Source organism: Salvelinus namaycush, chromosome 30 (genome assembly GCF_016432855.1).
Source record: "Salvelinus namaycush isolate Seneca chromosome 30, SaNama_1.0, whole genome shotgun sequence".
NCBI classification, from domain to species: Eukaryota; Metazoa; Chordata; class Actinopteri; order Salmoniformes; family Salmonidae; genus Salvelinus; species Salvelinus namaycush.
In genome coordinates this window covers 17,087,549-17,214,132 of record NC_052336.1, presented here as the reverse complement: position 1 = coordinate 17,214,132, position 126,584 = coordinate 17,087,549, and the positions used below count along the sequence as shown (strand labels likewise).

The following is a 126,584-nucleotide window of genomic DNA, read 5'->3' as shown; positions in this document are numbered from 1 at the left end:
CCGAGATGCATTCCTTCAATGCAAGCTGGACGAAGAAAGCAGCTTCATGACTACCTTCTGGACCCCCTGGGGTCGGAAACGCTGGCTCAAGCTCCCGTTTGGTGTCTCAGTGGCGCCTGAGGTATACCAACGCAAGCAGCACGAGTTACTGGCTGGGCTCAAGGGCATTGAACCCATCGCCGATGATATCCTGATCGTAGGCTGTGGTGAAACAGACGAAGAAGCAGAACGCGACCACGATGTGAAGCTCCTGGCACTGATGGAGCGATGCCGATCAGTTAAGCTTCGTCTTGGCCTGAAGAAGCTGCAGTTCAAGGTGAAAGACGTCCACTTCCATGGCCACATTCTCTCGGCAAAAGGCCTGAAGCCGGACCCAGACAAGGTCCAAGCGATCCTCGACATGCCAAACCCGTCTGATGCAAAAGGAGTACAGCGTCTCATCGGCTTTGCAAACTATCTTGCAAAGTTCATGCCACACCTATCAGCAGTCTGTGAGCCTCTGCGCCGGTTGCTGGACAAAGACACACCGTGGCACTGGCTACCCAAGCACGAGGCCGCAGTGCAGGAGATGAAATCTCTGGCTTCATCCATGCCAGTGTTGCGCTACTACGACGTCACGAAGCCTGTCACAATCCAGAGCGACTCTAGCCAAAGGGGACTTGGATGCTGCCTTATGCAGGAAGGCCAGCCCGTTGCGTTTGCCTCGAGAGCGCTCACCCCCACCGAACAAAACTATGCACAAATTGAGAAAGAGTGCCTCAGCATCGTCTTCTCCTGCCAGCGATTCCATCACTACTTATATGGTCGAGAGCTGGTCACCGCTGAAACTGACCACAAACCACTCATTTCCATATTCAGTAAACCTCTCCTCAATGCGCCCAAGAGGCTTCAAAGCATGCTCCTGACTCTGCAAAACTACAGCCTGAAGGTCATTTACAAGCCAGGACCAGAGATGTACATCAGCGACACACTGAGCAGGGCAACAGCACAATGTACAGGTCGAGGCACTGCCTATCAGCGGCAGGCCATCTGTTCGCTACAGCAGGAACAACAAGATGTTCAACAGATCAATCAGGCAGACTACTTAAACGTCACAGATCACCGCCTAGCCCAGATCAGGCAACATACTGACAAGGACGAACACCTACAGTCACTGAAGTCCATGGCTCTCGCAGGTTGGCCATATCTGAAAGAGGAGACACCTTTCACAGTGAGAGAATACTGGACCTTTCGAGATGAGATCAGTGTGCAAAATGGCGTCTTGTTCAGAGGTCAGGTCATTATTCCCAAATCACTACGTCCAGAGATGCTTACCCGCATACATTCCAGTCACGTTGGAGGTGACGCATGCTACCGCCAGGCTCGTGAAACATTATACTGGCCAAACATGCAAGCAGAAATTAAAGACTTTGTCAGCAACTGTACCACATGCAACGAGTACGCTCATGAACAGCAAAAGGAAACCATGATGTCACACGAACTGCCCACAAGGGCCTGGCAAATCATCAGCATGGACTTATTCAGCCACAGACAAAAGGACTATCTTCTCATCGTTGATCATTACTCTGACTTTTGGGAAATTGAACTGCTCCCTGACTTGTCTGCAGAGACGGTCATAAAGCGCTGCAAGGCGCAGTTTGCAAGGCAAGGTCAGCCTGACAAGGTAATCACGGACAATGGCCCACAATTCACTGCACAGTTCAAGCGTTTCGCCTCAGAATGGGAGTTTGACCACGTGATCTCCTCTCCAAGACACCCAAAAGCAAATGGCAAGGCAGAATCAGCTGTCAAGATTGCAAAAAACCTGTTAAGCAGGGCCTTGCGCGACAGCAACGACCCATGGAAAGCGATCTTACAGTGGAGGAACACACCCACCGAAAACATGGACAGCAGCCCAGCACAACGCCTTCTGTCCAGACGTCTGAAGACTACTATCCCCGTAGCTAACAAGCTACTTGAGCCCTGCGTCATGGTTGGCGTCACGGACAAACTGCGTCACAGAAAGCAGCTCGCTAAGTGCTTCTACGACCGGACTGCTCGAGACCTACCAGAGCTGGAGGTGGGTGAAACTATAAGGATGAAACCGCTGCCGGGAGACCACACAGGACTTTGGAGGCTGGGCACATGCCTACAGAGAGTTGCACCACGTTCTTACCTGGTGGATGTTGGTGGCTCCCTCTATCGTCGCAATCGGGTGGATCTGCGCGTAGCAGAGCAGACAAACCAGAACATGCCATACACTCACCTAGATGAGCTGGATCACAGTCCAGGCCTAAGGGTAAGGGGTGCAGAATTGAGACATGAGCCAACTGAAGGTGAGGCTTCTACCCCACCAAACTCTCCAGCTCGTGGCCCTAATCCTACACCTGTCAGAGCCAATACTTACTCACGGGTGGGTCGGCTGTGCAAGCCACCGGACAGGCTTACTCTGTAAGCAAGAGACTTAACTTGTTGTCTGTTAATTAAAAAAAAAAAAAAAAAAAGGAAGATGACAACTAAAGTAAAAAGAAAATGTCATGCTTTTCAATTGTTATGACTTGACTGTTAAGAACTCAATGTTATGCCGTTATGTTTGCACTTTCGATTGAAAAGGATGATGTTACGGAGTCTAGTTGATAGGTAATCGACTAGCTGGACTGTTCCCCAGACTCCACGTGTAGGGATTTGTACAATGCTTAACAAGGCTGTTGAACTTGACATTGGTGTCTGTCTTTATTCCCTTATCCAACCTAACATACAGAAACAGAAGCCTTCTTTGTTGCCTTTAAAGACTCGATGGGAAAAGGATTTAGGGGAGGAACTTGGGTAAGACACCTGGGAATCTGTGCTGCACAGGGTGCATTCGTCCTCTTTTAGCACTAGACACAGCCTCATTCAATTCAAGGTGGTTCACCATATCCACTGGTCCGGTGCCAAACTTGGAAGAATATTCTCTAATTTTGATCCTACCTGTGTTCGATGTAAAACGGAACCAGCCACAATGTCGGACACTGTTGCTCATACAACTCTTTTAGCTAGACGGCTAATACTCCAGAACTGGAAGATGGCGGTTCCCCATCATATAAATATTGGGTGGGAGATGTGTTGTGCTGTCTGAAATTAGAAAAATGTAATTCAATAAACGTGGCAACTCCAAACTGTTTTATGATGTTTGGGCTCCAAACATAAAACAGTCTTACTTTGATCAGTCCACCCTCTGATGGCATTCTTATCAAAACAAAAATAAGTCTGGCTGGAGGAGCATTTCTTTGTGTTTTTTTTGGGGAGGACATTGAGGTTGGTGATGTGCCTATTGATTCTTACTGAATGTGATTTGTGGATGCCTTATTCCTCTTGCTCTGTCAGAGCCCAACATGGGAGCTTGTTTTGCCCTGTTTTTTATTTGGTTTACACTTACATTGTAAAAAAAATAAAAAATAATAATAACATTGTAAACTTTAATTTTGGTCCAGTGGATGGTCAGTCTGTGGTCATGACTGACTGTGAGTGTGAGTGGTTGCATTTCTTCACCCCTTTCCCTCGTCTGTTTACAGGGACAATGGCGAGGTGACCACTCTGTTCCTGTATTAACTACAGATTGCCCTTTAACTTTTGTCCCCTTCTGCCCAGTGTGTTTAACTTGTCTAAAGTACGGTATCTTTATAGTTACTTTTTTTCTTCTTTTTTCCGAGCTGAGTATATTTATATTGTTTATTGTGTTGTCTTATTATGTGTGTAAAACTGAATAAACAGAGTTTTCCAAAACGTTTAAATGTTTTATGTTGCTCTATGCATCCATAGCGTGATTTATAACATACAGTAGAATTTAACAGGTGAACAGACAGTTGATATTTTGCATTGAAGTGTGAAAACCTACTGTAGTTTTTTTTAGAATAGACATACTGTTCTAGACAAAGTTTCAGAATTCGCAGGCAGTGCAGCATATTTAGGTTCGGTAAAAAGTAAACACAAAGCATTATTTAATTAAAACGATCTGTTTACAGGTCCTTAATAATTTTCAAGTGTCACTGTAAAAGTTTTAAATATTTTGCCAACACCTCCAGAGACATTTGATTAAGTTTGCCATTGCTATTCCCTTTAGATCAAATCAAATGTATTTATATAGCCCTTCTTACATCAGCTGATATCTCAAAGTGCTGTACAGAAACCCAGCCTAAAACCCCAAACAGCAAGCAATGCAGGTGTAGAAGCACGGTGGCTAGGAAAAACTCCCTAGAAAGGCCAAAACCTAGGAAGAAACCTAGAGAGGAACCAGGCTATGAGGGGTGGCCAGTCCTCTTCTGGCTGTGCCGGGTGGAGATTATAACAGAACATGGCCAAGATGTTCAAATGTTCATAAATGACCAGCATGGTCAAATAATAATAATCACAGTAGTTGTCGAGGGTGCAGCAAGTCAGCACCTCAGGAGTAAATGTCAGTTGGCTTTTCATAGCCGATCATTAAGAGTATCTCTACCGCTCCTGCGGTCTCTAGAGAGTTGAAAACAGCAGGTCTGGGACAGGTAGCACGTCCGGTGAACAGGTCAGGGTTCCATAGCCACAGGCAGAACAGTTGAAACTGGAGCAGCAGCACGGCCAGGTGGACTGGGGACAGCAAGGAGTCATCATGCCAGGTAGTCCTGAGGCATGGTCCTAGGGCTCAGGTCCTCCGAGAGAGAGAAAGAAAGAGAGAAAGAGAATTAGAGAGAGCATGCTTAAATTCACACAGGACACCGGATAAGACAGGAGAAGTACTCCAGATATAACAAACTGACCCTAGCCCCCCGACACATAAACTACTGCAGCATAAATACTGGAGGCTGAGACAGAAGGGGTCAGGAGACACTGTGGCCCTATCCGATGATACCCCCGGACAGGGCCAAACAGGAAGGATATAACCCCACCCACTTTGCCAAAGCACAGCCCCCACACCACTAGAGGGATATCTTCAACCACCAACTTACCATCCTGAGACAAGGCCGAGTATAGCCCACAAAGATCTCCGCCACGGCACAACCCAAGGGGGGGGGGGGCCAACCCAGATAGGAAGATCACGTCAGTGACTCAACCCACTCAAGTGACGCACCCCTCCTAGGGACGGCATGAAAGAGGACCAGTAAGCCAGTGACTCAGCCCCTGTAATAGGGTTAGAGGCAGAGAATCCCAGTGGAGAGAGGGGAACCGGCTAGTCAGAGACAGTAAGAGCAGTTCGTTGCTCCAGTGCCTTTCCGTTCACCTTCACACTCCTGGGCCAGACTACACTCAATCATATGACCCACTGAAGAGATGAGTCTTCAGTAAAGACTTAAAAGTTGAGACCGAGACTGCGTCTCTCACATGGGAGGCAGACCATTCCATAAAAATCGAGATCTATAGGAGAAAGCCCTGCCTCCAGCTGTTTGCTTAGAAATTCTAGGGACAATTAGGAGGCCTGCGTCTTGTGACCGTAGCGTACGTGTAGGTATGTACGGCAGGACCAAATCGGAAAGATAGGTAGGAGCAAGCCCATGTAATGCTTTGTAGGTTAGCAGTAAAACCTTGAAATCAGCCCTTGCCTTAACAGGAAGCCAGTGTAGGGAGGCTAGCACTGGAGTAATATGATCAACATTTTTTTTTTTTTGGTTCTAGTCAAGATTCTAGCAGCCGTATTTAGCACTAACTGAAGTTAGTTTAGATACTCTCTTGGCCTAATTCCAATACTTCCAAAGTAGGCTAGGCCCTATATAGCAAATAAGGTCGTTATTGTCACCATAAAAGCTGAGTAAGTGATGGGCGTTTTTAGGCTGAGTTATAATGCTCAACAGGTCTGATTTATAACGGTAAAGCTGTGTATGTGTGGTATGCGCCAAGTTTATAATCTCTTTTCAGAAATGGTGCAAGCAGATATTTAGTGTAAAATTTACACAACGATTATAATTGAGGCCCCAGTAGAGTAAACATGAGTATAGTTCAGTGCAGTAGAGTATAATTCAGTACAGTACAATATAGTACAGAATAGTACAGTACGGTAAATGTGCTCCTTGTCTAAAATGTGTTTGTATGTATGAAATGCATTTTAACTGTCACGCCCTAACCTTAGATATCCTTTTTATTCTCTATTTTGGTTAGGTCAGGGTGTGACTAGGGTGGGTAGTCTAGTTTTTTAATTTCTATGTTGGCCTGGTATGGTTCCCAATCAAAGGCAGCTGTCTATATTTGTCTCTGATTGGGGATCATATTTAGGCAGCCTTTTCCCACTGGGTTTTTGTGGGATCTTGTTTTTGTGTAGCTGCCTGTGAGCAGCACAGTACGGTTTGTTTTCGTCTGTATTGTTTTTGGTGAGTTTCATATTTCTTAAACATATGGAACTCTAAGTACGCTGCGCCGTGGTCCATTTCTAACAACGATCGTGACATTATCCTACAAAGACGGAATAGAACATTGTTGTGGAAATTCAGTACAGAGAGAGACTTGGTCTTGATCATTTCTTCAAACAATCATCTTTATTTAATATCAATTAATTATTGCAATAATGAGACCGTCAGCCCACCAGTCTTGACTGACTGTTAGGCTGAGAGTCTAGCCTTTACAGATGATGCACAGTTTTTATATAGCTGATACCAAGATTCCTTAGTCAGTCACTTCTAACCTTCCATTAAGCCACCTTGGTTATCTACACAGGATGGTCTTTTACTTAGTTTCCCAGATGCCAGGAAGATGAGACAATGAGGCATTGTTAACTCTTCCAGGATCTCGATTTCAAGTCACACACACCACATCTTGTCTATAGAATGCTAGCTTTTAGGTTGTTATCACCAACACAAATCAATTGTTAGCTTCAAGCTATCTCTAGTAGGACCCATGTCCTCAACACCCAGACTAGCTGTAGGGTGCTAGAGTGGAGGCCATAAAACACAGCATTAGCAGGACAGAAATATCTTACTGTTTGTTAAGTAAATAATTGTTACAAAGCCAACAAATAAGGTGAATACATACTTTTTCCCTCACAACATATTTAATGGTAGTGCAAGAGCACTTTATCCTACAAATTAATTTGAATTTATTCAAGATTTTATTGTTAGTTTTTTGCTCTGCATTTGCATTCAGCCAGATACTTCAGATTGGGCAAGGAACTCCCTGGTTCCCCAAGCTGGGCTAACAGTCCTGCCATGTAAAACATCAGTGCAACAGTCTAAATCCAAAGCAATTTGAGGACCTTTACTCCGTTTGAAAATACACTACATGACCAAAAGTATGTGGACACCTGCACGTCGAACATCTCATTCCAAAATCATGGGCATTAATATGGAGTCGGTGCCCCCCTTGCTGCTATAACAGCCTCCACTCTTCTGGAAAGGATTTCCACTAGATTGTGGGACATTCTTACGAGGTCTTGCTTCCATTCAGCCAAAAGAGCATTAGTGAGGTCGGGCACTGATATTGGGCGATTAAACCTGTTCGCAGTCGGCGCTCCAATTCATTCCAAAGTTGTTTGATGGGGTTGAGGTCAGGCCAGTCAAGTTCTTCCACACCGATCTCGAAAAAATATTTTCTGTATGGACCTCGCTTTATGCACGGGGGCATTGTCATGCTGAAAGAAGAAAGGGACTTCCCAAAACTGTTGCCATAAAGTTGGAAGCACACTCTTCTAGAATGTCATTGTATGCTGTACATTAAGATTTCGCTTCACTGGAACTACGGGCCTAGCCCAAACCATGAAAAATAGCCCCAGACCATTATTCCTCCACCAAACCTTACAGTTGGCACTATGCATTCGGGCAGGTAGCGTTCTCCTGGCATCCTCCAAACCCAGATTCGTCCGTCGGACTACCAAATGGTGAAGCGTGATTCATCACTCCAGAGAACACGTTTTCACTGCTCCAGAGTCCAATGGCAGCGAGCTTTACACCACTCCAGACAACGCTTGGCATTGCGCATGGTGATCTTAGGCTTGTGTGCGGCCATGGAAACCCATTTCATGACGCTCCCGACGAACAGTTCTTGTGCTGATATTGCTTCCAGAGACAGTTTGGAACTCGGTAGTGAGTGTTGCAACCTTGGACAGAAGAATTTTACTCGCTACACGCTTCAGAACTCGGCAGTCCCGTTCTGTAAGCTTGTGTGGCCTACCACTTAGCAGCTGGGCACCAGTCCCATGGTGTTTATACTTGCGTACTATTGTTTGTACAGATGAACGTGGTACCTTCAGGCGTTTGGAAATTGCTCCCTAGGAGGAACCAGACTTGTTCATGTCTACAATTTTTTTTCTGAGGTCTTGGCTGATTTCTTTTGATTTTCCCATAATGTCAAGCAAAGAGGCACTGAGTTTGAAGGTAGGCCTTGAAATACATCCACAGGTACACCTCCAATTGACTCAAATTATGTCAATTTGCCTATCAGAAGCTTCTAAAGCCATGACATAATTTTCTGGAATTTTCTAAGCTGTTTAAAGGCACAGTCAACGTAGTGTATGTAAACTTCTGACCCACTGGAATTGTGATACAGTGAATTATAAGTGAAATAATATGTCTGTAAACAATTGTTGGAAAAATTACTTGTGTCATGCACAAAGTAGATGTCCTAACCGACTTGCCAAAACTATAGTGTCTTATCAAGAAATTTGTGGAGTGGTTGAAAAACGAGTTTTAATGACTTTAATGACAACCTAAATGTATGTCAACTTCTGACTTCAACTGTAACTGTCATCTGATGTACTTGGCTATACACTCTGCATCAGATAGTAGGCCTAATCTTTGGTCTCTCTTTGTTAAATCTCTTGAACATTCCAGGAATTACAGTTATGGTTGCATATTTATGTAATTTGAAGTCCCAGAGTCAAGCCACATTTCCCATGGGGGAAGGGGGAGCTACACTAACAATCATATCAACCATACCAACTGAACAAATGATCTTAACATTTTTCTGTTTTTTCAGTAATATTCTTTGTAGATTTTTGTAGATTTTTTTTCTTGCGGTGAAAGATTGGTTCCTCTACAAACATCAAGAGATGTGGATAAAGCAATAACAAGGTTTGAATATGTTTTTTCCCTGAAGTTTTTATTTGTTAGCAAGCAAAAATGTACTTTACTGGCACAGCCATGTTGTTGTTGGACTATATTTGTTACGGCTGTCCTCGCTGACAGAAGGTGTGGACCAAAACGCAGAGTGGTTAGTGTTCATTCTTTTAATGAAAGTCAACAAAACAATTCAAAATACAAAACCAACCAACGTGACAAAACCGAAACCGTCCTGTGTGGCAACAAAACCTCCACAGGAACAAACACCCACAAAACACAAGTGAAACCCAGGCTGCCTTAGTATGATTCTCAATCAGGGAAAACGATAGACACCTGTCTCTGATTGAGAATCATACCAGGCCGAACACAAAATCCCAACATAGAAAATCAACCATAGACAACCCACCCAACTCACGCCCTGACCAACTAAAATAAATACAAAACAAAGGAAAACAGGTCAGGAACGTGACAATATTACACATAAATAAATAGCCATTTGTATTACTGATGTTGTAAACAATATGTTCCTTTTAGAATGTATTAATTAAAAGGTGATGACATGGTCAGACTTAAAGACAAATAGTTCAATTGCACAATTACACAGACATCAGGGGATCCGTTCACAGAATCAAACTCAGACTAACACATGATTTTAAAAAAACATAACATTAACAACAACAAACAATAACTGGCATTTAATGCACAGCAAATTGTCAAACTGTTAAACGAACTTTAGAGCATTAATGTCTTGTTTCAGTCTTCCTCTAGAATGTACTAAATCAAAGTATACATGTTTTTTGTGTGAATTAAATAAAAGTATGACATATTTCATAAACACAGTATTGTAATGGATATTCAAATATATATTTACAAACCTAATGTAAGTACACTGTAGTGACTCATGGTAATAATCATAATGTTGTTGAATGAGGTTATGTGCGCATAAAGTGCTGTAAGTTCTCACTTTTGAGAGAAGTAATGGTGAAAGCAATGCCACAGAAATAATAACAATGCCATAACTGCTTTGCCATACACTATTGTTTTCCTTAATAACCTGGTGTACAGAAACACAATATAAATGTACAATAGGGTGACCAGGATAGACTGGAATGAATACATTATTATTAATAATACATTATTATAAACCATTTTTACATACAAAACTATATTGTATACATCCTGATTAGAAAAATAGAGGTTACATCGTTGTCACGACTCCTACCGAAGGTGGCTCCTCTTCCTGTTCGGGTGGCGCTCGGCGTCACCGGCCTACTAGCTGCCATCAATCCCTTTTCCGTTGGTTTTGTCTGATTTGTTTCACCTGTTTCTTGTTTAGATTTTAAGTATTTAAGCCGGTAGGCCCGCCTGCTCTGTGCGGGCTTGATTATTTTTCCCACTGTGTTGACTTGTGGTAGTGCGTGTTGTTTAGTTACCTCTTTTGGGCATTTGTTTGATTACGCCCAGTTTCGTGGAGAGTACTACTTTTCCCTGTGCGTAATAAAGCGCTATTCTGAACTTTCTGCCTCCTGCCCCTGACTCCGCACCCACTACGCCTAGTGTGTTACAACCGTTCTCTGTCTAAAAATAGGATTTAAAAAGACACTTTGTGGTAGATGTTCTGTAAACAAATTATACAACATTTGAGCAAATACTATTGGAGAGGTAGCCTAGTAATTATCGAAGGGCCGGGGGCTAGTTTTCTACTTAGCTATATGGAATTGTTTCAAGATGGTCATACCAAGGATCATTTAGTTATTTTGTCAGGACCCGGTGTGAGAAACAGTCACTAAAAGTCGGCAGAACCCAGAAGATGAGGCAGACACGGCAGTACTAGAGACGGTGGTTTAATCAAAGTAAAAGATCTTCAGGCAAAAATATAAATCCACAACGTCAAAAGTAAAGCCAAGAGACAAAAATGGATATCCTCCAAAATACAAAGAAAATCCACAAAGTGGTAAGAACAGCAAGGGAAAAAACAAACCTCAAAAGACTAATCAAAAATAAACAAGAACAAAACCAGAGTACCTCTGGAAAATCCAACAAGAGAAATAAGTTCATAGCATGGCTGGGGGCTAACATACAAACACTGAGCAAAGAACTGATGAACACACAGGGTTTAAATACCAACAAGGGAACGACACACAGGTGCAAACAATAATTAGAGCAAGGAAAAAACAAAAGGTTCAAAAAAGGTGCAATGGGGACATCTAGTGACCAAAACCTGAACAGTCCTGGCCAAAACCTGACATATTTGATTTAGAATTTTAACACCCCTGTAGGTATACAATGTTTTATTTAAAAAATATTTGATAAAACATTGAATTTGGTCTTACTGCTATTAGCCCATAGAAACACATTGAGTAACAGATTAATTCATGAAATAACAGATTTACTTTTCGTATCAGGTTAAGAATTTACACAGCAGGTTACGATAATTAAAGTAGCAGGTTAGGAGAATTAGGTTAAGGTTAGGAAAGGGGTTAGTGTTAGCTAAAATAATCACCTTTTGAGGTTTGACAACCTTTTGAGGTTTGACAATCTGTATCCCATCTAGACATGATCTTGTAGCTCTGCTACCTTCTACCGCAGATGTGGAAGGCCGTCATTGTCGGATGCGGTGGATTGAGACGCAGCCCACACGAAACAGATATCTCTACTTTAAACTGAAGGATTTTGATGGGGATTTTTGTTTATTATGCAAATTATGCCAATTTAATTTCCACGGGGGGCACGGACATCAACTTTATATGGTTGGGAGTAATACTTTACCCTCTACAATATTACGGTACAATCGTGCCCTCTGCTGGCTATGTCAGTTGGTGCTCTGTGTGGGAATGAAGTGTCCATGCAGATCCATGTGAATGCTGGCGTCGATTGAGGCACGAGCAATTTCCTCAAAGGTTTTGGCATTAAGGACAAGCATGAAGGGGGATTTCTTTGGATTGAGTGAGACGACTGAGGACAAAATGACTCCTGAAAACAGAAAATAAATAAATGTACCGTTTTATAGTGACATAGACATCAGAGCTGATTAAATGCTTTTGTAGTGCTGAAGAAGGCCTACTGCCTCTTACCATCATCCTCCTCCACAGCTCCTGGTGTGGCAACAAACACAGGCTCAGAGGGGTAGCAGTCCTCTTCTGTCCACTCAATGTACTTTCTGGTCACAATGTCCCCCTTCCCAATCTGTGTAAGTATTATTAACACAAACAGCAGCATGTTTTCAGTGAGAAATGAGAAACAACATCTCTATGTTAAGGAGAATACATTGGTGAAAGACTACCTTATTTGGGTGTGGAGTCCACTCCACTCTTGAGCCATAGAAATAACGGTACTTCTTGCCATTGAATTTGTAGTTCATCCTTGGCAACTCCAAACCTGTTTGTGTACAAATGGAGATAAATAAAATTGTATTGTAAAATGTATTTAGAAAATTACATTCTTTGTGGGTATGTTCCATAAAAAATGATGCAACTTATAACCCTCAATATTTCATTAAAACTAACAACTGTTTTACTAATGTAGCATTTGACCTCTTGATGCAGTGGTATATAATTAATACCGATCACTGTGATGTTCAGTTGACATCAAAGTCTCACCTTCAAATATTGTGTCAGGCAGGCAATACAGCGAGCCATCTCTCTGCATCACTGCTTTGGCTGTTGTGTCTTTGAGCCTCACAAGATTTGTTCCTTTTGGAGTATCCTATAACATACATGTATCCAGTCTTTATTTGTTGTATAAACATGTAATGGTAACATTTAATTTGAAGCGGCTTCGCATGAAGCTTAGATCGCCTTGAAAACATAATGAATCCATAGCTAGTTCATCATGAAAATGTCTAATTAAGCAAAATATTACAGCCCCTGATCAGTTCTAGATGTGATATATTCACAATATATCACGACCTCTCATGCTTTAATGCCTATTATGCTCTATAGCTCCCCCTTTAAGGTGCTCAATGTTTTAACTGTTCATAAGGAGCTAAATATTAATGTATTTACAGGATAGAGTTGGGGTCTTATCTATCTATATATACCTTGTCAACAGTGAGAGGCAACACAAATCTCTGGCAGATTGGTGGGGAGAAGTTGTCCTTGTGGCTCTCAATGAATTCATGGGTTTCCTTTCTCAGGTTCGCTAAGTAGAACATTTCATACAGATTGCTGTCTTTGTAGGTGATCATGTCAAACACTACATGGTCGTCATCCTCGTAGGCGTTGATGTGGTGGAAAACCACCAGGGCATCTGTGTAGAACTTGGTGGACACAGCCTTCCCAGTCTTCTTGTCGACCAGGTGGATCAGCGTCTAAAGAATGGCCAAGGGGATCACCAGAGAGAATGTAAGAAGTTTGATTGTTGCCAAAGTGAGTTGAAGATAAATTAACTTCCATGAGGCTGTGATTAGACAAGAGTAGCTTACAATGTCCTCTTTGTCATATTTGAGGCAGCTGGCCCAGTTGATGCTTCTAAATATAGCTGTGGCCAGTCTGAGGATGTCCAGTTTGAATGGCTGCTCGACAAAGATTATGTAATTCTCTGTCATGCCGAAGCTGTGGAAGTAGCTGGGAAAGAGGGTAGAGCGACACGGTATATTGCAGACCTGCTTCACCTTCCGCAGGGCAGGCTTCTTATGCTCCTTATCTGGAGAGGGAAAGAACATTGTCCTGTGAACACTTAAATGTGTAATCATTCATGGAGGTTTTTCCCCTAACATGTATATGGCCAGGAAACCCCAAAATTAAAATGTTCCGATACCTGATGCATTTACTGGAACCTTGAAGATGACATAGTTGGGCGTGCCAAACCTCATGAGGGCAGTTCCCATGTTATAGGTGTTTCCCTCATCGTCGTAGTGAGGGTGTGAAGTCGCCATGTTCAGAGAAATGTGATTCCTGTAGTTCATCTGAGGTTGAGTTTACAGGACAGGCAAAGGGAGAATATATTAAAGCCAGTGATAATAGATTACATGGACAACAGTGATCATTTCAACAGATTTGAATTTACCTTTCCAATTACGTCTAGGGTCATTGGGTCAATTTGATTCATGTAGTTGACTTCTGATGAGGCATAGTAGTCCTCACCATATCTAATGATGTTTATCAGGTTGTTATCTGTGAAGTCTGGGATGGCAGCGAGAAGGTAGGAGAAGGCTCTGAAAAAAGGACAAGATACTATGTGATATTATGTGTTTTTGGATATGTTTGTCGAGATTTTTTTGTGTGAACATCCATGAAAGGGACATGTAAAATCAGGAACAAATAAACTATAAATCATGTTAAAAATCGATTTACTTTGAAAATATGTTTTTGCAGGGATCGGGATAGATCATGGTCCCAAATTCTGACACAACAATCTTGTTTGCCTGAGTGTTTTTCTTGAAGGTGTCACTCCTCAGGAATTTACTCCTGTAGTACACCTCACCTGTAAAACACAAAGATTCTCAGCCCGATTCAGCCAGTTGGGAAAGTGTTTACCATTTGTGGAAATGTACAATGTGTTGTTCCTGTCTCACCATCTTTGAAGGTGAAACTATGAATTAAGGCCATGCCATCAAACCAGTGATTGTATTCAGTGTCTCCCACTTTAAAGAGACCAGGCCCATTGCGCAGCAATGTCCCTTGTAGCCACTCAGGGACACATCCTGCAAGCACAGAAGATACAAGACACATAATAAATGCTTTCATTTTTACCATATTTCCATGTGATAAACCAAACAATGTAGAAATGGAGCTGATCCCTGATAAAGTTTGACCTTCAGCCTATATCTTTTTTTGAATGGCAAATTTGATATTTTTTTTAAAGTTTACAATAGAGGTTAATTATACCTCATATACTGTATATAGGTGTTTGTGTCAGTGGAGGCTCCTCAGAGGAGGAAGGGGAGGCCCAGGTAAAATTTCAGGTAAAATAACAACTCAATGTTTACATCCCAGGACAAATTAGCTAGCAACAGCAAGCTAGCTAAAAAGGACAAATTAGTTAGCAACTAACTAGCTAAATTGCCATACATGTTTAATGCTTTTCGACCTGTCCCCAAATTAATGTCATTGGTTCAGAGTTTGTTTTGATATTTTAACCTGCGTGTCGTGATCGCGTTTGGTGTAGGGGGACAAAATACATTTATGCACGATAACGCACGCGCGCAGCCGGTTTGGGTTCCGTGTAGTCACAGCAACTGCGAACACACAGGAAGAGAAGCACAAAGGGATGGAGGTGCGGCGAGAGAGCGGGCGAAAACGCTACTTCGGGGACCGCAGCAAGACAAATTGGTCCTGTGACGTCGTCGCGGCAACGGTAAAACGTAATCTACCGTTTTCTAGCGGAGCCAATAGCGGATCTCACTGGAAAATTGTTGGAAACACTGCACAAGAGATTCATCAGAACGTGCCAACGTTAAAAAAGTAAAGTTGCTCAGAAGGAAATAATATTTTTTTATGCAAGTCACTAGCAAATAGGAAACGAACTTACTGACAACTGTTACCTTGAAAGATCGGTTAGCTAGTACATAAAGGGATATGCCAACGGCCTACCTGTTACTTCTGCTTTGACAGGTTCGGGTGATTCAGTCCCGTTCTTGCCGATGATGGATTGAAACATGGCATCAACTATGTTTCAATCTATAGGCTGTTATGTGGTACAGTGGTCCCTTAACTACAATAGGTTATATCAAGCTAGACTATGGACGGGTCCGTCTATATCTTTGATGTATGGACTATAGTCTAGGGGTAAAATTCCAAATGTATTGCATAACTGTATCACGTATGACCACGTAGGCGCCGTCTATTGGCTGGTTTATGTAAAGCGATCACAAAAAGTGATAACTCACTAAAACAATACTATCGCCATCTACTGGTCGGTTTATTTATAACCAAACTAACATAATGGTGGTTATTTAACATCACGAAGAAACAGAGAGGTCAGACTCTTTTAATGCATTTATTACAACATTGAATTGAAACTCCACTTCTTCTCTTTTACTCCTTCTTCTTCATCTCTTATCAAATTGACATCTTGAACTTTACTAAAAGGCGATGGAAAAGAAAATAAAGAAATGGATAGATTAGAAATAAAAAATGCTTTTGGGCAGTCTTCATGCTTGTAACGGTCGTCTTGTGGTGAATGAGCGGACCAAGGCGCAGCGGGTGATGAATACATACTGATTTATTAATAACAAGACGAAAACACTAATGAACACTAGAACAAACTACAAAACAATAAACGAAATCAACAGACCTGAACAAACAAACTTACATATAGACGAAGAACGCACGAACAGGAACAGACTACCTAAAACGAACGAACAAACGAAACAGTCCCGTGTGGTATACACAGACACAGGAACAATCACCCACAAACAAACAGTGAGAACAGCCTACCTTAATATGGTTCTCAATCAGAGGAAACGTCAAACACCTGCCTCTAATTGAGAACCATATCAGGCAACACATTTAACCCAACATAGAAACAGACAAACTAGACACACAACATAGAATTCCCACCCAGCTCACGTCCTGACCAACACTAAACAAGCAAAACACATACGAACTCTGGTCAGGACATTACAGTACCCCCCCCCCCCTGAGGTGCGGACTCTGAACGCACCCCTAAAACTCAAGGGGAGGGTCTGGGTGGGCATCTGTCCGCGGTGGCGGCTCCGGCGGTGGACGAGGACACCACTCCACCACTGTCTTTGTCCCCCTCCTTAGTGTCCTTTGAGTGGCGACCCTCGCCCACGACCTTGGCCTGAGAATCCTCCCCAAGGCCCCCACATGATTTAGGAGGTAGCTTAGGACAGAGAGGTAGCTCAGGACGAATGGCAGCTCCGGACTGGAGGGCAGCTCATGACTGGAGGGCAGCTCATGACTGGAGGGCAGCTCATGACTGGAGGGCAGCTCATGACTGGAGGGCAGCTCATGACTGGAGGGCAGCTCATGACTGGAAGGCAGCTCCTGACTGGAAGGCAGCTCCTGACTGGAAGGCAGCTCCTGACTGGAGGGCGGCTCTGGCAGCTCCTGACTGGCTGGCGGCTCTGGCGGCTCCTGACTGGCTGGCGGCTCTGGCGGCTCCTGACTGGCTGGCGGCTCTGGCGGCTCCTGACTGGCTGGCGGCTCTGGCGGCTCCTGACTGGCTGGCGGCTCTGGCGGCTCCTGACTGGCTGGCGGCTCTGGCGGCTCCTGACTGGCTGGCGGCTCTGGCGGCTCCTGACTGACGGACGGCTCTAGCGGCTCCTGACTGACGGGCGGCTCTGGCGGCTCCTGACTGATGGGCGGCTCTAATGGCTCGGGACAGACGGGCGGCTCTAATGGCTCGTGGCAGACGGATGGCTCAGACGGCGCTGGGCAGACGGATGGCTCAGACGGCGCTGGGCAGACGGATGGCTCAGACGCCGCTGGGCAGACGGATGGCTCAGACGCCGCTTGGGCAGATGGATGGCTCAGACGCCGCTGGGCAGACGAGCAGAGCAGGCGGCGTTGGGCAGACGGCCGACTCTGACCTGCTGAGGCGCACAGTAGGCCTGGTGCGTGGTGCCGGAACTGGAGGTACCGGGCTGAGGGCACACACCTCAGGGCGAGTGCGGGGAGAAGGAACAGTGCGTACAGGGCTCTGGAGACGCACAGGAGGCTTGATGCGTGGTGCCGGAACTGGAGGTACTGGGCTGGAGACACGCACCATAGGGAGAGTGCGTGGAGGAGGAACAGTGCGTACAGGGCTCTGGAGACGCACAGGAGGCTTGGTGCGTGGTGTAGGCACTGTCTTAACCAGACGGCTAGCACGCACCTCAGCACGAGTATGGAGAGCTGTTCCCGGTGACATCAACTCCCCGACACGTTCAGTCGGGCGGATGTCGTACCTTATGCACCAAACCAGTACATCCCTCATATCTCTCTCCTCCAATTTCCCCATTAAACTTCACTGTCTCTGCGTCGCTCACCTCCAATACCGCCCTGACCGGCTCCTTACGGTAAGCAAGGGGAGTTGGCTCAAGTCTACAACTTGACCCAGCTACACTCCCTTTTAGTCCCCCCCCAAGAAATTTTTGGGTGAGCCTCTCAGGCTTCCAGCCGCTCTGCCTTGCTAGCGCCTCATAATGCCGCCTCTCCGCTTTCGCTGCCTCCAGCTCCGCTTTGGGGCGGCGACACTCCTCTGGCTCTGCCCAGGGTCCTTCTCCGTCTAGAATTTCCTCCCATGTCCATTCCTCCTTGTACCACCGCTGCTGTCGCTGCTGCCCGTTAACCCGCTGCTTTATCCGGGTTTGGTGGGTGATTCTGTAACGGTCGTCTTGTGGTGAATGAGCGGACCAAGGCGCAGCGGGTGATGAATACATACTGATTTATTAATAACAAGACGAAAACACTAATGAACACTAGAACAAACTACAAAACAATAAACGAAGTCAACAGACCTGAACAAACAAACTTACATATAGACGAAGAACGCACGAACAGGAACAGACTACCTAAAACGAACGAACAAACGAAACAGTCCCGTGTGGTATACACAGACACAGGAACAATCACCCACAAACAAACAGTGAGAACAGCCTACCTTAATATGGTTCTCAATCAGAGGAAACGTCAAACACCTGCCTCTAATTGAGAACCATATCAGGCAACACATTTAACCCAACATAGAAACAGACAAACTAGACACACAACATAGAATTCCCACCCAGCTCACGTCCTGACCAACACTAAACAAGCAAAACACATACGAACTCTGGTCAGGACGTTACAATGCTAATGGGAGTTTATAGAGTTTATACATGTAATGGGCTGCCCTATAGTAAGTTTATTAATGAAAACTAAAAAGCAAACACCTGGTAAACAGCTGAGGGATGGGCTGGAGAAATGTAACCACTCTCAAATTCATAGACAGAGCTATGGATGCAAGGACTGCTCATCCATGAGATAAAAATGTAAGTTTTAACCATGTTTTGGAGCTATACAGTGTTTATTTACAATTACATTGTTTACAAAAAATGGAGTAAAACACAGCTATATTTAGACAGTTGAATAAGCTCAACAGGCATTACAAATTACATTATTCAAGAATCAATGGCTATATACAGTGTCATTATTTTACAAGTAAAAATATGTACAGTGCATTTGGAGAGTATTAAGACCCCTTGACTTTTTCCACATTTTGTTACGTTACAGCCTTATTCTAAAATTGATTAAATTGTTTTCCCCCCCTCAATGTTTGCTAATTTATAAAAATAATAACAGATACCACATTTACATAAGTATTCAAACCCTTTACTTAGTACTTTGTTGAAGCACCTTTGGCAACAATTACAGCCTCGAGTCTTCTTGGTATGACGCTACAAGCTTGGCACATCTGTATTTGGGGAGTTTCTCCCATTCTTCTCTCCAGATCCTCTCAAGCTCTGTCAGGTTGGATGGGGAGCGTCGCTACAGAGCTATTTTCAGGTCTCTCCAGAGATGTTCGATCAGGTTTAACTCAGGGCTCTGGCTGGGCCACACAAGGACATTCAGAGACTTATCCTGAAGCCACTCCTGCGTTCTCTTGGCTGTGTGCTTAGGGTTGTTGTCCTGTTAGAAGGTGAACCTTCGCCACAGTCTGAGGTCATGAGCTCTCTGGAGCAGATTTTCATCAAGGATCTCTCTGTACTTTGCTCCATTCATCTTTCACTCAATCCTGACTAGTCTCCATGTCCCTGCCACTGAAAAACAGCCCCACAGAATGATACTGCCACCACCATGCTTCACCGTAGGGATGTTGTCAGGTTTCCTCCAGATGTGACACTTGGCATTCAGATCAAATAGTTCAATATTGGTTTCATCAGACCAGAGATGCTTGTTTCTCATGGTCTGAGAGTCCTAACGTGCCTTTTGGCAAACTCCAAGCGGGCTGTCATGTGCCTCTTACCGAGGAGTGGCTTCTGTCTGGCCTCTCTACCATACATGCCTGATTGGTGAAGTGCTGCAGAGAATGTTGTCCTTCTGGAAGATTCTCCCAACTCCACAGAGAAACTCTGGAGCTCTGTCAGAGTGACCATTGGGTTCTTGGTCACTGCCAAGTCCAAGGCCCTTCTCCCCTGATTGCTCAGTTTGGCCGGGCAGCCAGCTCCAAATTTATTCCATTTCAGAATCATGGAGACCACTGTGTTCTTGGGGACATTCAATGCTGCAGACATTTTTTGTTACCCTTCCCCAGATCTGTGCCTCGACACAATCCTGTCTCGGAGCTCCTTTGACCTCATTGCTTGGTTTTTGCTCTGACGTGCACTGTCAACTGTGGGACCTTGTATAGATAGATGTGTGCCTTTCCAAATCATGTCCAATCAATTAAATTTACCACAGGTGGACTCCAATCAAGTTCAACTTGGACTCCAACCAATCAATGCCGCACGGCAATCGTTCATCCATATATTTATATGTACATATTCTTATTCATTCCTTTACACTTGTGTGTATAAGGTAGTTGTTGTGAAATTGTTAGATTACTTGTTAGATATTACTGCATGGTCGGAACTAGAAGCACAAGCATTTCGCTACACTTGCATTAACATCTGCTAACCATGTGTATGTGACCAATAAAATTTTATTTGAAGTTGTAGAAACATCTCAAGGATGATCAGTGGTAACAGGATGCACCTGAGCTCATTTTCAAGCCTCATAGAAAAGGGTAAATAAGGTATTTTTTTATTTTAAAAATTATATATACATTTGCAAAATGTCTAAAAATCTGTTTTTGCTTTGTCATTATGGGGTATTGTGTATAGATTGATGAGGAAAGTGTTTAATTGAATCCATTTTAGAATAAGGCTGTAACGTAACAAAATGTAGAAAAAGTCTGAGTACTTTCCGAATGTACTGTATGTGCCAATCCCAGATTGCCTCATTAAGACTTTTTTACCTTTCATAATAAATTGGTCCCCTCTCAAACTTCCTCTCCGCCTCCCCAACAGAGATTTTGTCTCTGGCTGCCATGGCCTGGATAGTGGCCTGGGACGGTATTAAAAACCAATAATTGGACTCCCGGGTGGCGCAGTGGTCTAGGGCACTGCATCGCAGCGCTAGCTGCGCCACCAGAGACTCTGGGTTCACGCCCAGGCTCTGTCGCAGCCGGCCGCGACTGGGAGGTCCGTGGGGCGATGCACAATTGGCCTAGCGTCGTCCGGGTTAGGGAGGGTTTGGTCGGTAGGGATATCCTTGTCTCATCGCGCACCAGCGACTCCTGTGGCGGGCCGGGTGCAGTGCACGCTAACCAAGGGAGCCAGGTGCACGGTATTTCCTCCGACACATTGGTGCGGCTGGCTTCCGGGTTGGAGGCGTGCTGTGTTAAGAAGCAGTGCGGCTTGGTTGGGTTGTGTTTCGGAGGACGCATGGCTTTCGACCTTCGTCTCTCCCGTACGGGAGTTGTAGCGATGAGACAAGATAGTAATTACTAACAATCGGATACCACAAAATTGGGGAGAAAAGGGGGTAAAAAATACAATAAATAAATAATTAAAATATAAAACATTAATTAACCATGAATAGATAAAGAGAAGTTTTAAAGGAGTAGACCAGCATACATATGTTAAAATCCATGAAAGTGTCAGTAGATGGTTAGACTTCACTGCCCATTATTTTGGCTACCATGGCTGGATGAAGAGATGTCAGTGACTTTGAAAGAGGGGTCTCAAAGGAGCATAGGGGGTTTAACGTGTGTGCTTGTCTCAGTCACCAGATTGCAACCCAATTGCAGACTTATTGGAGATTCTGGAGTGGCGCCTGAGACAGCGTTTTCCACCAGCATCAACAAAACACTAAATTATGGAATTTCTAGAGGAAGATTGGTGTCACCTCCCTCCAATAGAGATCCAGTGTCACTGTAAATTATTTGCAATCAGTGTATCAATAAATCAATCAATTAATTTTCTTGCACTGGTAATTGCATCATTCTGAGCCGAGGAGTAGACATGAAAATATAAGGAAATTACATAGGAGTGGCCTAGTTTTACTGAGGGGCCAATTTAGCCAGAGGCTCTTTTAATGAGAGGCCAGACTCCCAGTCTCCATCAGGACTCTACGACGGTAGCTAGTCCATGAGCCAGACCCCCAAATTTGGTCTGTCAGGCTCACTGGAGGTGACAATGTGTCCAAGTGATTTTAGAAAATGTGTGATAGCAGTGCAGCAGTTGGAGCTTTCTCCAGTAATAACTCTTTCTTTCATTCCTCAATCCCGTACAATTTTCCCATAGGGGTTTTACCCTATGACAGATAATGCTAGTATACAAGTTATTGCTCACATGTAAGCTTTAATTATATATCATTGGAAAGATCCACAGCTATCCATCAGACACATTTATGGAATGTTCAGGTCAACAGAAGTTTAACCTTTGACCTATGGGGTACATATCAGAATTACCTGTATACATTTATTTTAAAAGGAAACCCTGACACATTTTAAACTTTGTTTGACAACCAACTCATCATCAAGCTTTGATTATTTGAATCAGCTGAGTATTGCTAGGGAAAAATCCAAAACGTACACCCAGGGGGGCCCCAGGACCGAGTTTGGGAAGCGCTGGTCTAGAGTCCCATATACGCCAACATTCTTTCATTAGATTACATTTTCATACACAATAGAAACAAGGGAGCTAAAACGGAATAAACACCAAATTACATGATACTGACTCACACGCAGCTCCTAAAAAGAGACATGTTCTTATTAGTCAAAACAGACAGAAGACTTGTCGAGTTCACCACACGAACACATGCATTTTCCTTTACAACTGAGGATGTCAAAAGTCCAGAAGAGTTGGACATGACTGTCAGGAGACAAGGCCACTGTCTGGGTCAGTGGTTGATTGAAAAGTCATCTTACAGTTCACAGCAGTACCAATATTAATCAACAAAATTCTTGGCCCTGTAAAGTTTAATATGTGGTATAAATATAAAGAGTCTCTGTATTTTGGGACTTTTATAACTCTGATGGTCTTTATCTGGGTCATTGGTTTGTTGCTGCCAAACCTGTATAAAGTTGATCTACACCTGCAAGCTGCAGTGTGTTACATCAATGGAAGCCTTCAGAGGTACCCATTATTACTGTTGACACAGGGTCCTCCCTGATGACCTTATTGCAGACCATTCACTATATCCCTGTGGTCTGTTGGTTTGTACACAAGGATTATGTCCATTAGAAGTTCACAAAGAAAGTGCAGTCAGCCATAACAGGTCATTCTGTAATGTCAGGCCCCTTTAAAGACAGCATGTCACCAGGCTGCCTGTAATAGTGCACAGGTGAAGGGGTGAAGATGGACAGCACTAATCTCTCTTTGTTGCTTTTGATGGCTCTCCTCTTAAGCCTGTCTTGTGCTGAGGATGAGATGGCACCTCTATCCTGCCCAGAGTACCAAGAGGATTTTGACGGCTCCTGTTATGAGTTTGTGGCTCTACCGCGTTCCTTCCTCAGTGCACAGGGCTGGTGTGAGCGGGGTGGTGGACACCTGGCCTTCATTCTAAATATTGATACACAGCAGTTCCTACAGAAGCACCTGCAGCCAGAGCAGGACTGGTGGCTGGGTTTAGCACCTGCCTCCCTGAACATAACCCTGGACTCTGCTATTGCTGAAGGTAAGAGAGCAGCCCAGGCAACTAAAGTGGGCATTATTTGATGACACTAATGCATTAGATCCTTTGATCATGCAAAGGATCTCAAAGGGTGGGAGTAGAGTGCATTGTATTCAGTTGAGCAGATATTGTACAGAAAACCATTACATTTCCACTGCTGTCTCCCAACATAAGACTAAGATGCTGGGCTTGTTCACTCCCACATCAGCTGGCCTCTTGCTGGGAGATTTATAATCTATTAATCTCACACCATTGCTAGGAGACAATGCCACATTTAGATATATCCTTTTAGCAGCTAATGAGGTACACCTGTCATTCAATAGGTTATGCTGTCCAGTCCTTTGATTTAAAGCAGTCTTTTTAATTCCCCACACAAAGGACCAAACTTTATCACCTAATAGAGTTGTTTCCTTTCCTTCCTGCTTCTTTACATATTTTATTCATGCCTCTGACATCCCTCATGAGAACACAAGCTATCATAGTATTTATCAAATTAACTAGATAGTACACAGTAAGCATGTCCCATCTGTTTGACCTGACATCTAATATTGTGGGAAAATAATACTTTATTTCCTCTACTTTGAAGAGCAGGTGTTCCTAATGTTTTGTACCCTCAGTGTATATAGAATATAATACTTTCATTGGTGTTTGCGCTGTACATCCTCAGGTCCTCTCTCCTGGCTTGATGGCTCTGATGTCAGCTACTCTAACTGGGTGAACGACCCTGATCCAGGGGCTGGCTGTGGTCACATGCTGAGGAGCTCAGGGTTTCAGTGGGAGGCAACAAGCAACTGTAGCCAGGAGCTGCACTTCATCTGCCAATTTGGTTTGTATTTGATGCGTGTGTGTGTTTGTGAGGCAGAGAGCGAGGAGTGCAGCTGGATAGAACTGTTAATATTGTAAAACAAACACAGCTGCAGCAAAGGAGGGAAATGCACGAAAACAAAAGTCCACTTGAGGAAGGAGCTATTGTATAATCAACATAAAATATGTCTTTATCGCACAGGAAACCACAGTAGCCGAATAAAAGCAAAGCCACTGAATTTAGCCTTTCAATTGAAATGACATGCTTTGGTTGTAAAAACAATACAAATAAATAGAAATACAAGGTAGTAAATATTGACCTTTGCTTTTAAAGTATTGCGCTGTTTGTCCTCCTGAGCTTGTGTTTCATGCATGAATGGCAGACATTTAGAGTAGGCATTGTAATAATAATCCTCTATCTAAACCATGTGTACTGATACCCCTCCCATAAATGTAATGGCTTTTGTACAACTCAATTCTAAAAAGGAAGACAGCCTAATGATGATAATGATAATTTCATATAACTTACATTATTAGTAGTGCTTTCTGTAGTGACAAAAACAGGCCTACAGTATATGCCCCTTATTATCTACACAGCTCTGTTACAGTATGTACTATGTAAAGTGATTTTCCTCTCCCTCAGGATATAGGAAGCAGTGGTTGCTGTGTGGCCTTCAGACAGTACCTGTACTACGTGCTTCTCTGCTTGATTCTAATCTCTCTCCCTCTTATCAGTTGGATTACACAACAACTAATCTTTAGTTGACCAGAATGTGAAAAATGGCACAGCATCATCAGCCAATGAACTTTAGTTGTCCCTCAGGCACATTCTAATAATACAGCAACACACATGAGAATATATTCAATTCAAATGCAGAATGCAATGTGATGCATTTCAAATTAAACTAACCAAAAATACCCAAGTAGGCCATTAACTTTGTTCTAGTTTGGTACATTTCAGTTCTTGTATTTGGACACATTGACAAGCTTGAGCGGAGACTAGCACCTAGCACACACAGTCATATTCATCACCCAGCTGTGTCTCTGGTCCACAGTCCAGAAAAACATCATCCTTCAGAAGGCCATCGGGGAGTTTGGCATCATTAAGTGCTATAGCTTGAACCAATCAACAGATGGTGCAAACTGCAAGGCCCTGTACGGAAGTCCCCTTCAAATCCAGGTAGAAGTAGAAACTGGTAAGTAAAACCAACATGAGCAGAAATAAAAGTATCTGGTCTTACATTTCCGAGTACAAATCTTGGTAGAATGAGACAACTTTGCTATCTACAGGTACGAATGTGACCTACAAAATCCACAGTGGTGAGATGTTGGTGGCCAATTCATCAGCAGTCAGAGGAATCGTCCCCCACAACATCACAGTGGGACCAGAGGTGGAGCAACAGCTGGGCTCTGGCTGCCACCAGCTGACCCTGCATGCCTCAAACGGGGTCTCGGTCTTGGGCGTGTCCACTGAGCTGCAGGTGTGTCTGCTGGAGCCTGTGGAGGGCCTGCTGGGATCCGTGATGGCTGAGGGGGGGTGTCCAGACTCAGACCTCTACGTTAGTGTCTCCCTGGACCGGGGGGCCCCGGTGCAGCTTCTCTTCCAGGTGTCTGGAGCCAACGACAGCATCTCTGAGACCAGAGACATGCAAAACAGCAGCATGCAGGTTTACAATATCTCAACCACTATCCAAGGTACCTAACCTATCTACTCAACCTGTCATCCAACAAACCTTACTCAGAGATTAAAACAGTGACTGATGAAGATACTTTAAAAAATATATTATTATAATACTCTTGTTTATATTATTCATATCAACTGTTTTGTTACAGGATTTTTGCAAGTGAAAGTCAGGGCCTGGAATGTCTTCTCACACATGGATGTGGATGTGGGGAACACAACAGTTGTTTGTCACAACAGTTCAGACCTCAGGCAGAATGGCTATGCAAACACAGTATGTGAAATAGCTAAGAATTACAAAAAAATGTATATATTCCACTTTAACCTTAAACAGGTAGCACCTTTTTCACTAATGTGAAGGTAATTATTTTCCTGCAGTTTTTCTTCACATATTTGTTTTCATCCCCAGACAGAAAAACATATGAGAGTTCGCCGAGCTAATAACTTGAGAATCACTGCCATTCCAGAAACTGCCAGTCAAGACACTGAACGCGTCAAACTTGAGGTAACTGGCTTAGGAGGACTATCTAATGGAAAGCAGAGCAAATTTGAATGGGAATGCAGTAAGTACCAGTTAAGGCCTTTAAGCCACTGGGCTGTTGAAGAGAACCCTCTCACCTTACCCTATTACAGTATAAAATGAAAAACAATGACTAACTTTGTTACAGAAAATGGAAGCTATAAAACAACCTCAATCGTTTTTTTTCTCTGTTTACTCAGTGTTGTCTGTCATCTTTTTACAGCATGGCGTTATGGTGATGTTTTCTAACCATTTTCCCTTTCTAATTCCAATAGAAGAAGACTGTAAAGGGAAATGCAATGATAAAACAACAGACAAGACTCATTTGATTGAAAAAGACTGTCTTCCAAACCCATTTGAGTTTTTTGAATACACTTTTTCTGTGAAGAAATGGAGTGACAATGGGAAATGGGTTGACTTGATTTCAACATCCAGATGCATCACGGTTACTCCAACAAAATTCGCCAACTTTAGAATTGGGTAATATGGGGATAGGCTTAAAATAGTGAAGTTAATATAATTAAACAAAGTCATGCTATTTTATTTCATGACATGATAACTCCCATCAGTATCATTATAAAAACAGGCAATGACAATATTATAAAAATTGCTATTTAAATATCCTAGAAGCCTATTAATAATTCTAGTATCATCGTCATACTCATCCTCAGAGAAGTACAGGTAACTGCCAAAATAAAGGAAACACCAACCAGAACAGTTTCAGTGCACCTTGCATAGATTCTACAAGTGCCTGGATCTCTATTGGAGGGAGGTGACACTAAGCTTCCTCTAGAAATTCCTTAATTTAGTGTTTTGTTGATGCTGGTGGAAAACGCTGTCTCATGCAACACTCCAGAATCTCCAATAAGTCTGCAATTGTGTTGCGATCTGGTGACTGAGACAAGCACACACACACACACACACACACACACACACACACACACACACACACACACACACACACACACACACACACACACACACACACACACACACACACACACACACACACACACACCTTAAACCCCCTATGCTCCTTTGAGAGCCCTCACTGACATCTCTTCATCCAGCCATGGTAGCCAAAATAATAATAATAACTGGACATTTTTATACATGCCCCTTAGTATGAGGGAATAATAATAACTGCATAATTAACTCAGGAACAACACCTGTGGGGAAGGACCGGCTTTCAATATACTTTGTATCCCTCATTTACTCAAGTGTTTCCTTTATTTTGGCAGTTATGTGTATGTTGGACATCATAATGCTTTTGGACTGGCCTAAGAGGCCATACAGAATGTTGCTAAATATCTGGAATGAATCGGGTTAGAAATTATTTAGCTAAGACTATTGACAGATTTGTAATCCTTAAGTGTACAACAGGGTTATGACATTAGCATGTTAATTGACTGATTTAATTAAAATTCAGAAGTAAATTGGTCACATTTAACATGAGTTGCTCTCATGCCTATGGAGCATGCTGTAATTACACTAATAATAATGTTGCATTAATTGCCCAATAATTACATAATAATGTATGTATTGCTTTGTTATTACAAAGGTAAACTGTTTCTGGTACAACACTGTTCCTATTTCCATTTGTATGATAACAATAACTGCTGAACTCCATTGCTATGTATTTACGAAGCAATAATCAAGTTACTATGTTACAAAATGTGAATTCAATGTTTTTAAGATCTATTTTATGCTAAAAACGTTCCTATATTCTTTCAGTTGCCAGGATAATTGTAATATAGTGGATGTAAAAAAAGACGTCAAATTCAAATTGGACTGTAACTCCAGTTGCCCAAAGGTGATTTGGCATATTGAGGACCCAAAACCTTCAACAGTAAGTCTGAGATTCCTTTATTGTTGCATGCTGAATGCAATCATATGTTTTATTGGGTTCAAATCAAATTTTATTTGTCACATACACGTGTTCAGAAGATGTTATTGTGGATGTAGCGAAATGCTTGTTTTCATGTGTGAATGAGTTTTGTTGGAGTGCATGAATCAATTTATTGACTAACCCATGCTGTCTAATTTTAAGTTGACATATTCTAGATAAATATAACAAATTGATGCATAAACACATTATTTGTGGACTGCATGTGATTGACTATACAATAGCCAGAGTTCAGCGTACATGAGGACAACATTTTGAATTCTGTGGTCTTCTAGGGTGCCCTGCAAAACTGTTACAACAACGCAGGGAAAAAGCCACTTACAGAAAGAAAAGATCTAGATGGTCAGAAAGAGTACAAAGTGAGCAAAAACTACCTGAAAGAAGCTTCAGATAGGTTTCAGAATCTCCATGTGATAGTTTATGGTGAGTATCTATTCCTTGTATTCAATTCCAAAAACACTATAAGTACAGGCGAAATGTTTGGTTAACACAGTTGATAACAGGATGTCCTTCAGATATGTTGAACTTGCATCAAACTGTCCTTTAGCGTACTGACAGAAAAAATGAAGTGCAAAATAATTTAATATTTAGACATTTTCCGACTGATCAATTAGACATCCCCATTTTTGTTTGAGATATTTATAGGAGCATAGTTTGGATTGATTCATCCTCAGAAAGTATGGACCTAATGTAACATATTCACAAGTGGAAATAAGATATCAATATCCCTTTATATCACCGTTCTTTAGATAAGGAAACTTTTGAATATGCCAGGTACACCATTCAGATACCAGGTGTTACGACTCCTGCACCTGCTGATACTACGCTACCTGTAACCGCTGCTCCAGCTATCACCTTAAGTCCCCCTTCATGTAGTATTTTCCCTCCAAATGGCACCGTTCTGGATCCTTTCAATATCACCTGTACAACACCTACATCTTGCACAAACGGCTGCAAATATTGTTTTAAAACTGACCAAGGTGAGTATCCCTCTTTGCCAGTGTTGTATATTTTAGGAGACCTTCTCCCATCAAAGAAGTTTAGCACCAGAGCCAGATTAAGATAAAATGACATATTGATTTAGTTTAAAAAATGATCTATGTAATCAGATCGTTTTTCTTCTTTATCTTTCAGGTAAACATCTGCGCTGCAGTTCTGTAAATAAAGTAATGTTAATCTTCCTACCTGTTGGGGAGATAAGCAGCAACTACATGCTGTCGGTAGATGTGACTGTTACAGAATTGAACACAAAGACACGTGGAAGTACCACAATCACCACTGAGGTTTGTTATTATCAATTATATAATTGAATGTATGGGCTCTGTCTTGCCTTTCGTCTCCATAGTTCACATCCATTTAGTAATTGGAGCACTCATTTAGTTGTTATCCCCCAAGGTGCGGCCAGCCAAGTCCGGTACTCCAGTGCAGGAGCTCCAATCTGCAGTGGCGGACACAGTGGCTAATCTAGTGCAGCAGGGGATGCTCTCTGGAGAGACCCTTGGACAGATGTTCAAGTCTGTGTCGGACATACTGAATAAAGGCTCCAGTGAGGAAAAGAATAACAGGATGAAGGTATAAGGAGTGTGTGTTTTCACAAAGATAGTGGTATGTTTTCATTGAGTTTACAAGACAGATGTTTGTGAGGTATCCTGATTGATTAATCCAGATGGAGATTGTGCAATTGGCATACATGTAAAAGGTCCAGGTTAAGGGCTTTAAACATCATTCTTCAATGTTGGTGTGTCTCCTTAAGCTGCGAGAACAGATGCTGATGAATATAACTGAAGCACTGGAGAACAGCTCCAGCAGCACTCCTCAGAAAGTGCAGCTGACGGCCAGAGCTGTGGCAGGACTCACCAAGAGGGGTGATGAGCTTAGTCCCGATGCTCAGGTACACTTGGATAGACCTAGCCCCCCATGGAAGCAGGGTAGCATGGAGTAATTCACACAAACACATAGGCCTATTGGTCAAAATGTGCCCAGAATAAAGACTTCATTTCAGACGGTCTATTTTTTCCAGCTTGAAGCTAGCTTCCTGGTGGCAAACCTCAGCTCTTCCCTCCTCTCCATGAACACCAGTGAGCATGGTGGAGAAGAGGAGATGGTGCAGGCAGCTACACCAATTGTAGAGGCAGCCAGCAATATCCTGGATGTTTCCTCAAACGTGAGCACATATTTACCTTCACTTAGTCTAATGACAGTAATGAAGCAGCCTTACTGAACAGTTTGTCTTTCACAGAGAGAAGTCTCTGATTTACTTCTCAAGGGCATGGACAATGTGCAGAGTGCACTGTTGAATTGGAAGAAGGTTGATGAAGCTCCTGTGATTGTCAACAGCTCTCAGATCACTGTGTTTGTGAACAGGTAAGAAGAATGTGGGCAGAGGACATAAGAAAAGGAACTGTAGTTTTAAAAAGCAACAATTGTAACACATCAGACATATTTTAATTGCTGTTACAATACAATGTCTGCAAGATATTGCAACTGTTTTATAGCCTCAATATTGAGTGACAGCATATCATGCCCTCTCAGAGTGTCAACAGAAACTATTCAGATGCAGTCTATAAGCAACCCAATAAGCTCCTCTGCAAGCTTTTCCTTCCCTCCCCTGGGTGCTGATATCCTTTCTCCATATGAACCAGTGGATGTGCGAGTAAGTTTGCATGTGGGACTATATACTGTATTTATGTATTATCATGAGTCAATATGCATGAGAGGGATTTTCATTGTGAAGAGAGATATGTATTTTTGTACCTGTTAGTTTTGTTGATGAATAATTAGTTATGGTTTTTAAACCCTCTCTCTTGATTCACTATTTCCCACTTGTTACAGATGCTGAGTTTGAAGAAGAACCCATTTTCATGGAGCGAGGAGAACAACATTACCGGCACTGTGGGGTCTGTCTCCCTGACCAGAGGAGATGGTTCTGTCATCCCCATAGAGAACCTATCTGAGGAGATTGAGGTCAGAGTGCTGCAAACCCCTTCATATTCTATGTCATTTGAGAGTGTAACAACTCTACTGTTGCCTTAATAATACCATATTAAATTAAATATATAAGATTGCAGATACTGGATCAGATATCAGTGTCGAATGACATCCTGTTGTATATAATAAATGATATACCCATTATCTCTTCTTTGAAAAACATAATCTCTTCTTTGATGCTCAGATCTTCTTGCCAAGGCCTGAAGGAGGGCAAGCAAACAGCACAATACTGTACTTGGGAAACTATAGCACATTGATGGTCGACGTCCCTTCACCTGATGTAACACTGGTGCTGAAGATAAAGCCATCGAAGGACATAACCTTTCAACTGTTCCTGGGGTATAAAGACTACCCAAATGATAAACAATACATAGCCAAGACTCAGATGCCTCACCAGAGCAACACGCCAGGTAATGTACCTCCTGAACGTACATATGAGTCACGTAGACATAACAATTGTGAAGCATGATGAACGGATAACATTTCATGTTTAGAAACTGTGTGTGTGTTTTGGGTACAGAGGAGAAATACACCTGGGTCCTGGGTCCCAATGATTTGACAGGAAAAGTTGGGGTGCATTACCTTGTTGTGAGGCCCATTGTGGAAGCAGGGGTTAAATCCGTCAATGCCACTGTGACTGTCACCTCCATTGCTGCTCAGTGCAAATATTGGAATGAAACCTTATCCACCTGGAGTGAAGATGGCTGCAGGGTGAGTGAAACAAGTACTACACGACACAACACCTTATGATAAAACAAAGGCACATTGCAGCATCCCTGCAATCCTAGACCAGGCCATAATGAAATACATAAACCAACTGTGATCTCCTTAGGTTGGTCCTTTAACCACGCTATTGGCCACCCAGTGCTTATGTACGCACTTGACCTTCTTCGGGAACTCTTTCTTCGTCATGCCCAACCTCGTAGACGTGTCACGTACGGCTGAGCTCTTTGGCACCTTCGCACAAAATCCTGTGGTGGTGTGCTTTATTGGTTCCATCTTTGTTGCTTACGTATTGGTGGTCATATGGGCACGCAGGAAGGACATCCAGGACACAGCCAAGGTCTGACTTGAAAAACCACTGCTACCATTTAATCATCTTTGCTGTTGATGCAGAGTTTTACCTTCAAGTGTTACTTCTTGTAGGTGAAGGTGACATTGTTGGAAGATAATGACCCCTTGGCTGAATACCGTTACATGCTGAATATCAGCACTGGGCATCGGCGTGGTGCTTCCACCTCCTCTCAGGTCAGTACCAACAGTTCCCACTGCTGTAGGACATCCTATTATTTTCTCTGATAAAACCACACTCAGTCACCCTGACCCTGTGTTGCTGCTGCAGGTTACTGTGACTCTGCTGGGCATGGAGGGAGAGAGTGAGCCACACCACCTCACTGACCCTGACAAGCCTGTGTTTGAGAGGGGTGCAGTGGATACATTTCTGTTGACCACGCCCTTCTCTCTGGGGGAGCTGCAGAGCATCAGGCTGTGGCACGACAACTCAGGGGGGCACCCAGCCTGGTAGGAAAGTGGGAGGAGGGGAAAAACCCATGACCAAAGTTTAACTTTGAAGTGAAGATGTAGGTCTAGTTGACAATAAGAGTTTTCTTGCAGGTACATAAACAAAGTTATGGTGCAAGATGTAGAGACAGGACAGAAGTGGCACTTCCTGTGTAACTCATGGCTGGCCATAGATATGAGTGAGTGCACTCTGGATAAAGTTTTCCCTGTAGCCACGGAGATGGATTTGAAGAAATTCAGGTGAGAAGAAACTTGAATGCACCTTGGAATGGTAAAATATGAATAAAAACATAATTGTCCATTATGGTACATGCTTCCTCTACCGTATATTCTGCAGTAATATGTTCTTCATGAGGACGGCAAAAGATTTCCGTGATGGCCACATCTGGTTTTCTGTGATCAGCCGGCCTCCAACGAGCACCTTCACATGTGTCCAGCGAGTCTCCTGCTGTTTCTCTCTGCTGCTCTGCACCATGCTGACCAGTATCATGTTCTGGGGCATCCCTACCGACCCCTCTGAGCAGACCATGGACCTGGGTATGGACGCCTGCACAGTAATGGTGGCATTTGGAAATGGTAGGTTTTCAGAACAATAACTCGTTCTTCTTTCTCTTTCTACTCCTGTAGGTCATATTGAGTTCACCTGGCAGCAGCTGATGATTGGAGTTCAGAGTTCAATCATAATGTTTCCAATTAATCTCCTCATTGTGAGTATCTTCAGAAACACCCGCCCCCGAGAGACGAAGCCTGGAAAGCACAAGGCAGAGGTGTCCAAGCAGGGGAAGACTGGCAGAGTGACTCACTCACAGCCCTCGTTCCCACAGAGGGACAGAGAACTCACACCAGACACAGTCATCAAGGTAAAATATGTCAATATATTAATATTCCAATTGAAGCCAACAGTCCCTACCATAAAAACTAATTTTAGATACTGTATGTCAGTCATGATTTGTAAGTAGACAGTTGTAAGTTTGATCTCATCCTGGCTGTCTTTATTCTGTATTCTCTCCACATTAGCAAGGCTGTTAATGTACTGTATTCTCTCAGGACATAAAGAAGATTGCTCAGTCACTCTCCAAGGCTATGAAGAGCCCCATTCCACGCCTGGAGTTAGAGATGAAGCCTGGACCACAGACTGATATCAACACTCTGCTCTCTCTGGTGGAGGACATAATCCGGCAGCAGAACCGAGCCGGTGGAGAGTTCTACACTGATGCCTCCAAGAAAGAGGGATCGCTCATTCTCTCACTAGGGGTAACCAATCTGCAAGGTACAGCCCGAGCCTCCAGATCCTACAATGATGATCATCAGTATTGGTTAAAAATGTTCAACTCTGTCTGACCCATATATTTCCTATGCCCCTCTGCTTTCAGAGAGCAGCCTGTGTGGGAGCCCTGAGAAGACTGGGGATGGGAGACAGAAAAGGAGCACCAACAGCCAGTATCTGTACAGGCAGCTACGCCATGTAGAGAAGGAGCTGAGCCTACTGGGACCTTCTCGCTTCCCCAACCCAGACAACTACTGCCGGGCAGTGCAGCAGGTCCAGGGCATGAAGGGACTGCTAGAGTCTTCCAGCCTGGGAGGGGACGAGCTGGATCAAAGCCCAGGCCAAGCTGAGAGTAGTGATGGGGACAGGGGCAGTAAAAAGTGCTGTCAAGACGGGCTTCCCTGGTGGTTTGTGTTTATCGGCTGGATACTGGTGGTAGCCACCAGCGGAGTATCAGGATACTTCACCATGATGTATGGGTTGACCTATGGGAAGGACCGTTCTATAAGCTGGCTCATCTCCATGGTTGTTTCTTTCTTTCAGAGCCTCCTAATCATTCAGCCGCTGAAAGTGAGAAACATCAGATTAGAACTTTCTGATTTCAATGTAAAATGCCCTGAAGCATGTATCTGTAATCTGGGTATAACTTTGTGAATTTCCTAACACAGGTGCTAGGTTTAGCAGCCTTCTTTGCTCTCGTTCTGAAGAAAGTTGATCAGGACGAATATGGGGATCCAAAAATTGAGGGGGCACTCAGAAACCCAGGTTCTTTGTTTTCCTTATTTACAGTTTTGGGGAAATTCTGTTTACTTGTACATTAGCTAGACTTTTACAACATTAAGCAGTGTAAGATGACACAATCTGGTCCACAGATGACCCTGATGTAGTCTGGGCTGTCAGGAGGGATAGCACATGCAGCTTCTACCAGCCCCCGCCACCCACAGACATCGAGAGGATGAGGAACAACATGATCAAGGAGCAGAAGGTTTTCGCCCTCATCAAAGAGATTCTCAGTAAGAGGAACCGCTTTTTCATTCACTGCACTGTCATTCACTGCACCTATTGGTTAACATGCATGTTTAAGCCCTATGATTCTGTTGCAGCCTACATGGGGTTCATGTGGATGTTGCTCCTGGTGGCGTATGGTCAGCGGGACCCTAACGCTTACTTCCTGATTCAGCACATTCGGCAGAGCTTCAGCCAAGGGATCTCAGACAGCATGAGCCACGGAAATGTGTTCACCTGGGCAAATACCTCTCTCCTCAGCAACCTCTTCGGAGAGTACCCAGGTAGGATTCTCTAAAGAGGATGTTTATTTCTTTGAGAAACATGAAACTCCAAAATGTCCTATATAAAGGTATAGATTGAATCCTGTGTCAACAAAAGCAAATGGTGTGTTAAAGGTTTTATCACAGATGGGAACTCCAAACTGGTTGGTAATGCCCGTCTTCGCCAGGTGAGGGTGCAGAAGAACTCCTGCCGCATCGCCCGCTCCATGCGCCAGGCTGTACCTGACTGCCATGCTCCATACTCATGGGAGGTGGAGGACATGGGCTCCTATGGGCCAGGCTGGAACCGCTCTGCAAGTGAAAACAACTCAAAGACCCTCCGCAGCCCCTGGCAGTACCAAACCCAGGCCCGACTCAGAGCCCAACCCATCTGGGGCAGTGTGGTTCTCTACAGGGGAGGGGGGTTTGTGGTGGACCTGGGCCCTGACTCACAGAACGCTAGCAGGTAAGCTCATAATTACCAATGCTTCAAATTGATCACAATTATCATGCCATAGCAAATTTATATAATGGAGGTTGGTGCCCCGGTCCCCAAAGGCTGTAGTCCGGCCCTGTGTATCGAAGGGTGTATTTTAATTATTCCATGTATTCTGTCCCTGCAGTACCCTTCAGTATCTGTTTGACAACACCTGGCTTGATTTGTTCACCCGAGCAGTCTTTGTAGAGTTCACAGTGTACAATGCCAATGTCAACCTCTTCTGCATTGTCACACTCATGCTGGAGACCACAGCTGTAGGTGAGACAGTTGTTATATCTCTCCATGAATACAGCATAAAGTAAGTATTTAAAGGCATCCAAAACCAAGATTGTCAGCACCTGTCTTATTCTCTCAGGAGCGTTCCAGTTTTGCAGTGAGCTGCAGAGTGTCCGACTATACCAGTCCACCGGTGGACTCCACATCTTTGTTATGGCCTCTGAGGTCATCTATTTCCTCTTTATCTTCTACTACATGTATGTTCAGGTAAGCCTTAATTTAAATACCTTTCTTATGTGTAAAGCGTATAAAATCTGTGACACAATTGTCTAGTGCCATTGTTCTGGAATTCCTCCTGAGTCTAACTCTTCTCCTCTCCTCACAGGGAAAGCTGATGAAGCAGCAGAAGTGGGCTTACTTCAAAACAAAGTGGAACCTGCTGGAGCTCACCATCATCCTCCTGAGCTGGAGCGCACTGTCTGTCTTCATTAAGAGGAGCCTGTTAGGGAACCGGGACATGGAGTACTACCACAACCATAAAGACCAGTGAGTTCACACTGGGTTGGGCTATCATGAGTTTCTGCTATTCTTTCGCTAGTCTGCTATCCCTATTGTTGGTCAGTTGTTCCTATATGATGTTCAACTTCTCCTCTCTCTATCCAGGTTTGCCAGTTTCCATGAGACAGCCACAGCAGATGCAGTGCTGGGGTATCTGATCGCATTCCTGGTGCTACTGGCTACAGTCAAACTGTGGCACCTGATGAGGTTCAACCCCAAGCTACACATGATCACAGCCACACTGCAACGTGCCTGGACTGACATATCAGGCTTCCTTGTGGTCATCACCATTATGTTCCTGGCCTATTCTATTGTTGTAAGGGTCTTCCTGGACAACTTTTCATTCTCCAACTTTCCCATTTGGCATTCTCTTGCAGCAATGCATCTGTATTCCTAATAAATTGCGATGTGCTTGCTTTTGTGATAAATGTCTCTTCAATTTAACTGAATCTTTCACTTTTCACAGCTGAGTTATGATTCATTGTGCTTTGACACTAAATCTAGCATGTGATCATTGTCTGCAGTCTAATCTGATGTATGGCTGGAAGCTGTACTCATATAGGACTCTCCTGGATTCTGCTCTGACCATGGTCAGCTTGCAACTGGGCATCTTCAACTATGACGAGGTTAGTAAAGGAAAGCTCTCTAAATTACAGCTATGGTCATGATGGCAGGTCTGTGATTGGTATCTCCTTCCAATCCAGGTTCTTGATTACAACCCGGTGCTTGGTGCGTTCCTCATCGGCTCCTGCATTATATTCATGACCTTTGTGGTTCTGAACCTGTTCATCTCAGTCATCCTGGTGGCGTTCACTCAAGAGCAAATGCATCACAAGGTACTGTGCATCATAATCATATAATATTCTGTGTTTATACAACGGATGGGTCTAATCCTGAATGCTGATTGGTTAAAACCGCATTCCAGCTGGTGTCTATTCCACAAGTTACCACTGGCTAAATCTATGACGTTAAAATGCCTATTTACTCTGTTCCGTCTGACTGTGCAATCCACTGTCTCATCAGCCCTGCCAGGCAATTTATAAACTTGATCTCCACTATAAAAAGCATCTAGACATTATCTCACATTTCTTTTAGACTAACATTTAGTTTCCAACAGTGGAGATTTGTATAAACCTTGCCGTCTGTATCTCCAACATTTGAAACATTGTTTCAATATTAAAATTCGATCTCCAGCTGTCCCATAGCAATGAAGGAGTCGGGACGAGACAGACAGACAGCTGCCGTCATTTTTATGGATAAATACAAAGAAATGTCAGTTGAAAATAGCTAAAACAAAACTAAGTGCAGCTAGTTTGCAGTCTTTCCAGCTTCAGTTTGACGTGATTAGCTGAGTTGTTGGCTAGCTCCTCTGAACAACAGTGTCCTGACAAGTGAACACATTTTCTATGCCAGGTGAAATCGTGCCTCATTAGCTCATTATGGGGATGAATCCAAATAAATATCACTAGAAAACAGTTTATGCAAATGCAGCTTTGCTGTTATTCTGGCTGCACATTTTTATGTGAATGTAAGTTAGCCATAGTTGGCTAGCTAGCAAGCAAGGGATAAGAACGTTGCCAGCCAGTATGGCAATGTAACATTTAGAACACATGACTGGGTCGAGTCCATAAATACAAAACAAAAAGACTGAACGACTAGCTGGCTTGGGTAGGATGAAATAGTATGAATAAATTAATCCAAATAACGTTTTTAATAAAAATGTCAATCATTATTTGAATATGTTTGTAACCCGTTGTATAAAAGTGATAATGCCCTCGAAGTCGGTGTTTGGAGGATATATTAGCACGGTTTGCCAATATATCCTCCAAACACCGGCTTCGAGGGCATTATCACTTAAATAATACAGTATCAACACCACCATTTAACAGTGGCCATTGGCTACTGTAGGTGCATCAATGTAAGACCAATCAGATTTGACTGATCTGTTTTTTACAGCCCTCAGAGGAGGAGGAGATAGTGGATCTGATGCTGATGAAGCTCTGCAGCTTGTTTGGGATCAAATATAAGAAAGAAGATAAAGAAGAAAGTAACAGTCCCAAGGTGAATGCCAACAATGCCTCTGTTACTAAGAAAGAACCCTCCACTATATCCTCATAGATGCTTACTTCTCAGTAAAGATCTGCCACTCTGTATGAATTGATATTGGAACTGCTTTCATTTATGTTGCTCAAGAGGAGTATTAAAACATGTTAAATCAAGACTTTTGCACCACTTGTATGGTTGCTTGTAGCTGTTTAATCAAATCTAGCAATGTTCTAACAATATGTACAGGAAATAATAATTCCTCTGTCTAACAATTCTGCTTTTTCAATATATTTAGTTCCAAAATAAATAAACAATATAAAGGGTGTTGAACCATAGCAAACTGTATTCTTTCATCATTATAATGGGTTGCATTAAGATCAGATAAAAGGCCTGAGATGACTGTTGTGGGCTGCGCAATTCATTCTGATCACTTTCCCTAGGATAAAGAACTACTACAGAAATGGTTTAGTGCAGTTTCTGTTTTTACTTGCAAGAGTTGGGTGCAGACCTAAGTTCAAATGCATGTGTATTTGTTATATAAATACTTTTTTCTTTGTATTTGAGTATTTTCAAATACACAGCCCAAAACAAGTACCTTATTTTGAATGGTTACAACTAAATTGTATTTGAAAGTATTTTTCAAATACCTGGGTTAAATGCATGAGAGTGTATTTTTATTTCAAATAAAGTTTATCTGGATACTTGTTTCGAAATGTATTGTAAAATAATAGAAAAACCTGAAAGTATTTTAACCCCAGTCTGGTTGGGTGACAGAGTTATACATGCTTGGTTGACAGGCCATGTCGAAGTTAGGTGAAGTTGCCATCCTATATGCTAAAAATATAAATAAGCCACACAATGAAAACGAACACAGTTGGTTATAGGCTAAACTAGCCGTACCATGCATAGATTAAGCAGAAATCTAGCTTGGCTTGACTGGCCCATAGTTGCATGGACAAACTGCAAGCTTGGCTAGCTACTGTAGATAGCTACAACATAGGTGCTTTTTGCAATGCGGGTATATTTACATACACTTGTGTTGCTCCCTATTGTATTGGCTTGCACAAAAACAGTTTGTGGGAAGCCAGAAGTAATTATAAATTCAATTTCAATTTACTGTGCTGGTGTGCAGGATGGTAGGTCATTAAAGGGATACTTCAGGATTTTGGCAATGAGGCCCTTTATCTACTTCCCCAGAGTCAGATGAACTCGTGGATACTATTTTTATTACTTACCTCAATTAGCCACGAAATCCATAGTTTAAAAGCGACTGTTTTCTGGCATCTGCGTGGCGCCATTTTCCCTACATTTACCTCCACATGGGCCAGCCCCCTAACATTTCGAGTTTCAGCCAACGAGCTTTAGCCTTTCTCCATTTGAGTGACAGCTAGCAAGATGCACACAAAGCAGAGCGAGAAAGAGCACTGATGTGGTGCACATATCTGCAAATATGCGATGTAGTATGCAATTTTCGGGAAACACTTTTGGCTTGTGAGTGCTACTTTCAGAACTACCGGCTACAAAAGTACTGGAGAATCTCTTTTATATGGGAGGAATGTAAAACCAAATATCGAAACGAACATATTATTAAAAATACTTTCCAAAAGTGGGTCTATTTTAGGCCCACTTGCTCTCTACTTACCTCATGTCAAATTCAATTCCCCTCTATTTTTAATAATATATATATAACATTTTCAAAAATTGCAAACAATGTCTACACAATTCGAAATGTTTCGTGGCCACCGATGATTTAACATTTATATCAAAATTAACAAACCATTTCATGCATTAGTGCTTTGAATTTGTCCTCTGGTGTGGCATCGTTATTCATGTAAATATAAATGTTCAATGATTCTCAAATAGACAAGAAAATGAATTGTACTCATTATTAGTTTCTTCTGTCTTTAAATCAGTCATGATTTTCTGGAATTTCAATAAAAAACTAATTATTTTCTTGTACAATGACAATAACCAAGTGCCTCCCCATTACATTTTGAGTAAGATTTACCGTAATTTTGCCAAACCTCGAGAAAAAGTTATTCATTTACTTGTGTCTTATGATGATGTTACCTGCCACATGCTTAACAATTATTTTCACATTTTGTCCAAGACAAGACCATTTTTCCCTTTCATTTATCAGCATCACCCGTAGGACATTATGTCACACCGTTGGACAATACACAACAGGCAGTCAAATTTGACTATTAAAACATATTCATGACAATTTCCGAAGTTTCTAACCACTGTACAATTCAACTTCTAAATATTAGCAATGGATCCTCGTTAAATAATTCTAGTGTGTTCACTCCAATTACAGGGCCTCTAGAGTCCTATTTTGTTCTTTTTGTGTACTTCCCCAAGTCGGCAGCGGGTAATTTTGCACCTGCTGCCTTAATCCTTGGGTATAATAGCCATGGCTCAGGCTCACTCTCCGGAATCAAACCCTGATTCCTCATTACCCGTGGTCACCATAGTGTGCACAGAAGAACCAATGGGAAGTTTATAGATCAGATATTATCATGAAACGTCACTGCAACAAAGGGCACGCTATCAGCTCAAGGTTATCTAGTGTCACAAAAAGTGTCCGGGGTGCCCGAGAGGACCCCACATGGGTTTTGGGTTTGATAAATGCACAAATCCTCGAAAGTCAACGTTCGTTGGCATGTACAGATGTAGGATCTTAATTTGATCACCCTGTTGCAGGAGAACTTTCCTGCAATGCAGGACATTCAAAACATGTAGTGTAGGTTTGATACGGCTTCTTAAGTTTGTAGTTTCCACATGATTCGGCTCTTACGAGAAATGTATCAACCCCTACAAGAACGTCTATTAATTATAATCCACAGAGTAATCCGCATTTCCTGTTCCAGTAGGATTATTTTCCTGCTGAAGCAAACTGGCTCAAATTAAGATCCTACATCTGTATTAGCTCTAGAATTGTCACAGTTATCCAAGTAACGTTGGAGTGATCAAGAATCCATAACTGATGAGCTATTAGCAGTTTCATTGTACCTGAACTCCCTGGGGCCCGAAGCAAAATTCTGCTAAGGGGCCCTCCTACCTGACCCGTGAGCCATGTAAACCATTTACCATTGCCACATAGTCACACCTGACATCCCAGTGCTCCCACTACAATCCTCCCTCCTTTAAAACAGTTTGCTCCATCGGCCTAAGAATAACTAGACCTATACAGAACAGAATGAGGTATAAACAAACAATATTTATTGAATAGAGTATTTTCTATAGAATCTTAAGATAAGTGAATACAAACATTAACATAAATAAGAAATTGTAGAAAATATAAAATGTAGAAAATAATAAAATATAATTAGTCCAGTCCTCACAATATCCTCACAATATTATGCAATTAGATTAGTCTATACAATGTAAACATAAGCCTATAGGCTATGGCTGCAGCTATATGTCTTAAAATAGTAAAATAAAACCTATACAGCTGTGTGATTAACTTTGGTTCCCTCTACAGCCTGGACATTTTCAGCATCAGCATGGACACCAGTCTATCTGGACTGTCTGGAGGAAATTGAGAAACTATGTCACATAGTTAGTTAAGCAGTCATTTACACAAATGCACTTCTGTCATACATTTGTAAATGTTGCTAAGTATGTAAACATTTGAATGTTTGAATTAAAATCTTACCATCAAAATATTCCTCTTCTGCACTTTCTCGAGGCAAAATCATCAATGATGTCATCATAGGACATGTGTTTTCCCACGTCATGATTTATGCTCATGATGGCCAGACCACTCAAACATTCCTGTGACATGGAAGACCTCAGGTGGCTTTTGATTAGCTTACATTTTGAAAATATCCTCTCTGCCGATGCTACTGTTACTGGTAGGGTGACCACAATTCTTAGGGCTGTCCACAGGTTAGGATAGAGTTCCTCCAGGTTTTTCTCACAGAGAACGGAAAGCAGCTCAAAGGCAGTCATCTTATCTGATGGCAGATCAGGTCAATTCTGAATCTCGTGTGCTAGATCCATTCTACTGATGTCACAGTCATCTCTGAAGGTTAGAGTGTTTTCAACTTCCATGCAGTGAGCCTTTAACTGAGTTTTTGGAAAACGTGGTCACATAAAAAGCTGAGGGTGCTTTTACTGAACTTCTGTCACCAAATAGGAATCTGCACAGTTCTTCCAGTAAATGTGTTTTTGTCAAATGTTCAGTGTAAATTGTTAAAAGTAGTCTTATGTGAAACATCTGAGTCTCAGCGCAATTACAGTGCATTCGGAAAGTACTTAGACCCATTCAATTTTTTAAAATGTTATTACGTTGCGGACTTATTCTAAATGAATTAAATAAAAAATAAATAAAATAATGTTTTTGCTTTGTCATTATGCCAATTTGGTTTATATTTGATGCGTGTGCGTGCATGCATATGTGTGTGCATGTATGCAGAATAACAAGGTATATACTGTATGCTCCAGTGTGGTTCTGGTCAGGTGATAGAGATTGATGACAGCTTCTATGGTCGTAAGACGGTTCACTACTGCCGGACGAGTCCCGCTTCTTCAGCCACCTCCACACAGGAGGAGTGTACCTGGATAGATGTTGTAGATTCAATGACAGGTATGGTGTGAAGTCAAATGTTTTGAAAACTGTTGAAATATTGTGCAAGGTGTATTTTGTCCATCACTCAGGATATTGATATATGTTTTGGTTTGACTATTGATTCAAGAATAGTCTTGTTCTTACATTGTATGAGTAAGAACATTAAAGGTCCAATGCAGCCATTTTTATCTCAATATCCAATAATTTCTGGGTAACAGTTAAGTACCTTACTGTGATTGTTTTCAATTCAAATGGTCAAAAAGTAACAAAAATAGCTTATTAGCATAGAGCCATTTCTAAAGCAAGAATTTTGCAAGGACTATCTGGGAGTTGCTTGAGTGGGGAGAGGAAAACTGAAAACTAGCTGTTATTGGCAGAGAGGTTTGGATTGAACTATATTTCTTATTGGTCTATTAACTAATTTGTCGCCTGGTGATGTTGCCAGGCAGGCCAACACTCCAACCCACCAAAACAGGCTGAAATTTTACGCAGTCTTTTCAAACAGCTCTTTCACTAAAAGGGCATTATCATAATTTCACAGTATTATTCCAGCCTAATAGAGTAGAAATATATATATAAAACACAGGAAATCACGTTTTAGACTGCACTGGGCCTTTAAGCACAATGCTTTTAATGGGTCAAAGTAATTGCCTGCTGTGCAGTATTTGATAATTGCACTTTTAGGACACGCTGCTTAAAGTAAAAAGCAGAAATGTAAATATTGTAAAGCAAACACAGATTCAATAAAGGGCCCAGCAATTCAATAGAGGTGTAACAGGGTTGGTTATGTTTCCACTTGCCTCTAAAGAAATGTGTATTTGATGTTCAAGCATTCTTATTGGTTAGTTCAACTCTGATGACAATAAGGGGTGTTGTGATTGGCCCCGCTTGCAGATAGGGGGAGATCGCGAACGTCAGGTCTTCCCAGTATGAAAATGTGATGCAAGGGGTAGGTCACGTTCTGAATACTGTTTTCTATTTTCTATTTTACAATGTGTACAAGTTTGCTGTACGTTACTGATTTTATACATGTATGGGTATATGGTACCTGTTAGGGATTGAGGGGCTTTCTGGGATGTGCTTTGGCATATGATTGCTGTAAATAATTGTGTTAGCTAGCATACACCGATGTCATGGTCACATAAGCCACGGCTAACACAGTTGTCTTCATGCTACAGATTTTGCCATCGACAGCCATCAACACTGTTAAGCCCTGCACAACTAACGTGCTGTTTCCCATTTAACAACAGCAACAGAAATAAATGATGCTCAACTGGGACCACTGGCCGAAGTGATTTATTATGAGAAAACACAACGCATGGAGAGTACATTACACATCCGTTACACTCACCCCCCTTTCAACCTCCTCCTTTTCCGCAGCAACCAGTGATCCGGGTCAACAGCATCAATGTAACAGTATAACTTTAAACCGTCCCCTCGCCCCGACACGGGCGCGAACCAGGGACCCTCTGCACACATCAACAACTGACACCCACGAAGCGCCGTTACCCATTGCTCCACAAAAGCCGCGGCCCTTGCAGAGCAAGGGGCAACACTACATCTAGGTTTCAGAGCAAGTGACGTAACTGATTGAAACGCTACTAGCGCGTACCCGCTAACTAGCTAGCCATTTCACATCCGTTACAGAGGCAGCAATTCAACTTAATTCCACTTCAGCAAGAAGCTATCACAAAACATATTTGAACATTGAGCTCGTAGAACATGCATGCATTTGCAAAGCAGAGAGCAGAACTGCAAATACTGTAAAACACACACCGCTTCAACAATGGCACCAGATGCATTGAGGCAGCAATAAAACTTCATTGCACAAAGCACCACAAAAGATGTCTTTGTGTCTTAACAAAAAACATAATAGAGGTTCAGATGCTGGTACAATGTCAAGAGTGAAAGCAAAGCCACAAAATATACAAGTTTTAAATGGTTGTAATACCGTAAATGAAATCTAAAAGTACTACACTAAATACGGACCTTAGGTTTAAGCCATTGCTTAAGCTAGTGCTTCATGTATGAATGGCAAATAGTATAGGCATTGTGATAATCTGAAGCACGCTTCCAGAAAATTGGAACGGAAATGGCGCCACACCGAACTGGAAGTCTTCCGACTAGCTTGGAAAGACAGTACCGTGCAGTATCGAAGAGCCCTCACTGCTGCTCGATCATCCTATTTTTCCAACTTAATTGAGTAAAATAAGAGCAATCCCCCCAAAAAATGTGATACTGTCGAAAAGCTAACTAAAAGCAGCATTCCCCAAGAGAGGATGGCTTTCACTTCAGCAGTAATAAATTCATGAACTTCTTTGAGGAAAAGATCATGATCATTAGAAAGCAAATTACGGACTCCTCTTTAAATCTGCGTTTTCCTCCAAAGCTCAGTTGTCCTGAGTCTGCACAACTCTGCCAGGGCCTAGGACCAAGGGAGACACTCAATTGTTTTAGTACTGTATCTCTTGACACAATGATGAAAATAATCATGGCCTCTAAACCTTCAAGCTGCATATTGGACCCTATTCCAACTAAACTACTGAAAGAGCTGCTTCCTGTGCTTGGCCCTCCTATGTTGAACATAATAAACGGCTCTCTATCCACCGGATGTGTACCAAACTCACTAAAAGTGGCAGTAATAAAGCCTCTCTTGAAAAAGCCAAACCTTGACCCAGAAAATATAAAAAACTATCGGCCTATATCGACTCTTCCACTCCTCTCAAAAAAAAAAAAAAAAAGCTGTTGCGCAGCAACTCACTGCCTTCCTGAAGACAAACAATGTATACGAAATGCTTCAGTCTGGTTTTAGACTCCATCATAGCACTGAGACTGCACTTTTGAATGTGGTAAATTACCTTTTAATGGCGTCAGACCGAGGCTCTGCATCTGTCCTCGTGCCCCTAGACCTTAGTGCTGCTTTTGATACCATCGATCACCACATTCTTTTGGAGAGATTTGAAACCCAAATTGGTCTACACGGACAAGTTCTGGCCTGGTTTAGATGTTATCGGTCGGAAAGATATCAGTTTGTCTCTGTGGATGGTTTGTCCTCTGACAAATCAACTGTAAATTTCGGTGTTCCTCAAGGTTCCGTTTTAGGACCACTATTGTTTTCACTATATATTTTACCTCTCGGTGATGTCATTCGGAAACATAATGTTAACTTTCACTACTATGTGGATGACACACAGCTGTACATTTCGATGAAACATGGTGAAGCCCAAAAATTGCCCTCGCTGGAAGCCTGTGTTTCAGACATAAGGAAGTGGATGGCTGCAAATGTTCTACTTTTAAACTCGGACAAAACAGAGATGCTTGTTCTAGGTCCCAAGAAACAAAGAGATCTTCTGTTGAATCTGACAATTAATCTTGATGTTTGTACAGTCGTCTCAAAAAAAACTGTGAAGGACCTTGGCGTTACTCTGGACCCTGATCTCTCTTTTGACTAACATATCAAGACTGTTTCAAGGACAGCATTTTTCCAACTACATAACATTGCAAAAATCAGAAACTTTCTGTCCAAAAATGATGCAGAAAAATGAATCCATGCTTTTGTCACTTCTAGGTTAGACTACTGAAATGCTCTACTTTCTGGCTACCTGGATAAAGCACTAAATAAACTTCAGTTAGTGCTAACCACAGCTGCTAGAATCTTGACTAGAACCAAAAAACTGGATCATATTACTCCAGTGCTAGCCTCTCTACACTGGCTTCCTGTTAAGGCAAGGGCTGATTTCAACGTTTTACTGCTAACCTACAAAGCATTACATGGGCTTGCTCCTACCTATCTTTCCGATTTGGTCCTGCCGTACATACCTACACGTACGCTACGGTCACAAGACACAGGCCTCCTAACTGTCCCTAGAATTTAAAAGCAAACAGCTGGAGGCAGGGCTTTCTCCTATAGAGCTACATTTTTATGGAATGGTCTGCCTATCCATGTGAGAGACTCAGACTCGGTCTCAACCTTTATGTCTTTATTGAAGACTCATCTCTTCAGTAGGTCCTACCTATGATTGAGTGTAGTCTGGCCCAGGAGTGTGAAGGTGAACGGAAAGGCACTGGAGCAGTGAACCGCCCTTGCTGTCTCTGCCTGGCCGGTTCCCCTCTCTCCACTGGGATCTTCTGCCTTTAACCCTATTACAGGAGCTGAGTCACTGGCTTACTGGTGCTCTTCCATGCCGTCCCTAGGAGGGGTGCGTCACTTGAGTGGGTTGAGTCACTGACGTGATCTTCCTGTCTGGGTTGACGCCCCCCCCTTGGGTTGTGCCGTGGCGGAGATCTTTGTGGGCTATAGTCGGCCTTGTCTCAGGATGGTAAGTTGGTGGTTGAAGATATCCCTCTAGTGGTGAGGGGGCTGTGCTTTGGCAAAGTGGGTGGGGTTATATCCTGCCTTTTTGGCCCTGTCCGTGTGTATCGTCGGATGGGGCCATAGTGTTTCCCGACCTCTCCTGTCTCAGCCTCCAGCATTTATGCTGCAGTAGTTTATGTGTCGGGGGGCTAGGGTCAGTTTGTTATATCTGGAGTATTTCTCCTGTCTTATCCGGTGTCATGTGTGAATTTAAGTATGCTCTCTCTAATTCTCTTTCTTTCTTTCTCTCTCTCGGAGGACCTGAGCCCTAGGACCATGCCTCGGGACTACCTGGCCTGATGTCTCCTTGCTGTCCCCAATCCACCTGGCCATGCTGGTGCTCCAGTTTCAACTGCTCTGCCTGCGGCTATTGAACCCTGACGTGTTCACCGGACGTGCAACCTGTCCCAGACCTGCTGTTTTCAACTCTCTAGAGACAGCAGGAGAGGTAGAGATACTCTGAATGATCGGCTATGAAAAGCCAACTGACATTTACTCCTGAGCTGCTGACCTGTTGCACCCTTGACAACCACTGTGATTATTATTATTTGACCCTGCTGGTCATCTATGAACATTTGAACATCTTGGCCATGTTCTGTTATAATCTCCACCCGGCACAGCCAGAAGAGGACTGGCCACCCCTCATAGCCTGGTTCCTCTCTAGGTTTCTTCCTAGGCTCTGGCCTTTCTAGGGAGTTTTTCCTAGCCACCGTGCTTCTACACCTGCATTGCTTGCTGTTCGGGGTTTTAGGCTGGGTTTCTGTACAGCACATTGAGATATCAGCTGATGTAAGAAGGGCTTTATAAATACATTTGATTTGATAATACTCCTTCCTCTGAACAGTGTGCACACGATTAATATTTTCAGAGCACTTGATTAAGTCTATTATAATGATAATGTGGATGATGATCTTAATGATGATTTTGATGACAATTATGATGGAAAACTCTCCTCTTCTATTTCTTCACCTCTCATATCTCTATTTCATGTACATTATTTCCAGGAGACTGCCATGGGCTGCAGGCGTGCCAGGCCACGGCAGATGTGGCCTCCTTTGGTGAACCTTGCCCATTTTGTTTGTTAAGAGAGGTTTGCATTATCAAACGAAGAAGCTAATTGGCTGATTTGAATCAAATTCTAAGTTACAGTAATCTATGTCCCAGAAGATCTATTGTATGATACAAGCTAACCTTTATTCTTCTAGTTGTTCTAATTGTAACCCAGTGAACATTAACAACAATGTAAGGCTAAAATGGGAGTGTACCACCACAACGAGTTGCCCAACAGTAGTTTGGCATGTTGAGGACACAAGAACTTTGACAGTAAGTCTGAGACTCCTCTATTGTGCACACAGGCATATTTATGAATAGTGGTTTCAGTGCATGAACAGATAGAACTTATGTTGTCTAATTTAAGTTTAGATATACTTTATTAGTCCAGACGGAACTGTCTTCTGCTATTAACCAACCCCACTGACATGCACACAAACAAACAGGTGTTTGAACACACATACACACATTAATTTGTAATTTGTCACATAAGCATAATAAGTAACCGAAATGTATGCATGTGAAGTTCGATTGTATAAAAGCTGTAGTCATTCTGTACAACGACAGTGTCTATGAAGGCAACATATTTAATTTTGAGATAATTTCTTCTAGGGAGACCTCAAACACTGAAACAAAAAAGCAAAGAACACTGCTACACAGAATAAATGGTGGCAATGAATACATGGTGACAATCTGAAAAATGCACAGTCCAGATCTCTGAATCTCAATGTGATAGCGTATGGTAGGTATTCACTGATTTTAGAGTATGTGTTGTTATATGTGCTTTAGTAACAGATAATAGTAGGATGAGCATCACTTATGTTGAACTTGACATCAGAATGTCAAATTAGCCATTGTAATGTGGGCCAATGTGTTATATTTTAGGTAGTGTATCACTTGATCATGGATATTTAGAGTAAATATTGTACATCCAGACCAACATTTACAGAATTAACAAATTTATATTAATATAACCTGTTCAACTTTTTGTTGTAGGTAAGACGACATCTGGCATTGTCAAGTACACCATTCAGATACCAGGTGTTGCAACACCTGCACCTGTTGCCACTAACATACTGCCTGCTACTACCTTACCGGCTGCTACCACCATCCTACCGGCTGTTACTACTCGTCCAGCTGCTACTACCATACCAGTTGCTACCATCCCACTGGTAGCTACTACCTTACCGGCTGCTACCACCATACCGGCAATTACTACTGTATCTGTAACTGTACCTGAAATCACAGCCCCAACTACCATCACCAGCCTTCCTTCCTGTATAATTTCCCCTCAGTCAGACACAGTTCTAGATGCTTTCAATATCACCAGTGCAACAACCTCCTGCTCCACAGGCAAATGCCAATATTGTATCAAAACTGACAAAGGTGAGTTGTCTGAAATCTGTCCACAATGTAGTCTATTTCAAGACACTTTCCCCTATCAGAGATGTTGAATAGTAGGACCGTGAATCAAAAATCTAAAATTCAGTTCCCTGTATTCAGATGAAGCTTCATCCACTGTATGAAAATACTTGATATAATATTTATTTAAATTTCAGATAAACATTTGCACTGCATTTATGGAAAGGAAGTCAAGTCAATCTTCCTACCTCTCGGGAACAACAGTTACAACTACAGTCTGTCTATGGTGGTAACTCTAATAAATTGGCATAGAAAAACCAATGCCACAATCACCACTGTGTCACGATCTTGGAAATGAGCGGACCAAGGCGCAGCATGAATATAGTTCCACATATTTATTTAAGTGAAACTAACAAACAAAAATAACAAAACTTACAAAGACCGTGAGGACGTAGTGCCCAAACACACTAACAAACAATCAATATCACACAAAACACAGGTGGGGAAATAGCTACCTAAATATGATCCCCAATCAGAGGCAACGATAAACAGCTGCCTCTAATTGGGAACCACATTAGCACCAACATAGAAATAAATATACTAGATCACCCCCTAGTCACGCCCTGACCTACTACACCATAGAGAACCAAGGGCTCTCTATGGTCAGGGCGTGACACACTGAGGTTTGTCATCAAGTAAAAATCCTATCATTTACTTAATTATTTAATGTATGGAATCTGTCCTGCCTTTCTGCTCCATAGAGCTCACATTTATAATGTAGTATCTGGAGCTCTCATTTGATTGTTTTCCCCCAAGGTGTGGCCATCCAATTCCAGTTCCTCTGTGGAGAAACTGCAGTCTGTGGTTGAGAACACTGTCGCTCAGCTACAGCAGCAGGGGTTGCTCACTGGGGAGACCCTGGGACAGATGTTCAAGTCTGTGTCCGACATTCTGAATAAGGGCTCCAGTGAGGATCAGAAAGGTGTCAGGGAGGAGGTGAGAATGGGGTAATATGCTAAGGTCATAGGGAGCATGGGCTTTGATGCCAGGAATGTCTACACCAGGGATGGGCAACTGGCAAACCGCTTTTGTAGTTCCGTGGATCAATTTCCAAAAATAAAGCCCCAACTATTATATTTTCTGTAAAGCCTTTAAAGACTAATAATGAGCAGTTAATAAACTACTTATCAGGGTTGGATCCAGGCATAAGTGACATAAGCAGTCACTTAGGGCCCCTGGCTGCTAAATCAGGGACCAGTCAAGACTGGGACCAGTAAAAACAATTGTCCCAACAGGTGCAAAGCCAAGTCTCGCTTAGGGCCCCCAAAAGACTAGGGCTGGCCCTCGCTACTGGTGTAATGCATTTAGTTAAGAGCCATAAGTAGTTTAACTGCAGAAATGGATTGAATGCAAAAATCAGTTGACTGCATGTGGGGCTATGGATGAGGGTACGCAGACCCGCGAGCCACTGCAGCTCCTCATGATGAGTTCACATTTTTTGTGCCCCCCACCCTGGTCTAGGGACTCTGTGTATTGTTGAAAGTAAGACATTACACTAAACTAAAAGAGTTACGATAAATTAGTATGAAGTTCAAGACAAAAGGAAGTGTCTCTTTAGATGGATGTTTGTGAGGTATTCTGATTGATGTTGCAGCTGCGATAACAGATGCTGAGCACCATGACTGCAGTGCTGAAGAATGTCCCCAACAACACTCCTCAGGAAGTGCAGCTGACGGCCAGAGCAGTGGCAGGGATCACCAAGCGGGGGGAAGAGGTCAATTCCGCTGCTCAGGTACACTTGGATATGGGAGCAAGGAAACATAATCTTTCCCAAACATGTATTGCTGGAAGAGAGCGGAGATTTAGTTCCCAATGGTCTATGTTGTGTTGTGGATCTTTTCCAGCTAGAAGCTAGCTCCCTGGTGGCAGACCTCTGCTCTTCCCTCCTCTATATGAATGTCAGTGAGCATGGTGGAGAAGAGATGGTGCAGGCAGCTACACCAATTGTAGAGGCAGCCAGCAATATCCTGGGAGTCTCTTCAAATGCAAGCACACAGGTGATATATATAGCTTCACTGAGTTCCCTGATGACAGTAATGAACTATGATTACTTTTCAGGACTACTGCATTTTGTTTGTCTTTCAAGGAGAAAGGTCTCAAAGATTCTCATTAACAGCATGGACAATGTGCAGAGTGCACTGTTAAATGGCTAAAAGGTTGGTCAGGAGCCTGCCATTATCAAGAGCCCTGAGATCAGTGTGTATGCTAACAGGTAAGAGACAGAGCATTGGAGTGGAAACATTACAATAAAAAATGCAAGGCCTGTCACATAAATGTAATTTGAGATATGTAATTTGTATTTAAAATACAATATCTCAAAAACAAAATGCTACTGTTAAGTTGCCTCAATATTGAGTTACAGTATATTATGCACTCTTCTCTTAGGATGTCTCCAAATAGCATTCAGATGCAGTCTATAAACATCCCAGATAGCTCCTCTGCAAGCTTTTCCTTCCCTCCCCTGGGTGCTGATGTCCTTTCTCCAGATGAACCAGTGGATGTGCGAGAAAGTGTGAATGTCTGCGAGTGAATGTGTGGAGGTTAGTGAGGGATTTATCATGCAAGTGAATACGGCAGTGAAAGTGTTTTATTTTTATTTTCTGTCAAGCATTGGGGGGGGTTTCATTTGGTTAATTGTTCATATAGTAATTGTCTATCTGTCTTTTGTGGACGGTTTTAACCCTCATTATCTTGTCTCATCATTTCCTTATTTTTACAGATGCTGAGTTTTGAGAACAACCCTTATTCTTGGAGTGAGGGGGGTAACATCCGTGGTGCCATGGGGTCTGTGTCTCTCACCAGACAGGATGGATCAGCACTCCCTGTGGAGAACCTGTCTGAGGAGACTGAGGTCAGAATGCTGCAAATGTGTACCAATTTTAGTGGAGCTTTTCTCTTGAGAGCCCTTGATGTCCAAGACTTACAGTATATTTTCTAAGATAATGTCCAAGACTTATACTTTAAAGACTATATGATCAAGTAGACAGAATTATGATTACAGTTGTATATATTACAACATCTTCTATGATTCTCAGATCCTCTTGCCGAGACTTGAAGGCGGGCAGGTGAACAGCACAATCCTTGACCTGGGAAACTACAGCACACTGATGATCGACGTCCCTTCACCAGACATAACACTGGTGCTAAAGATGGAGCCCTCAGAGGACATACCATTTGTACTGTTGCTGGGGTATAAAGACTACCCAAAGGACAAGCAATATATAGCCAAGACGCAGATTCCTCACCAAGGCAATTCACAAGGTGATCAACCTCCTGAACTGACTTCTTGTAAATGGCAGAGACATAGAACTATTGTGAAGCATAATGAACAAACACTGAGTGTTTAGAAATATACATGTGCATGTGTTGTGTTTATTTTGGGTACAGAGAGATACACCTGGGTCGCCAGACACTGTCGCCAGACACTGTCATCAAGGTAAAAGAAGTACACAATTTTAACAGAATTCGTAATCAAGAGTCAGCCTGTTTTCATCGCCACAGTAGCAAAGCTGTTAATACAGTGCATTCGGAAAGTATTCAGACCCCTTCCCTTTTTCCATATTTTGTTACGTTACAGCCTTAATCTAAAATTGATTAAATAAATAAAAATCCTCATCAATCTATACACAATACCCCCTAATAAAAAAGCTAAATCTGTTTTTTTTTAAGCTTTAGCAAATGTATTTAAAAAAAACACAGAAATACCTTATTTACATAAGTATTCAGACCCTTTGCTATGAGACTCGAAATTGAGCTCAGGTGCATCCTGTTTCCATTGATCATCCTTGAGATGTTTCTACAACTTGGAGTCCACCTGTGGTAAATTCAAATGATTTGACCTGGTTTGTAAAGGCACAACCTGTCTATATAAGGTCCCACAGTTGACAGTGCATGTCAGAGCAAACACCAAGCCATGAGGTAGAGCTCTGTAGAGCTCCGAGGCAGGATTGTGTTGAGGCACAGATCTGGGGACGTGTACCAAAACATTTCTGCAGCATTGAAGGTCCCCAAGAACACAGTGTTCTTCATCATTCTTAAATGGAAGAAATTTGGAACCACCAAGACTTCTTAGAGCTGTCCGCCCGGCCACACTGAGCAATCGGGGGAGAAGTCAGTCTGCATTGCACTGCTGGTTGATCTGATAACATGTTCTGGTAGTATGTCCAGAGATGCAATATTTACAGTATATAGTTGCCAAAGTTTAATCATTGTTGTCAGTCAGCCAAAGGATAATCATATGATATATGGCTTAAACCAAAACTCAGAATTTATAACCAGATTAAAAACAGCTAGGATCCAGAACCTTATGTCACCTCTCACCTTACAAGAAACCAAAGACCCCTGTTTGCCACATTGAGAACCGGGATACTGCCTCTGGCAATTGAGGTTAGTAGGTTAAATGCAATAATTGAAGAAGAGCAGCTAGGGGCGATTCAGGGGAGGTTGAGAATTAACTGTACTTTACATTTACATTTTGATTTACATGTACGTACATGATAATTTAAGAGTAACCTTGTTTGATAAAATGCAACAACTGAAACCAGAAATTAGATGTGAAGAGAAACTGGAATGCTTATCTAGAAAATAAGTGTTCCTGGTTACAAATGCTGTTTCCAAAGCATGGAAGATACATCAAGATAAACTACACCGAGTATACAAAACATTAAGAACCCCTGCTCTTTCCATGACATAGACTGACCAGGTGAATCCAGGTGAAAGCTATGATCCCTTATTGATGTCACTTGTTAAATCCACTTCAATCAGTGTAGATGAAGGGGAGGAGACAGGTTAATTAAATAAGGATTTTAAAAGCCTTGAGACAATTGAGACATTGTGCCATTCAGAGGGTGAATGGGCAAGACAAAATATTGTATTACCTTTGAAGGGGGTATGGTAGAAGGTCCCAGGTGCACCGGTTTGAGTGTGTCAAGAACTGCAATGCTGCTGGGTTTTTCATGCTAAACAGTTTTCCGTGTGTATCAAGAATAGTCCACCACCCAAAGAACATCCAGCCAACATGACACAGCTGTGGGAAGCATTGGAATCAACATTGGCCAGCATCCCTGTGGAACGCTTAACAAACCTTGTACAGTCCATGCCCAGAGGAATTGAGGCTGTTCTGTGGGAAAAAGGGGGTGCAACTCAATATTAGGAAGGTGTTCCTAATGTTTTATTCCTAATGTTTTGTACATGGTTTTGTCAAAATTGTTCAAGCTCAGTAAATGTATTGACAACAATATTCAAACCTTGTCCCTGATTTTCAAGCTAATTTAAGTCAGGACTTAGACTGGATCACCCAGGAACACTCAACGCCTATTGGAAAGCCATTCCGGGGTGTCTTTGGCAATACCCATAACATGATCCTGCCACCACAATACTTGAAAATACAGAGGATCAACAACATTCACTCCAGATTACTGGCCTGTATGACAAAGTGAAAAAATCCACTCTAAATCATAAATTCTGTTTGCAACAAGGCTGTTAAGTAATACTGCAATACAATAAAGCAAAGAAATTTACCTTTAAAAATGACAGGTTTTGGTCAAATATAACACAGAGTGAAGCCCTTTGTAGTTTCAAGTATTTTGGTGGCCGCGTCATGTTATGGGTATAATTGTCACCAGCAGGGACTGGGGAGTTTGTCAGGATCAAAATAAATATGAAAGGAGCAGTTTAAATTTAACTGGGGAGTTTGTATGCGTGCAAATATATCATTATTTTCTTTGCTACTGCAGATACAGTGCTCCTACAAGCCCATGTGGGCTGGGCATTTTGAAAATGCAAGACACTTTAATAATGAAATAAATAAAATCAATAATTGCTGTGTTTTCAGAGACCAGCCTGTGTGGGAGCCCTGAGAAGACTGGGGATGGGAGACAGAAAAGGAGCACCAACAGCCAGTATCTGTACAGGCAGCTACGCCATGTAGAGAAGGAGCTGAGCCTACTGGGACCTTCTCGCTTCCCCAACCCAGACAACTACTGCCGGGCAGTGTAGCAGGTCCAGGGCATGAAGGGACTGATAGAGTCCTACCTCACCTCTTCCAGCCTGGGAGGGGACCAGATGGCTCAAAGCCAAAGCCCAGCAGAGAGCAGTGAGGTAGACACCAGCAGTAAGAAGCATGGCGGGCTGCCCTGGTGGGTTGTGTTTATCGGCTGGATACTGGTGTTAGCCACCAGCAGAGTATCAGGATACTTCACCATGATGTATGGGCTGACCTATGGGAAGGACGCCATGGTCGTGTCTTTCTTTGAGAGTCTCTTTATCACTCAGCCACTGAATGTGAGACCTACAGTACAATACATACTGTACAATGTAAGATGCCCTGCAGCATGTATCTGTAATCTGGGTATTACTTTGTGGATTTCCTAACACAGGTGCTAGGTTTTGCAGACTTCTTTGCTCTCGTTCTGAAGAAAATCTGAAGGATTATGGGGATCCAAAGATTGAGGGGGAGCGTCGAAACCCAGGTGTTTTAAATACAAGCTGATTTTCCATATCTCAGGCATAACAATATATCCTTTCTACTTTCCTTATTCATTGTTACAGATATTGTGTTTACTTGTATATGAGATAGCTAAGACTAGATACAGCTTGTTTTCAACTTTTACAACCATCTTGTCCACAGATGACCCTGAAGTAGTCTGGGCTGTCAGGAGGGATAGCACATGCAGCTTCTACCAGTACCCCTCCTCCCACAGTGTGCAAATACCTCTCTTCTCAGCAACCTTTTTGGAGACTACCCAGGTAGCATTCTCTAAAAAATAATGTTTATTTCATAGAGAACATTCATTTATGAAAAGTTATAGAGAAATTGTATAGGTGAAAGCGTGCTAGCGTTTTATCTTTTGCATGCTGTGTTATAGGTTTCATCACAGATGGGAACTCCAAACTGGTTGGTAATGCCCGTCTTCGCCAGGTGAGGGTGCAGAAGATGGGAACTCCAAACTGGTTGGTAATGCCCGTCTTCGCCAGGTGAGGGTGCAGAAGATGGGAACTCCAAACTGGTTGGTAATGCCCGTCTTCGCCAGGTGAGGGTGCAGAAGATGGGAACTCCAAACTGGTTGGTAATGCCCGTCTTCGCCAGGTGAGGGTGCAGAAGATGGGAACTCCAAACTGGTTGGTAATGCCCGTCTTCGCCAGATGAGGGTGCAGAAGATGGGCATTAGGAGCGTTGACCAGGTCTCTCTTGGAAAAGAGATGTTATCTCATTGAGAAAAACCTGTATAAATAAAGGTAAAATTAAATATAAAAAAATGTAATAAAAAAGAACTTCTGCGGCATCACCCGCTCAATGCGCCAGGCTGTACCTGACTGTCATGCTCCATACTCATGGGAGGTGGAGGACATGGGCTCCTATGGGCCAGGCTGGAACCGCTCTGCGAGTGAAAACACTTCAAAGACCCTCCGCAGCCCCTGGCAGTACCAAACCCAGGCCCTACTCAGAGCCCAACCCATCTGGGGCAGTGTGGTTCTCTACAGGGGAGGGGGGTTTGTGGTGGACCTGGGCCCTGACTCACAGAACGCTAGCAGGTAAGCTCATAATTACCAATGCTTCAAATTGATCACAATTATCATGCCATAGCAAATTTATATAATGGAGGTTGGTGCCCCGGTCCCCAAAGGCTGTAGTCCGGCCCTGTGTATCGAAGGGTGTATTTTAATTATTCCATGTATTCTGTCCCTGCAGTACCCTTCAGTATCTGTTTGACAACACCTGGCTTGATTTGTTCATCCGAGCAGTCTTTGTAGAGTTCACAGTGTACAATGCCAATCTCTTCTGCATTGTCACACTCATGCTGGAGACCACAGCTGTAGGTGAGACAGTTGTTAAATCACTCCATGAACACAGCACAAAGTAAGTATTTAAAGGCATCCAAACCTCAGATTGTCAGCACCTGTCTTATTCTCTCAGGAGCGTTCCAGTTTCGCAGTGAGCTGCAGTGTCTGACTATACCAGTCCACCGGTGGACTCCACATCTTTGTTATGGCCTCTGAGGTCATCTATTTCCTCTTTATCCTCTACTACATTCATGTTCAAGTAAACCTTTCTTTACACAGCTTTCTTATGCTGTTCTATATTAGAATATAAAGGCAGTGATACAATGCTTCCGGAATTCCTCCTGAGTCTAACTCTTCTCCTCTCCTCACATGGAAAGCTGATGAAGCAGCAGAAGTGGGCTTACTTCAAAACAAAGTGGAACCTGCTGGAGCTCGCCATCATCCTCCTGAGCTGGAGCGCACTGTCTGTCTTCATTAAGAGGAGCCTGTTAGGGAACCGGGACATGGAGTACTACCACAACCATAAAGACCAGTGAGTTCACACTGGGTTGGGCTATCATGAGTTTCTGCTATTCTTTCGCTAGTCTGCTATCCCTATTGTTGGTCAGTTGCTCCTGTATGATGTTCAACTTCTTCTCTCTCTATCCAGGTTTGCCAGTTTCCATGAGACAGCCACAGCAGATGCAGTGCTGGGGTATCTGATCGCATTCCTGGTGCTACTGGCTACAGTCAAACTGTGGCATCTGATGAGGCTCAACCCCAAGCTACACATGATCACAGCCACACTGCAACGTGCCTGGACTGACATATCAGGCTTCCTTGTGGTCATCACCATTATGTTCCTGGCCTATTCTATCGCTGTAAGGGTCTTTCTGAAACGCCTAACCTAGAAGTTGTCCAACTTCATCCTCTTCTTATGTGATGTTATGCTTGTGTATGATGGGTGTCCCCTCGACTTGCAGTGTGAGTGTAAACTGTGATCATTCTCTGTCTGCAGTCTAATCTGATGTATGGCTGGAAGCTGTACTCATATAGGACTCTCCTGGATTCTGCTCTGACCATGGTCAGCTTGCAACTGGGCATCTTCAACTATGACGAGGTTAGTAAAGTAGGACAGCTCTACTAGACTCCCGATTACTGATGTAGTCATGATGGTAGCTTTGTGATTAAATTCTGTAACATCTCCTTCCAATCCAGGTTCTTGATTACAACCCGGTGCTTGGTGCGTTCCTCATCGGCTCCTGCATTATATTCATGACCTTTGTGGTTCTGAACCTGTTCATCTCAGTCCATCCTGGTGGCGTTCACTCAAGAGCAAATACATCACAAGGTACTGTGCATCAATCTTACACTATGTAAAATTAACATCAATATACATTGAGGGAAAAAAGTATTTGATCCCCTGCTGATTGTGTACGTTTGCCCACTGACAAAGAAATGATCAGTCTATAATTTTAATGGTAGGTTTATTTGAACAGTAAGAGACAGAATAACAACAAAAAAATCCAGAAAAAACACATGTCAAAAATGTTATTAAATTATTTGCATTTTAATGAGGGAAATAAGTATTTGACCCCTTCTCAATCAGAACGATTTCTGGCTCCCAGGTGTCTTTTATACAGGTAACGAGCTGAGATTAGGAGCACACTCTTAAAGGGAGTGCTCCTAATCTCAGTTTGTTACCTGTATAAAAGACACCTGTCCACAGAAGCAATCAATCAATTAGATTACAAACTCTCCACCATGGCCAAGACCAAAGAGCTCTCCAAGGATGTCAGGGACAAGTTTGTAGACCTACACAAGGCTGGAATGGGCTACAAGACCATCGCCAAGCAGCTTGGTGAGAAGGTGACAACAGTTGGTCCGATTATTCGCAAATGGAAGAAACACAAAAGAACTGTCAATCTCCCTCGGCCTGGGGCTCCATGCAAGATCTCACCTCGTGGAGTTGCAATGATCATAAGAACGGTGAGGAATCAGCCCAGAACTACACTGGAGGATCTTGTCAATGATCTCAAGGCAGCTGGGACCATAGTCACCAAGAAAACAATTGGTAACACACTACGCCGTGAAGGACTGAAATCCTGCAGCGCCCGCAAGGTCCCCCTGCACAAGAAAGCACATATACATGCCCGTCTGAAGTTTGCCAATGAACATCTGAATGATTCAGAGGACAACTGGGTGAAAGTGTTGGCATCAACTCAACTCGCCGTGTTTGGAGGAGGAGGAATGCTGCCTATGACCCCAGGCACACCATCCCCACCGTCAAACATGGAGGTGGAAACATTATGCTTTGGGGGTGTTTTTCTGCTAAGGGGACAGGACAACTTCAATGCATCAAAGGGACGATGGACGGGGCCATGTACCGTCAAATCTTGGGTGAGAACCTCCTTCCCTCAGCCAGTGCATTGAAAATGGGCCGTGGGTGGGTATTCCAGCATGACAATGACCCAAAACACATGGCCAAGGCAACAAAGGAGTGGCTCAAGAAGAAGTACATTAAGGTCCTGGAGTGGCCTAGCCAGTCTCCAGACCTTAATCCCATAGGAAATCTGTGGAGGGAGCTGAACGTTCGAGTTGCCAAACGTCAGCCTCGAAACCTTAATGACTTGGAGAAGATCTGCAAAGAGGAGTGGACCAAAATCCCTCCTGAGATGTGTGCAAACCTGGTGGCCAACTACAAGACACGTCTGACCTCTGTGATTTCCAACAAGGGTTTTGCCACCAAGTACTAAGTCATGTTTTGGAGAGGGGTCAAATACTTATTTCCCTCATTAAAATGCAAATCAATTTATAACATTTTTGACATGCGTTTTTCTGGATTTTTTTGTTATTCTGTCTCACTGTTCAAATAAGCCTACCATTAAAATTATAGACTGATCATTTCTTTGTCAGTGGGCAAACGTACAAAATCAGCAAGGGATCAAATACTTTTTTCCCTCACTGTATCAGAATCAACAGGGACCAATATCTCAATACATTTTGACTGAGGCGGTCACTTGGCTATCCATTCTGAGCTGTCTGTTCACTGTTCCACAGCCCTCAGAGGAGGAGATAGTAGATCTGAGGCTGATGAAGCTCTGCAGCTTGCTTGGAATCAAAATTAAGAGAGAAGACAGTGACAGCCCCAAGGAGAATGGCATGGCTGCCTCAGCAACTAACAGAGGATTCTCCACTATATCCTCATAGATGATTACTTCTAAGTACTGGTGTACCACTCTGTATGTATTCACAGGGAGCTGTCATTTTCAGTTCTGTTGCTTCATAGGAGCAGTGATGCAGTGATGCATTTTGTTGACTTGTTGCCTCTAGCTGTTTAGTTATCTAATATATCATGCATAAATGAGGCTATTTGTACCGTTTTGTGATCTATTGCAAAGCTTTAAAAAGATGGAGAAAATAACAGCTCCTTCTGTTACCTCACTTTTCTGTCACAAATACACATATGTATGGTTATTATGGTAACATGTGAGGAGACAACAATGAGGAGGAGAGCAGGATACAAGATAATTCCAATGTTGTATTAGTAACATGTTTGTTGTGAAATTAATAAAAATAGTTTTGAACCATAGCAAACTAGTATTTTGTCAACATTAACCAAATGAGCTGCATAAGAATGAAAAATGATTAGACTTATGTGGAGTAGACAAACAAATGGCCAATTCCCTTCACTCTTTTAATCCATTATGAAAATGAGAGGGTCTTCTTAATAAAAAAAAAAAGATAGTGTCTGACAGGTGGGAAGAACGAAAACAAAGTCAGTCTGTAGTCAGAAATGACCATTGCTTCCTCATTTCTTCTCCTTCTTCTTATCTTTCTTAGTGTCTCCCTTCTCTTTCTCCTTATCCTTGTCCTCTTTCTTCTCTTTCTTGCTGTCATCTTTTTCCTGTCCTTCCTTCTTCTCTGCATCTCGGTTGGCGACCTTGTTGTTGATGAGGTTGTGAAGAGCAACCACGGAGCGGATGAGTGAAGCCAGGTAAACCACCAGCATCTGGTCATTGGTCTTGAGGTAAAATGCCTTGATGAACTCTTGAAGGTTGACGTCAGGCAGCAGGTTGAAGACGTCCTGCAGCTGGTAGATGATCTGGTGGTTGATAGGCAGCTTACCTGCTGCAACTTTTTCCAAATACCCTTTGATATCCACTAACTTGCAGTTGAGGCCCTTTAGGCCATGCACCTGGTTGGTGATGCGTTGAGACAGGGTGCCAACTGTTGTGTCCTTGATGTCTCTGGATAGAGATACAAAACATTTTATTTTAGTGACTTGCATGTTTTAAGTCAACCTGTTTCCCTTTTTGGTAGAAGAACTGGCCTTAAATTTTTATGGTAAGAATCAGACTTGGGTTCAAATACTAGTTTTTCAATTACTTTCATATACATTTAAAGTACAGTTCCAGTAAAAAGTTTGGGCACAGATACTAATTCAAAGGGGTTTTCTTTATTTTTAATATTTTCTACATTGTAGAATAATAGTGAAGACATCAAAACTATGAAATAACACATATGGAATCATGTAGTAACCAAAAACGTGTTAATCAAATCAAAATAGATTTGATTCTTCAAAGTAGCCACGCTTTGCCCTGATGACAACTTTGCACACTCTTGGCATTCTCTCAACCAGCTTCACCTGGAATGCTTTTCCAACAGTCTTGAGGGACTTCCCACATATGCTGAGCACTTGTTGGCTGCTTTTCCTTCACTCTGCGGTCCAACTCATCCCAAACCATCTCAATTGGGTTGAGGTCTGGTGATTGTGGAGGGCAGGTTATCTGATGCAGCACCATCACTCTCCTTGGTCAAATACCCCTTACACAGCCTGGAGGTGTGTTTTGGGTCATTGTCCTGTTGAAAAACAAATGATAGTCCCACTAAGCGCAAACCAGATGGGATGGCGTATCGTTGCACCCCCACGCCATTAAACCTCCTCCTCCATACTTCACGGTGGGAACCGCACATGCAGAGATCATCCGTTCACCTACTCTGCGTCTCACAAAGACACGCCGGTTGGAACCAAAAATCGTACATTTGGACTCATCAGACCAAAGGACAGGATTCCACCGGTCTAATGTCCATTGCTTGTGTTTCTTGGCCCAAGCAAGTCTCTTCATCTTTTTGTTGTCCTTTAGTAGTGGTTTCTTTGCAGCAATTCAACCATGAAGGCCTGATTCATGCAGTCTCTTCTGAACAGTTGATGTTGAGATGTGTCTGTTACGTGAACTCTGTGAAGCATTTATTTGGGCTGCAATCTGAGGTACAGTTAATTCTAATTAATGTATTCTCTGCAGCAGAGGTAACTCTGGGTCTTCCTTTCCTGTGGCGGTCCTCACGAGTCAGTTTCATCATAGCACTTGATGGTTTTTGCGACTACACTTGAAGAAACGTTCAAAGTTCTTGACATTTTCCACATTGACTGACCTTCATGTCTTAAAGTAATGATGGACTGTCATTTCTCTTTGCTTCTTTGAGCTGTTTCTTTACATAATATGGACTTGGTCTTTTTCCAAATGGGGCTCTCTTATGTATACCACCCCTACCTTGTCACAACACAACTGATTGGCTCAAACGCATTAAGGATAGAAATTCCACAAATGAACTTTTAACAAGGCACACCTGTTAATTTAAATGCATTCCAGGTGACTACCTCATGAAGCTGGTTTAGAGAATGCCAAGAGTGTGCAAAGCTGTCATCAAGGCAAAGGGTAGCTACTTTGAAGAATCTCAAATTGAAAATATATTTTGATATTAACACTTTTTTGCTTACTACATGATTCCATGTGTTATTTCATAGTTTTGATGTCTTCACTACTTTCTACAATGTAGAAAATAGTAAAAATATAGAAAAACCCTTGAATGAGTAGGTGTGTCCAAACTTTTTACTGGTACTGTACGTATTCAGAAATATTTTATTTGAAAAGAATATTGAATATTTTAGTGTACACTGAACAAAAATATAACCGCAACATGTAAAGTGTTACTCCCATGTTTCATGAGCTGATGTCAACGTTGTGAACAGAGTGCCCTATGGTGGTGGTTGGGTTATGGAATGGGCAGGCAGGTATAAGCTACAGACAACGAACACAATTGCAATTTATCAATGGCAATTTGAATGCACAGAGATACTGTGTCGAGATCCTTAGGCCCATTGTCGTGCAATTCATCCATCACCTCATGTTTCAGCATGATAATGCACGGCCCCATGTCTCAAGGATCTGTACACAATTCCTGGAAGAGGAAAATGTCCCAGTTCTTCCATGGCCAGCAAACTCACCAGACATGTCACCCATTGAGCAAGATTGGGATGCTCTGGATTGACATGTATAACAACGTGTTCCAATTCCCGCCAATATCCAGCAACTTCGCTGGAGGAATGGGAAAACATTCTACAGGCCACAATCAACAGCCTGATAAACTCTATGCGAAGGAGATGTGTCACGCTGCATGAGGCAAATGGTGTTCACACCAGATATTGACTGGTTCTGATCCATGCCCCTACTTTAAAGGTATCTGTGACCAACAGATGCAGATCTGTATTCCCAGTCATGTGAAATCCATAGATTAGGGCCTAATGAATTTATTTCAATTGACTGATTTATTTATATGAACTGTAACTCAGTAAAATCTTTGAAAGTGTTGCATGTTGTGTTTATATTTTTGTTCAGTATATTTAGAAATACACTTGGAAAGCATTTGAAAATACACTTACTCAAATACACACCCATGTACTTAACCCAGGTATTTGAAAATAGTATTTGAAAATGGTTTCAAATACAATTTTTTATTTTTATTTTTTAAATACAAATAACCATTCAAATACTCAAATGAAAGTACTTGTTTTGGGCTGTGTATTTGAAAATACTCAAACAGAAAAAAAGTATTTCAGTACCAGATACTCAAATATACGTGTATTTGAACCCAGGTCTGGTCTGAAAAACTTATGAGCAATAATACAAGAACGACAGTCATTTACATATTGAACTTCAAGACAAATGACAAGTACAAACACATTGACCACATGCATGGGTCATGTCTTACCGGAGTAAATGCTCCACTCCCACTTCCTCTGCTTCTTCAGCACCAATCTCACTGGTGACATGTTCAAAAGTCTTGGACGTTGGAGTGCCATCCTAAAAACAAAAGGAATGTTACAACCATTAGACCTTCTTCTCAAGTGAGTTTGTCAGTTTTCCTCAACATTAAAGCTCAAAAGGCATCCGTTGCTCCACAACAAAACAAACTTTGATTTGTACAGTGACATTCTTTCTAATCCTATCATTTTTCGATTTCACTAAGTGGTAGATGTAAAACTGACATGCAGCATAAACCTTTGTTGCAGAGGTAATAGAGAATTGTAGTTCCACTTTTACATTCATTCAATAATTCCCCTGTTAAAAACATACATCATGCACTTCCTCCACAGATATGTAGGCCTCTGTTGGTAGACCCAGGTCTTTTGGTTTCACGTCAATGATGACTAAAACCTATAAACAACCAAAAAATAAAATTAAAATCTTTGTACCATAGTATGTTTACTCATATCAGTAACATCCGTAGTAATATGTAATTGCTAAGTAAAAAATTACATCAACATTTTGTATTAAATTCAACTAAAGTGTTGTACTTATACTTACAGAATTGGTACAATATTGCTTCACGAGTTCATTGATGGCAATGTCATTCTTGTGTAGTTTGGGGCCCGTGTGATACCAACCAACTATTCTTTCTCTTGCTGAAACAATGGGAATACATGTTCAATCACATTGTAGAGTAAAATCTAGTGTTATGAAAATGCATACTAATTTACAAAGAACTCGAGACTTACCATTGACTTTCTTGAACATGTTGTACATGTTCTCCAAATAGTCATGGTCTAGGAACCACACAGAATCATCCTTGTCATCCTCGTCAAACGGCACTGGAAGAAGGGGGGGGATCAGCCAGATCAACAAGAAACCAGAGTGTAATCAAATAATGGACTGTGGTTGTAGAAATAGGTCACGTTAGGAAACTCACCTGCAAAGCTGTTGGACACATCAAGAACCTTCTTATGCCATGAGCCGAGAAGTACACCCACAACCCTCTTCTGACTTCCAACTTTACCGATTCTGATCAAATACAGAACAAGCGTAGGCTGTTAGCTACAGACAGAGTTTCTGAACTGCCTGTATTGCACACTTGTGACAGTGACATCCCTGACTAGAGAGCGCGGATGGAGCTAACGCGTTACAAGCTGGTTAACGTTAGCTAGCTACAATAGCTAGTACAGTGCATAAACGATGCACTAATCGTTGAGGAAACCTGCCATTTGTGTAATATGAGAACTTGTGTATCTAGCTAGCTACTAGCTATACTGGATAGCATTAGGTGAATCAGAGCCTTCCGAGGTGAATCAGCTAGTTAGCTACATAGTAGCTAGTTTGCTAACGTTAGCTTGATTGCTCTAAGTTAATTTACTGTCACTAGCTAGTCGTTAACGTTAGTTAGCTACTATAACTAGCTAAACTGTAGTTATTTGGGAAACAACAGTGAGTCCACATTTTTGAACAATCATCAACAACTGTCTAGCTCATTCGAATCCGTTACCTGTTAAAATGATCCACCACACTCAGGAGCACCAAGGGATGGACAATAACTTTCTCAACAGCCAACTCCGGCATGTTTATGTGTGAATTGAATTCAATAGAAAATATTTTCGCGATAGAGAACCACAACCACTGTCAGTGCTCCACAATCCCACAATCCTTCGCGTAGGGTCATGTGACCAAGAGCCAAAGGGTATGGATTTGTCAAAACTGAGAAAAAATGCTCCGTTTGGGTTCTAACGTGCATTTTGCATGGATTTGAATACCCTTTAAAAAAATGTTAGGCGAAATATCTTAAATGAATTTGACAAGCAATTTTTTTAATCGAACGAGTCCAGAATATACTTTGTGTAGAATCATTGTGAAGTTGCAGTTCAAGCTTTTTAGCATGGATTCCTCCATGGGTTGGGCTGTCCCTGGTTTTAACACTAGAGGGCTGTAAACGCAGAAATAACTCTTACACACTGTCCCATCCTGTCATAGTTTGATTCTAGCATGTAAGTGCTTTTGAATTTAGACATTTGACCTATTTTCAATGTTACTCGTGATGACCAGACAGACATGGATCTTGGTGGACAAATCAATCAATAAATTGTATATTAATTTATTTTCCATCGTTATAGCTGTAGCTCTTAGAGTTGGGGCTTTACTTTATAGTGAACTCTCTTCTCGCGTTTCTTCAGAGTTAATAATAATCCGCCCTTGGTAACTTCATTACCCTCATGCTCATCCAAGGTTAGTAGTAGTTGCCACATGCTGTGTGCATGACATGCCTCACCCTGTGTGTGCTATCTAACTGCACATAATATTTAGAATTTTGGTTGTATGGTGTTTTCTACAAAGATTGATGAGGTTTCTTGTGATGGAGGAGTTAGGGTAGTGCCTTATAAACTAATAATGAACAGTTTATAAACTACTTATAACCCTCTGTATAAATCCTTAGGTTGCTACAAGCTGGGCAGGGAGCTATTTTATTGCTGGCCTACTGTATTGACTTTTTACTTCAAATTTAGCCTACTGGTCAAACTATTTTTTTTAAATGAACTGAACAGAAAGTATTTGGAAGGGTGAGAGAGGCCTGATTATCAGCAAAATCATAGGGCCAATAAAAGCATTAAATCCCAAGGACACGGTCATAAACACTAAGGCCACAGGTTGTTTGAAGTTTGTTTTCTTTTTATAGAAAGAGTAATGAACTTGTGAATGTGAAACAACTGACGAAACATTTGCTGTTGATTAACTCAATGCACTGAGAAAGTAATGATCAATCACAGATGTAGACCATGGCATGTGAATGGCTATTTTAGGATGCATGTGGTGAGTGCAGTGGTGAGATTCGGTCTATGATTAGGTCTCTGCATTGTTCGGAATGGGCTCGTAAGTAAGCATTTAACTATAAAGTCTACACCTGTTGTACTCTGCGCATGCGACCAATACAATTTGATTTGATTTGATGTCCAATGATGTCGGGATTTGTTCTGGCAGAAGTCAGAGTGTGCCATCCTCCAATCTTTACTTTAATGTCTATCTTCAAACCTGGAAACTTTCTAAAGGGTACATATGACATGAATAACAAAAAAGTCTCACATAACTCACAAGATCTACAGTACAGTGCAGTACACCCAATATTACAGTCATGCCCCAATCAACAAACAGGTTTCTGCAATTACCTTGCTGCTGCGTTAACTTTGCTCTTGGCCATTGTTAGGATTTATAAGCATATCATTATTCATTCCACTCAAGAAGCTCATTGTGTTTTATAAGTGCTTTTTTTTTTTTTTTTTTAAGTCTGTATATCTATTTAAACTGATAGTTATCATACTTCAACAGGTGGCATAAGTGAAAAACATGTAACTGTCAAATCAATAGAAACCTTCAAACGTTTATCAAATAGTATCTCACACTGAATCAAAATCCTCTTATTTCTGCTGATAGTTTGGCCTTATGAGATGCATATCATAGAACCATGATCCTTTCATTATACTCAAATATCCAAGAAGGGGTTCTGTGGAAAAAGGTTCAGGACTTTGATGTGTGATAAACTAGCACAGATGACAAGCTGCAAATCCTTTTGCAAGTATAATGCATACCTCAACGGCCAACAGCTGTGCTGTTACTTTTGAAAGTTGTAGAAGTTGCAGTGCCACAGTCTTTGTTTACTCATATAATATCACATATATGACATAACACGTCAGAAATGGCCAAAGTGATGAGTGGATGCACCTGCATGACTTATAGCTATTGTGCCAGAAAGAAAGAAAAGCTGTGACCAATCTCATCATGACCATTTGCTTGTGCATTATCCTATAACTACATTGACATTAGGGGGAGATCACCAAATGCAAGAATGACAATTATCCGATTGACTTTTTCTTTATTATTTGAGTAGGCCTAGTGCTGTTACACTTTCAATTATGCAAATGTCAGACTAGTTGTAGGCCTACAATCATGTGACATATTATTGTCCAGTGGCTACTGTCTTATCTTAGCTGACGGGTTTGCGTCATAGGGGGGCGGGGCTGTACAGAAAATAGACGAACTGAACACATTTGACAAACACGAACGTAAAGGAGGCAGAAAGAAGCGTGTTACACAGGCTAATAACGACTGGTTCAAGATATACGTAGCCTATATGTCAAATAGCGTTTTGTTTGTTATCAGTATATTTATTTCCCATTAATTCAGTGCCAGAGAAATATTTATTTCTAGCTTGCTAGCTCAGCGACGTTCATATCTGAGGGCGTCCGATTTCCCCTCTTCAGAGGCATTACGATGCCCTCTGATTTTATATCCCTACTCAGCGCGGATCTCGACCTGAATTCCCCCAAATCCCTATATTCCAAAGGTAATACATCTATTTTATGTTAAACTGAGACTTTCATTTTTCTTGTCTGTGTTGTCTTAGTTCTTTTAGTTGATATACGTGGTTGTTAGTCTCGTACATGTGTGTTGTGAGAGCGCTGCCCTGGTTTATTTGGCCGCCCCCGTCGGGGTGAACGCCAGCGCTCCGCATCCCTCTACGTCGCTTTAGCATTGCATCTAAACAGTAGATCTATAGCCGATGCCGCGTTCAGAATAACTAGGAAATCGAAAATCGCCGACTTCAGTGCATTCAAGACAACTGGGACCTCGGAAAAAACGAGCCCTGACTGGGAAAAATTGTTTTGAATGGTCATCCATCCCGGAATTCCAAATAAGAAACCCAGGCATCTTCCTAGAGCGCCGTCTAAACGACCTGAAGATCACTGACGTCATGATTTGACCTGTTTTTTCCCCAGTTGTTCCCAGTTGTCTTGAAAGCATCATCAGTGCAACGTCACGCGTAAATCATTTTTTTTTTCATTAGAGTATTTGCTTTAACACTAAAGCTAGTTTAATCCTGTTTGTTTCCTATATGTATTTTCGACGACTATGCAATATAAAAAAAGGAAATACTTTGCCTAAAATCCTGTCAATTTCATACACAATGCCACATGATACATTTACCCTTTTGACCCAGTTTATTATTTATCCTCCTTACAAAGGTGAGGACCTCTTTGGCAGGCATAGCAGATCTAGCCTAATTTTTTGCATTCCTGCTGTCTAGAAAATATTAGTAGGCATTGGCCAAGTGATCTGTTATGTATTAGACCCATGTGTAGATTATATAATAAAATAGAAAGTTGCCTCTTAATAATAGGCTAGTCTTATGAATGTAAGAAAGTATTAGATTTGTATACCATTCAATGTAGCTTTATATGCTATACATCTGATAATGGACCAAAAGCTGCTTACCTTGATGCAATGTCAACATGTTACTGTTGTTCGTCACAAGTCAACTAGGCTATTTATTCAGCTGGTAAATGACTCCACAAATGATTTATTATTATTTTTTATTTGACATGTAATGATGTTAAAGTAATTTGTGTTTATGGTCCCATACCCTACACATATTTGTAGTGCTATCATGAGTGTGTGAGGATAAAGGCTGCCTCATTGAGGTCACAACACAAAAAGGGTTGATACCCTATGTTGAAAGCCATTAATGCATTCTGTGGAAGTGTTTACCAACACTGTGCCAGCAGTAATTTCAATATTTAATGTTTAAACAAACACAGTCATCACTCAGATGGTGACTTAAAAAAAGAGGCGGATACTAGAGTACAATATAGGCCTAGACCCTATTTTTATGGTGTAGTTGTAGGTCCAAATAGATTATATTCACCATGGCCTAGTCCCACTGAACAACAACCAAGGGGGAGTGCACTGGTTGGCTGAATAGTTAGGGGTGTCTCTCCGCAGCAGCATGTCAGTCCTCTTGACTGATGCAACAGCCGAGCTGAACTGGGGTTGCTCGAGATCTGCAGCAAAGAGTAGAGTCACTGAGAGGAGTGGGTCGCTGCACAGTCAAATGTGAAAGTGTAGAATTTGAGATGTCTTTAAGTATCTCAGATGTATCTCACACTGTACTTGCTTAAAGGTCATGTGCTATTTGTGTGGCAAATTGACAACTGTTTCAGAGCAAATTTTGTTTTTCCAAGGGTATGATGTTAAGTAGGCAATACTCAGGGCCAGGTACGCTGATTCATCCTCCAAATCTCTTTTCATATGGTTTCGCAATATGTCTCAATACAGCACTTCAACAACATATCTATAAGCCCTTTGACAAACAACGGTATTAAACATGTCCAATTTCACAGTGAAAGTTCATTGTACATCTCAAACAGCCCGTGGACTTGGGCTAGCCTATGTCTCTTTTTTACTCCCTCAAATCCCCTACAAAGTAGAAAGTGCAGTCTTTATTAAAATCAGAACTTTTTTGTAACCCATTCCTGAAAACATGTTTTTAATTTCCTGAGTACTGCAGAGATATACAGTTGAAGTTGGAAGTTTACATACAACTTAGCCAAATACATTTCAACTCAGTTTTTCACAATTCCTGACATTTTATCCTAGTAAAAATTCCCTGTCTTAGGTCAGTTAGGATCACCACATTATTTTAAGAATGTGAAAAGTCAGAATAATAGTAGAGAGAATGATTTATTTCAGCTTTTATTTCTTTCATCACATTCCCAGCGGTTCAGAAGTTTACATACACTCAATTAGTATTTGGTAGCATTGCCTTTAAATTGTTTAACTTGGGTCAAACGTTTCGGGTAGCCTTCCATAAGCTTCCCACAATAAGTTGGGTGAATTTTGGCCCATTCCTCCTGACAGAGCTGGTGTAACTGAGTCAGGTTTGTAGGCTTCCTTGTTCGCACACGCTTTTTCAGTTCTGCCCACACATTTTCTATAGGATTGAGGTCAGGGCTTTGTGATGGCCACTCCAAACATCACAGGACTTTGTTGTCCTTAAGCCATTTTGCCACAACTTTGGAAGTATGCTTGGGGTCATTGTCTATTTGGAAGACCCATTTGCGACCAAGCTTTAACTTCCTGACTGATGTCTTGAGATGTTGCTTCAATATATCCACATAATTTTCCTTCCTCATGACGCCATCTATTTTGTGAAGTGCACCAGTCCCTCCTGCAGCGAAGCACCCCCACAACATGATGCTGCCACCCTGTGCTTCACAGTTGGGATGGTGTTCTTCGGCTTGCAAGCATCCTCCTTTTTCCTCCAAACATAACGATGGTCATTATGGCCAAACAGTTCTATTTTTGTTTCATCAGACCAGAGGACATTTCTCCAAAAAGTACGATCATTGTACCCATGTGCAGTTGCAAACCGTAGTCTGGCTTTTTATGGCGTTTTTAGAGTAGTGGCTTCTTCCTTGCTAAGCGGCCTTTCAGGTTATGTCGATATGGGACTCGTTTTTACTGTGGATATAGATACTTTTGTACCTGTTTCCTCTAGGATCTTCACAAGGTCCTTTGCTGTTGTTTTGGGATTTGTTTTGCACTTTTCGCACCAAAGTATGTTCATCTCTAGGAGACAGAACGCGTCTCCTTCTTGAGCGGTTTGACAGCTGCTTGGTCCCATGGTGTTTATATTTGCATACTATTGTTTGTACAGATGAACGTGGTACCTTCAGGCGTTTGGAAATTGCTCCCAAGGATGAGCCAGACTTGTGGAAGTCTACAATTTTGTTTCTGAGGTCTTGACTGATTTATTTAGATTTTCCCATGATGTCAAGCAAAGAGGCACTGAGTTTGAAGGTAGGCCTTGAAATACATCTACAGGTACACCTCCAATTGACTCAAATAATGTCAATTAGCTTATCAGAAGCTTCTAAAGCTATGACATAATTTTCTGGAATTTTCCAAGCTGTTTAAAGGCACAGTCAACGTAGTGTATGTAAACTTCTGACCCACTGGAATTGTGATACAGTGAAATAATCTGTCTGTAAACAATTGTTGGAAAAATGACTTGTGTCATGTACAAAGTAGATGTCCTAACCAACTTGCCAAAACTATAGTTTGTTAACAAGAAATTTGTGGAGTGGTTGAAAAAACGAGTTTTAATGACTCCAACCTAAGTGTATGTAAACTTCCGACTTCAACTGTATATTCGTTTTGTAAATATACACACGTTTTTGGTTCCAAGTACAGGACCCCAGTAATCTCTGTGCAATTTAGTCTGAGAGAAATTCAACTTTTATCCTGCTATCTTCATCAAACCCGAAATTACCATACAGTTACCAGGAATTTTCATCCAATCAGTCCCGAGGGTGCATGTGAGTGTTCAACTTCAATCACAATGTTGGGTAAGTAGGGACTCTGCTGGTGTAGTGTTGCTCCTGAGTTCCTTAGCATTTTAGAGGACTCTTCAGTCTTCATTGCCTACTTTCCAAGACAGATACTGTATAACTTAAACTGCATGTTCCCTCAACTGAAAAGGGAGAAAAACAGTGGGTATATTTTTCTGGTGTCTTTTGTATGTTTGTGGTTTGCTGAAGGTATCCATAAGACTTTGACTCTGTTTATCAACTGAATTCACAATAATCTGGCTAACCTAAAGTATAAAGGGCTTTGTTGACTTTCTGTCTGACCGTGCTGTTAATCCTCTACCTGGCTGGCTGCTGGCAGTGACCACACAGAGGCTGCATGCCCAGAGTAATCTCTGCACAAACGATCAGATTGTTTCTGTGGCTCAAATTTGCTGAGGGTAGCCTAAATGTCATAGGCCTAGCAGTGTTGGAGAGGTGGCAGAGTGAAGCCCAGAGGGTGTCAAAGAGACACCCTTAATTAGTGTGGCTTTAAAGCCAGCAGAGTGAAGAAATGACTCAATCATCCTCGACTGATGTCAGGGACTTGCTCATAAATGGGTTAACTTGAGTTGGCCTGACTTGCGGCTGTAATGGACTGCCCCATGTCAGAATATGAAAATGATTCGGCTAGGCCTAGTTTCTTCACTGAAAGTCTGCTTCTTGAGGAGCTACAGATGGATATCATTACAGTGGGCTCACAGGGCTATCTATTTTTCTGTGTCACTACTTTTAAGGGTGGAATGAGTGACCGGCTATGTATGATTCTCTAGACTGGCAGGCTCCTTACATAATCATAATCCGAAAGATTTTGTGTGGGCTTAGAGGACGTTTATCCACTTTTGTAATAAGAAGGGAAAGTAGAGAATTTGAGGGAGAGAGAGCTTCCTCAATTGCTGCCCTGTAAACGTTTTGAGAGGTTGAAAACGCTCAAATTTAAATGAGACACTGTGTTTCCAGTGTCTGTTTTTACTCATTACTTATCGTGTACTGAGTTTTACAAGCATTGATAATGTCATGTGTCATTTTGATGGACTAGAACAGGTATTCTGGGGTACTGGGGTACGCTCAATGCCGTCGGGGGTACGCCAAATAAAAATGTGAATTGCATTTAAAATATATTTATTTTTAAAAAAGTGTTTATTTTTACATGTTTTTTCTTCACGTTTTCAAACAGTCCATTTATATTTTCCAACGGGGCTATACATTTGGGTGAGGTTTTTTTCTCGTCTGAGTAGCCTCGTTTCACTGCCAAAAATTAAATTCAACCATCTAGTGTTCAGCGAAATAACAACACAATGTCAAATACATGTAGGCTAGTCAAATAATTAACATCCAATCACATTAACCGTTACTCTCTCGCGGGAATTCAACTAACGGTCCGTATGTAGCCAAAAGTAGCTGCTGCTCATGTTGGTATCAGTACTGATGGCGCAAAAGCCTTGACAGGTAGACATAGTGGAGTGGTAATGTGCGTGCAAGCAGTTGCTCCCGACGCCACTTGGGTACACTGCAGCATCCACAGAGAGGCTCTTGCTGCCAAGGGAATGCCTGACAGCTTGAAAGACATTTTGGACACTACAGTGAAAATGGTTAACTTTGTTAAAGCAAGGCCCCTGAAATCTCGTGTATTTTCTGCGCTATGCAATGATATGGGCAGCAACCATGTAATGCTTTTACAACATACAGAAGTGCGCTGGTTATCAAGGGGCAAGGTATTGACATGTTTTTTTGAATTGATAGACAAGCTTAAAGTTTTCTTTACCCAGCCATTTTTCCAGCCAAAGAGAGGAGTCACAAAAAGCAGAAATAGAGTTAAAATTAATCACTGACCTTTGATGATCTTCATCAGATGACACTCATAGGACTTCATGTTACACAATACATGTATGTTTTGTTCGATAAAGTTCATATTTATATCCAAAAATCTTAGTTTACATTGGCGTGTTATGTTCAGTAATGTTTTGCCTCCAAAACATCCAGTGATTTTGCAGAGAGCCACATCAATTTACAGAAATACTCATAATAAACATTGATAAAAGATACAAGTATTAAACATGGAACTTTAGATAAACTTCTCCTTAATGCAACCGCAGTGTCAGATTTCAAAAAAACTTTACGGAAAAAGCACACCATGCTATAATCTGAGTACAGCGCTTAGAGCCCAAATAAGCCATAAAGATGGGGGGGGTACATTGTTATTATTAGTGCAATGACATGCTACCTGTTCCCATAGACCTTCAGTCATTGAGCCAACGACTATCCTTTTAAAAGCACGTCTTGGCAGAAATATGTATATATACACAAAAATTTTAAAATAATGCAGCTTCATTAATATAGGGGAAACACTGGGATGATAAAGAAGATGATGATAAGCATTACATAGACAGGATAGAGTACAATGAACGTTGAACGTGCTGTTGACTCTCTTAACCTCATTTTTAGGCTTTAAGTGGTAATTTATTACATCAATTGTCAAACACCGACATCCTTGTAGGTAGGTAACATCTATTACAACGTTATGTGGCTGGTATAAAACTATGGAACGCCGTTTGGGTCTTTGCGTGTCTAAAAATATACACGTCAAATAACAGTATTTGACACGTCAGATAAGCTTGTTGACCAATCAGGACCTGAATATGACTGCACGTCCCATAATAATTTAACGGTTCATACATTTTTTACGTAGTTATTACACATTGATTACACTACAACTCGTATTTCATATGTCACAATGATTCATTGATACGTATGCTATGATGCTGGTAAAGTTGTCCCGCGCACATACAGTGCTGGTCAGAAAAAAAACTAGCTAGCTGATGGATAGAAAACAATGTTCTTCCCCAAAAACATAGCAAAACAACAATCTGTTTCAGTAGCTATAGTTAGCTAGCTAACTATATTGCTAGGTGTCATCATCTAAAATAACCCTAATTTATAAAACAGTTCTTATTTGATTAATGGTGGTCGGACCCATCTATGTGAAGCTAGTCACAATAAGGATGAACCACAATACTGGACTTTGTGGTTAGCCTTTAAATTAAAAGTATGTCATTGACAGTGATGCAAATGAATACAAATAGTGTAATTATGCCATAATTGTATAGATCATAATAAACGAGGTTGGAATGTTATATAAAATCAACAAAAGACAATTTGTTAATTTGACAAAAATCTGTTAATCACACTGGATGTATTAGACTTTAGAATTGCTTTGGGGGCATACTTATTTCACTGTACAGCCTTACCCCATGTCATTGATCCACAATCCATTGGTATCAGTCTACTCAGTGACACGCAGAGAACATTAGCATCGTAGCTCTTATTGCGGGACTCTGAAACAACTGAATTGAGCTACATTTCTGGTCAACCTACTATGTGTATTAAACATTATTCCTGAGGAAAAACAATACTGTGTGGATGTTTTGGAGTCGGATAACTCCGAGGAGGGTGTTGGGAAAATAATATATTGGGTATTGAGTAGACTGATACCTCATTTCATTGATCCCAATCCTTAGGTAAAACTGTACAGTGCACTATGAATGTCAATACACACAATAAGCTGACTGGGGAGGTGATTTCACAGTCACAGTCTCGCGATAAGATCTACGACGCTAATATTTGCGTAAACTCTTAACAGTTGTTTTCTGTGGGTGTCACCGAGTAGACTGATACCCCATTTCATCGCGTCACATTCCAACCGTGTTTATCATTATCTAGTTTAAATATGGCATGATTCCAACAATTGTAACCTTCTGCATCACTTTGAAAGATGTACTTTTATTTTGAAGGCAAACTGCAATTCTACAATTTTACCTAATTTTTATTGTGGCTAGCTTCACAACACATAACCCGGTCCGGTCGAGCCTCGTAAACCAGATGAAGCTAGCTGGCTGCTTATAACGCTAGCATTGGGCAACAGGGTTAAGTAGTTGGCTAGCTATTTATTTTCATGAACTGAAGTTCAATTTCAATAGGTGAACAACAACTGGCAACCTAGCTAATACTTATTCACAAGGATTCCTAAATCATTGCTAAGAATAATGAAAATAACTGCAGTTTCTGCTGGTCATTGTTTTCAGGCTGGTTGTATTGGCGCTAGCTAGGTACCAAGCTAAAGCTAGCTAGCTACCCCAGAAGTAGCGGTCGAGCAAATAATGCCTTATTACTAACGCGGTATTGTAAACACATCGTTTGTGGCCGGTGTGTGCTTGTTAGCATACTTTTTTGTACTGCTTTGTCAGTGTTACTGATAGTAGTGGTGGCGCTTGGCTTGCACGTGCAAATTCAGCACTCACAACATTCTATAATAGAATTGTGTTATTTGACGTGTCAAATTAAACGCTTATTTAGCGCGTTAAATAGTGTTATTTGGCGTATCTTTTTTTGACACGCAAAGACCCAAACGGCGTTCCATAGTCTGCAGCTGAAGTTGAATCAAAACATTGCTGCGTGAAGTTGTCGTCATACTGTACTTTTCTTTTCTATCATTTATGGATCATATTGTGGTGTTCCCCCGCCGGCTCAGAGAGAGATCCGGGGCCTCTGGGAGCACGCTCTCTAATGATGCAGTGAATCGCACTACACTGCAAACACTGCTGTGGAGATGGAGCCAAGCATATGGCCTTGTCTCTGCTGTCCTGAAACATGGCAGAATGCCCTAGAGGTGAAACACTTCTATTTCTAGTACATCTCTCCTATTACATCTGTTTTTAGTCACATCTCAATTGGGTTTTGTAACGTGATCCAGGTACAGTACCATAGACATAAGAATATTTGAAACTATAGGATAAGAGCTTGTCTTCGGGCTGTCAATTGCCATGACCTCACAATATGATATCACGATACTTAGTGCCAATGCGATTTCTATTGAGATGATCAAGATTTTATGTGTTGTGTTTTGATGTTCCAAACATTGTTCACTATATGTCTGTTGCAGAGAGAAGAGAGCATGAGATGATAATAAAAGTGTTGATAACATGTTGGCTCAATATTTTAAATATTGAGCCAACATATAAAGAAGAACATATAAAGAAGATTGAGGACAAGTTATAGGATGAAAAATACTAGAGGTTTGGCGCAGGTACAGCCACTAGTGCTAGCAAATGCTACCTAGCAAAATCGATACTTGGAGTCAAAGTATTGATATAATATTGTCCAAAATAGTCTTGCAATTTTCTTTACCCCCATCGCTAGTGTGCCTTGTCAAGTTGTAGAATTGTGACCACTTTGCAATGTGAAAAGCATTTTAGGAGAAGGTATAACTACCATTAGAAGTCAAATGGAATTGGGAGATTACAAGGCAAGATATTTGAAATGGCCAGCCACACAATGAAACCTTTACTCCTGAACACTTACTTCACTGTTAAGTTAACTGGTTGGCCCAATTTACAAGCCCTGTGGTTTTGGTAAGCTCAAGAGCTCAGGCCTCGAGAGACTGGTCCCTGTCTTAATGACTGTATTACACAGTGATGCTTTCCATCAGTATTGGTAGCTTTGTCCTACCCTGGACCACAGATCTCCCTTTGGCAGAGGCCCACTATGTCTCTAAGCTGGCCCACCAGAGCCCATAGGATCAATCATTAACCATCACAAGGGGAGCGGGATGCTTTGTGTGTAAACCTGTGCTTGCCATCAATTAATATTGACTCTGCTATGTTAAACAAACTTGGTGGCATGCGCCTAAAAATATTTGATTGCCTTGAATGCTAATATATTTATGATGATGAAAGATCAAAGACCTCAGAGGGACAACAAATTAAGCCAGTTTTTTTTATTAGATTCTTGCTAATAATTTGAAATGTTTGACTTTCTGATCGGAACAATGAGACTACAATACCAATCTCCTCTCTCTTTTAAAACCTATGAACAAACATTCAGTCCCACACCTGTGCTTGCACTTCTACCTCAAATCTGCAGGCATGGCATATACAAAGAAAGGATGGATTAGTGATCTCTCTTTTTAACCTTTGGGATTATCATGGGTTTAGAGAGAGGCCGGAATCTAAAATAAATCAGCTATCCCACTCTTTTTCTGCTCCACACAATTTATTTTAGCCTAATCACAGCAGTTGATGGTGTCAGTTTCACACTACTACCCAGGCACACTTTTGAAACATGCCCAGTATCCTTCTGATGATGTTGTGCAGAATTATGGCCTAGGTTCTATTTTCTCAGACATGTCCTTATGAAAAATCTCCTTGTTCACTGGATGGTTGCTTGTGTTTTTATTCACGGTATTGGAGGCTCGAAAGTTAATTTGTTTCTCTTGTTTTGTTTCAAGACGTACAGAAGGTGTTTTCCTCTCAAACATAATTTTGCCAGAGACCAGGTTATAATAAGCCATGCTGGGTATTATATGTCATGCAGGGTATAATACCAGTATGCCAGCTGGGGGGCTATACATTAGGTACAAGGTCCACAGAGGACCATTACAGGGCCATCTGTGTCAGTGAGTTAGACTATAAGGATCCACAGTGGGTTAGTTAGGGGCAAGTGTAAGGTAACAGTATATTTCTGCCAAAGTGGATGCTTGTCTCAATGCCTAGTTACACACAGATAAATCCACTGGATTTGGTTTCTAAGAACCATCATATGATTTAGTCTCTAGGTGTAGGCTACTGCTTTAGGAACATTGTCATAAACTAGGCTAAATGTTTTAGTACTGTATATCAACTATGCCGATGTGAATGAGACAATCAATGAATGGATTGTTTTGTATCCAAAAACTTTTGGTATTTTTTCATTTGTCATTGGCAGAGATATGCCTACTCAGACTGTAGGAGAGTTAAATTAGTGTGGTTTGGACATTTTGAAATATGGCCGGTATTTTTCAGTCCATTTTCTTCTCCAGGATTAGCTTAATCCATAACTATTTTTAAAGAGTCATGGTCATGTAAATTGCTGTGTACTTAAGGTAAAATGTATGTTCAATGACAAACTATAGCTTAGTCCCTAGTCTTTGTTATCTGTGGGTCTGGGTCACTCTTTGTTGTGAATCCATCCAGTGGTTACAAAAATGCTTGGTTATTTCTGAGTAGCTCATTGCTGGTGTGCTTGTCTGGATATTGAAAGCTGTATGTCACCACCAACATGGAAGGAAATGGGTCAGCATCGCGTCCGCTGTGTTGACATGGCTGAGAGTGGTAGTTCTTTCACTTGGTTCAAAGAGCCAATACAGATGACAGTTACGGGTGTAGGATCTTACTTTGATCTGTATTGACGCAGCAAACTAGTCCTGCAGTAACAGGATTTGAACGTTTAGTCCATAATGTTGCTTGCTTGGTGGTTAGGGTATTTGTTGGTCAAAATGAGGTTACATGAATCGTGGAATACTGTTAATATAACTGTGTTAGTGCAGGTTTTCAGTGAATTTCTGTAAATCACAATCTGCATTTCTTGCAAGGCAGGAAAATTCTAAGCAACAAAAGAGTTATCAAATTAAAATCCTTCATCTGTATGTGAAAACAGCATGATTTCTGGTAGATGATAGGTTGACCAAAAGCCTACCTTTTCCACCCACTGTTATTGTTAAAAATATGTCTTGGGCCAACATGTTTAACAGGTTCTTAAATGCTTCTTATGCTCTCAGAGTACAATGTTGTAAATGAACAAGAGCTGTCAACACTAGCTGAGTTATTACAGCGGTGTATGCAAAAAAGTGAGCAGACTTGTTTTGAGAAATGACATTTGATCACACAGCCCACTCCCCTCAACACACTAGCCTACTTCAAACCAGGCTGCACACTAAGGCTTCACTGATGGATCTTAAATCCATTTTATGACGCAAACTGGACAGCAGGGCTGTTTCTAGCTTTTTGGGGGCCCTAAGCGATATTTGTTTGGGGGGGCTCCGCCACCTTGAAGGGAAAAACGTATTTTAGTCCCCCCCTCTTGGAGGTGGAGAGAGAATTGCAGCTTTAAGTTAATGTCAAGCAATTTTACATATTTAGCCATGGGGCGTTAGAAAATGTTGTCGTTTTAAAGCAAATGTTCTGCATTTCTAAAACGAAATCCATGGGGCAGAGAGAACATTTTTCACTTTGAAATCTAATTTCATGCAATTCTAGTCATTTTTCCATGAGGTTGAGAGAGAAAATAGTTGTTTTTCTGCAGTTCCTACACATTTTTCCATCTTATTCCATGTTCATATGATATCTGAATGAGAGTGAATATCAAAGTCAATGGGGGCCCCCTAGAAGTTAGGGCCCTGAGCACATGCCTTGAGTGCCCTGTCACTAATTCATAATTACTACAAGGTTTAGATTAGCTGGCTAGACTAACTTACCTAGCAATCTAAACTGTTAGTTGACATGGGCTTATTGACTGGCTGTCAGTAACTGACATGACGAGGAATACATCCCTCCTTTTTGTTTGGGGGCCCCCTAGCGGCCGTGGGGCCCTAAGCGGCCACTTATGCCTAGTAACAACACTGCTTCCCCCATAACTTCCTTTTAGAAACTCTCAGGGGTTAATGGTTAACACTAACCAAACCTCAGTAAAGAGGAGTAATAGTCCTCAGGTCAAAACATTACCTCTTCCAGTATTTACTGTGACCTTGTTTAGGCTCTAACCATTCTTTGCATGAGCGGTTTAACCTCCTAGCACCCATAGCAACAGTCACTGATAGTAACATCAACACTTGTCATTTCACCTTGCAGTGGTTATCATCCCTCTTGTTCTCGTATCAAATTGACGGATTTCTGACGGTATTGTGTTACGAGGCTTTCATTAATCAATGTTATTTTTTCATATGTACTTATTTTGTTTAAAATGACTGCAGAACAATGTAGCCAGTGTCATAGGCACCCTGATCATAATTTGGCAAGGGAATACTAGTTCAGATGAGCGTGAGAAAATATGTAGAGCAAAAGCCACAATAGTTGCAGGGCTACAATCTCTTTAAAGCATGTCAAGAGGTTGGCAATACAACAAGGCCAGTTGGTTAATGCCTACCTTTCTCAAAACATCAGTATCCCAAAATGATCGACACACCAGTCCCTGTTGTTGCATGGTTTGTATTAATACAATCACAGTCACTGCTGTGAATGAAGTGCCTCGCCACATTGAGTTTAAAAACATGGCTTTTATCAGTACTGTTAAATGCCATTTGTGATTTAGTGAACATCAAGACTGTGGTCTCATGTGACTTTAATTGATTACATAGGGCTAGTATTTCAGAAACCCTGTTTTAGGAGCTACTGAAAGGATTCCCAGATCAGTTGTCTGTTGGGGACAATTCAAGAATGACACAATCGTGCAGGAAGAATGACACATCGGGCGGTAGGTAGCCTAGCAATTAGAGAGGCGAGCCAGCTACCGGAGGGTTACCAGTTCGAGTCCCGGGTCTGAAGGGGGAAAAAATTGTCTGAAAGTGAGCCAGGCAATTGGAGGGTTGCTGGTATGCCATTGCCTGTCGTTGTCCCCTTGAGCAAGGCAGTTAACCCTCCACAACAACTGCTTCACGGGCGCCCAGTGTGGCAACCCCTGCTCCAACCTCTCCAACCTGTGTGTGTCTTTTGGTGGGGTTGGTATAAAGCAGAAGTCACATTTCGGTTAGACCTTCTGTACAATCGACAAATACAGTGATCATAATCTTGTGCCAAATGATCTGCCCGTTCCCCAGTTGTACCTTATCTTTGGAAATCAGAACTTGGCACTATTTGAATTCTGCTACTGCCAGTAACTATAAGGAAATGCATGTAGGCCTTAGGTAGGCCTATGCACTTAACAGCATAGTCTCTGACCAAATACGGCCTTAAATTGTGCGATACAAATGCCCAGTCTCAACACTGTCCCTTGGCTTTTGTCTTAGAGACAGATCCTGCTGTATTCAGTGATACCCTGTGCCCACAGTTGAACTCCGGTGGTAGACTAATTCTCACGTTAGTATTTCATAAATCTCTTGTCGACAGATGCACGTAACATAAATGGTAGTAGCAGCTGTCGACAAGAGTGTATGATGCGACGACTAAAGCCTGTTGCATGTTTCCCAATCAAAACATTTTGTGAATATTTTATGACAAAATTCTGTCAAGTTTTTGTTAGTTTTGGTGTTTGACAGGGATTTATTAATCTGTTCACGCGCACAAACATTTTTCTTGAGGCAAGTCGAAGTTCGGTAGCCGAAGTCTGCGCCCCTTCGTCAGTGATTGGTCAACAGTACTACTCCTAGTAGGAGTGGGAGCTAGGGACAGGGTTTTTCAATAGTGTTTATTGTCATTGAATGAGAGACAACTCATTTTCATGCAAATTGTTTTGCTTAAATACTCCAGTTAGATGTGAATTTGCACAACTAAGACCTCCTTTGCAAAAATGTCCAAATGAATTACAGATTTCTTGATATATCTTAGATTAATTATTTTGAGGAAGTGTTACTGGGTATGTTGTTGCTACAGCATCTCAAGAGGGACAAACAATAATATTGCTGCTTTTTTCTAGTTTTTCAAGCGAAGGTCTTTTTAAGGGATCATGCCTTATGCGTTCACTGCCTAGCCAAGTTCTGCTAGGAGCAAACCGAACCTAGTATGCAGGGGCATTTACGAGGAGCTTACAGGTACACACATTTTTTTATCACTGGTCATTTGGGAAAATCACGATTTAGCAGGTCCCCACATCTTTCGAATTTCAGAAGGGAAGAGATATCTGGCCTGTAGACTTTCCACAAAACTGTCTTAGAGTTTATGTTTAGAGTGGTGGAGAATGTTCTTATTGTCGTTAGTAATTTTTCGAACACGTCCCCCTCCTATAACCTAATCGAGCATCTGACGCAATTACGCAAGGTTTTAGTTCTGGATGTCCGAGGTTAGTGGTTTATTAAATTCTCTCTGGCCACAGGTGCTGTACCAGTGAGAGACGGGATAGGCTGGGAGTTTGGCTGTGGCGCCTTCTGCTCTCGCTGTGCCTCTCCCTCGTAGGAGACTGATTTGTGACACCTTTCTGTGAAAACCCGAAAGCGTCTCCGAGCTCTGATCCCTCTGATGTTTCTACCCAGAGCGAAATGCACACTTTTTTTTATGTCAACAAAGATGTTAAATATTTAGAGGGCTAAATCATAGCTGCCAGGAGCATTTCCATTGGCAGATGAGAAGGCAAGGTCAGGTTTCAGTGTAGGCTCACAGCTCTACTAGTCCCGCCTCAAAGAGCATGGCTCCTTATGTGGACTTTATGACATGTCTGCCCCACTTGGATCCACCGCTAATGAGCATTGTTCATCAATCTTAACCAAAGGCCATAAGCCTTTTCCTTTTCTGGTAGTTTTCAGATAACCCTGTGCTATTTAAAGTCCTGTTCCTGATTTGTGATTCTTGTTAATGCTTTCTCTCTCCCTCCCTCTCTCCTCTTCTACCTCTCTCTCTGCTCCTGCAATTGCCACACCTACACGTGCTCTGTGTCAGAGAGCTTGCCCAACGATAGATTATTATACACAATAGGTATGTCAAGGGCTTCTGCAACACTGTGACTTCAAGGGGGGTATAAATTGACAAACATTCCAGCGCACCATAACGGTTGTGTAATCTCAATTTCCTGTCTTTTCATTCCTTTTTCCTGTCACCTGTTAGTTGCCAGGGAGGTGGGGGCAGAAAGAATGGCACCTTTGGAGTGACAGTGTCTTATTTTTTCCCCCTAACATCCTGTCGTTAACAAAAAAAATCTGTTTTATGCAAGTAGCTTAGCTACCCGTCTTAAGTCTCAATAACTTGTAATTGGGAGCATAATAAGGTTCACTTTCACTGAAGTACAGGTAGTTATCACTTTACCTCAGTTGAACTGCCTCTTAGTCACAGCCTGATAAATTATGAAATGTTAGAAGGGTTTTAGTGAGTGGGAAAACCAGACGTCATCATCAGGTATGACGGTGCCCCACTGTCAAGCTCTGAACCAGATGGAACCTGTTTCTGGTTAGAGATAGGACTGATTACATTTTATCTCAGGGCATCTGTCAGTATCTGCTTGATAGCATTGTATTCTGTTGAATCAATGTTGCAAAAAATACTACCTTTCTTGAAACTTATCTGGAACAGCATTCGTTGTCCCTCATAGTTTTGAATACCCGCCAATACAGCCTTGGCAACAGAACAATTCTGCTGAACTAAATTATGTAGCTTAAAGTGAAGAGATGGCGCCGGAAAAAATGGCAGCCGTTTTACAGGCGCCTAATCAATTGTGCTATTATGTGGGTTTCTTCGCGTTATATGTAAATTATTTTGTACATAATGTTTCTGCCACTGTATTTTACTGCAAAAAATAGCTTCTGGATATCAGGACAGCGATCACTCACCTCGGATTAGACAAAGATTTTTTCTTCAACAAGCAGGACGCACAGGATGTACTTCAGACACCCAACAAGGCCAATATCCCCGTCATTGGCAGGAGAAAGAGACGCAGGTATAGGGGACACAGGACGGGGTGCCTTGTAATGATAAGCCAACGGCTAGTGGGAAATCTGCTTTTACCATCAATATTACTTGCCAACGTACAATCATTGGACAATAAATTAGACGAGGTACGATCATGAATTCCTACCAACGGGACATCAAAAACTGTAATATCTTATGTTTCACCGAATCGTGGCTGAATGACGACATGGATAACATTCAGCTGGCGGGATATACGCTGCACCGGCTAGATAGAACAGCACACTCCCGGTAAGACGAGGGGCTGCGTTCTGTGTATATTTGTAAACAACAGCTGGTTCACGAAATCTAAGGAAGTCTCTAGATTTTGCTCATCTGAAGTAGAGTATCTCATGATAAGCCGTAGACCACACTATTTGCCAAGAGAGTTTTCATCTATATTTTTCTTGGCTGTTTATTTACCACCACAGATGGATGCTGGCACTAAGACCGCGCTCAGTCAGCTGTATAAGGAAATAAGCAAACAGGAAAACGCCCACCCAGAGGCGGCACTCCTAGTGGCCAGGGACTTTAATACAGGAAAACTGAAATCAGTCTTACCTAATTTCTATCAGCATGTTAAATGTGCAACCAAAGGAAAAAAAACTCTAGACCACCTTTACACCACACACAGAGACGCATACAAAGCTCTCCCTCGCCCCCCCCATTTGGCAAATCTGACCATCCTCCTGATTCCTGCTTACAAGCAAAAACTAAAGCAGGAAGCACCAGTGACACCGTCAATAAAGAAGTGGTCAGATGATGCAGATGCTAAGCTACAGGACTGTTTTGCTAGCACAGACTGGAATATGTTCCGGGATTTCTCCGATGGCATTGAGGAGTACACCACATTAGTCACTGGCTTCATCAATAAATGCATTGATGACGTCATCCCCACAGTGACTGTATGTACATACCCCAACCAGAAACCATGGATTACAGGCAACATCTGCACTGAGCTAAAGGGTAGAGCTGCCGCCTTCAAGGAGTGGGACTCTAATACGGACACTTATAAGAAATCCAGCTACGCCCTCAGATGAACCATCAAACAGGCAAAGCGCCAATACTAAGATTGAATCATACTACACTGGCTCTGACGCTCGTCGAATGTGGCAGGGCCTGCAAACTATTACAGACTACAAAGGGAAGCACAGCCCCGAGCTGCCCAGTGTCACGAGCCTACCAGACGAGCTAAATCACATCTATGCTCACTTCGAGGCAAGCAACACTGAGGCATGCATGCGAGCATCTGCTGTTCTGGACGACTGTGTGATCACGCTCTCCGTAGCCGATGTGAGTAAGACCTTTAAACAGGTCAACATTCACAAGGCCGCAGGGCCAGATGAATTACCAGGACGGGTGCACCGGGCATGTGCTGACCAACTGGCAGGTGTCTTCACTGACTTTTTCAACATGTCCCTGATTGAGTCTGTAATACCAACATGTTTCAAGCAGACCACCATAGTCCCTGTGCATAAGAACACTAAGGTAACTTGCCTAAATGACTACAGACCCGTAGCACTCACGTCCGTAGCCATGAAGTGCTTTGAAAGGCTGGTCATGGCTCACATCAACACCATTATCCCAGAAACCCTAGACCCACTCCAATTTGCATATCGCTCAAACAGATCCACAGATGATGCAAACTCTATTGCACTCAACACTGCCTTTTCCCACCTGGACAAAAGGAACACCTACGTGAGAATGCTATTCATTGACTACAGCTCAGCGTTCAACACCATAGTGCCCTTAAAGCTCATCACTAAGCTAAGGATCCTGGGACTAAACATCTCCCTCTCCGACTTCCTGACAGGCTGCCCCCAGGTGGTAAGGGTAGATAACAACACATCTGTCAAGTTGATCCTCAACACGGGGGCCCCTCATGAGTGCGTGCTCAGCCCCCTCCTGTACTCCCTGTTCACCCACGACTGGATGGCCAGGCACGACTCCAACACCATCATTAAGTTTTCAGATGACACAACAGTGGTATCAGTGATCACTGACGACAACGAGACAGACTATAGGGAGGAGGTCAGAGACCTGGCCGAGTGGTGCCAGAATAACAACCTATTGATAGTGGACTACAGGACAAGGAGGACCGAGCACGCCCCCATTCTCATCGATAGGGCTGTAGTGGAGCAGGTTGAGAGCTTCAAGTTCCTTGGTGTCCACATCACCAGCAAACTATCATGGTCCAAACACACCAAGATCCTCGCGAAGAGGGCATGACAAAGCCTATTCCCCATCAGGAGACTGAACAGATTTGGCATGGGTCCTCAGATCCTCAAAAGGCTCTACCGCTGCACCATCGAGAGTATCCTGACTGGTTGCATCACTGCCTGGTACGGCAACTGCTCAGTCTCCGACCTCAAGTCACTACAGAGGGTAGTGCGTACGGCCCAGTACATCACTGGGGCTCAGCTGCCTGCCATCCAGGACCTCTATACTAGACGGTGTCAGAGGAAGGCCCTAAAAATTGTCAGACTCCATTCACCCCAGTCATAGACCGTTCTCTCAGCTACTGCATGGCAAGCGGTAGCGGAGCGCCAAGTCTAGGACCAAAAGGCTTCTCAACAGCTTTTACCCCCAAGCCATAAGACCCGGACTATGCATTGTGTCCAGCCGTTGTTGGTTAAGAGCTTGTAAGTAAGCATTTCACTGTAAGGTCTACACCTTATGTATTCAGTGCACGTGACAAATCAACTTTGATTTGATTTTAATTAAATGTTGTTCTTCTCAGGATAACACCCTCGCCTCCAAACATTGCAAACTGAGTTGTCATCAATTATTTATTTGTGGTGGTGTTGGCTTGTACCATTGCTCTGATAATAGCCTCATTCTCCCATGGTTATTTCTAATTAATCAGCAGACATTCTAAAGCCTTAATTAGATTTTGTGCCAAATCCTCTTAGGTGATTAATATACTGTAGGGGTGGTCTTAGTATGGCTGGGAGAGGTGAGACTGAAGGACAAATTAGCACTGCCATGCAGCACTAGCCAGGGCAAAGACCGCTACAACCCCACTCAGCCCTCCATGCGGCACCATCATGGTCCAACTGAGGAGTTCAATCAGGATTGTGGTCAATGTTTACAGCAAGCCTATCTCATCATGGGTTAAATTATACAAATAGGTAAATACACAGTTGGTTTTATTTTGGTTGTTCTGACTGCTGTTGCTGCAGTCCTTTCATAGTGCTCTGCTCAGTAATGGGTAATAATGTTATTTTCAGGTTTGGCAATTTATTTTTTACTTTTATCTAAATGCATCAATTACCTCCCTCCCCAACCCCCATGAAGGGGGAGCCTCAAGGCCAAAACAACCCTTCCTAACATAAATTGTTAATGCCAAATATTTTATCAGCTTATTCCAACATTCTTATCAGCAGAGTCAACATGCGCTCGTAGCAAAATCAAGAGAAAATCCACAAAGGTTCCAAAATTGGAGGCTTGTGACGCCGCAGGCTATTTTTAAGCATGTTACTAATAACTCTCCTGGGATTTATAGATGGATGGTAGGAGAGGGGTCTCTGTTTCTCAATGCTCTACAGAGCTGACGTTTGACTGTGAATTTCATGGGCTGCTGGGTGAATGGTTTGGAGTCTTTCATAGTTCTCATATGTCAACATGGCTGGTACTGATAGAGCCTCAACCACTAACCATTGTTCATCAATCATTCACTTGGGAAGAGATGCATTTTTCTCCTTCGGGACTATACCAGTATTGCGATACTTTTTCCATGACAAAAATGAAACCATGAAGCAGACTCTTTGGTCCTTTAAAAACCTGCTGTGTGTAAAATATTGTGTGCTATAGCTTGGAAAATAAATAATTGTGGCTCGATGACAACATAATGGATGTTTGTTTCCAACATTAGGGCTGTTTTCCTAAAGAAGTTAAATCCACTTTGTTTCGTTACCTTGCCACGATACTAACGAGTATCGCGATAATGGTATCGTCCTGGCACTAGTAAATAGCATTGACCTTTTTTGTCTTTTAACCAAATCAAAATCAAATTTGTATTTGTCACATACAGAGTTTACAGCAGGTATAGAAGGCCAGCATCCCGGAGTCGCTTCTTCACTGTTGACGTTGGGACTGGTTTTGCGGGTACTATTTAATGAAGCTGCCAGTTGAGGACTTGTGAGGTGTCTGTTTCTCAAACTAGACACTAATGTACTTGCCCTCTTGCTCAGTTGTGCACCGGGGCCTCCCACTCCTCTTTCTATTCTGGTTAGAGCCAGTTCGGCATTGTACGAGATCTTCAGTTTCTTGGCAATTTCTCACATGGAATAGCCTTCATTTCTCAGAACAAGAATAGACTGATGAGTTTCAGAAGAAAGTTCTTTGTTTCTGGCCATTTTGAGCCTGTAATCGAACCCACAAATGCTGATGCTCCAGATACTCAACTATTCTAAAGAAGGCCAGTTTTATTGCTTCTTTAATCAGAACAACAGTTTTCAGCTCTGCTAACATAATTGCAAAAGGGTTTTCTAATGATCAATTAGCCTTTTGAAATGATAAACTTGGTTTGGCTAACACAACGTGCCATTGGAACAGAGGAGTGATGGTTGCTGATAATGGGCCTCTGTAGATATTCCATTAAAAAATCATGTTTGTAGCTAGAATAGTCATTTACAACATTAACAATTTCTACACTGTATTTCTGATCAATTTGATATTATTTTAATGGACAAAAAAAATAGTTTTTCAAAAACAAGTACATTTCTAAGTGACCCCAAACTTTTGAACGGTGGTGTGTGTGTATGTATATATTTAGTTTTTATTACTGTTCCATGTTACAAACGTATTGCTCACCATGTGTCTTCTGCAGAGGGACGAGAGAGCCATGAGAGAACTAGTTTTGATCAGTCATGGAAATAAAAGTGCTGAAAACAAATTGGCTCCCTATTTAAAAAGAAGATGGAGAACAAGCCATGAGGGGAAAAATACTGGAACTTTGGTGCAACTAGCACAAAAATAATATTGCGATATTGTCAAAACAAAACCATATATTGCCCAAAATGATATCCTGATATGTAACCGTATGGATTATTACATTTTTTTCATCACTAGTCAGTGCAATTAATCTCTAAAGTGCAGATAGTCTCTGAGGTAAATTAACTCTAATTTCAGTGTTATATGGCTGGTTGTTTTTCTGATTGTCCTGTTTGGGAGGCTGAGAAGCTAAAAGCTCTGAGTGTAGCCCTGGCTTGGTGATGTCATGCAGTGAGTGTATTTGTGCGTGCTGAGTGACCACAGGCCTCCTTGTTGCCTAAGCATGGTTTTCCCACTGGCTGGAGACATGCCTATGTGGGCACACTAAGCTCATTGTGAAGCAGCGTCCTTGTGATAATGGGGGAGAGGGGGAATGGCAGTCCTGTGATTTGTGTCCTATGAATGAGACGGGCAGTAACAAGATAGATATTAGCAGATGGACCCTATTGTGACTGACAGACCACACCTGATGGTATGTAAGGCCTGGTTCAGTAAACCATCCCGTGTGTTGTGTGTCTTTGTGGGTGTGTGCAGAGGGCTGGCTTCTGTAAATAGCTTGAATTCCACAGATTTCTGAAGTCTTTCTTTAATATTGTCTGTTCCTCCTCTCTGAAGCCACTGGTAAACACAGCACAGACAGACCAGGATTTCCATTAGCAAAAAGTGGCGCAGAACATTTGAACGGCAGCGTGTTAATTTACCGGACATTTGAGAAATCTACCTGGTCCATATGCATTAGTTGCGTAACCTGATTATGGCGTCCACCCACGATGCTCAGAATGACAGAAATCACGTTTACATTGTGGTAATTCATCTAGACAAAGCTAGAGAACGACCGATACTCGGCCGAGCCGATATATTGGCCTTTTCTATTCTTTTCTATTCTATCGGCTATAGGTCCAGCCACCACTCACCGCCTGAGCCACGAGCACTGCACAATGCAGAGGAATGTCTAGCTGGGAAAATCATCATCAACAGCAAGCTAGCATATTCTCCAACCGAAAGGTGCAGTATTGAGAAATGGATTAATTGACAAAGTGACCAAAATCAAATTTCTATCACCTTGTGATGCGTTTCAGTCAATGGTTAAGAAACCTCGGCTAGTTAGTTTCTTCCCCTGTCATACTGAATGGAATAAATGACAAACTAGGAAGCACATGGAAGGGAGATTATAAATCCACTCCGTTAACCCCTCTGTCCATGCAATGCTCACTGCGTTGGTCTAAAATGGTCTTCTTTCATCTCAGTGTTAAGATATTGTTTGAGTGAGACGTTATGGCGCTGTACTAATGATCAACCACACACACACACACACACGACCCGAACAATTTGACCAATGGCTCTTGGACTGGTTGTGTGGAAAGAAGCCTGCTGTAAAAGTTAATCTGCTCTAAACTAACCTCTACACTCCTTGTGACTCCTCCTAAACATTGTACTGCAACTGGGCTATGACTCAAATATTGCCACTCATTAAGTAATTTATTTGAGCTATTTGCCCCAACAACATTGTTCCAAGTAGAACATTGATTTGAATTGATCAAATTCACCTAAGCTATTCCTACGAAACATCCGGCCAACCTCTAAGGAAGTGGACTGGAGGCTGAGGGTATGGGCCCCTGTGTAAGGGCTGTCGCTCTCCTCATCCTCGGACGAGGTGAGGAGAGAAGGATCTTCAGACCAAAACGCAGCTTGCGGGAAATAAGCCATCTTTATTAATAACACGATGGCAACACGAAACGAAACAAAACACTTTCAAAACTACAAAACAAGAAAACGACGTTGACGAAACCTGAACATAAACTTACATAACTAAACATAAACTCACGTACAGGAAACAGACGACATCGAAACGAAACGAAACAAACAAACGCTACAGTCCCATGTGGTACGAACATACATACGGACACAGGAGACAATCACCCACAACGAACACTGTGACAACGCCTACCTAAATATGACTCTTAATTAGAGGAACGCCAAACACCTGCCTCTAATTAAGAGCCATACCAGGCAAACCCAAAACCAACACAGAAACAGAAAACATAGAATGCCCACCCAACCTCACGTCCTGACCAACTAACACACATAACAACTAACATAAATAGGTCAGGAACGTGACACCCTGTGTTGTTAGTCACACATTGTGGTTGTTTTTTCTTTCAGGTGGTTGATTCATCTCTGTCTCTGTGTGAAGAATAGATCTGCTCTGGGATTCAATTCCATGGAGAGCATTGTCATAAAACATTCATCAGTGGATGGCTTAGGTGACAGGACATAGCACTTGCCATGCATTAGGAAGTAGCTGAGAAGACCAGACCTGCTCAATTGGATTAATGAAGCCATTCTGTTTTTTTCTCAGATAGTGAGAGATTGACTGGTCTGGGGCTGAGGATGGTCTCATTTGGTTTCCAGTGTTCAGGTACCTAGATGGCGATATGAATGTTCCTTTGGTTATGCACAAATAGAGACCTCAGTTCAGCTGTGTGGTGGGTCAGTGCATTGGGAACCTGTAGGAGTTTCTTCTGTGACTGGAACTGTGTGTGGGAGAGAACGTAAAGTAAAAGTTGTGTCTTGTGCTTTTAACCAAACTGTTTCCACAAGACTGTGACTGACACACATCACACTGTCTTTGTTAGTCTTTTTTGCAATGTCCTTGTTGGAGGTGTGCTGGTGACCACGTCTATAATGATGTCACTAGGCCGTGTGGTCCTTGCTTACACCTGTATTTGGGCAGTGGGCACAGCAGCAAGAGATGAGGGTTGATGACGATACGGTGACACTGGAAATGCGCAAGCCAACTGTGCTCTGATGATAGCGCTTGCCCCCTAGATGTCAACACATGGAGAACGTGAACATTTACATTAATCCCTGACACCAGAGCTAGTGACCCCTCATTTTGTTCTCCACCACCCCTCCAGTTTTCCTGGAGAGCGTGAGAGGGGACAGATTTGCTGTTGGGGGATACCGTGGAAGCATTTTATTACTCCATCCCTAAGTTGTCAGGCGCATTGGAATCATGCCTCTGTTAGGTTGGCCAAATTGAGACTGAAGGGCATTGCAACGGTTGTGATTGTCATAGGTGTCTTTGGGAAAACCTTTTTGTTGTGGCTTGAGTGGACTCTTGCTGATTTATATAGGTTACTGTTGGGTGTGAGAATCACAGTGGACAGGTTAGGCTAGGTCTACTTATCAAAACTTTTGTTTCTCTTTACTGATTTTGGTTGACATTTCTGTGGTGAATACTTTGAGCACCTCTTTGTCGCAACAATTTCACCATGTTTCAGTCATACATTGGATGGCAACATCTTCCTTCCGGTTGAACAAATTTGAGACAACGCTTTTGACGTCATCATTCAATGTTCACTCAAGAGCGTATTTTTCAGTATCAACGTTTTACAAAGTAGGTGGGCCGTATGTGACTTGTGCTTCAATGGTTTGTATTGGTTTGCCTTTAGGAGTGTATTTTGCGAAGTTGTTGAGTTTTCCCTCTGGGCTCATACCAGAGTAGCACCTGATTTGAATAGAAAATTAATGGCTGCCCAGACAGCTTTAGATGTCAGGGGAGGCCGTGGGTGCTGTTTAAAGATTTAACAGATTTTTTAAACACATGGGTTACCGTTGCTTACTGAGATGATCCTGCAGTATTTACAGTACCTAACTCTGGCAGTTGTAGAATTATCCACCTGTAAATGGTGTAGGCTAACTTCTTTATTTTGGCGTTTTGTATGTGTCTGTTTTTCTCCTCATTTTCTCATGAGAAGAGACAACTCTCTTCTGGAAAGTGCCCCCATGTTCCCTGTTGCTATGGTGTCAGTGGCAGCCCTCATGTAGGCTTGGTTGTAAACATATCAGGAGTGTTGTAAATAGCTCACTGCAGGTGCCAGCCCTCTGAATGTGTTTCTCCCTGCCTGGGTTGCACATCAGATGTGCTGCTGTGAAGGTAAGCCTATTCTTTATCCTTCCTTGTCTCTTCATTTAGTGGTGTCCCACCATAATGTAGCCTAGCCACCCTGCACCTTTATCCTACTTTGGCTGTTTGTGTTTTTCTCAATGGCCTCCATTTCTATTTGACAAGCTTCCAATGACAATGCAACCAACCTGTTGAACAAGCTGATAGAAAAAGGTTGGTGAACACCTGTAACAAGACCAGTGGTGGGAGGGGAGGGGGACAGAAGGGGTGTTAACAGTCATTCAGCCCAAAACACAGTGCCACGCCCCAGGTGCAAGGGCTAGTAAGAGCAAGCAGCAGGAATGTGAGGGAAATGAATGGGAGTGTAAGTCCTGCCTTTCCCATGGTGAGTGGTCTCTCTTTACACTTTTACTTCGACATAGAGTTGTGCAGTAAAAACTGAACACAAGGGTGTCACATGCTATGGACACGATTTTTAACTGTGTGGATGTTTTGAGATCAACTTTGCCTGGATTTGCCTCTAAAGAAGGTGAATCTTTGAACAGTAGGCTGCATGTGGCAGATCATAGGCTTGGCAGAGTTAGGCTAAATAAAGTGTACCCTTATCTTAATTATAATTTAAACCCTATCATCAATGCAGGTATAGTAACAGCATTCTTTCTTTGAGAAATGGGATGGTAGCATCTTTCCTTTCATTCATTTTAGTTTAGAAGTAGATCAAATATAATAATTGGCATCTTAAATCCAGTTTTGGAACTGAACTGATTCACTTTCTGAACTCTATCAGAATAGGCGAGGAAATGAAGTTATCCTCATTTTCAGTCTGACTTGATCAAATTCACAGAACAGCAAAACAGGGTGTAAGAATATAGAGCGTGTTAGAATGGAGGCAACACATGGTGTCAAGTCAATGTGTTTATTTAGCCAGTTAATGATATTGACCCTTGTTTTTCTTTTCCCCATGCGAAAGGAAAATCGTGTTTAGCGATGTGAAAAGAAAGCACTGTGCTCTGTTTGCGAGGGAGGAAACTATGCAGCAGAATAGGAATTTTCACTCTTTATAAAGTCCTGGGACTGTGGAAACATTAAAACAGGCCAGCCACTGATTCGAGAGCAGAGCCCTGAGAGCAGAGTACATATTTTCTGTCTGTGCGGTCTGCATTCTGTTTACTGGAAGGGCCCCGTGCAGAGTGCACATGTTCCCGCATGTGCCATCAGTGTGGCCAGGGAGGACTGGTGAATGGAGCGGCAGACTCAGACAATTAGAGAGAAAGTGTGTGTGTTTGTTTATGCCTTTTTTTCTGAAGGGGTTACCTAACGTAGAAGCATTAAACCACACCAGATCTGCTTGTGCTGCTCCAACGTGAAGCTTGGACGAGGAGGCGGCAGAGTTTGTCATTTTCAGGCCCCTCTGTGTGGGAAACTGTGTGTTCATCCAGAATGAGCAGTGCTGTGGGACTCTCGAGGCCTGTGGGCTGGTTTCACTGCTTGCTTCCCAGGTTCGTCTGTAGTAGACAGCCAGCGGTAACAATGGGAGGGTTAAGTATCTGATACACACACCAAACCCCGGGACTCAGCTGCAAGTAATTAAAGCTGGCAGTTGGCAGAGAGTCAGGCGACTGTAATGGCCGCTGTAAGTTCATACCATAATATTTGGAAGATGAATAGGGTCTGGTAGTAAACGTGTTGTCATGTTGTTGACCTAAGGCTTTCTAGCTCCCCTCCCTCTGTCACGTTCGCCCTGAGGGGGGAGTCCGAGGGAGAAAGGCCCTCTGTCAATCCTGCTCTCTCTACTGTAATCAGTTCTGAAACGCTACTTATTGACATGCCAGGGCTTTTGCTGTGACCTGCGTAGTCTTGTTTTTTCCATAGAAGTCGTTTTATCCCTGAGGTGTTACCGTCTCAGGTTTGAAAGTAAAAGATGGTTTCCTTCTCAGAGAACCCTCAGCAGGCCATTCATTTGATTCTACTGTGACATGATTGTATGGATTCATTCAGATCTGGTGTTGCAATCTCAATCATAAAGTGAAAAGTAGCTATTGAACTTTCTGTCTTGTAAAAATTATAAAGGATCAGCAGGGGTTTTACTAGGACACAAAAAGCAATCGATTCAAATGATAATTGGGATAGGGAATTTGATGCTCAGTAGGACTATGGCCCTATTCCCACTACGAGATATGAAGGAGAGTCTGAGGAGCGGGGTGGTGAAAGAAAATGTAACTTTTCAATTCACATTACATCCTTGCTTTACCTTTTGTTGTGGCTGGCAACACGGCATTCTTCGTCCGCAGCTCAAATTTTACATAAATATCACAGTAGCCACTAGCCAGTAAGCACAAACTATTAAACATTGACAAACTTTTCTTCTAAAATATTTTACATTGTTGAATAATGCAACCAAACCATATTACACTCTTGAATAATACAACAATTCACAAACATGTATGTGCAGACAATTAAAGGGTTTATTTTCTCGTCTATAGGCTACACTCGTTACATTTTAGACAGAAGCACAGAGTTGCTATAACGGCATGTTTTCATCAAGTAAATTTAGCCTATCAAAGCTGTTTTATATGGAAGGCCATAACTGCCACAAAAAAAAGAATGCTTCATGATTTGTCAAAGTACACAATTAGTCTGATCAACTGTAGTCTACTGATAACAACTACAGCTGCAGGTAGCCTAGAGAAGCCTATGCGATCTGATCCCATCTGCGCCTGGCCAGGGGAAACGTAACATGTTTTTATAGCCTACGCTATGTATTTATAGCAGGGATGTAACGATTCACCCAATTTTCAGATGTTTAACGTCGGTCCGCGGACCTCAAAACGATCCAAATGTAGCATGCATCCGTCAGAAAATCGATTCTAACATTGCGAATCGCCGGTTCAAATGTGTTTTTATGACAACTGATGTGTCCTCTCATTCACTGTCGAACTAGCCATATAACTGTGTTGACAGTCATTGATCTACAAGTCATTTTGCATGCCGAAAAAGCCCAGGGAATATCAGTAGCCTAAGTAGACTGCACACTGTGCCCAGCTTTGCGTGCTGACCAACGCGAGTTAGGCGCCCTGTCCCTGCAGGATCATGTACATCTGTGCGGCACCTTCAGCATTCAAATGCTAAAAGGGCTTGCGCAATATTAGGCTTTATTAGTTGAGTGACAACATATGGAATTTGCTCGATTGTTATCAACGTGCTTACAATAGATGCTTCAATTGTTCAGGTTCACCATCAGCAATAGTTTTGGTAGTTTTGCTTTAATTGATCAGTGCACGCTGAGAGTACAAAACATTAGGGACACCTGCTCTTTCCATGACGTACTCTTTCCATGACATAGACTGACCAGGTGAAAGCTATAATCCCTTATTGATGTCACTTGTTAAATCCACTTCAATCAGTGTAGAGAAGGGGAGGAGACAGGTTAAAGAAAGACTTAAGGCAATTGAGACATGGATTGTGTATGTGCGCCATTCACAGGGTGAATGGGCAAGACAAAAGATTTAAGTGCCTTTGAACAGGGTATGGTAGTAGATGCCAGGCACACCGGTTTGAGTGTGTCAAGAACTGCAGCGCTGCTGGGTTTTCACACTCAACAGATTCCTGTGTGTATCAATGTTCTACCAACCAAAGGACATCCAGCCAACTTGACACAACTTTGGGAACCATTGGAGTTAACATGAGCCAGCATCCCTGTGGAACGCTTTCAACATCTTGTAGAGTCCATGCCCCGACAAATTGAACCTGTTCTGAGAGCAAAAGGGGTGCAACTCAATATTAGGAAGGTGTTCCTAATGTTTTGTACATTCAGTGTATATGGTAATTAGATATCAGGGTAAAGTTAATAATTTCATAACATGTAATCACTTTTGGGAGGTGCGCGGCATTGCTAACACAGGAAGAGAAAAGAAGCTCGCTAAAAATGTCAAATGTTCAAAAGTTTTGAGATGGGGTGGAATCCAAAGTTGTGCTATATATTCATTGGATATGTCATAGCTAATTTGTTAATGATAAATATTAATACATTACTTGCGCAAATTTAATCTGCAAAAATGACAAGTTAATTAGTAGATGATGGGGATTTCAAAGTGGGGAGACAAAAAACATAAAGCTACATTGCCCCCCTAATCTGGTGGTAGATGCCTAGTCTCCCTTATGGCTCAGATCAGGTGCCTACACAGTATACACCATAGACATACATCATTTACAGACAGACCGGCAGATCCAGCTCAGCGAGGCCCAACTCATGAGCTCCATCAGCAACAGGTTTTAATTTAGAATGGAAAATGAATGTGTTTATGGAACAAATGTTACTGCATCTCAACGCATCAATTTGTTCTCTACTCAAACTGAACCAGAATCATTTCAAACTAAAACGTATCGTTCATGTATTGTATCGGAGCCCATGTATCTAGATACGCATTAAATCGTTGCGAAAGGGAAAGATGCACATTCCTAATTTATAGCCTAAAATGGGCCCATTTATTTGTGTTCTAAGAAAATGTGAATGTGATCAAATGTGGTTTATAGTCACACTTCGGGTAACTAGGCTACCTAGTCCTTTTTAATCCAAAGTTGTTGACTGGAATGAATCAATCAACACAATAGTAATGACTTGCTGTATGAGCAACCCTGCATACAGCGAGCTCAGCCTTGTTTGTTTTTGTCCAATCGCAGTTGTCTCTTAATCTGTGTGAAGGGTTGTAGTGTTTTTTTTAAAGTTTTTTTTTTTTTTTTTTTTTTTTACATATGACTAGATTTTTTACAGTGATTTATTACTATGTCATACGCTTCAAATAGGGTCCGGAGTTGGTTAGGTTAGGCTACTACCAGATCAGGAAAAGCTCTAGGCCCCAGGAAAACAATTGCCCCACCCACCACCACTCTGGGACCTGTGGTGCCACCTCTGAAATCACCACACAATGTTACAGATAAAACATTTATATGATCAACATTTGACATGTTTTAGGTGGTGGAGATGGGCTTCCATAGTTTTACATGGCTCAGTGCAGCCGGCACCTACTGCGACATTTTCAGAATGTAGCAGGCTGTTACTGCAATTTCAGGTAAAAACTCAATAAAACAAGTCTCAAATATTAGGAAAATGTCTATACGTTTCAGCTGTTTCAAAACATTGCTCTGGTATGGCCATTTATACTGTAGGAGTGTTGGCTCAATGAGACAATTCTGTTCGCACTGCCCTGCTTCAAGGGGGGGGGGCAACTGTCGTGTCATGCGCTACCTCCGAAGGTAACAGTTGAGACAGAAAGTAAGCAAGTTTACATTTGAGTAATATGTGTAGCCAACGTTATATTAGTAAAAGTCTAGTAAGTGTGAAGAGGCTCATTCTGCAGAACCATAGATAGTCCTATTGAATGGAGGGAGTTGGAAGGTGTGCTGGTCGTCATCACAAGTAGTGTAGCGCTTGAAGTCACCTCCCTCCACACCCACCTTCCTCCAGTCCTCCTCAGCCCCTTTGGTTTTCAGTGTGGTGCTCATCAGCATACTAAACATGGCTCGGGGGGCATTGTGCTCTTGTTCCTCTAAATAGCTCCTTGCCATTTTTCAGGGAGGGGGCTGAGCGAGACGTCCAAGGCCCCTGGCACAGACACGTGGGGATGGGGGTTGGTAGGTGGTGCGGGCACCCGGGCAGCAGGCCAGGCTGTGGAGACATGGCAGGAATCTGGACTGGGGCTGTATTTATCACTATGCTCTTGTTGTTATAGTACATTTATAAACTGCTAGGTCATTTTCCAGAGTGCTGGCCAGGCAGGACAATGCTCTGGGCCTGGTACAGGGTCAGTGTCAACCGCCAAAGGCATGATGTACCATGTGTACGAAGGTTATTGTTTTTCCCCCTTTGAAATGTTTTCTTGATGTCTATAAGGAGAGCCTATGAGTATAGCCTATAAGTGAAATGGAAAAAAGTCACAGAATTGCATTTTACAATTTTGAAAATTGACCATCTTACTCACATTTTGAAAAGGACTTTGCTATATTTAAACTTGTCTTTTAGAATTCTGAAAAAGCTTAATGTACAGTAAATCTGCTGACTTCTTTGCAAGCGCTCTCATGCTGTGAGATTACGAACAGCCTTTCAAGTGGGACTCGACTCACCTCCTGAACCACCGCTCTCTCTTTTCTCTTCTCTCTCTACACAGAATCAGTGTATGACCTTCTCCCCAAAGAGCTGCAGCTGCCATCCTCCACTCAGCAAAACCCAGCAGCAGCCATGAGCCAGAAGAGCGGTGGAGAGGCGGTTCCTCCTCCCTCAGCTGCCCTTGACTCAGGTAAGCCCCTCCTCCTCTACCCCCTCTTCTCTTCTGCCTCCATGGTAACAGTGAGCAGTGCTGGTAATGGTTCCATCCTGTTTCCTGGAGTCAACCCTTCTTTAGGCTACCTGCAAGACCACTTCCAACTACATTAGGGGTAGGCAGCACACAGTCTGTACCTGTAGGCTTACACCTGCATGTAGAGAGTACAGCCAATAGGCAAGGAGCAGCTGCTGAAGACCGGAGTTATGAGGCCTTATTGCCCTCTCCCATGGGCGTCCTGTGGCCCTCAGCAAACACACTGCACACAATGCCAGCCAGCCATCCCTGGGCACTGGGGACTTACTCACGTCTCTGAAGACTGTGAACAGTTCTAACTGTGAGTGATGGGAATTAACTGTTCCTTTTTTTTTTTCTTGGTGTGCATTATCCCCTGGGTTTTACACAGAGATAATTATTGCAGACATGCAGAACTATGAGCACCTTTATATCATGATCTGTTGCTGGTTGCTATAAACCTCACAGCTCAGATGTAATCAGCTCCAGCTGCAGCCCCTTTTAGAATCCCAATCAGAGGGCTAGACTGAAAATGAGCTGTAGTAAAGCATTGCCTGGTTTTGTGCTGACACAATGATTCTATACAGGGACTTTAGGATCCACACATCTCTTTATGACACAGGCCTACAGGTTGCAAGCAGATTAGAAAGGCCTCTTTTAATGTGCTTTAGGGTAGACATTTTTTAAGGTTTTCCCATCAGGGCGTAGGGGCTGTAACACACAAACATTCTTGCTCTCCATAGAAATCCAACTTCATGATCCTAGCTCAACAATTGGCTATAAGGATTGCACTGTTTTCAGTGGTTGGGTTATGCCAAAACAAAGTCATGCCTACAGTCCTTGCTGGGAACACTGTGCCTTGCAGTTGGAGTCTAAGGAAACCCTCTTCATTCCATGCCGTTAGAGGACACCCCTGATTCTTTCGGGGCACACAAGACCTACAGTCCCCATCTTCTTGGGCTGTCTGAATGATCTTCAATACGGCAGTCTGTCTTTTTGGTGTCCACTAAATCATGAAAAGCAAAATGTACCCCATTAATTGACAATAGCAATTGGCTCCCAGTCTGTTATTGTACATTTGTGAAGATAAAAGTTATAAAAATGCAAACCATCTCTCTTTGGGACAAGACACAAGTCAGAAGCCGGGTACAAAACCATTTCGGTACTGCTCACAAAAGCATTGTTTGAGATCCAAAAATGTCAAGTAATTCAGTGATATCTATTTGCAAAATTCCAGAAATATCACTAACTGTTTACTTATGTGTTTTGCAGCTATTTTACTTAACCAGTTACTGCCACAACATTATTTTAAGAAGTATCTTCTGACACCATACATCAGTCTGTGTAAGGCTAAATAGTACATCTAGTACACTACAGTACTTGCACATAAGGAATCCAGAAAATCACTGAAACTAGTGTGTTTGCAACTGTAGGCCTAAATGTTAATTAACCCAATATCATATTCAAAGGAAGAGAAAAAATATAAAACAAAACACCTTTTTCTGGTTAAATTTGTCACAACCTGAACGTTCAAAATGCATTTCACTTTAGCTCTTTTTACTCTGCCCCTTACCAAAGTGCCCCGGTTTAGAGTGAGTTTCAGTAGAACCAGAAGTCTGTTGCCTTCGGACATCAGTGCTTCAATGCAGCCAATGCAGCCCTCAGACAAGGCGGGACATACTGGCTGTAGCTGGAGGAAGGTGAAGTATTTTTCAGTTTACATGAAATTTAATTTGGGACTCTAGGTTTTACTGCAAATTGGCCTTACTTCTTCTGGCTATCTCTTCTTTTCACTTTTTTTGTGAGCTTTATTTTGTACCCCAAATCTTTGGAATCAAGTATTGAAAAAATACTTTGACATTTAAAATGTAGGTTTCTATTAGTTCTCTGTCAAATGAGGACAACTCTTTAATTTTAGGCTGTCCAGCAGTTCAGGTTAGTTTTTTTTGGTCACACCAGACAATTTTGCCTGTCGCTTTGGCTCTTTGTTCAAGTAGTTTCTACCTCTCCGTATCCCTGCACAGCCTTCCTCCATTTGCCAGCCATATAGCTCTCTGCTGAAGCATCTCTGCTCTGTCCTTTTTACACCTTTGCTGTTCTGTGCTTTTACTGTACTTTGCAAGGCGGGTGCATGCTGGCTCTGATATTACTCTACTCCCATCACCCATCCGTTGCCTGCCCTGCTACTTTTTATAGCTTGGCCTGGCTGTCACCACATCCCTGATGCCAGTGTCCTTCCTGTTTAGCTCTGTACGGCTGCACACTTCCATGCCCCTGTTCCTGTTCCGATCCCTGTTCTTATCCCTGTCCTGCCACCCCTGCCTGTAACCTTAAGGCTTCATTACTTGTGTCCCCTCCCCTGACCACTCTTCTTTGAGATATGGCTGAATGGAGATGTAGCATCACTCTAGGTTGGCTTCAGCTGTTATGTAGTAATGTTGGCTGTTTTTAGTCAACTCTTGCCGTAGAAAATTCATATTGCTTTTACTTTGCTGATTAGCTCTCCCTTTTTTTCTAATTGATGTAACATGTTATTGATTTCCATCTAGAAGTCTGAAACGGGCATGAATTATTTGTTGTCTGAGGTCAACTTCTTCCTTGCCTTTCAGTCAGTCTATATAGTACTAATGCCAGGCCATTTAATGGAGGTCATTTCAAGTAGTGCATTTCACAAGAGAGTCTGTTTTTCCGTTTTAAGTAGGTAATTGCAGTGGGAGTCTTTTTATAGGTGTACACCCATTAGAGAGGGAAAGGACCTTATGTTACTTTTGCCCATAATTTCATTCAGTTCATCTTTAGGAATGTTTGTTTAGTTCAGACCTTACTATCCCAGCCACTCCTTCTCCTGCTTCCCACCCATGCTAAAGGGTCCGAGTTTTCTTGTGCCAACTTAGCTTCTGCATGAGTTTAAAGTGGAAATGCATTTTATTTTACAAGCTCCAAAATGACACTCAGCCTGTACATTGAACAGCACCTGATCAATATCAGAATCCACACACCTCAGCAATATATTGACAAGTGAACATACTCCACAAAGTCTTTGAAATGTTCTTCCTTTCTTTGTTTCAATAATATTCAGCAAATGCACAAAGTGAATTGCTTTTTTGTTGATTGGATACAAGTTGTTTTGCTATTAATGAACTTAACTTGCATTTTAGCTGGGCCCCACAGGCGTCGTGGTGGGTTGTGTGACTGTCTTTCTGTCAGTAGTGAAGACATTTAGTCCCAAGGGCTCTTAACCCATCAAAATTCACCCAGGGTGTTGAGTAGGTCCGTCTAAACTTTTAGACTTCTTATTATTTTCATTTTATTGCATTTACAGTTTTTTGTGTTGTATTGCAACTGAGTTTTTGATGTCAACGTTTTGTTTCTTTAATTCTGCATTTAAATGGTAGTGGAACACAGTGTAGAAGGGGGTGGGGTTAAAGGGACATAAAAAAATATATATCTACATCATATTCATTATCTCCAGCACCTCCCCAACATCAACATATGCAAAAATGGTGCATTTCTGTGTTTTGTAGTAAAAAATATCCAGATATGTTTTTCCAATGACATCAACCAATTAGTAGATAATGTCTACTCGAAATGTGTCAATTGCACGATGCACAACGATGATGTCATTGGAAACACTTATCTTCCTCCTTTTTTTACTACAAATCATAGAAACTCACCATTTTCACATATGTTGATGTTGGGGTGGTGCTGGAGGTGATGAATATGACGTTGAAAAAAAAAGGTTTCCTTCAAGGGTTTAAGGGTAAAGAAAAGCAGAACTTGGGCTAGGATGGAACATGCAATGGTCCCAGAGATGGAGGCATGGGTCTTCGGTAATGCGTTTACAATAAGAGCAAATGTTCTATGTTTATTTGAAAATGTATTAAGTCTACGCTGTAATACACCTTGAATCCTATTGCCTCCATCTGCAGGGGCTGTGCAATAATCACATTGGTTTTAAGAGCATGGTGATTTGCAGCCACCTTGAGCATTTTTGTTAAGTGAAAATTGGTAGGGTTTGTGGAAAGAATAGCCTACATATATTGAATGATACTTCTGGTACTACCATTTTATGGCCAAACCAAATAGTTCCAGTGCCTTCAGAAAGTATTCATACCCCTTGACTTATTACACATTTTGTTGTGTTACAACCTGAGATCAAAATGTATTAAATCGTTTTTTTTCTCTCAACCATCTACACACAATACCACATATTGACAAAATGAAAACATGTATTTAAACATTTTAGCAAATTTATTGAAAATTTATTGAAAATGAAATACAGAAATATTTCATTTACATAAGTATTCACACCGCTGAGTCAAAACTTTGTAGAAGCACCTTTGGCAGCGATTTAAAGCTGTGAGTCTTTTTGGGTAAGTCTCTAGGAGCTTTCAACACCTGAATTGTCCAACCATTTGACAAATGTTTTATTATTATAATTTATTTTATATCATCTTTTTTAAGCACTGTCAAATTGGTTGTTGATCATTGCAAGACAACCATTTTCAGGTCTTGCCATAGATTTTAGAAAAAACTCTGCCACTTGGGAACATTCACTGTCTTCTTGTTAAGCAACTCCAGTGTAGATTTGGCTTTGTGTTTTAGGTTATTGTCTTGCTGAAATGTGAATTAATCTCCAAGTGTCTGGTGGAAAGCAGACTGAACCAGGTTTTCCTCTAGGATTTTGCCTATGCTTAGCTCCATTCCATTATATTTTTTATCCTGAAACCCCCCCCAGTCCTTAATGATTACAAGCATACCCATAACATGATGCAGCCACCACTGTGCTAAAATATGGAGAGTGGTACTCAGTAATGTGTTGTATTGGATTTGGCCGAAACATAACACTTTGTATTCAGGACAAAAGGTTAATTGCTTTGACACTTTTCTTGCAGTATTACTTTTGTTGCAAACAGGATGCATGTTTTGGAAAATGTTTATTCTGTACAGGCTTCCTTCTGTTCTCTCTGTCAATTAGGTTAGTATTGTGGCTAGGGTTGCACATTTTGGGGAATGTTCAGAGGTGAAAACTTTCCGTGGGAATATATGGGAATTCACTTTTTTGGGACTGGGGGCAGTATTGAGTAGCTTGGATAAGAAGGTGCCCAGAGTAAACTGCCTGCTACTCAGGCCTAAAAGCTAGAATATGCATATAATTAGTAGATTTGGATAGAAAACACTCTGAAGTTTCTAAAACTGTTTGAATGATGTCTGTGAGTATAACAGTACTCATATGGCAGGCAAGAACCTGAGAAAAAATCCAACCAGGAAGTGGGAAATCTGAGGTTTGTAGATTTTCAAGTCATTGTCTATCGAATATACAGTGTCTATGGGGTCGAATTGCACTTCCTAAGGCTTCCACTAGATGGAAACAGTCTTTAGAACCTTGTTTGAGGCTTCTACTGTGAAGGAGGGGGGAATGAGAGCTGTTTGAGTCAGGGGTCTGGCAGAGTGCCATGAGCTCAGTCTCGCGCGCTCCCGTGAGAGTTAGCTGCGTTCCATTGCATTTCTACAGACAAAGGAATTCTCCGGTTGAAACATTATTGAAGATGTATGATAAAAACATCCTAAAGATTGATTCTATACTTTGTTTGACATGTTTCTACGAACTGTAATATTACTTTTCGTCTGAACTTTCGCCTGGACTTGCCCGCGCCTCCTGAGTTTGGATTTGTGTACTAAATGTGCGAACAAAAAGGAGGTATTTGAACATAAATGATGGACTTTATCAAGCAAAACAAACATTTATTGTGGAACTGGGATTCCTGGGAGTGCATTCTGATGAAGATCATCAAAGGTAAGTGAATTTTTATAATGCTATTTCTGACTTCTGTTGACTCCACAACATGGCGGGTATCTGTATGGCTTGTTTTTGTGCCTGAGCGCCGTACTCAGATTATTGCATGGTGTGCTTTTTCCGTAAAGTTTTTTTTGAAATCTGACACAGCGCTTGCATTAACGAGAAGTGGATCTAACACTTGTATCTTTTAGCAATGTTTATTATGAGTATTTCTGTAAATTGATGTGGCTCTCTGCAAAATCACCGGATGTTTTGGAACTACTGAACATAATGCGCCAATGTAAACTGAGATTTTTGGATATAAATATGAACTTTATCGAACAAAACATACATGTATTGTGTAACATGAAGTCCTATGAGTGTCATCTGATGAAGATAATCAAAGGTTAGTGATTAATTTTATCTCTTTCTGCTTTTTTGACTCCTCTCTTTGGCTGGAAAAATGGCTGTGTTTTTCTGTGACTAGGTGCTGACCTAACATAATCGTTTGGTGTGCTTTTGTCGTAAAGCCTTTTTGAAATCGGACACTGTGGCGGGATTTACAACTAGTTTATCTTTAAAATGGTGTAAAATACTTGTATGTTTGAGGAATTTTAATTATGGGATTTCTGTTGTTTTGAATTTGGCGCCCTGCAATTTCACTGGCTGTTGGCGAGGTGGGACGCTACCGTCCCGAATATCCCAGAGAGGTTAATGGGAATATATTGGAATTAACAGAAGTATATGCAAATTAATATTAATACCATTTAAATGTAGATGTTTTTTGCATTGGATATATTTAACATATAATTATGGAGACAGAAACATAAACATTTTACCTTATCATAAGCCTACATAATTGCAAATTATTAAATCATTCCAATGGAAATATAAAAAAACGATTTAGTTAGGAATTTTACTTTAATTAAATGAGTTGACTCTTCACATGGGATGATTTCACTGAACAACAAAAGAAAGGGAATATTGAATGATCAATCCCCAATGATCCATTGCATCTCCCAAAAACTTTCAACATACATCTGTAAAATGATAGTCTAGAAACTAAAGCTTTGGTTGTCTTCCTCTCAAGCTTACATGTCTTCTCCCTGGACCTCCTCAATGTCCACCTCTTGAACATCAGACTCTGAGGCATCATCTTCACTGTCACTTTCCTACCTTGTTGAGGATGGCTCGATGTCAGGCTCAAAAAGTCTCAAATTTGCCCGGATGGCCACCGATTTTTCAACCCTTGCTTTGGTCTGTGTGTGTTCCCAAACAAGGACCAGTTGCGCTCCCAAACAAGGACCAGTTGCGCTCTGAGGCGGCTGATGTTGGTGGGATTTGGGGGATGATGGACAGAGGAAAGAGTCTCAGATCCATAAAGTCCCTTCCACCAGGTGGCTGATGAGATATGTTGGCACGACTGCAATATTGCATCTCCATCCCAAAGCCCTTGCTTGGAAGTGTACTTCGCCAGACTCCCAAGAACATTGCCCTCATCCAGGCCAAGGTGGCAAGACACGGTAGTGATGACACCATAGGCCTTGTTGATCTCTGCACCAGACAGGATGCTCTTGCTAGCATACTTGGGGTCCAACATGTACACTGCGGCGTGTATGGGCTTCAGGCAGAAGTCTTCACTCTTTTTGATCTATTTCAGAACTGCAGTTTCCTCTGCTTGGAGAAACGGTGAAGTGGGCAGGGCAGTACGGATTTCTTCTCTTACATCTGCAAGCAGAGTCTGAACATCAGACAGAATGGCATTGTCTCCCTCAATCCGTGCAATGGCTACTGCTATAGGTTTCAGGCTGCTTACCACTCTCTCCCAAAATACATCATCCAAGAGGATCCTCTTGATGGGGCTGTCCATATCAGCAGACTGTGAAATGGCCATTTCTTGGAGAGACTCCTTCCCCTCCAGGAGACTGTCAAACATGACAACACCACCCCAACGGGTGTTGCTGGGCAGCTTCAATGTGGTGCTCTTATTCTTCTCACTTTGCTTGATGAGGTAGATTGCTGCTATAACTTGATGACCCTTCACATACCTAACCATTTCCTTGGCTCTCTTGTAGAGTGTATCCATTGTTTTCAGTGCCATGATGTCCTTGAGGAGCAGATTCAATGCATGAGCAGCACAGCCAATGGGTGTAATGTGAGGGTAGGACTCCTCCGCTTTAGACCAAGCAGCCTTCATGCTGCATTGTCTGTCACCAGTGCAAATACCTTCTGTGGTCCAAGGTCATTGATGACTGCCTTCAGCTCATCTGCAATGTAGAGACCGGTGTGTCTGTTGTCCCTTGTGTCTGTGCTCTTGGGGGTGGAGATGATGTAGTTAATTATTCCTTGCCCGCAAACATCGACCACCCATCAGAGATTGCAATACAGTCGGCTTTCTCTATGATTTGCTTGACTTTCACTTGAACTTTGTTGAACTCTGCATCCAGCAAATGAGTAGATAAAGCATGACTGGTTGGAGGGGTGTATGCTGGGTGTAGAACATTCAGAAATCTCTTCCAATACACATTGCCTATGAACATCAGAGGTGAACCAGTTGCATACACAGCTCGAGCAAGACATTAATCAGCATTTCTCTGACTACTTTCCTCCATTGAGTCAAAAAAACATAAGCTGTTGCTATCGATAAGGTGTCTGATTCATCATTTTCACCTCGAATAGAAGTTGAGGGACTTTTGTCAGAGGTTGCTTGTTGTGAGCGCTGAGGGAACTTTAGTCACTTGGCCAGATGATTCTGCATCTCTGTTGCATTCTTCACACATTATTTGACTCAGTATTTGCAAATGTACACAGATTTTCCTTCTACATTAGCTGCAGTGAAATGTCTCCACACATCAGATAGTGCCCGTGGCATTTTCCTGTAAAGATTAGAAAAAAAAATGTAAAAAAACCAAATACAATTCCATGTACAGATAAATAGTTAAGCAGTTAGATTAAACAACTCCTTTGTAAGATAAATGTTTTAAAATTAAACGTGTATGGAAACAGGTGAATTAACACTCCTCAGTTAGCAGGCTCAAGTAAGCTAAAACCCACATGGTAGCAAAAACTAACTAGCAAAAATTGTTAACAAGTTAGAAATGATTTAAACACACTTTTCTGTAGGCTACTATTTACTAGTTAACAAAAAATCATGTATGTCATAAAATCAATTCACCTGACCCTTTGCAACCCTAATTGTGGCGTAACTACAATGTTGTTGATCATCCTCAGATTTTGCCCATCACAGCCATTAAACTCTTTAACTGTTTAAATGTCACCATTGGCCTCATGGTGAAATCCCTTAGCAGTTTCCTTACTCTCCGACAACTGAGTTAGGAAGGGCACCTGTAACTTTGTGGTGACTGGGTGTATTGAAACACCATCCAAAGTGTAATTAATAACTTCACCATGCTCAAAGGGATATTCAATGTCTGCTTTTTTAAATACTTTTTTCCCCTTCTTTGCGAGCATTGGAAAACCTCCCTGGTCTTTATGGTTGAATCTGTGTTTGAAATTCACTGCTCGACTGAGTGACCGTACAGATAATTGTATATGTGGGGTACATATTCAAAAATCATGTTAAACACTATTATTGCACACAGAGTGAGTCCATGCAACTTATTATGTGACTTGTTAAGCACATTTTTACTTCTGAACTTATTTAGGCTTGCCATAACAGAGGTTGAATACTTATCGACTCAAGGGATTTTTTTTTTATTTGTAAAAATGTGAAAAGAATAATTCCACTTTGACCTTGTGGGGTATCGTGTGTAGGTCAGTGACAAATCTCAGGTAATCGATTTTAAATTCAGGCTGTAACACAACAAAATGTGGAAAAAATCTACCGTGTGAATACTTTCTGAAGGCACTATATAAAATGTGTTCATAATATACACCATTTTATGTATGACATTTTCTAGCTTCAACCTATCTGTACTTTGTTCCTCTGGATGTCTTTGTACCAAACCTCCTCAGAGTAATTATACATGAAGCCTTCAACCTTTTTGTCCTCCATCTCCCTTTGAATATTGAATTGCAATGAATTTCGTTAGCCATGGTATTATGCACAAACGGAGCAGGTGATGACTCAAAATGAATCCTGAGTCAGCCATTTTGGTGGTTATATGGGCTCCTATTGAACAGGACATCTTCATTAGCACCTGGCGCTCAGCATTTCAAGGTTATCAGATGTACTGTGCTGTTTGCAGGTTTAATAGTTTGTCAAGATCAAAAGGTTTAAAACCAGGCAATGCTTAACGAGGGCCAGTTTCCTGGACCCAGATTAAGCCTACTCCTGGATTAAAAAGAATCTCCAATGAAAGTGCTTTTTAGTCCAGAAATAGTCTTAACTTGACATGATGATGACCAAAGACACATTAGGCTTTAAAGAGGCTAAACAACAGGGTTTAAAAGGTGTCTGTGATAAATGCCTCTCTCTGTGGCCAGGTGCCTTTCTCCTGTGATAAATCAGACTTCCTGATTTTAAATTATTTATACCCTGGATAAAGAGATGCAGCAGTGCTCTCCTCCATCCTCCCTGTATGTGTGTCTGGGTTTCCTCTTCTTTAAGACCTGGCTACATTTTAAACAAACAATCAGCCTTGCGTGTTTAAACTAGAAGGCTAATGGGGGCGTGGTAGAGGGAGAGAGGGAGATTCTATCCAACAGCTCTACTGCTCCACAGCACAGGCCAAAAACAGAGGGATTTCATTCTCTCCCGCAGCGTTTGCTGTCCTGACGTTTATTACACGGTTGTTGTCTTTAGTTTCATTACACTCAAAGCAGGGCAACTCATTTTTAGATTAGAAAAAAAGGGATGACCTCCCTCTGGAGAGACAGCAGGACATAAAAGGGCAGTTGTTTGAAATGTTTACACAACTCACGGATGGGACAATTTACTCAGGCATATTTGCCAATGTACAGTAGTCTACAGAAAGCTTTTAGGCCATATAAATAAGTCAGGAGGGAGCAGAGTAAGAGCTGTGAACCTTTACATAGCTGGAGGGGTTTACTGGACTGGGTTTCTTTGAGGCCTTTGTTTCTCCAGTTTCTGTGAGTGTTTTTAAGTGTGGTGAGAGGGCGCTCAAAGTGGCTGCAAATCATTCACTGTGGTTCCAATCTTAGCAGGGCTTGTATGTTTCTCATGTTTGTTACGCTTCCAAAAATCTGCATGAACAGCACATCATGAAATGTGTTTCAAAGGAAAGCATCATATTTAGATGTTCTACTTGACATAATTTTGTAATGAACTAATCCTTCAGCATTTCAAAACCACTGTTCTGTTCTGTTTATTCTTGTTTTTAAACTGATTTTCATTTGAAATTACATGGTTGTGAAAATGGAACTAGTTCTTTTGCATCCTAGGATCTGCATGTGGGGTCTGTGGAAGGAATCTTACAGCTGCCATGGGGAACAAATTGCTGTCTTGCTGGATCCCAATCTAACTAAAATGATTCCTGTCTCTTGAATAAAAGAATATAATCTATTGGGTAAAATAGCTGCTCCCTACCATCTGCAATCAGGTGGAAGTTGTTTGTCTGTTGGCTAGATTGTATGGATTTGTTTAAACAAGCAATGTGCTGTATGTTTTGAAAGCATTCTAGTTCATCAGAGCGTAAATGGATGTATGGCTTTATACATTTATTCTGTTTATCATGGCAACTCTACAATAAGTTCAATCAGTTTAGCCACTAAAATTAATTAGAGAAAAATAAAAACCTATTAAAGCATAATTGTGCTCCATATTGTTGCATGGTTCCTACATATGAGTGCATTTGGAATGGGTGAAGTGAGAGAGTGTGGGTGGAATGTAAAGTGACTGGAATTTCTTCATAGACAATGCACCACATTGGCTTGTAATGAGTCATAGATATCTGGAATTCTTCCAATTACCAACAAAAAGCTATCTTATTTTTCAGTTATAAGCACTGTAGCTACCTTTTTTGAATGAAGTGTAACCTAGTTGCACCGCTTTTTATTTTTTATTTGTTTTTATAGACATGTTGAATTCACAGTATCGATAAAGGTTTTACAAATTAGGATAGTTTGTCTGCCTGTCCTCTCACTCCTCTCCCTTCTCCTGCAACAGTCTTCAGGATTTCCCCTCCATGCTCAGACCTTAGCCTAGGGCTAAGCCCTTAGGCCACCAAGGCTTCCATTTCTTCCATCATATCATCTCTAGTATACTGTCAAGTATTGTGTGTTTGTAATGCTTTATTTCTTACCATGGGGGTGTCATAAGCTTTCTCCAACTCCATGTTTTGGTTGCCCTTTTATGCCAGGGACAAGCCCTACACTAGCCAAACAATCCAGTTTGTCATCTTCCACTTCTGTGAAAACAATCTACCATGCAGCATCTGCCATTTCACTTGCTTGAAGCTGCACTATACTGCACCCTGCATTAAGGACCTGATAACTAGGAATGCTTTTGAAATGTACTCAACATTTGCTGCCATTTTCACCTCTCGCTAATGTTTCCTAAGGTGTTTTAGGAGGACTTTCAGAAAAATATATTGAGCAGGAATAGAACGAGACCCTTGAATGACGGTTCCATTTTCACAAATACGTTTTGTTCAACGTATTTTTTTATTTTTTATTACATTTTGAATGTTCAGCTCTTATTGCTCATTCGCTGTCTCGTTTTTATTCCAGGAAGTTCCCTCTGAAGCAGGGAGTGTCTGCATATAAAATGGTCTGCAGTTCTCTGCTTCATAGGTCAGAAGCTTGTTTATCTTGTCTCTGTGGCTACGCTCAGTCCCAACTAAATTGTTTGAACCTGTATGAGAAAAAGCTCCATTTGGCACGCATCATCTTACACACCAGATAATCTTCATTTCATTTGAACATCCCTCTACATGTAGATTTCCCAGTTAATTTCTGTTTATGGCAAATGCTATTCAAAATCAAGTCCCAGTGTCACTGAAAGATGGTGAGAGAATTGGATTACTGCACATTCTGGGCAACTATTTTTTGCAGATTGAATTAGAAACTCTCAAAGTATCAATTTCAGATAATTAGATATACATGTCAGTAGATTCATGACTTTTCATTTACATCATGTCCTGTAATAGGACTCTTTCCTACTTTATTTTTTAAGAAATTGTCAGAACACGTATACACACATACTCACCTACACACACTCACACATAGACACACTCACTCATCATGATGCAATAAAAGAAAAGTGAAAATTATAATTGGATGATCAAAGAAAGCAAAAAAAACGAGAAAACAATCATGCACAAATTTCGCTGCTTGAATGGGACTGCTAGCCAATGCTGGTTGGGATGCCTTTATTTACTGTCCAATTGTATACACTGTAGATGCCACCAACGTCTCCTCTTCTATGACCATGGGAGGCCCTCGCAGTGCTTTTCCCACCTCTTCCAGCTCCACCATGCACTCCACTACTTCAGCCACCGACCAGACCTCTGCTCACACCGGCATCGCCGCTCCAGACGAAGGTGTAAGTAGCAGAGCGGTGGCGGAGATGCTTGGCGCCGAGGGCGGGACTGGCAACAGTGGGAGTGCTGGTGGCGGCAGGGCTGGCGGCGAGAAAGGAGGAGGGGCAGGATCCCTAGGTGGAGGAGGAAGAGGGGGGGCATCCCAGGAGGCCCAGCAGCACCACCAGATGACCCCCTCCAAGCGGCGGACGGTGCTGAACATCTCGCCTCCGCCCGAGGACCTGTTTGACGACAGCCGCATGTCTTGCCAGGAGGATCAGCTCCAGGACTCTGAGCAGAGCAACAGCATCTGGATGGATGACTCCGCCTCCAACTTCAGCATTGTCAGCTCCAGCTCCTACAACGACAACACAGAGGTGCCCCGGAAGTCTCGCAAGCGCACCCCCCGCCAGCGACCCGGGCCCAAGCCTGCCTCGGCCGAGGAGGCCAGCATGGACGTGTTTGATGCAGACAGTGCCAAAGGGCCTCACTTTGTGCTCTCACAGCTGGGCTCAGACAGCAAGGCCTGTACCAAAGGAAGGTGGGTGCCCCTGGACCTCTTTTACAGTGAAATTAGCCCATGTGGAAACCTATCATTTACTTCCTTTTGGTCTGCAGAGGTAACTTTCCTGTTCTTTTACATCTTTGAGATGGCTCTATGGACTTTGGTTAAGTTTCAGTTCTCAGTTTGAATCTTGTCTGGAGCACAGAATGGAAATACATTTAGAAATACATTAAGACAAGTTAAATGTCAGAGAAAGGGATTCATTAATTGAAAAACACTGATAGACTTGAAATTAGCAGTGGCCATTTACAACTACTATTGAATGGACATCTCAACAGAACTGTTCATTCTATATCTTGCCTGATTTGGAAGAGGTTTATCTAAATTTGCTCCATACTTATTTCCATTGTTTAGAGGTGTAAAACCACTATACCACAAGCGGAAATCGTACCAAACCACTGGCTGAACTTTTTCCTCTTTGCTTGAAGAAGAGCTGGCAGATCAGAGGCTAGGGAGTGGCAGGATACCACAGCACAAACAATGGTCAGCCGTGGTGAATCACGCTGAGCCTCTTTGAAAAGCGTTGAGAAAGCAGAGCAGATTAAATATACCGATAAGTCTGGATCCCTAAGAGGTTCTGATGGACTCTGCTTAGTAGTGGGCCTCCAAACTCTGCATTGCTCACTAGGTTCACTGGGAAACCATGGCAGCTATTTGGGGATCCCTCACTAGTCTCCAGTTCCAAATACCCCCTATGCTCCACCATACACACATGCTGACACTCTCTCTCTCACACACACACAGATATTTGCTGGTGGGGTCACAGCTTGGCTGGAACTTTGATAGTAAGCGGACGGTCTCCAAGTCCTGTCAAGTTCTCTTCCACTGAGAGGAAGCTTGGTGCCAACAGTGTAGCTGATCTTCCCTCCCCTTACATAAATGAACACAAGGTGGAGAGGAGAGGAGGAGTGGGGGTGAGGGTTGCTGCCACTGTCACCCAACGCCAGGTTGTGCGGCCCTCAGTCACCATTGATTACAAGGACACAGGCAGGGTTAGGGTTAGCAGGGGACAGTGCTGTGAATGAGTGAAAGGAAACAGTCCCCTGCATTAAATATAAGCAAGCGTATTGTAGTCAATGCTAGTGTTGCATGTTTCAATGTAGGTTGTGTAGGAGCTGTTGGGCTTACACAGTACCTAACCAGTCTGTCTTGCAGTTCGGCAGATGGCCCCCAAACAACCCATCAGAAAGGTGGGACCCTAGCGAGCCAGTTCCCTCAGAAGAGTGAGGGCAAGGAGCTGAAGATCCTGGTCCAGCCTGAGACCCAGCACAGAGCCCGCTACCTGACTGAGGGCAGCAGGGGGTCAGTGAAGGACCGCACTCAGCAGGGCTTCCCCACCCTAAAGGTACGCCTTAAACCAGCAACAGGACCAGGGGGGCTGGGGCCTCTAGGGCTTTTTGTGGACGGTCAGTGCCCCATAGACGGGTCACTGTTTTGACTCTACCCCTTTGGAAATATGCCTTTATCTGTCCTTCATCAAACGCCACCATCAACCTGCTCCATACTCATTGTTACATAACACCTCTACATTGGGTTAACATGCTCAAGTCAGCCTGTGACAATCACTGAATCACTATGTAGAAACTTGTATAAGAAGTGATGCAACGTATCAACCCCACGGTATTTTATTTTTATGAAATAAGGTTTTATAGCTAGCTGTTACAACACACCTTGGAAGGCAGCACTCATGTGGTAGAGCATGGCTCTTGCAACGCCAGGATATTGGGTTACATTCCCATGAATGAATAAGTCGCTTTGGATAAATGTGCCTGCTAAATGCAATATATTATATAACCTACATAAAAACATTTCTTGTCCACCGAGAAAAGAGGTAACTATCATTATTCTCTTGAAGTGATTACAACAGCAAATCGTGACTTTATTTGCATTTCTTTGTCATATCTCTGTGTCAACAATGCTATTCACAATGTATTGCATATTTCAAATGTTTTACTCTCAAAGTAGACCGCAAAACAGGCAGTTGTGCAGTGACAGTTCTGTTATCATAGAATACTATAAGATATGGAATTATCATCTTACTAAGCAGAAAGCTGGCACTGTCTATCACGTATTCACTTTTGTACGTTATTTTACCTGCACCCTTTTGACTCTTGTGAAAACTATCACTTGCACAATACATTGAACGCTCAATTCTCTAGTGACTTACAAAAATAGGTAGAGTTGACTTTGGAGCAGCTGTGTTATTTTATGATCTGAGTGTTCTTTGTTTCCTTCTTGTCCTCAGCTGGAGGGTGTGAATGAGGCAGTGGTGCTGCAGGTGTTTGTGGGTAATGACGCTGGGCGTGTAAAGCCACATGGGTTCTACCAGGCCTGCAGGGTGACAGGGCGCAACACCACAGCCTGCAAGGAGGTGGACATCGAGGGCACCACTGTCATTGAAGTGTCCCTAGACCCCAGCAATAATATGACCCTGGCGTATGTATCTGCTTATTGTCATAGCTGTTGCAATTCTGTAAAATCACACATACTGGAGACTGCTCCTCTTAGTCATCCTCCAATGGGAGTGTGTTGGGGGCTGTTGCAGCAATAGCAGCTGGGGCCTTGGTCAGCAGGCCTGCCTTCCAGTCTAACAGCTGTGATGTGTGTGTGTGTGTCTCTGCAGGGTGGACTGCGTGGGGATCCTAAAGCTGCGTAACGCTGATGTGGAAGCTCGTATCGGGGTGGCCGGCTCCAAAAAGAAGAGCACGCGTGCCAGGCTGGTGTTTCGGGTCAACATCCCCAGGCCGGACGGCTCGGTGCTCACGTTACAGACACCGTCGTCCCCCATCCTGTGCAGTGAGTGGCTTTAGGTTATTCGTAGCATCTGCCCACCGGAGTTCTCTCAGGAACTCTGTTGAGCTGAGAGGTGACGCACGTCACCAGGGGATTAGGGGGAGGGATAATAAGTTCATTCAGGGGGTTGGGTGGACAGGAGGAAACTGAAGAGGAGCTTGGGTCAGGACAAGGATGTCAATAATGAAGTCTCCATTGGGAGCCGTTACTGTCAAAATTCAACTGGATAGTCTTATGAGCATTTGTAATTTAGGTTTGTTTTCATCTCGTTTTTAAGTTCCAAGCTAAAGACTTGAACACTTTGAGGAGTTGATTCAGTCTAGAAGTTCCATTTCTAATGTGTTATGTATGCTTAGCAGATCATTTTCTAATTCAAGTACATTTTCAGAGACCATGTCTATAGACTCTCTTCAGCTTCATGTGTTCCTCCCGTTGTGGGCACAGGGTGGGGCTGTGAGTGGCAAAAACAGGAAAGACTGCTCTGGGGTATAAGAAATTCTATTTGTCGGTGGTTTTAGAAGCAGAACTTCTCCTAAAAAAACGAGGGAGAGAAAGAAAGAGGTGTGGACTTCTATTGTTTACAATGCCAGAGTGCAATCCGTCCAAGCGAAAATCTGGCCAGAAAATATAAAATATAAATCTCCAGTGGCGTCTGTCTGTCTGTGTGTGTTGTGCTGTGGAGTGGGGTGATGAGAGTGAGGAAGGTCTGTGAAAACTGGGGAGGAGGAGTGGGAGGAGTCTAAGCTTGTTGTTTGTAGAAACTTGGGCATTTCTATTTGCCTGTGAGAAAGGGGGACTGCAAAGACAGTGTCAAGTTTACCTATATTCCAGTCATTTTACTGTCTGGTTAATGATCATATACTGTAAAATAACAGTCACATGCACCCCATTTTTTAAACGCCAGCTCAGCTCACATTGTTCCTGGCAAAGCAATTAAGCACAATTACTATTTCACAAGATTACACGTGTGCCTTCCAAGAAATCACAAGGTACTCTTGAGCAATTGGTTTAAGCTTTTCTGTTGGCATCCCCTGGTTCCTCTGAAAAGGCCAGCAGTTCTGTACTCGTGACAGAATATTAGTTAAAGAAGCTAGGTCAAGCAGAACTTAGAGCCTGACGGTCTGTTTGTGTCCTGTCTACAGCCCAGCCTGCAGGGGTGCCTGAGATTCTGAAGAAGTCCCTCCATAGTTGCTCAGCGAGGGGGGATGAGGAGGTCTTCATCATTGGGAAGAACTTCCTCAAGGACACCAAGGTCATATTCCAGGAAAATGTGTCTGGTAGGCCTACACAACTAATTATTGTCTGAATTCCATGTACTTACAGTATATGAATAATGAATAACATTTATATTTATTCCTTGACCTACCATACTAATGAAACCGTTCATTGTTTTCCCCCTAAGATGAGAAGTCTTGGAAGGCAGAGGCTGAAATTGACATGGAGCTGTTTCACCAGGTAAATAAGATTATTCTCTGCTTATTGTGGTCCTAGATGATTCATGCTAATGATTTAACGGGGTGATTAGATAAGGACAGCCATTTGAGATTTGTAGGTTTAGATGTAATCATCTTAAATGGCTACTCACTCAGGGAGGTGAATGGCCTCATTGTTTTGTCACCTAATTACTGTGAGCCACGGTGGTAAGTGTGTCTCAACAGTCCTGCATAAACCTTTGCCCTTGGGAGCCAAAGGGTCAGAGCTATGTTAGCTAAGCCTCAGTCAGTTGTCTGAGCCCTGAGGTGTTAGATGTCTTTCACATGTTATTCACAATTTGTAACCAGGCAAACTATGTAAATCACCGCCACACCTTTTACTAGTCAGCAAAGTTAGAAAGGTGTTGCGTGTTTGAACTAGTTGGTGACATACGGAGTCTCCAGTTCATCGTCTGTGCCAGGATTATGTCTGTTGTGGCTATGTCTCTCTTTCAACTCTACATTGTGCTGACATCGCTTGATAATGTAATCAAAGTAATTTTGCGATTGCACATGTTTTTGAAGGGATGTTGACACGTTTGTCACATGACTTGATGTATGTAATTATAAGACTGGGGCTACTGTACATTTCTGTTAGCTAAGTGGATTTGTCTGTTATGCGTTTCCCCTCAGAATCACTTGATTGTGAAGGTTCCTCCTTACCAGAACCCAGCCATCGCGTCTGCAGTGTGTGTGGGGATCTACGTGGTGACCAATGCTGGCCGATCCCACGACGTGCAGCCTTTTACATACACTCCAGAACCAGGTCTGGGATAAGTCCATGAACAAATGTTCTTTTTTACACCTTCTGTGCCACATTAGGACCAAAACAAAATTTCCTCAGAGCATGTCTTCAGCCAGTGTAAATTACAACCATTACTCTACCACCACTACTGGATTAGGTGGATATATCCTCTAGCCTGCTCTAAATTGACCATTTCAGTCCTTGGTACAGGAAGCCATGTCCACTCGGGAACAGGGGGGTATTTGTCTCCTCCTTTTTCTCTCACATCACTTCCAGTCGTTAAAATGTCCTTTGGGCACTGTGGCACGAACTATCAATGAGCGAGCAGGAAGTGACAGAGAAAGGAACTAAAACAATGAAACAAAACATGGAAGTGTAGATGATCCATCTAAAAAAAAAAATACCCTTCTATATACAGAATGTACTAAACATGATATCGGATTAGACAGCGCCCTATACAAAACAGTCAAGTCGTACAGATTTATTCCTGGTTGTTTTTCACTCTATACAGTAACATTTCATATTATATTTTTGTATATGAAAACCTGACACGCAGACGATGGAGAATGAGACTGGGTATGAAGAATAAGGTCATCTGATTTGCATGTCCATAACTCAACCTGCTTATCTGTGTACGTCTCAGTGGACATATCTGTGAAGAAAGAAGTTCCATCTCCAGGCAAGCCCTGCTCTTTTGATCAACGGTTGAAAGGTATAGTATATCTCTACCATGCTGTACATGCTGTGTCGTGTGTTCTTGTTTGTAATGCATTGGTGTGTGTGGGGGGGTATCAATGTACTCCTGTATCTTGGCTTTCAGTATGACAAAATTGTAACATTGTCATTCACGCCCCTACAGTAATTGATGGTGCCTTGATGCCCATAATGTTGCCTCTTGTGAAGAGAGAAGAGGTCACTCCAATGGAGGTCTCCAGCAACCTCCCTTCTGCTGGCATTTTCAAGGTAAAAGCTCCACAAATGCATTCATCAGCCTTGGCTGTGATAATGCCTCATTTAATAGTAGAATCATATCCATATGAACCATATCGATCTTTCCCCAAAAAACTAGCAGGTATAATCTGTTTTTTGTATTCTCAGCGGACCCCCAATGTCATGTGTTCGGCCCAGCAGACGCTGGACATGAGTTCCAACCTTCCCCCCAACAACAGCCCGTTCTCCAACTCCTTGCCGCAGCCTGCCAGTGACCCTGATGAATCCCAAACAGCAGTCTTCAACAGTGCAGAGGCCCTGAGCACCATACAGAAGCAGGACATCGCTCCCACCAACTCCTTCCCCGTGCCTGCAGACTCTCTACTCCAACCTGGGCCTCAGCAGTTTCTCCTGGAGCCCAGAGAGGGGCTGGGGCAGGACAGGGCCGGCAACAACGCTGGGGCGGTAGGGAGGCTCAGTCAACAAGTGGAGGCCCCTCAACCTGCCCCCCAGCAGCACCAGCTGCCCATATTCCCCCCAGATGAGGTGGCCCAACTGGAACAAGCAGTGAGACAACTGCAGGCCAAAGGGTACTGCAGCCAGCATCAACAGCGACAACAGCAACAGATTCAGCAGCAACAAATTCAGCAACAACAGCAGCAACAAATTCAGCAACAACAGCAGCAACAAATTCAGCAACAACAGCAGCAACAAATTCAGCAACAACAGCAGCAACAAATTCAGCAACAGCAACTACAGCAACAACAACAGATTCAACAACAACAAATTCAGCAACAACAGCAACAGCAAATTCAACAGCAACAAATTCAACAGCAACAAATTCAACACCAGCAACAGCAAGTGTTGGACAACCTGCAGCAGCAGCTGTTTCAGTCACAGATGCCCATGCAGTGTGGCATATTCCAGGGCAGTTCTCGAGGTGAGAACACTGAACAGCAGGGTTCCCAGCAGGGCATGGTGCAGAACCATGGTTCCCTCTTTCAGCAGGCCCAACAACAGCAGCAGCAGCAACAACAACAGAAACAGCAGCAGCAAGCAGCACTCTTTCAGCAAGCCAATGAGCTCCTCTCCATTCAGACAAACTTCCTCCATCAGACCCCTTCTCATCCCTCTCCACCCCTCTTCCATAACCCCAGCCCCCTGGCTGAGGCACAGGACCCACAGGGGGCGCTGTTCCACACTCAGAAGGCCTCTACCACCCAGGAGCAGGTCCAGGCAACCCTCTTCCAGAACACACTGACAGTGTTGAGTAGGACCAGCCTTTCCCCAGAGCAGCCCCCCTCTGCCGCCAACCTGTTCCTCCCCCAGAGTACCCTGCCCGGGCAGCTCTCCGCTAGCGGTAGCCAGCAGCAGCTGGCCTTCCTCAGTGCCCTGCAGACCTCTGCCACTGAGCCCCAGTCAGTGTTCCAGGCTCAGACCCAGCTTCCCCCCATCCAGCAGGGGACCCCCATGGAGCAGCAGCAGCCCTCCCAGCCTCAGCCCCAGCCTCAGCCACCTCAGCAGAACTCCATGTTTCAGAACATCTCCCCTCATCCACCTGCAAACACTCTCTCTCAGACCCAGCAGCAGCAGGCCAGCCTACTGTTCTGCAGCAACCCCCTCTCCACTCCAGAGCAGCCCCCCAGTCTGCTGTTCAGTGGCCAGGGCCAGATGCCCCCCATGAGCAGCAGCAGCCTGAACTCTCAGGAGCCCCAAAACCCCTCCATGCTGTTCTCTCAGGCCAGCATGGTGACGGTTAGCCAGCAGGAATCCTCTGAGCCCATGGCCTTCCAGGACCAGAGCCAGGTGGTGGGGAACCCCTCAGTGCCTCGCCAGCAGGGCCTGTTCCAAGAGCAGCAGCCCATGCAGCTGATCACCAGCTCCAACAACGACCCAGAGCAGCCCGTCTCCCTCTTCATGCCCCAATCCAACATGGCTGCCCTGCAGGGTTGCATGGCTGCCCAGGAGCTCCCGCAGACAGGCATCTTCAGCACCCAGAATGGGGTGGCAGGCCTGCAGACCACCACCTCCTCCCCCGTGCAGCAGCCAGGGTCTCTGTTCCAGACAGCAGTCAGTGGGACCCTCAACCAGCCCAGCGAGACCCAGCAGCCAGGCCTCTTCCTCTTTGGGATTCAGAACGGTAAAGATTCATGATTAAGATTTCTGTCCTTTTATCAAATGTCAGCTTTTTTAATATGCTCCAGAAAACAGTATGCAATTGTTTGGTTTTCGTTAACATTTCATGTGGCATGTAGTCAGTGACTACCCCTTTCTTCCCCTTACAGAGTGTGGCCAGCTGATAAACTCTCCTGGAACCACTCTGTCTGATCAGATCATTGCCATCAGTCAGTCTGGTCAGAACCAGAGAGAGAGCGAGGCCCAGATCCAGTCGCTGCTCAACCAGTCCATGTCTGAGTCAGGGAGCATGCAGAACAGCATGACGGCCTCCCAGAACATGGAGAAGATAGATGACATGCTTGTCAGCCTGCAGGAGCAGGGCAACAACCTCACTCGCTCTTACTAGGCCTGCTATAGGTTTCAGGTGAATGCTCATCTCTATATTAACATTTTAAATGTTTGGTTTGCCAATGTGTTTAAAACGGTTGCACTTTTGTTGTTCAGTTTAAACGTTTTGAGGGTATCTCAGAAAGCAGGATTAACCATTTTTGAATTCTAGTTCAAATTTTAAACACTGACTACTGTTTACATGCTCCTATGTCTTTAAACATGTAATTTCCCCTCCCTTTAGGAGCCCCGAAGACCCCCAGTGTGGACCCCCATTACAGACAGCAGAAGACCCAGTGTGGACCCCCATTACAGATGGCAGAAGAATGGAAACAAATTCAACAGTGGGCTCCTGTCCAAACTCCAAGTTACATGTAAGCCTCAGCGGCCTTCTTCTCCAAGGACTGTCTTCATGTGTAGATGCTCCACAGTGGCGCCGAGCGGGGTACCAGTCCGCCACTGCATCTAAACCTGGACCTCAAAATAGGACATAGGTTGTAGTCACCCCACAACTGCAGTGTGGTCAATGTATCTCACAGCTAGTCGCCTCCAGCTGTTAATGAAACATGACACTTTGAAATGTTTGGCTAACTCACCAGTTCTCAGAACAGCACTTTGCGGTGTGGTTTTATAAAGATGGTGGTGGAAGCTAGCACAGCATTCTGTATTCTCCAGGACCAGAGTGTGGGCTCACAATTGTTTATAACGCATTGTTGTCCTTTTTATACGATATTAAAAGTCTTTTAAGAAATAGCAAAAGAAAATATACAATTCGTGAAAAATAAACCTTTGTAAGATATTTTGACATTAGTTCTTTCAGCACCTTACGATGCTTTCCTTTTGTGACCATTTACTCATTAAGTTGGCCCATGCATTCACTAGTCAGCTATTTATCTCTTCTCCTGTTTACTGGATGTACAGCTCGACTACTTTATTACTCATGCATGTGTGTTGAGTTATGGCTTTAGTTTTTATTGCTCCTTTCATGAAACATCAGTTTATTTTATTGGCAGCCATCTTCCCATTCCTGAGAATAACTCCAAGTATTTGAGTATTACACCATGGATTTCTTTCCCTGATTAGACTCTGTAGTACGAGAGATGCTCTAGATTAGGGTCAATGTGGATCAAGAGAAAAATAATAATCCAGCCTTTAAATCATTCATTTCCAGTCTACATAATTAAATAATAGGCCTACAGTTTGAATAAATCATAACCATATATGCATACCATATACCAGTGCGCACGATTGTCTGATTGATGTAATTAAAGAGTATATTGTTATTTGTATCATTCTATGGCAAGTGTAGATAATGTGTTTTGTAGTGATGTCTCCATGGCAGATGTTTGTATTAGCTCATGTCTGGCACGCACGAACTAGACTTTTATCTATAGATCAGAGAGGAGTTTTCCATATGTTTGTCTTACTGTAAAACACCAACTCTCTTGCCTACAGTGGGCCACCCCAGGACCTGAGTCAAGGCCTCAAGTCACATCCTCCTTTTTCGTCTTCATGAATGGCCAGTTTTATGGCTCATATTGATTGGTGTGTTCATATTTGTCGTTCGAGACTAGCCATGTTTTGACAGGGAGAAAGTGGTGAAAGTGACTGGAGCAGTTATTTGTTTTGCCTTGACCATGAATGGTTGTTTGTAGTTGGATTATTAGTCAGGCGTGATATACAGATGTAGGATCTTAATTTGATCACTCTTTTGTTGCTGAGCATTTTCCTGCACCGCAAGAAATACAAACTTCTAGTTTTTCTTGTTATTATTTGTATTTTATAATTTTTATATATATATATATATATATATATATATATATATATATATATATATATATATATATATTGTACTTTTTACCCCCAATTTCGTGATATCCAATTGGTAGTTGGTCTTGTACCATCGCTGCAACTCCTGTACGGACTCGGGAGAGGTGACGGTCGAGAGCCATGCGTCCTCCCACACTTGACCCTGCCAAGCCGCACTGCTTCTTGACACACTCCTCGCTTGACCCGGAAGCCAGCCGCACCAATGTGTCGGAGGACACACTGGCGACAGCTGGCGACCAAAGTCAGCGTGCATGCGCCCGGCCCGCCACAAGGCGTCGCTAGAGCGCGATGGGAAAAGGACATTGTGCGCCGCATCATGGGTCTCCCAGTCGTGGCCAGCTGTAACACAGCCTGGGATCAACCCCAGGTCTGTAGTGACACCTCAAGCGCTGTGATGCTGTGCCTCTCGGGAGGCATGTGTATTTGAGTTTTAAAAAGGTTTCTAAAGTTTGTATTTTCGACTTTGAAATTTCAGACTTGATTTACCCTAATGAAAAATGTATCAACCCCTACAAAAATGTCCATTAATTATAATCCACAGAACAATTCACATTTCCTTTTGCTGCAGGATTATTTTTCTGCTGTAGCAAACTGGCTCAAATTAAGATCCCACACCTGTACTGTTGCCAAACTGGTTTGTGCTTTTATTCTTTACATGTGAGTATTGGGCTGGAGTGGAGCCAACAGTAAGATTGTGTCTTGTTTTTAGTCTGAATCTGAGTATATGCATGAACAAGGGGCTGGCCTCTGATGACAACAAGAACAGCTTAGTTGAGTGCCTCCATCTTTCTCTCTTATTGTTGTTGTCTGTTAGTGTGTGTTCTTAACATCATTACCTTTTATTCACTTTAAAAACAAGAAGATTTTTAAAATGGAGAGTATTTAAACTATTTTTAGTAATGTGATTGGTGGGGCCCCATATTCCCCATCCCAGAGCTTGAGCTGTGTTCTTTTAGATATTTAAAGGGACCCTACTCATGAAGAATGAATCGTTAAGTTGCTTTAGAGAAAAGAGCTGTCTGTGATTGGCTTTCTTCAACTCTTGTGAAAAACTAGTACTTTTGTTTCCAATAGTCATGAGTATTTATGTGAATTTTTTTATAAGATTTAGAAATATTTTATCATCTTTTTTACTGGTGTAGTTCTAATACATCTTTTCAGAAATCATATCTAATTTATTTGGTATTTTTTTGTCTTAGATAGTGTAAATTGTGTCCCACAATCATCTTTGTGCTACAAATGACTTGATGTACAAGTTTGGTTCTGATTTAACTCTGTAATTGTATTAATATTAGTTATGTGGATTTGGCCCTTCCCCGCCTGTTGAAACTGTAATTGGCAGTGTTCTTGTGTGACATATTTGTCAGTGAAGCTTATCTTCTCCTTGTGAGGACAGGGATACAACTTTATGGTTGAGGGAGTTAAAATGTACCATGTACACTACGAGTCACATGTACTTTCCTGTGCATTGTTTTCCTCCTTAGATAGATTTACGTTCATATGCCAGGTTGAGATCAATTGTACAGTATGTTTGTCCAAAGCTGATAGTTTAAGTCAAACCCTTGTGATATAATTTGTGAAACATTGAACCTATACTGTCACATCTACAAC

At 42.3% G+C, this 126,584-nt stretch overlaps 4 protein-coding genes across 4 annotated transcripts; 2 read left to right on the top strand and 2 right to left on the bottom strand.

Moving 5' to 3' along the window:
* Positions 1-11,220: 11,220 nt before the first annotated feature.
* Positions 11,221-15,703, bottom strand: LOC120025028 (beta,beta-carotene 15,15'-dioxygenase-like). Its single transcript, XM_038969460.1, has 11 exons — positions 15,509-15,703; positions 14,491-14,619; positions 14,270-14,399; positions 13,983-14,130; positions 13,734-13,881; positions 13,399-13,619; positions 13,015-13,284; positions 12,575-12,680; positions 12,259-12,353; positions 12,050-12,161; positions 11,221-11,948 (listed from the first exon to the last, which is right to left on the bottom strand). Exons 1-11 carry the CDS (start codon positions 15,573-15,575, stop codon positions 11,788-11,790), a joined length of 1,587 nt encoding a protein of 528 aa, XP_038825388.1. The 5' UTR covers positions 15,576-15,703; the 3' UTR covers positions 11,221-11,787.
* A 13,908-nt stretch (positions 15,704-29,611) lies between these two features.
* Positions 29,612-39,437, top strand: LOC120025289 (polycystic kidney disease protein 1-like 2). Its single transcript, XM_038969777.1, has 28 exons — positions 29,612-29,754; positions 29,867-30,043; positions 30,225-30,362; positions 30,492-30,635; positions 30,711-30,835; positions 31,004-31,124; positions 31,304-31,435; positions 31,644-31,869; positions 31,980-32,170; positions 32,292-32,522; positions 32,606-32,707; positions 32,802-32,980; positions 33,074-33,220; positions 33,318-33,517; positions 33,608-33,840; positions 34,028-34,250; positions 34,354-34,817; positions 34,916-35,012; positions 35,120-35,260; positions 35,351-35,536; positions 35,651-35,981; positions 36,139-36,272; positions 36,370-36,497; positions 36,616-36,776; positions 36,894-37,104; positions 37,313-37,414; positions 37,493-37,624; positions 38,745-39,437. The coding sequence occupies exons 1-28, from the start codon at positions 29,641-29,643 to the stop codon at positions 38,904-38,906; spliced, it is 4,932 nt and encodes a 1,643-aa protein (XP_038825705.1). The 5' UTR covers positions 29,612-29,640; the 3' UTR covers positions 38,907-39,437.
* A 22,078-nt stretch (positions 39,438-61,515) lies between these two features.
* On the bottom strand, positions 61,516-66,775 carry LOC120024949 (26S proteasome non-ATPase regulatory subunit 7). The gene is made up of 7 exons (XM_038969336.1): positions 66,596-66,775; positions 66,026-66,117; positions 65,835-65,927; positions 65,644-65,741; positions 65,413-65,493; positions 65,048-65,139; positions 61,516-62,244 (listed from the first exon to the last, which is right to left on the bottom strand). The coding sequence occupies exons 1-7, from the start codon at positions 66,667-66,669 to the stop codon at positions 61,806-61,808; spliced, it is 969 nt and encodes a 322-aa protein (XP_038825264.1). The 5' UTR covers positions 66,670-66,775; the 3' UTR covers positions 61,516-61,805.
* Positions 66,776-69,142: 2,367 nt separating this feature from the next.
* Positions 69,143-124,376, top strand: LOC120025291 (nuclear factor of activated T-cells 5-like). Its single transcript, XM_038969780.1, has 14 exons — positions 69,143-69,439; positions 100,745-100,873; positions 114,014-114,674; positions 115,854-116,043; positions 116,944-117,134; positions 117,322-117,494; positions 118,634-118,768; positions 118,894-118,946; positions 119,597-119,729; positions 120,352-120,420; positions 120,568-120,671; positions 120,807-122,778; positions 122,924-123,180; positions 123,388-124,376. Exons 1-13 carry the CDS (start codon positions 69,367-69,369, stop codon positions 123,160-123,162), a joined length of 4,122 nt encoding a protein of 1,373 aa, XP_038825708.1. The 5' UTR covers positions 69,143-69,366; the 3' UTR covers positions 123,163-123,180; positions 123,388-124,376.
* Positions 124,377-126,584: the final 2,208 nt, after the last annotated feature.

What these genes read in the sequence shown, in the direction of transcription:
- LOC120025028 (XM_038969460.1), bottom strand. Translation starts at nt 15,575, where the DNA reads ATGTTTCAATCCATCATCGGCAAGAACGGGACTGAATCACCCGAACCT. An exon ending in TGTCAAAGCAGAAGTAACAG is followed by an intron (nt 14,620 to 15,508) that starts GTAGGCCGTTGG and finishes CTGTGCTTGCAG; the next exon opens with GATGTGTCCCTGAGTGGCTA. An exon ending in GGTTCCAGTAAATGCATCAG is followed by an intron (nt 13,620 to 13,733) that starts GTATCGGAACAT and finishes TTCCCTCTCCAG; the next exon opens with ATAAGGAGCATAAGAAGCCT.
- LOC120025291 (XM_038969780.1), top strand. Translation starts at nt 69,367, where the DNA reads ATGCCCTCTGATTTTATATCCCTACTCAGCGCGGATCTCGACCTGAAT. An exon ending in CTTCTGCTGGCATTTTCAAG is followed by an intron (nt 120,672 to 120,806) that starts GTAAAAGCTCCA and finishes TTGTATTCTCAG; the next exon opens with CGGACCCCCAATGTCATGTG. An exon ending in CCTCTTTGGGATTCAGAACG is followed by an intron (nt 122,779 to 122,923) that starts GTAAAGATTCAT and finishes TTCCCCTTACAG; the next exon opens with AGTGTGGCCAGCTGATAAAC.
- LOC120024949 (XM_038969336.1), bottom strand. Translation starts at nt 66,669, where the DNA reads ATGCCGGAGTTGGCTGTTGAGAAAGTTATTGTCCATCCCTTGGTGCTC. An exon ending in GTGGTGGATCATTTTAACAG is followed by an intron (nt 66,118 to 66,595) that starts GTAACGGATTCG and finishes GTATTTGATCAG; the next exon opens with AATCGGTAAAGTTGGAAGTC. An exon ending in CTGTGGAGGAAGTGCATGAT is followed by an intron (nt 65,140 to 65,412) that starts GTATGTTTTTAA and finishes TTTTGTTTTTAG; the next exon opens with GATGGCACTCCAACGTCCAA.
- LOC120025289 (XM_038969777.1), top strand. Translation starts at nt 29,641, where the DNA reads ATGTTAATCTTCCTACCTGTTGGGGAGATAAGCAGCAACTACATGCTG. An exon ending in ATCACTGTGTTTGTGAACAG is followed by an intron (nt 30,836 to 31,003) that starts GTAAGAAGAATG and finishes ATGCCCTCTCAG; the next exon opens with AGTGTCAACAGAAACTATTC. An exon ending in CCTCATCAAAGAGATTCTCA is followed by an intron (nt 35,261 to 35,350) that starts GTAAGAGGAACC and finishes ATTCTGTTGCAG; the next exon opens with CCTACATGGGGTTCATGTGG.